The sequence below is a fragment of the Onychostoma macrolepis genome, chromosome 15 (assembly GCF_012432095.1).
Source record: "Onychostoma macrolepis isolate SWU-2019 chromosome 15, ASM1243209v1, whole genome shotgun sequence".
In the NCBI taxonomy this organism is placed as follows: domain Eukaryota; kingdom Metazoa; phylum Chordata; class Actinopteri; order Cypriniformes; family Cyprinidae; genus Onychostoma; species Onychostoma macrolepis.
Window position 1 is genome coordinate 19,806,515 of NC_081169.1, and position 144,179 is coordinate 19,950,693.

The 144,179-nt window shown below is 36.5% G+C and overlaps 3 protein-coding genes and 2 long non-coding RNA genes across 5 annotated transcripts in view; 3 read left to right on the forward strand and 2 right to left on the reverse strand.

The window, feature by feature from the left end:
• Positions 1-9,824: 9,824 nt before the first annotated feature.
• Positions 9,825-95,128, forward strand: nlk2 (nemo-like kinase, type 2). The gene is made up of 11 exons (XM_058799137.1): positions 9,825-11,637; positions 44,797-44,926; positions 45,153-45,208; positions 64,171-64,277; positions 64,843-64,928; positions 67,077-67,286; positions 70,228-70,329; positions 86,302-86,388; positions 86,794-86,992; positions 87,945-88,038; positions 92,066-95,128. The coding sequence occupies exons 1-11, from the start codon at positions 11,162-11,164 to the stop codon at positions 92,118-92,120; spliced, it is 1,602 nt and encodes a 533-aa protein (XP_058655120.1). The 5' UTR covers positions 9,825-11,161; the 3' UTR covers positions 92,121-95,128.
• Positions 95,129-102,195: 7,067 nt separating this feature from the next.
• Positions 102,196-103,084, forward strand: lyrm9 (LYR motif containing 9). Its single transcript, XM_058745091.1, has 3 exons — positions 102,196-102,519; positions 102,620-102,712; positions 102,790-103,084. Exons 1-3 carry the CDS (start codon positions 102,394-102,396, stop codon positions 102,805-102,807), a joined length of 237 nt encoding a protein of 78 aa, XP_058601074.1. The 5' UTR covers positions 102,196-102,393; the 3' UTR covers positions 102,808-103,084.
• An 8,946-nt stretch (positions 103,085-112,030) lies between these two features.
• LOC131520900 (uncharacterized) lies at positions 112,031-115,573 on the reverse strand. The gene is made up of 6 exons (XR_009266155.1): positions 115,452-115,573; positions 114,950-115,006; positions 114,640-114,760; positions 114,435-114,522; positions 112,853-112,925; positions 112,031-112,451 (listed from the first exon to the last, which is right to left on the reverse strand). It is a non-coding gene; the product is annotated as an uncharacterized LOC131520900 (long non-coding RNA).
• A 7,301-nt stretch (positions 115,574-122,874) lies between these two features.
• LOC131520683 (uncharacterized) lies at positions 122,875-124,260 on the reverse strand. The gene is made up of 3 exons (XR_009266109.1): positions 124,127-124,260; positions 123,183-123,247; positions 122,875-123,095 (listed from the first exon to the last, which is right to left on the reverse strand). It is a non-coding gene; the product is annotated as an uncharacterized LOC131520683 (long non-coding RNA).
• An 8,982-nt stretch (positions 124,261-133,242) lies between these two features.
• nos2b (nitric oxide synthase 2b, inducible) overlaps positions 133,243-144,179 on the forward strand; it is a 12,270-nt gene continuing 1,333 nt past the window's right edge. Inside the window, exons 1-28 of the mRNA XM_058745099.1 lie at positions 133,243-133,499; positions 133,743-133,819; positions 133,899-133,946; positions 134,028-134,075; positions 134,158-134,205; positions 134,287-134,334; positions 134,410-134,511; positions 134,776-134,924; positions 135,154-135,316; positions 135,404-135,495; positions 135,599-135,740; positions 136,042-136,181; positions 138,058-138,232; positions 138,322-138,423; positions 138,925-139,119; positions 139,271-139,353; positions 139,511-139,655; positions 140,426-140,530; positions 140,744-140,793; positions 140,871-141,045; positions 141,140-141,260; positions 141,617-141,695; positions 141,907-142,094; positions 142,177-142,343; positions 143,060-143,270; positions 143,403-143,490; positions 143,584-143,705; positions 143,792-143,940. Coding sequence (XP_058601082.1) covers positions 133,397-133,499; positions 133,743-133,819; positions 133,899-133,946; positions 134,028-134,075; positions 134,158-134,205; positions 134,287-134,334; positions 134,410-134,511; positions 134,776-134,924; positions 135,154-135,316; positions 135,404-135,495; positions 135,599-135,740; positions 136,042-136,181; positions 138,058-138,232; positions 138,322-138,423; positions 138,925-139,119; positions 139,271-139,353; positions 139,511-139,655; positions 140,426-140,530; positions 140,744-140,793; positions 140,871-141,045; positions 141,140-141,260; positions 141,617-141,695; positions 141,907-142,094; positions 142,177-142,343; positions 143,060-143,270; positions 143,403-143,490; positions 143,584-143,705; positions 143,792-143,940 — 3,315 coding nt within the window. The 5' untranslated portion in view covers positions 133,243-133,396. The remainder of the gene's footprint in view (positions 133,500-133,742; positions 133,820-133,898; positions 133,947-134,027; positions 134,076-134,157; positions 134,206-134,286; positions 134,335-134,409; positions 134,512-134,775; positions 134,925-135,153; positions 135,317-135,403; positions 135,496-135,598; positions 135,741-136,041; positions 136,182-138,057; positions 138,233-138,321; positions 138,424-138,924; positions 139,120-139,270; positions 139,354-139,510; positions 139,656-140,425; positions 140,531-140,743; positions 140,794-140,870; positions 141,046-141,139; positions 141,261-141,616; positions 141,696-141,906; positions 142,095-142,176; positions 142,344-143,059; positions 143,271-143,402; positions 143,491-143,583; positions 143,706-143,791; positions 143,941-144,179) is intronic.

Genomic DNA, 144,179 nt, shown 5'->3' on the forward strand with positions numbered 1-144,179 from the left:
AGTGAAAGGTAAGTACATAAGCCACCATCAAGAGTGAGAAGTGTACTACAAGATGATTAATGGAAGACAAGTAGGCTTACGTACAGAAATCCCCCTAAGCGTATGCAAAAACATTAATTCAACCATATATTCAAGTGGAAATAACTGTCTAATTCAGTCATATGTACTATAATTTATCTTGAAAATATTGGATGAACTTCGTTAACAAGAAAGTAATCTCACTGAATTATATAATATAATGACTGTATTAAATGCATTGTTCTTTCTTAGTTATTTTTACCACTGTAATGGTTCTAAGATTGAAATATTCGCGAAATGAGAAGTTTATAAGAACATCAGTGTAAAACATGACACGATGAAGCGAATTGTTTTGCTTTAAATCACATTTGAAGGTCAATATGAGTATTTTTGCATTATAACAAATTAATATAGAGAATAAGGAATAAAATATATCTTTTTTTTTTTTTTACTATTATATATCTAAAAATCCATTAAAAATGAAAATATCTGCATAAAAATGTAGGCTACATTAGATTTAAAAAGTGTTTTTGCTCACTATACGTATGCATAGGCATCTATTATCCAGAACAAAGATGCCTGTGGAGAGAAAAGACCAGAATGATCTTGATTCACATGCCTATAGGGAAAATCCACTACGAAATACATTAATGATAAATGTATGAAGCCCCCAGGGGTTCTGACGTGTCCCAGCATCTCCTGTGAAGATCTGCAGATGATAAAAGTAGAACATAACGCTTCAGTCCTTAGTTTCTAATAATACCATTAAACATCACACAAACCTACTTGCATCAAAACAGCACTCCATATTTGGACCGTGATTGACACATCTAATAAAAGCAAAGCGTGCTTCCTCCAAAGTGATTGAATTGTTGCAAACGGCAGTGATTTCAGTCTCCTCCCCCCATCCCCCGTCAGAAATATGCCCAAGACGGGAGAGTAAAAATAGACAGCTGAAAGAATCCTTGTGCTTTAAATAGAGCTGACTCTCAGAGTATGAGGTCAGTGTCACTGAATGTCTTTGTAGGCTCTATTCTATGCTTCTGTGACTAAAGCCAAGCAGATACTGCTCCCTTTCTCTCTGCCACAGGCCGATCAACAATGTTTCAGTCTCTCACCAGTGTAACACTTGCAGCCTTAGTCACTATGTACACAGTGCCACTGTGATGTGTGGCGAGCACACAGCGTTTCGCTCTGAAAGAAGGCCTGAAGGCTTCTGTGACTGTAGCTGCATGAACGGCGACATTTTTTCATTATACAACCTGATTTTGCAATTAAAACTTGTACCTAGAGTATTGGATTCATTAAATCCAATCATGAATAATTTACATGCACATAATTTAAAAAAATCAATTACATACTTCCATGACATTCCTCATGTGGTCTTTTCTTCGTTTTTGAGCCATGTACGAATTATGTTCTTTTGTTCCGCTCTGTAATCTTTACTACATGTTATGTTTGAATGACTTACATGTACAATAGGTGGCCGAAAGAACATGTACACACCATAAAACATGTACCTGGGTCCCCGCCTGACCTCAACAGTATGGGATCAAATCCCTGCAGCCGTGCTCCAACTTCTAGTGGAAATCCTTCCCATGGGAGTGGAAGCAGTTATAGCAGCAAAATGGATGAGCAGTTTCTTATTAATGCCAATGGCTTTGAAATTAAGTGTTCAACAAGCTCATTTGGGAGTGGTGTTTGGGTGTCTACTTACTTTTGATAGTGTTATGGAGTTTAGGACAGATTATAGGCAATATTTTGGACACACTGCAATTTATTTTTCACATTGCCATTAACAAACCATTAACTACACCTTGTGCCTCAATATACTCCTAATTTGCTGCGTTGTTAAGTTTAAGTATTGGGTAGGATAAGAGATGTCAGAATATGTGCTTTAGAAGTACAAACCAGATTCCAAAAAAGTTGGGACACTGTACAAGTTGTGAATAAAAACAGAATGCAATGATGTGGAAGTTTCAAATTTCAATATTTTATTCAGAATACAACATAGATGACATATCAAATGTTTAAACTGAGAAAATGTATAATTTTAAGGGGGAAATAAGTTGATTTTAAATTTCATGCCATCAACACATCTCAAAAAAGTTGGGACAAGGCCATGTTTACCACTGTGTGGCATCACCTCTTCTTTTTATAACAGTCTGCAAACGTCTGGGGACTGAGGAGACAAGTTGCTCAAGTTTAGGAATAGGAATGTTGTCCCATTCTTGTCTAATACAGGTTTCTAGTTGCTCAACTGTCTTAGGTCTTCTTTGTCACATCTTCCTCTTTATGATGCGCCAAATGTTTTCTATGGGTGAAAGATCTGGACTGCAGGCTGGCCGTTTCAGTACCCGGATCCTTCTTCTACACAGCCATGATGTTGTAATTGATGCAGTATGTGGTCTGGCATTGTCATGTTGGAAAATGCAAGGTCTTCCCTGAAAGAGACGACGTCTGGATGGGAGCATATGTTGTTCTAGAACTTGGATATACCTTTCAGCATTGATGGTGCCTTTCCAGATGTGTAAGCTGCCCATGCCACACGCACTCATGCAACCCCATACCATCAGCAATGCAGGCTTCTGAACTGAGCGCTGATAACAACTTGGGTTGTCCTTGTCCTCTTTAGACCGGATGACATGGCGTCCCAGTTTTCCAAAAAGAACTTCAAATTTTGATTCGTCTGACCACAGAACAGTTTTCCACTTTACCACAGTCCATTTTAAATGAGCTTTGGCCCAGAGAAAATGCCTGCGCTTCTGGATCATGTTTAGATATGGCTTCTTTTTTGACCTATAGAGTTTTAGCCGGCAACGGCGAATGGCACGGTGGATTGTGTTCACCGACAAGGTTTTCTGGAAGTATTCCTGAGCCCATGTTGTGATTTCCATTACAGTAGCATTCCTGTATGTGATGCAGTGTCGTCTAAGGGCCCGAAGATCACGGCATCCAGTATGGTTTTCCGGCCTTGACCCTTACGCACAGAGATTGTTCCAGATTCTCTGAATCTTTGGATGATATTATGCACTGTAGATGATGATAACTTCAAACTCTTTGCAATTTTTCTCTGAGAAACTCCTTTCTGATATTGCTCCACTATTTTTCGCCGCAGCATTGCGGGAATTGGTGATCCTCTTCCCATCTTGACTTCTGAGAGACACTGCCAATCTGAGAGGCTCGTTTTATACCCAATCATGTTGCCAATTGACCTAATAAGTTGCAAATTGGTCCTCCAGCTGTTCCTTATATGTACATTTAACTTTTCCGGCCTCTTATTGCAACCTGTCCCAACTTTTTCATGAAATCCAAAATGAGCCAATATTTGGCATGACATTTCAAAATGTCTCACTTTCAACATTTGATATATTATCTATATTCTATTGTGAATAAAATATAAGTTTATGAGATTTGTAAATTATTGCATTCCTTTTTTATTCACAATTTGTACAGTGTCCCAACTTTTTTGGAATCGGGTTTGTACTAATAAACAGCCAATATGTTAATAATATGTGCTAATAAGCTACTAGTTAATAGTGAGAATTTAAAGTGTTATACCATTAACACTTCTTCCGAATATCTTAATAGTTGAGGTTATGAGCTGAACTATGATTCTGATTCAGCACCTAGTGCACTACATACGTAGTGTATTTATTACTCTGATGAGACAATTCTTTTTAATTCATCAAAAACATATAGCACAAGCAGTGTATCTGACTCCCAAACAAATGACTCTTGTGAGCAAGTTCATTTTAGTGAATCAAAAACATACAGCACAATCAGTGTAGTCCAAATCCTGAACACATTATGAGATGATTCTTTTTAGTAAATCAAAAAACATACAGAGCAACAAATGTAGTACAATTTGTGACTGAATAATCCAGTTAATAATAATTCAGTCAGTGTTTTAGTCAAGCAATCACATTAGCATCAACTGTAAATTTTCTAAATGTGGACATTCCATATTGTTTTATATACAGTTTTATATAACCTAAAACATACAGAAAAAAAACTCCTGTTTTGGGAGGTTTCATCAGATTTAGCTCACTTCTGGATACACTTTTGTCTCCAAAATATGGTTAAGTAGGTACACACAGAGCTCATATAACTTAAATTAGTAGCTGTTATGAAACAACGTGCAGTTATTATGAGATGTGCCAGTATTATGAAATATGTTACTACATTTTTCTTTGTTTAGTGTTGAATAGTATAATGCCAATTACTGGACAGCATAACAGGATGTTTCCAACACTGTCCACATGGTTTTAAGGTCAGGATTGGAGCATGTAGTAAAGTCTAACGCCATATCGCACCATATGAACGTTATGCTGATAGCACATTATTTTCCTGCTACCTCCGTTTTTAACACATTTCACACTGTGATAGTACATCCAACAGCTTCAGCTTCTCTCATGCCTCTCATGTTCTACCAATATTTTAATTTAAACTGTTTTAACTACACATCCTGAGTAGGTAGCACAAATTTTCAGACCTCCAACTCTATAGAGACTGAAAGTCATTAAACCATTTGTGTAAACACGTTTTGTATGCATTTATTATTGAAATGATGAATCTTCAACTCTTTTTTGCAAATATTTATTCCATAAATGTAGAAAAAATATTGATTAATGGAACTGTTAAGGAGCCAGATTTGTAATCTTTACGATTTCCACTCCTAATCATGATGCACCACCGATTTGGATGATTATATCCAATGAGCTACTCTGTGTTTTGATGTGTTTTCTTTTGCATGCTCAGGACCATCTGTTTTCTGCTCCAATTACATACTATGGTCTGCCTGGAGTTATTCAGCACTACATTCCTGCAGCTTCCCCGCCACAGTGCCCCAAGCAGTACTCACTGTCAATGCCAGGGTCTAATTAGGACACCGAATCTCTGTGCAGATCCTCACGCCTGGGTTATCCTCAACCATTCAGTAAATCCTTGTAGCAAAGAGAATTTCACTATATCATTGTCCACTATTAGATTTATGTGGGTACAAGCTTAGATATTATGGGATATGGTCAAGAGTGCAATCATGTTTTTCCTGTGCATCCTTCAGAACTGAATCTCTCAGTGTGTCTGAGTAGCTGGTCAAACTGAATGAACAATGAAAAATGCATGCTATTGAATTATTGATCATGCGTGGTGTAGAAAATGATGGGCTGTATTGATGACATCCTCAGCCACTTTTTGCACCCTTGTGATACTGTATATCTTAGTCAATATGTCAAACCTTGCATTTAGTAACAAAATGTTTTGTCCCTTAAAAAAAAGAAAATTGAACATTTTGAAAAATATGATTGGAATTATGTATTAAGAACAATAAAGGAATCGTGCACCCATGCCTATCAAAGAAGCATTTCTAAAATGGAATTGGAAAACATTTGCCTCCATGCCAGTAGGTGTCAGTATAAAGTCTAAGACCTCTGGCCAGCAGAAAGGAGGATTCTTAAGGAAAAAATACAAGCATTAAGATACCAGTAATTCACAATAACCAGCTTATTAAATGAAGGTCCAAATCCAGGAAAACAAATAAATACAGTCACAAGATTTTTTTAGAAGTAGTGGGTAATATAATAGGAGTGCATATGCCATAGTTCATTCTCTTTACACCCCATCTCAAGTAGGTGGTGGTATGCACCTTTGAAGTTGGTTCGGAACCCGCCATAAAATCAAAAGAAGTAGTATTGGCCAGCAAAACATTAGCTGAATTCAGATCTCTACAATCTTTTTATTAGTACACTTGAACCCATCTTTCATTCACTAGTACACTCAAGTGTACTATAAGTGGTAGCTAAATACATTTTTAAATACAAATATATTATGTTAAAAGTGCATTTTAGTTCATATTCATGGTGTCTCAAAATAGCACAGTTGAGTACACTTAGATGATCTTAAGTTTATCTTAAGAAGTACTAAAGGATCAGTTTTAGTATATTAAGTACAAAATTAGTGCGTGAAAATAGAGCATTTTAAGTAGCCTACATTATGGAAGTGCACTTGTTTTTCACCTGGGTGTGCTTGCAAAGATGAACAAACATCAAACAGATATCTTATGCATACAGAATGTCCAAAATGGGTTGTGTTGCCCGAGAACCTCTCATCAAAACCCATGGACACAAAAGCTTGCGTTTTGCATACCACTTCAAGGCAGTTTAATGCATTTAGACATGGTGCGTACATAATGAGGTTTATTTAAACCACAATTTAAAAGCATAAAACCCACTAAGCACACATGTGTCTGTTAAGAAGTGCACCATTTAAAAGCATTACATATATCATAAAAGTCTTTAAGAGATAGTCCACCCAAAAAAATGAAAATTCTGTCATTATTTATTCTGAAGATATCTGTCATTACTCACCCTTGTTCCAAACCGGTATGTATATCTTTCTTCTGCTGAACATAAAGAAGCATGATATGAAGAATGGCAGTTATTTCCGTTCCCATTGGCTTTTATTGTATTTTTTGTCCATACAATGAAAGTTGGTGGGAATCGAAACTGTCACCAGCATTCTACAAAATATATTTTTTTATGTTCCACAGATGAAAAAAGTCATAGAGGTTTGAAATAACATGAGGGTGAATAAATGATGAAAGTATTTTTAATTTTTGGGTGAATGTCCTTACACATTCCAAATAGGAATGTTTTACAGATATTTTGCAGAAACCGTCTACATAGATGAAAATACATATCCGTGGCCCTCAACAAATACACATATTATGTATTCAGATACAATAAAAGCAAATATTACAGTTTAATATTTAAAAAAAAAAAAAAAAACTCCCTAAATAATCACACATATTGCAATGATTACTGCTTTTGAAAATGCACAAAATAAATCTATCAGGAACTGTTTTTTTTTTTTTTTTGAAAGCTTAATAAGGTGAGGCTGGACATGTCCCATTCATCAGTGTACCTAATAACTGATTTGACTTGGTGTTAGTAACAGCATGCAGACCAAGAAATTGCTGTCTCTTCATCTATACAGAAGAAATCAGCAGGGTTCCTCTATATTGCCTTTAATCCAGTTAATCAGCGCTCAGATGCTGCACCATCAACTATCAACCCTAAATTATTCACCACAATCCAGCAGTTAAAGGGATAGTTCGCCAAAAATTTCATTTTTTAAATTTCAAACCTGCATGACTTATTGTCTTCTTTGGAACACAAAATACAAGATTTTGAAGAATGTTGGCAACTAAACAGTTTCGCTTTCCATTGGCTTCCATTGTTTGGATAAAAAACAAAATGGAAGTCAATGGTTACCAACAGTCTTCAAAATCTCTTCTTTTATGCTCAACAGAAGAACGAATCACAGAATTTTAATTTCTGGTGGACTATTTCTAGGTTATGGAAAATCACCCTTAGTAGCTAAGACCACACTGTTTCATTGGTTTGCAGCATTTAATTGTTGCAGGTATTACAAAAATGTCCTTAACTGCCCAGCTCTATGTGTTTGCATTCATATTAAAATCTCCCTTTGAAGAGACAGAAGGATGCTAAAAAAAAGAAGATAATAATAGTTTTTTATCTTGCAGTGTTAATTAATTAACACAAATATATCATACTGTGAAGCTTTCAGGGTCATGGATCAATTGTTGAACAGACAGTGATCAATTAATTCATGCACATTGTGACTAAGAATGAACTAAATCTCTGGAAGTTTTCATGTGCCATATGCTGCCTGATGAAAAGATGAAACGCTGAGAAAGATGAGACAGGATGCAGAATACAGGCATCATCATAATAGACTGTAATTTAAATATTGCATTAATAATATCTGAAAGCATTGTTCATGTCACTGTCATGACGCTGCTTTCATGAAAAGCCACATTTTTAGGATTCTAACCAGACCAATAAACCTCAGTCAGGGTAGCGCCATATTTAATTTTTGACAGGTGTGAAAATGAGGCTGTGAGGGATAGAAGTACAGTGTGTTCAATGGATTGTACTGTTGTTTGACAGCATACCAATTGTTCAGCTGAAACAAAAAAAGTCTTTCTGGAAAAAAAGAAAGAAAGAAAATGTAGTCAAACTCCAGTTTTAAAAGTTTTTAGTCCATACTCATTTTCATCTACATTAAATTCATACGATGTCTAACCTGACTAAGGTCTATACCAATTGGGGATGCAGTGATTTATTTATATAGATTACATGTGTGTGCAAGTGCAAATTCAGCACAGTAATTTCAACTGAAAAGATGTGAAGTCATTGTGGATGATGCCTTGTCACTATTGATTAAAATACTGCAGCTGCTACATTTTCAGACAGAACAATGTCCAGATCAATGGGGCCTGATTTAGTTCTGGGAATGTCTTTTTTTTTTTTTGAGGGACAGTTAGCATCCTCCCTCTGGTGCAGGCGGACTCAATGTAGAGCACGTCCCACTCATCCATAAGAACTAGGCCTGCACTTAAAGGAGGGCACCAGTTTATTTTGGACCTTGACAAGAGGATTAATTATTCTGTTCAAAATATTTCCAGTGGTTAATTAGACACGTACAGCAGTCACTCTTTCTGGAAGATTCCACAGCTGATCGCTTTGCTTTAGTTTCAGCCTTTAATGCCCTGGTGGTTCAATTCCAGGAAACTACAAAAGGTACATATAGCAGCATCACACTGCAACACTGGTTTGCCAAAAAAAATTAAAAGGCCATAAAAGCAGATTAAAGAAGCTCTATAACCTCATATGTTATCAAATAATTGTTGAAAATCACTCAAAGATTCTGAGTTTCAGTGTAACCACGGCTGAGTTAATGCTTAAACAGAGCTTTAAGTTATATCACGAATAAACACGTCACCTGCATGCTTCAGTACACTGCCAGTGCTGTGAAAGCCAGCTGAGATGAAGCATTTATCCTTAAGCAAACACATAAGAGCTGAGGTCAAAGGTTTGGAATGTACAGCTGTACACTCTAAACTGCTCAAGTCAACTTGATTGAGTTTTCCAGTCTCATAATCAAGCCTACTCTAAAAATTTTTTATAAAAATGTATGCGTAAGCTGATTTATTAAATTATGTTACCTAATATTTTAATTTTAGAGGATGATGGGGCTAGTTGTCACACTTTTTACACACTTTGCATAATTCTCATATTGTCAACTGACGTGTAGATACATACCTAAACATCTTTGATGCAAAATAATCGAATTACTAGAAAAAGGAAAAAAAAAGGTTTAACACATCGAACACACAGAAAAAAAGGAGTTTAAAATGTTACCTTTTGGGGCACAACAGCTTGTCGCTGGAGCAGTACCCTTAAAAGCACATATTTGTACCTTTTTTCCCCTGATAGGTACATATTAGTACCTTAGAGTAGTAATACATACGGGCAAAAGAAATTGAAATTAAGTTAAAACATTGTAGGCAATTGTCATCTTCAATTGGCTTAACATTTATTTAAAAACAAACAAACAAACAAACAAACAAAAAACCATTCAATAAACATTCCCACAAGTTTATAGATGTGTTGACCATTAATAGTGAGAAATTGGTTCAGTGATAATCTAAACATTTCTCATTATGAACAAATTATTCATTAAGTATTCCCATTTAGACTTCGAAATTAAACTTTACACTTTATATTTCAAAGTTAAATATATTTTAATGTAGCCTACTGTAACAACAAACTATAAACTTTGTAAACTCTATATATTTCTGTAATATATATAGTATAATGTTTGACCGTCCTTGTTACTGTGCATTTTTCCTTCGATTTGAAAAAACTATTGGACAGCGAATCATGGCTCTCCTTTCAGACAAGGGACTCACTTAAATGGCAGGTGCTAATTGGATGGCATGTCTCGCGTAATAGCGCTGGGTAAGTGGGGCCCTTCGCTCTCCATTTCGGCTCAAAGCCTCCGTAGACTCTCACTGGCTTTTACAGTATCTTGTAGCCGTAATGGCGTTAGCTTCCACATGCAACAAGGGCCTGTTTATTATGGCTGGACCGCCGTCTCTTCCTCTCGTCCGCTGATTGGCTGTGCTACTTCCGAAGCGGAACGCGATTGGCTCACAGCCTTGTCGATCAGACGAGGAATAGACGGGTACCCAAGACGGCAGGGTTGCGCGTGTGCCTTCCCAGGTCCTGGCAGCACCATCCGGCGAGGGGGTGAGGACGCTGGCCGCCTGTTTTATGACTGCAAGGAACACTGGATGTTTTTATTTTGATTTCTTCTTCACTGGATATACATGCCCACGATATTGAGCGCAGGAAAGCGGCACGCCGGTGAACGAGCACAACGTTATCGATGGGGAAAATAAGTTGAAGGCTTCGGAAGAATGTTTTCCTTGTTTCAGGAAAACGGATTGCTCTGTTGATCAGCGTGATGGGTGTTTCGAGGGGATTTTGACATTTGGAGCGGATCTGGAGCTATCCATCTACAGCTTCGGGCTCGAGCGCAACTGAAAGCGGTAACAGAGCGCCATACTGCAAAACAAGCTTCCCGGATCGATACAGTGTAGCAGTCTTTTCGCACGGGAGAATTGCGCGTTTTCATGTAAATGTAAACAAGTAAGCTGGCGAGCAAGTACCAAGTCAGCAACGGTGGCCTGATTGAGATCCACGTAACTTCTGCAAACTGCATGCAGCCCTGGCGGTGGAAACGGGGCTGGATGAGCCCAAAATGGCAAATATGAAGAAATCTAAAAGATGAATGTTGCATTTCCCCCGTAACTTGTACTATCCACCTAATTTCCCTTTCCATACAAGCCCGAGTTTCGAGCGAAGCAAGGTGCTCCTCATGCCTCCAACATGAGGGAGATTTAAGGCCGTGCGGAATTGATTTATTATGGGGGGAGCGCATTATTTTGATTTGATCCCTCTCCTTTTTACTTTTCTTTTGTTTACCCTCCGCGAGGGCTTTCTCGGATGTCCGCGGTTGTCATTTTGCTAGTCTGGAACGTATAACGCGAAAGACCCTCCGAAGTAGGTCAGATCAAAGCTGGAGAGTTGTTAGTATGACACCTTTTCACGCTCATCTCGATGTATGCCGGACATTTCTGCTTTGATTTGACCCGTCGTTTGGCTCGATGACAGCCAAATGAGAGTTTGACATCTTGGCAGCCTCCCTCTCCATCTCGTTCGCCTCTTTGTTTTGTTTTTCCACCTCTCATTTCGGGCTGTTGAGTGAGTGAATGGCTCTGTGCGGAACGACGGCTTCCAATGCCGCGAAAATGATGGCTGCGTACAACGGCGGCACCGCGGCAGTGGCAGCGCATCACCCGCACCATCACCACCAGCTGCCCCATCTCCCGCCACCCGCCCACCTCCACCACCATCACCACCCGGGCCAGCATCACCTCCAGCACCCCGGCTCGGCCGCCGCCGTGCACCCAGTACAGCAGCACGCCTCTACGGCCGCGGCCGCTGCTGCTGCTGCCGCGGCGGCGGTGATGCTGAACCCGAGCCAGCAGCAGCCGTACTTCCCCTCGCCCGCTCCCGGACAAGCTCCGGGGCCGGCGGCCGCTGCAGCCCCAGCGCAAGTTCAAGCCGCCGCCGCAGCCGCCGTGAAGGTGCATCATCACCACCACCAACACTCGCATCACTTACAACAACAGCTGGATATAGAGCCGGACAGACCGATCGGATACGGAGCTTTCGGTGTGGTTTGGTAAGCGTTTGAATACCATTCTAACAACTTCTGCGAGTGAATGTTGGAAATGTGACTCGAAAAGTGAACTTTATGCTAATTAAAAAGTTTTACTAATGAAGACACTTTTGGGAAGCGTAATTAAAATGATATACACTCTCACGAGAGGAAGTCTCAAAATCTTCTAGGAAAAAAGCTGTTATTAGACAGAGCTGGTCTCCCCCTCATGGATGCCGCCATGTTAATGTCACATGACCAACTGTGGCATGCAGTTGACTACCACAAATATTGACAATATTAATGTTAATCAAAGCAATATTATGAAAATAATGTGGTTTGTATGGGACCTTATGGTTTTTAGAAAAAACAAGCATGAAGGTCCACCCTTAAATCTAGCTGACTGTGCAAAAACATACAAATTAGATTGTGCAAAATACCATAAAATAGTTCCAGATTGCCATGAGAGTGTGTTGGTTTTCTTTAAAACGTGCTTTACAAACACCAACAGCAAAGAAGTGATGGATCAATATGTTTGTGTTCTGTCAAACAGAATAAGTGAGTGTAACAACAATCAAAGTTGTCCATTGCGACAAGTAAGAACAAACTAAACCTAAACCAAAACTTACTCCGTGCACCTTTAAAGTGTTTCACCTGTCAGGCTTGTTGGGAGGGAGAGGTACTGTATTTTTAGATTTCTGTGTGACAGTTCAAGGGGAACGAGGAACAGCTTTTGGCAAAGAATTTAAGATGTACACTAAGGGAACATCTCTGTGCTTAAGGGATAAGCTCAGACTTAAATGCTCAAGATTTAGTACATGTCAGTTTGAGTGTCTTGAGAATAGTTCCTAACCCAGGTGTTTACTTCACTCCATGTTTAAACCTATAGACATTGAACTTTTGGTTGAGTGTGTGCTTGAATCTTACATATAATGCAGTCACATTGTCAAGTGCTCAGTGAATAACTTTGATATATCTGGTCAGTTGCTTAATAATACGTTTTTTCCAGCCGCGACAAAACCGGTTCACAAGGCTACATCTCCAGTGGCGTACAATTCAGACCAAAGATGAAAAGTTGAGTAATATGTGTAATGCTTGAAGGAAGGAGAGAGTGCATGTTCTCAGAATGAGTTTGTAACTCAGAGGAAATGCAATATCCTTTTAAGCACACACCCTCCTGCCTTGTAGAAGTTTTAGCCATGGCTTCTGTTCAGAGGTTAATCTGAGTTAATTTCTTGGGAGAGCAATGCATTAAACGCAATAGACTTTGCAATAAATTCATAAATTAAATGGACAGTTTTCGTTCTTTGACATGCTACTTATTCTAGCATATATTTAGGGTCTCTGTGCATTTATCCACAAAGGAATCACCTGTAACTGGTGCCTGCAGAGGGGCCACAAAACTAGGGGAGCTTTCACCAACAGCCACCCTGCCTACCTCCGCCCATGTAATCTTAGCCTGACCTTTCCTCAGAATCTCTTCCTGTTGCTCATTGTCTGCTTTTAATCTGCACTGTTGTCTGCTGGTATATTTATAGCTGTCCTCCAGAGGCACAGCCATAGAGGAATAATCATTTAAAGTTTGCACCCTCTGGAAAGGGGGTGGAGAGATCCATTGTTAACTAAAAGGACAGTTCACCCAAAAATGTTAATTCTGTCATTATATTTACTGCACTCACCTTTATGTAGTTCCAAACCTGTATGACTTTGTTTCTTTCTTCTTTGGAATACAAAAGAATATATTTTGATGGAATGTGCTGGTCTCGCTTTTCCTTACAATCACAATGAACAGGGACTGGAGCTGTCGTGTTTTGGAAATGATGCAAAAGCATGACTTTCAGTGCATAATGGCTTAAATTTCAGTTTGTGTCACACAAAGTTAGTGTTTGGTTTGAGAAGACTTAAAGTAAATATGGTCATATTGGTCAAATAATATATGGTAAACCAATACGTTCTTCAAAATTTCTCCTTCTGTGAAGAAAAATACTCGAAATAATTACAAATATTCGTTTTCATATTACACATTAACAACAGACATGTATCATTCAGTTAGTGCTTTCATATGATATGTATGGTCAAAGACATAAAGTAAAAGTTAAAAAAGAGGAAAAGATTAAGTTTGGTCCCTGTGTTATCTATAGAAGGCTGTTTTTGGATGGTGCATCCTAGTTAGTGCCCTTTCAGTCGTGCAGCTGCAAAAGTTTAGATAAATTGGCTTTGGCTCTGCAGCAAAGTGTGTGTGTCACATACTTGGTTCTGATGCAGATGGCGTTGGATTTTAATTATTTTTGACTCAAACTATACATAATCTATATTATCATTTTGCATCTGCTTAATTGCTGGAAATATTGCTTTATTAAAGTAAGCACATTGTGCAGTGAATTTGCAAACAGGTTTGGACTACATCCTGTCCTCAGAATGAAAATGAAAGCAAAATAAAATGGAATATTATTGATAGTTTGTGCTAAAGAGACCCTGTGCTCTAAGCGTTACTCGATCATATTCTAGTCTGCAGGACACATTGTGCAAACTGCTGGGTCTGATGCTTTCTGAGAAAAACCCATATCTGTCATTCATACTGCCCTCAAAATTATCACTCTAGTATGATTTTAAAAGCATGGAGTACTTATGTGGAGGACATAATGGCATAATAGTCATTGTCTTGGTGCTCAGCCAAAAAGTTTATTTTGAAACCTATTGGCCCGCATGTACTGTTTACGCTTGTAGTTTGAGATTGACTCATAGAGTATGCGAACAAAGTTACGGGAAACAAGAGCGCTAAATGCTAAACTGCTGTAATTTTAGAAGGCTTCAGTTGACGGTGATGCCTCATTTGTGGGTTCTGGGAATTCCATGTGTGTCCTGTATTATGTTTTGCTTGGCTTATTAATGTGACATGTTGTAAGCCAGGTTTAGGATGCAGCTGTGGTCACCTCTTGACCTTTGATACCTTTTACATATACATACTTTTTACATTTTTGTATTTGGTACATCATTTTAGCCAAAGCAACTTCCATTGCATTCAAGGTAGACATTTTACAAGTTCTTGCTTTCCTTGGGAATCGTACACATGACCTTGGCATTTTTAGAGTTATGCTTACTATTTGAGCTACAGGAAGGCACTTGCGCAGAATTTTTTTGCTATAGCAGATTTGCGTGTTATTCTCGACCTGCTCCCTAATTCTTAAGTAAGCGCACTACCTAGGCAGTCAGACGTTTCTAGGGCTGTCTCATTCCAAAGTTATTTTGCTGTAACTGATATACTGTTATAGTTTTATTTATTAGTATTATACATTTTCAATTTTATTTTTGTATATTTTGGATTTTAGGTACATTTTTAGTAATTTTGTGTTTGTCATTTGTTTTTATTGCATGTTTATTGGGTTTTTGTTCATTTTTTATTTTAGTATTACTTTATTTTAGTGCTTCCACTAAACTAAAAAAGAGAGAAATTGCCTGTTTTTTGTTTTATTTCAGTTAACGATTATTTCAAGTAATTTTTCATGGTTTTACTTTTAGTTAACAATAATATTCCTGTCTCCCTATCAAAACTATTGCAGTAAACTGAAAATTATGCAAGCACAAGAATACTTTTTCTTCAGTCTTTACATCAGATTTTGTTGGTAATGTGCATGAAAGGGAAATTTATTTGATTATTGCTGTATTTAATGTATGATCAGCTATATTTAATGTATAACCTTGCAGTCATATTGCAGGTAATTGTGTCATCCGTGTCTTAATGTTTTGTGAATCAAGGCCCTTGTTAGTCCTCAAAATACTAATTCATGACACGGGGAACTAGGGAGCGGAGTGACACAGACAGCAAGTCTGTTGCCAACAGTTTGCTCATATTTATATTAACAATACAAATCACAAAAACAGATTTGGCCTGTTCAACCTGCGTCCCACAGGCCTCCTGCTGCTCAAACCAGATCCAAAAACAGAGACCTACCAGATAACAATATCTCTGTCTCCATCTTAATCACAGCCCTCATGACTTACTTCTATTTACATGTGCAGCCTCCATCCATGAGCTGTTAGAGCCAGTGCTGATAAAGATGAAATGCCAGACACATGCATTCTTATGTCATGTGTCCTGTGTAATAGGCTATTGTTTGTTTGTCATTGGGTTTAGTCAAAATGTGTATAGTTTTGCCAAATTTCTAGTATTTAGTGCAGATATAGCTTTAGGAGCAATGGGTTGAACTGCAGTTCCCAACTATGCCCCCATTGGCCCCTGTCTCTCAGGGAAGAGGCATGGTGCTGCACAGGAATGTTGTCTTCGCTGGCCATTAAAGCGTCAATCCGCGTATGTTGCACTCACGGTTTGGTCTGAAGGGGAATGTTAGCATAGTCACACACAGCTTGACTTAAGTGTGATGTTCTTAAGATCTTGTCTGGCAGATTGGTGCACCAAAAATATGCAGTCTCTTCTTGTTGTAGACTGGTGAAACGTCTGTATCCTGTTTTGTTGATTAGCCTCATTTAACATGACGCTTGTTGACTAAGTGCTTTAGTTTGAATGAATGGAACAGAAAAAGTGTGATTTGTGAGTTGCTAGCACATTTAAAATTAGTAAAAAATGCACACCAAGCCTGCATCTGTTTGATTAAAAAAAGTAAATATTATTGCAATTTAGCATAACTCTTTTCTATTTGAGTATATTTAGAAAAGTAATTTTACAGCAGCCATTACTTCAGTCTTCAGTGTCACAATTCTTCACAAATCATTTTAATATGCTGATTTGTAAGCATTTCTTATTATTATCAATGTAGAAAACCGTTGTGCTGCTTAATATTTTTGTGGAAACAACAATTCCTTTTTTCCACATTTTAAAAACCGCAGTTATTTCAAGCAGAAATCTTTTGTAACATAAACATGTCAATTTAATGTGTCCTTGCATTTCTTTCAAAAGAAAAAGAAAATATTATAGAATGATAATGTATGTGAAACTAAGGTTGTGTTGTGCAGTTTTCAAATAATATCAAGGCTTGATTTTTAAAATATGTATGATGACTAAGTTTGCATAGACTCCAAACCTCTGAAGATCACTGAGTTTTCTTGAAGCACATGTGAAGTTTTGGGAGAGCTTCAAGAAAATGAGCACTAGTGGTAGCTGCTATTGATGTAATGACTAATTTATTCCCGTCTCCATTGTAAATGTAAAATTTAAATGAAATGTGAATGATTAAAGTTTGTGTTTTCTTTTTTGGGAGAGGAACCTCATATCGTCCTCGATTGTCTCCCTGAAATGAAAATAAAGTCATTTAGCTGCTGATCAAACATGCTTAAACAACGTTATAATATTAAATATGATTTGTCATGCAGAGTGTGTTTCTTCCCAGTGTGATAAACAGCATGATTGAACCTGAAAATCTTTGATTTTTCTTTTATCTGTTCTTGTCATCTATTATCTGAAATCTAATTATGTCTTAATTAGTCAGATGTGATCATTTGTCAATATCATTCCCATAATTGAAAGAGTCATTACATGATTGTCAAATAGATTTGAACTTTCTCTTTTGATCCCGTGGTTTTGCTGCAGCTTTGTGTGTGTGTGTGTGTGTGTGTGTGTGTTTAGGCATATTATAATAGCAGGCGGCCTGGAGCTTTTATACCCTGAACTTGAAAGGCTCACAGACAGGACAAGTTTTTTTTCTACAACCACAACAGTCAAAAGCAGCTCTTAAGAGGCTCTGGGTTTGGCAGATGCAGAGACCGAGCAGAGAAATGACTTACCTTTGAAGTGTTGGGGGTGAAAGCGTGCAGGAGTGTGTACATTAACCCTTCACTCACCTGCCTCTCTCAGCCTATTCTGGGCTGCACTTTATAGTCATCTTGACAGCACTGCTGAGAATGAGTCAACATCAGTTTTCTTTCTCTTGATGTTTGAGTGAATGTCACAAAGAAAAGTCATATTTCACCCCAAATTAAAAAGAAAAAAATGAGAATTGCATTTTACATTAAAGAAAATGTTTTAAAAGAATAGTATGACATTTTGTTAAACATTTACTCACCCTCATTTCTTTCTTCATCAGAAAAGATTTGGAGAAATTTAGTATTACATCACTTGCTCATCAGTGGATCCTCTGCAGTGAATGGGTGCCATCAGAATTAGAGTTCAAATAGCTGATAAAAACATCACAGTAATTCACACGACAACAGTCCTTCAATTAACACCTTGTGAAGTGAAGATTTCATCAAGGAATTTTAAAGTGCCCCTATTATGCCTTTTCAAATATTACCTTTCATGCAGTGTGTCATGCAGCTGTATGTGAACATAAACTATCTGCAAAGTTGTGAAGCCGACAGTGCATGATAAATAGTTATTGTCTATAAAAATTTTTTAAAAAGTCTGCTCGCAATCGCCTAAACGAGTCGTCAGGAATTCGAATCTTATTCTGTTATGGCTGTACGTCACGAAGTAACACGTTTGCATAATGTCCCCCCATGTTCTACGTCGCGAACCACTTGCTATCGCATCTTATAATTACCACAAACTTGTTAACACTTGACACTTACCACTGAGAAACGTCCTGCTCCAGTCATGCTTGAGAATCAGTCTCTTGTCGATCAGCCACTTCAACCGTTTCATCATCAGACTCCGGCTCGAATTGGTAAGGTACAATCGATACCATCTTTTCGTTCCGTTATGGCAATGGGCCATTTCTGACACGCGCTGTACACGGTAGACCGTGAATCACAAAGGACTGCGAATCATTTAGAAATGAGGTCAAATAAAATATATTTTTTGAGAAAACTAAAGTGTTTTTTGACCTTGCATGCATGTAAACCTGTTTTAGGAGACTCCTAAAACAATATTAGCAACCTTAAAAATGGCATAAATAGGGGCACTTTAACTTTAAACCTTCGCTTAATTCTGGCCAAAATACATAATCCAACCCTCTACAATGCTAGTACATCACTCGCATATGTGACCAAATCTTCACCATGTCTTCTTTGTTGTTTTTTCCTGTCAAAATAACAGCGCTCCTTTGGAATTCTTCGGCTTTTAAGAACTGCCGGGTTCTCTGCTATTAGGCGGAACTAATGCGCATATGGCAATCTCATTGGCTGGCGCTCACCTATTATCGTCCCTGTTTTGATTTCAGCAAATCAGTTTGCAGACAATGTGATTAATGTTCATGAACCCAGCAGCTCATTAAAGTGCGTTTTATATTGTTATTAGTAGTAGAATTCGTAGTTGTATTGTTATTGTTATCTTATATCCACTGGTTAGCAAGTGCTGTAATGCGAAATTTCTCCAAATCTGTTACAATGAAGAAACAAACTTATCGACATCTTGGATAACCTGGGGGCGAGAAAATTTTCAGCAAGTTTTCATGTATGGGTGCACTATTTTTTTTAAAGACCATATTAGTTAGTTATTTAATTCAATTCTGTATAAATTCTGCCATCATGTTGTTTTGGTTATATTGATGGATATGTCAGTGGATTCAGTGTCAGAATTTGCAATTAATATCAATCTAGTTTTTGTAATTTATTCTCATTAATATTTTTTTTTTTTTGCAAAAATTCGATATTTTATACTTGATTTTCCAAAATAATTGCACCATAAGTGCAAATTTAGCTAAACAACTTACCTTTATAAATAAATTACAAAATGAAAATGAAATGTCACATTCGTTCAGGTGAATTATAAATGTATAGTATTTTATTACTAGTATATCATCATGAAAATCTTGTCAGTGCATAAAATAAAAAATAGAGTTCAAATTCAGTGCAAAACAGATTTCATTTTCCTCATGCATATTGCATTTATAATTTCTTTTGATCTTGGGGTGAAATATGACTCAGACGTTTCTTAATAGTTTTTGTGAGATTCAGCCATTTCCGCTTCGTCCTCTATTCGTCCTCTTTGGCTCATTTTTGGTTACCACCTCTGTTTCTCTGTTCTCATTAAAGTGTGAGTGTTTGTTGTGATGTTTCAGTGCTGATGGAGATTTCACCAGTGTCCTTTAGTCACAACAGGGGAAATGCATGAGACTTTAAGAGGGGATGTGGTTGTGTATTGTGTCTGCTGTGGAGCAGAGGTCTGACTGCTTTAGCTTTAATACTGTGAAGACCATCTCTTCCTCAGAGGGTTGAACTGTTAATTAAAAAGCCCTCCGCTCAGACTGAACCTTTCCATTTAGAGCCCTGACACCCCTGACAGTCCTTGTGCTTATTTATAGCTGTCCTATTAGCTGCCCGCTCTCAATTCTGCCTAAAAGCTACCTGGATTCCTCTGAAGCGTACTATAGACGAATGTTATAGATGTGGTTTGGATCTCCCTCAGTCAGATTTGAATATAGAAACAATATCCACTCACAGGATGTCTTTAAAACAAGGAATTTGAATATATCTCTGGCCATCTGTCTGGTTTGTTTGCCATCCATTCAAAACAGACTTGTGAAACACACCCTTAGCAAAACCAGCCCTGTTTTTGTACCCTTCGAAATTCAGATGAGCGCCTTGAATGTGCTTTTTTTGGTTTGAAAGGAATGTAAAATACTAGACAGTAAGGCTGCACGATATAGGAAATGCAAGACTTGTTTTGTCTTGTTTTTTTGCAGTACATATTGTGATATGAAACAATGCAAGAATTCTCACCAAATTACTTTAATAGCTGTATCTGGAAAGAATTAAGCATTCTAGAATGTTTTGGGTGGTTTTGTTAGGGAGTGCATCTGCATATAAAATAAAAAGCTAAACAAAAATACTTTACAGGTTGAACGATTTGGGAGGGGGAAGTGAATTTATAAAGAAATCTTTCAACTTTTGACCCATACATTATGATTTTACAAAAAAAAAAAATAGATAAAAAAATATATATTAAAAATGTAGCAAAATAAGAAAAATGTAATTATAATATTATTGTAAAATGAAAAGTATTTCTTTTAAAAAATAAAATATGTATTCTATAGTATAACTGTAAAATTACAACACTAATATTTACATTTCATTATTTAAACATTAAGATACATGAAAACAGTACACTTCTGTCTAAATGTAATATTAAACAAAAAATAAAATATTTAAAATATTTTCAGCTAATTGGAAAGGCATAATTTCTCATTTTCTTTTAGTAACAAACTAAAAATGAAATAAAAATTAATTAAATATGCTTAATATAGATTTTTATGTCTGTATAGTATAGACAAATGAATAAAAATGACAAAAACACAACAAAATTACTAAAAATTAAAATTAAAAAAACTATAATAGTATCTCAGTGATACTAAAGTAACACTGCTGTACGCGTGTAAATGAACACAGTGCCGTGCTTAAATCTTAAACTGGCCCCAGATATATTTATTTCATTAAATCGCAGCATTTGCGATTAGACTATCACATTAAACCATATCCTATTCGATTTTATTTCATATATCGTGCAGCCTTACATGGCAGTTTGAATGCAGCAGTGGTTGATTTACATGAGGGTCATCCCCGTGAGGTTTCAGGTTACAGGCTCTCACCTGTAAACTAGCTTTAGCTTGCTGCTCTGAAGTGGACTCACGACATGAAGCACAGGCAAACGGTTGCTTGACTCAGGCTTGAGTCAGTCAGTGTTTGCCTTAACACTTTTCTGAGTTTGGTGGCGAGAGGCCAGGAATGCCCCCACGCTGTGTGCAGTGGGCCGTTCAGGCATGACTGTCCTCAGGGCATCACCAACATTATTTCGTGATCCTCGCGCTTGCTCTGGAGTCCTGCTAGCAGAGATGCTCCGGGGGAAAGCAAGAGAGAATATCCGGAAGTGTGATTGCTGATTGGGAGTGATGATGGACTATAGGAAGTTGGGGAATGGATGGGTGGTAGTGGCCGTTTTGGCGTAATTATCTCTTCAACCATTTCCTCAGCACAACAAACACCACCCTGTTTTTGGCCCTGTCAGCGTACAGTTTGATTAGGAGCTCCAGTTTTTCTCAAGCTACGCCTAGCTGGACTGAGCACGATTGGTTCTTGGCGAATGCGGGAGGAAGTGGCAGCGGCATCTGCCATTACTGGAACCATCCTCAATAGGAGAGCTCCCTGGATAATAGCATCCATTTATCTAAAGCATGTTTTGGCCTTCCTAAGTGGCTTCAAAGGGTGATTGAGAGTATTGTTGTTATCTGGACTGATATATATATATATATATATATATATATATATATATATATATATATATATATATATATATATATATATATATATATATATATATATATATATATATATATATATATATATATATATATATATATATATATATATATATATATATATATATATATATATATATATATATATTTTTTTTTTTTTCTTCATCTCCTAAAATTAAATTAACCAAAACCTCATTTCCACACATCACTGCATTATTAGACCACATCTAGGAATGGTATGTGATGTACGTAGAGATTCTGCTCTACCACGTATACCGCAGTATTCATGCAGCTGTCAGTGCCAAGGCCTGCTTCAAGTTATTTACATATAACGATAGAGAAACAAATAAACAGTTTCTGTTGATTATGGTTGCCGAGATAAGTGTATGGGTTGGATTTTTAAATTGGAATTTAAAATTTGAATTATTTAAAAAATATATGTTTTCTTTTTTGCTGGTTTGAGTATTATGTTTTTAATTTGGTTGTATGAATACACTAGTATTAATGTTACAATAAAAAATAATCAAATTTTGATGCCTAAATTCACGGAATTTAAAGCTTTTAGAACAATTAATTTGATTTTTTTTATATATAAATTAAATTTATTTAGACAATGTTGAATTTGAATGTCTGCATTTTTATATAAGTTTGAGGTTAGTATTTTACTTTTTTTTTTTCATAATATTGTCGATGTTGAAAACAGTTGTGCTGCTTAATATTTTTGTGGGAACAGTGATGCCTTTTTTCACGTTTCTTTGATTTATATTTTAAATAGAAATCTTTCATAGCATTATAAATGTCATTACTATCACTTTTGATCAATAAATTGCATCCTTGCTGAATGAATGTATTTGTTTCTTTAAAAAAAAAAAAAAATCTTACTGATCTCAAACTTTTTTAATACTAGTGTACTAATACTGTCATAAAAAATGACTTTGTCATCGTGATATAAGATTTTGGTCACACCACATCCATAAGTCTGAGTTTTGTGAAACCTGTCTAGAATACTAAGTAGTTAAAGTCTAGTTTTCTGTGTAGTCAGAATTCATAGTTCCTTTGGGCCGCTTTTTCCAACAGTTGGCCTTCACAGCTAAATGGTTTGGATATAAGAACAGAAATATGCTCGTGTTTTAGCCAGATCCTACTGTGAACCCTCATTTTTATTCTGCTTTCAAGGTTGGCATCTGATCTAACCCAGTTAAATACGGTTTTCTCAGTTTATGACTGTCCTTGTACTATGTCCTGTTAGCAAAGTCTCACACATACAGTCTGTGTTTGTCTCACTAAGTTACTCTCGATGTTGCGAGTGTAAAAGAGTGTGAGCGAGCTAAAGTGTCCGGCCACTCAACCTCGGGGCGTAACCCTGTGCTCGCACTGCCACTGTTATCAGTGTTCAACACATTCTCCTTCATCGTCATTCACACGCAAACACATACCCACTCCAGACAGAGCCTGGACAGATCTAGTAGCTGAGCCCAAGTTTTCGCTGGCACTGGGTCTAACGAGTGCTTGGGGCCTCCGTGAGGAAATTAACCATGCAGTTTCAAAGCCAAACAAGCCAAAATCAGCCTCCGATGATAACTCATCTTTTAGTCTCTTTGCTTTCGTTGTCTCTCCTTTTCCCATGATGCACTAAAATGTTCCAGCACTGCAGACTGTGCCTGGTCCATGTATGCTGTCCCTTTTCTCTCCCAAGCTCTGTTGGCAATTTGGTACAGCCATGGTGTGTTTACTGCTTAGTTGCACGCCAGACATTTCGCAATTATTTGTGTTCTGATTTATAATTAATATGCATTATTGTAACATATGAATTATAAATCTTGAATCTTGTATTATTATTATTATTATTGATAATAATATTATTAATAATTAAAAACCATACATTATTATTATATGTTAAATATTAATACAAATAATTAATGTACTTTTTATTTATAATTATTATTACTAGTACCGTAGAAGTATTTACCAATATCAACAACATAATTCTTCTTCTTCTTCTTCTTCTTCTTCTATTGTTAATATTGGTAAATACTACTACTACTACTACTACTACTACTACTAATAATAATAATACAAATTATTATTATTATTATTGTTATTATTTACTATGAATAGTAAATTATAATTTACTATTATTAATATTTATTTAATATTAATTACCATTTGCATTTAGTCATTTAGCTGATGCTTTTATCCAAAGCGACTTACAAATGAGGACAATGGAAGCAAAATCAACAAAAGAGCAATATGCAAGTGCTATGACAAGTCTCAGTTATTCTAATTAATTAAATAATAATAATTATTACTATTATTAAAAAACAAAAACATTTAAACAATGATTGAATTGTTTTTTAGTAATTAAATTATTGAAAGCATATTGGCAATTAGATATTAAATTAATTATTATTATTGTTATTAACAATGTATCACTTGTCATTTATTATTATTATTAATAATAATAATAATAATAATAATTATTATTACTATTAATAACTTTTTATTGTAACTTAATTCTATATTTAATTTGTTATTATTATTATTATTGTTATATTGTTAAATAAGAATAATATAAATATTTTATTGCTTAATAATAATAATAATTCCTTTTGTTATTTAATTTTAATTACATATTTTATTTATATTTCATTTCATTTTATTATTATAATTAGTAATAGTATTAAAGGGACTCCAAATGTAGCCTATTTTAAATAGATTTTAAATATTTTAAAAATTAGTTTACAAAGCTTAAAATAAACATTCATTTTATTTAAATCCAGTATAATCGAAATGTGTCTTTTTAAGGTCCATCTTAATTAAATTATCACTGTAACTGACATGAACAAAACTCTAGCTTGTACTTTTCTCTGTAGTGTAGTCTGTGCTCTGCCTCCCCCACCACCTTCTTTCAACCTGAAAATCCTCTCCAAATTACCGCTGTTGTTAGGCTGCCATATGTTCGTCTCTGATCCTATTTGAATGGGTTTACCTGAGGGGCTGTGTGGGGCTGGAGGATGGGAGGCGGTTGGGGGCAGGGTGGTGTGCAGTGTGCGGCTGGAGGGGCACATGCAGGACTTGCCCTTGGCCTGGCATGCTGGTGTCCCTCCCATCGTAGGCATGTGAGTCCCGCAGCAGAGCCGCTGGTTACTGCAGCTTGACCGTGGCCCCTTGGACGTTCATCGGCACACACACACACACACACACACACACACAGACAGACACAGAGGAACACTCAATGTATATGTAGTATAGCCAGAGGGGCCTGTAATTCAGAATCCGTCTAGTTCCACTAATGGGCTCATGGAGGTTTCAAGCTTCCGGCTGACTGGAGGAAATATCTAGATTGCTGGAGAACAGTTCTGATGATAAAAATAGAATAATAAGTCCATCATTATGACAAACCATTTATGAGTCAGTTTTAAGTGATAATTCACCTAAAAATGAAAAACTGTCATCATATACTTTTCTCGTATACTCTCTTTTATCATTTCATCTCACTTTCTTCTGTGGAACACAAAAGGAGATGTATGGCACAGTGTCCGTGCTAAAAAAAAGGATGAACACTCTTCAAATGACAATTGACTTGTGCACTAGTCTTTTGAAGCCATATGACAGCTTTGGTTCAGGAAAAAAATAAGTCGGTGCCTTTTATAATGGTATTTTCATTGTATTGAAGAAGTCTGCATTTGTTTTGCATTGAAATAAAGTCCTAGGAGTTTGAAACCAGATTAATTTTAGTACATTTTATATAATAATATATATCATATAATACTTTAATTCAGCAAGGATGCATTAAATTGATCAAAAGTGACAAAGACATTTAGAATGTTACATTTAAAATAAATGATGATCTTTTCAAAAAACGATTAAAAATAGGATTATGATTTCCGCAAAAATATCGAGCACACCTGTTTTCAACATTGATAATGTTTCTTGAACAGCAAATCAGTATATTGGAATGATTTCTGAAGGATTATGTAACACTGAAGACTGGAGTAATGATGCTGAAAATTCAGCTTTGCCATCACAGGAATAAATTACACTTTTTTTATTTATTTATTATGTTTTTATTGTGAGAATATGTCACAATATTACTGCTTTACTGTTGTTGTTTTTTTTTTTTAATGCAGTCTTGGTGAGAAGAGTATGGAAGCCCATTTCCATTTAAGAAAAAAAAACAAAAAAAAAACTTTTTATCTCACAATTCCGTCTTGTAATCGCGAGTTTGCATCTAAAAATTCTGACTTTTTTTCCCAGAATTGCGTGATACAAATGCCCAATTCTGACTTTTTTCTAAACATTGTGAGATATAAAGTCACAATTGTGAGTTAGAGAAAAATCTGAAAAAATTTGGAGGAAAACAGGTCTTTTTCCCCCAGAACTGGATTTTCTAACTTGCAATTGTGAGTTTATCATGCAGTTCTGAGGAAAAAAGTCAGAATTGCCAGTTTATGCCTCGCAACAGAACAACAGTGAACAGAGTGCACTTTTCATGTGAAACTAAATATTGCATCAATTCTGACTAAGGTTTATGAGCAAACTAAGGTAAAACTTAATTTCCTACTCATGTTTTGCTATTTTGTTGTGCTGTAGCATACAGCACATGCTGTAATCTCAGCCACTGCGTATTAACAGCTTTGAGAGATGAATGAAAGGTGGTTAAGTCGTTCTATGTAAAACGGCACCAGTCACACTACAGGGAGCAGAGAAAGAGCCTCACATGTAGCACTTTGTATTTAACGTCCTCGGAGAGCCACTGTGCATATGCTCACTCACTCTGCCTCCCTCCACACAAGCTTTGTTTTCTCATCCTCTGGGGTGCTTTGAAGAGAGATGAAATAAAATATTTGATTCTGGTTGGAAGGAACAAAACAAATAACACCGAGTATGGATTAGAGAAGCACTTTCATGTTTCCCTAACTGTTAATGTCCCCCCTTAAATGAATACTTCCCCTAAATGTTCCAATGGCACCGAGCCCTCCCATTGTCCTCCTATGTTTTTCAGCTGCCGAGCCGGAGGGAGCACAAAAGAGTTGCACTATAATCCATTATCTGCCATCTTCCCCTTGGGCCTCCACCGTCTCCCTCTGATCGATTCTGACACTGCCACTGTCGTGTGTGTGTGTGTGTGTGTGTGTGTGACTGTGTGTGTGTGTTTGTCTGTCTGGGTGTGTTTTGTATGTTCGGTCTCTGTGCTTTCATTTAGCGTTCATCCAGTCTGTTAGTAGTTTCAAATTGGGATTTTCAGAAGAATAACCAGAAGAGGGAACAATAATATTCTTCCTTTTACAGTTTTAACTTTAAATATTGTTATATTAGTAATATACCAATTAGGAATGCATAATATATCGGTAGCATATCGGTTACTGGCTGATTATTTTATTTATTTTATTTTTTTTTTAGCATCAGAAAATTAGTATCGCACAATATTGGATATACATATTGATTAGCACTGGACTTCTAATTATGCATGCATTGCTTCCTATATTTTTATGTTTAGATTACTTTGCCATCATCTAATGCTCACTTAAAGTTAACTAAAACGAAGCACTAATCGTTTAATAACACTGCTAAATGAAATCTTTAGCAAATCCCAAAATTAATAATCTTGTTTTTTTTTGTTGTTGTTGTTTGTTAAACAACACTCATTCATTAAATGCTACTATGTTGCATTGTGAATTAAAATAAAGTCATAAGAGTTTGAAACCAGATGAATTGACATTTTATATACACTGAACAAAATTATGAAGAACAATTTTGTTTTTGCCCCCATTTTTCATGAGCTGAACTCAAAGATCTAAGACTTTTTCTATGTACACAAAAGGCCTATTTCTCTCAAATATTGTTCACAAATCTGTCTAAATCTGTGTTAGTGAGCACTTCTCCTTTGCCAAGATACTCCATCCACCTCACAGGTGTGGCATATCAAGATGCTGATTAGACAGCACGATTATTGCACAGGTGTGCCTTAGGCTGGCCACAATAAAAGGTCACTCTAAAATGTGCAGTTTTACTGTATTGGGGGGGTCCGGGGGGGTCTGAAAACCAGTCAGTATCTGGTGTGACCACCATTTGCCTCAGGCAGTGCAACACATCGCCTTCGCATAGAGTTGATCAGGTTGTTGATTGTGGCCTGTGGAATGTTGGTCCACTCCTCTTCAATGGCTGTGCGAAGTTGCTGGATATTGGCAGGAACTGGAACACGCTGCCGTATACGCCGATCCAGAACATCCCAAACATGCTCAATGGGTGACATGTCCGGTGAGTATGCTGGTCATGCAAGAACTGGGATGTTTTCAGCTTCCATGAATTGTGTACAGATCCTTGCAACATGGGGCCGTGCATTATCATGCTGCAACATGAGGTGATGGTCGTGGATGAATGGCTCAACAATGGGCCTCGGGATCTCATCACGGGATCTCTGTGCATTCAAAATGCCATCAATAAAATGCACCTGTGTTCGTTGTCCATAACATACGCCTGCCCATACCATAACCCCACCGACACCATGGGCCACTCGATCCACAACGACGGTTTCTGACAGTTTGTGCAGAAATTCTTTGGTTATGCAAACCGATTGTTGCAGCAGCCGTCCGGGTGGCTTGTCTCAGATGATCTTGGAGGTGAAAATACTGGATGTGGAGGTCCTGGGCTGGTGTGGTTACACATGGTCTACGGTTGTGAGGCTGGTTGGATGTACTGCCAAATTCTCTGAAACGCCTTTTGGAGACGGCTTATGGTAGAGAAATTAACATTCAATTCACGGCCAACAGCTCTGGGGGACATTCCTGCAGTCAGCATGTCAATTGCACGCTCCCTCAAAACTTGCGACATCTGTGGCATTGTGCAGTGTGATAAAACTGCACATTTTAGAGTGACCTTTTATTGTGGCCAGCCTAAGGCACACCTGTGCAATAATCGTGCTGTCTAATCAGCATCTTGATATGCCACACCTGTGAGGTGGATGGAGTATCTCGGCAAAGGAGAAGTGCTCACTAACACAGATTTAGACAGATTTATGAACAATATTTGAGAGAAATAGGCCTTTTGTGTACATAGAAAAAGTCTTAGATCTTTGAGTTCAGCTCATGAAAAATGGGGGCAAAAACAAAAGTGTTGTTCATAATTTTGTTCAGTGTATATATAAACTGTTCAAAACTATGATTTTTGCATTAAATTGATCAAAAGTGATAATAAATACATTTATAATGTTACGTTTCTATAGAAAATAACAGATGATCTTTAAAAAAAAAAACCATGAAGAAAAAGTATTATGATTTCCAAAAATATTGAGCAGCACACCTGATTTCAACATTGATAATAACAAGAAATGTTTCTTAAGCAGCAAATCAGCATATTAGAATGATTTCTGAAGAATCATCTAACACTGAAGACTGTAATGATGCTGAAAATTCATAAAGTTAACTAAAATAAAGCACTAATCATTTAATAACACTGCTAAATGGAATCTTTAGCAAATCCCAAAATGATTTTTTTAGGGGGCGATAAACATCACTCATTCATTCATTAAATGCTAACTATGTTTTGCAATTAAATATTTATCTTCCATTTTTGTCAGATAACATTTTCATAGTAGCAGTGGACAAAATATATTGACTCATTTTCAACTCAATTTTGCATAATTTAATTATGGTTAATTGTTTCAAGAGGCATATGAGCAAAATATTTTTTTCTGCCAGTGTTTAAAATGACACTGTGAACATGTTTTCAGAAAGGGCACTTTTGTATTCATCACATCTTGTACTTTTACCATCTCAGATTCACTCATGTTTGTAGCTTATAAAAATATAAACCTGAAAACACCATATGTTGATTAACTTAAATAGTCATTTAGCAAGTGGCAACATGGTTGAAGCCTTAAATAGCTTCAAGACGTTTTTCCCAAAATTAATTTCAAAACTATTCCAAGAGAACCAAAATGATTCACAAGAAGCATTTTTTAAACTATTTTTCTCTGAGAAATGAGAATTCTCAGCAATAGCATTATAGGCATTACTGGCACTGGACAAGACTGTGCAATATCACTGTCTGTATTGTGTACAGCCTCTTCTTCACCATTTCACTGCTTCCCTTTGGTGTATTTATTTTATTTATTTTTTTGGGGGGGTCAAGAAGTACACAGTCTATGGTTTCATTTAGCTGATTGCAGGTTGCAAACTATTTATCTTATTTCTCTTTCTTTCATTTATTCCCTCTCCCTTTTTTTCTATTCCTCCTTTTTTCATTTGAGCAATAAAGGAGGGAAGATTGTTTTCTGTAATATTTACAGCTGTAATACCATTCTGTAGTTGTGTGCAATCTCTCTTTATACTGGCTGAACGGGCCTCTGGAACAACAGAGTAAAGATGAATCAGAGGCTGGGTTTTTTTAAGGGGTGGATGCTTCTCGTTGCCCCACAGGCTTCTGTCACGCAAGCACTACACTACCTCAGCCTAACACATCAGTAATGCAGAGGCCTGGAGAAGCCAGTGCTGCCACATGAATATAAAACAAACTTTACTGTATTATTTGACCTGAGATGTTTTAACTAGCGCAGGCATGTTTTTATACAATATACATTAGCATACCGACATGAAGAAATTTATATGTAGGCGACGTATTTAATTTTTTTTTTACCTTTATTATATCAAATACACAAAGAAAAGCATGTTCACTTATTTACTTTGTAAACATTTATTTTTAATTAGTTTTTATAATAAATAAATAATAGTGACATGTATATTATACTTCATGTAGCTACTTCACAATTAAGTAAACACTGCAAGATCTTTCTCAGGTATTTATTCAAGTAAACACAAAGTGGTCACAATTTAAAAAAAAAACGAATTCAAACAATAGAACAAAGATGCAAATCAAGTAATCAGTGCTTTAAGGTTTTTTTTTTTCGTTCTTTTTTTTCTCAGGTGTCTAATAGCAGTATCATGTAAAATTCAGGAATAAAAAAAAAACCAGCAAAAGAAAACAGAACAAAAGTAATCAAATGTAGAACAAAACTATTCTGTAGTCTCCACTGCATGATTATTTGATATAATACATTGCTGATTTGATGCTCGGTTTGACTGTGAAGCAGGTCTGTAATTAAAATTAGCTGTGCAGTTTCTTTCTTCTTTTTTTTTTATTTTCTTTATTTAGGCCTAGCTTTGTTCATGTTTGATTGGCTTGTTAAACCTTCAGCAGTTATCCTGCCAAAACCATAAGCTGTTTTCTGGTTTTCTTGTCAATATTGTGTTTTGATTAGTATTAACAACATAATATATAGTGGCAGGTTTATTAGGCTGTATTTTTACCTAATGCACTGATCCAATCATTTAACACACTTTTTTTTTTTTTTTTGTACTAAAGCACTGGTATTTAGACAAGTAGTGGGATGTATTTGATAGCATTTATTTTGTGATTAACTTAAACTGTAGTGTACTTCATTGTAAACATAACATCAGTACCCCATGTTTGATTATGAGGAAATTTTTGAACAGACAGCTGTAGAAGTGGGATGGGGACTACAAGTAAGGCTAAAGTACTTCAAATCTCTCTGGGTGAAAGCATCTGCTTTAAATGACTGAGATTTTAGATGTGAAATGTCTCTAGACCGATGGCATCGCAAACCACCAGTTCCTCGCAAGACAGACAGCGTTATGTGATTACGAACACATCCTTCCTCCAGCCTACTTGACATTTTGTGGTTAATTTGAGGCTGAAATGCGTAAATGTACTGAGAATATATTTTGTGATTCAGTGTTTTTTCTGTTTTTAGGGGTTAGCCAACATGTTGCAGGCACGTTGAGCCGTAGTGCTCATGTAAGAAAAGTAGGCTTGAATCGGGCCTGCAACATGTCATACTTCCTCTTTCTCTACTGTAAAGTAACATAAATTAAGCAAATTAGGAAGTTAGATTGGAAAACTGTTACCTGCAAATAATTTATGCTTATTTCTAGAACATTTGATTTGAGTTTGTTTGAGAAGCCCGTGAGAGAGAATAAATATCTCTTCAGTAATCCCGTCTTCTCATTTCTGCTTTGATGTGACTCGCTTCTTTTTAATATTCTGTATCTGCCACCTAAATTACCTCTTTAATCTGATTTATGGGCAGATTAGATTTGAGAAAGTGAGTCTGTGAGCACGACTGAATGTTTTTTTCTGTTCTTTTTTACCCCCTCGCTCTGTTCTATTGGGCATGCTCAAATCGTTATGTCTTTCTAACACTTTTAATTTCCCAAATAACTAGGTCATTGACCTAAATCTACTGCCAGCCAGCGAACGATTTGTCAAAGCCACTAGCTGCATTCTAAAACCCCTGTTTAAATAGTGGAGGATTGTGGGACAGATGCACTGATGTGTGTGCGATCTGGTTATCACACATCTGTGTGTGGATCCTCGGCTCATTCAGATCTGCAGCAATTCTGTTTCTCTTTCTCTTAGAGTCAAACTGACATTTGAAAGGCTGGCATTATATAAAGATATTCAGATTGTGTGTAATTGGGTAGCAAGTGACAATGTGACATGCCGCACTTCCTCTAAAGCTATTTTAAAGGTCCCATACTGTACACCTTTCTGGAGTTTTATTTTAGGTTTTGATGTCCTTAAGAATATATATTTGCGGTATAAGTACCAAAAACCATCTCAATATATTTGTACAGCTCTTCTCTCAGGAGCTCTGCTAAGAACAGGTCGAATTTGGCATGTCTAATTAATATTCATGAGCCTATCTTCTGATTGGCCTGTTATTTTCTTAGTGACGCACGGCCAGGCCAACCACAGATAATGTAGGGCCGACATCACAATTACATCACAGCGCTAGCTGGAAGCAAAACAAAGGGAGAACTGGAGGCAGCCCATTCAAACCAGCGCAAAACGTAATACAGCCTCAAATTAGAAATTTGATCGCATACCTGCTGCCACTGCCAGGCAAAAAAAATGAAGACAGTTGTGGTTAAATGCAATAAAATGAGCGGACTGGACAGAAACGATCGTCAAAAATGCTGGTTTGCAGCGCACACTTCTTATCAGAAAAGGTTCAATAAAGTATTGTCTTTTGTTATGTGCGCGTCTGAAGATTTTTTGTGTATGAAATAATGTCTGTGTGCATGTTTGTAAAACAAACTGACGATTTATATATAATCATTTGTAATGTGGACGCGATGCTGTCTTGGGGTTTGGCGAAAGGACGGTGGGCGGTTCTCGGGATGGTGACTGAAGGCAGTAACTGAGTAGTTCGGACGTTACATTTTCACGGAAGTCACAAGGGCTCGTGAAAAGGCACAGCTACTTTATGCAGGCTGTGTGCACTTTACTGTGGATTGACTGTTTTGAAACTTATATTGTAGTTGCATAGCCCCTAGACTTCAGTTATCATGAAAAAAGCCAGGAAATTTCAGTTTTGACAATATGGGACCTTTAAATTATTTTTCAATTCATTGTATGATTATTGGACATGCAGTTTTGTGTGTCTAATCATTTTACGAGGTTGCAAGATATCCCTAGTCCCACTATCTGTCCAGCATAGATTTTTCTTTTTTCAAATTAAATTTTTATGAAGAAATTCATATTTAGACACCATTATTCTTATATTTTTCTTTATTCTTTTTTTTGTCTGTTTATAATATTATAAAAAGTGTGTGTGTGTGTGTGTGTGTGTGTGTGTGTGTGCGTGTAAATTCCAATAGAAGTAAATTAGTAAAATAAAGTTAATAAAATGTATGTACTTGATTACTGATTGTTTTATTTTATATAAAATTAAAATGCAATATTTATTTTTATAATATTCTATATGGTTTATGATCTTAAAAGCCCCTTGATGTAAGGCATATACTTTTTTTTATATTTCTATTCATTCTCTCTGTGTGTGTGTGTATGCGTATGTGTATTTGCTTCAGTGTGATAGATAGATAGATAGATTAGAAATATAAACAAAACATAAATATGAGCTTACATAAAAGGGCTTTAAAGATCATAAATTATATGGAGTATTATAAAAATAAATGACTTTTTATATATCAAGTTATCAAGTAAATGCATTTTATTAACTATTTTACTAATATTTCATTTTTTTTTTTTTTTTTTGAACATAACTTATAATACTTTATTGAATTTATAATCTATAATTCCTAATCTAAAAAAAAATACACACATGGTCAGAATTGTTGGTACCCTTGGTAAATATGATCAATGAAGACTTAATCCTTTTGATCTTTTATTTAAAAATATCACAAAAATGTAACCTTTCATTGAACTAAAACAAATGAAAATGGGGGAAAATCTCATTATGAAATAGTTTTTCTCAAATACACGTTGGACACAATTATTGGCACCCCTAGAAATTCTTATGAGTAAATAAATATCTCTGAAGTATATTCCCATTCATATTCACAAGTTTGAGCACTCCAGGGCCATTATGAACATGAAATTATCCAGCCATGGCTTCCTGTTTCACAGAAATATAAATAGTCTAAATTCCCTTAATCATCCATCCCAAAGAGAAAACCAAAGAATATATTTCTGATGTGCAGCAAAAGATAATTGAGCTTCACAAATTAGTGAAGTGGCTTTAAGAAAAGAGCGAGAGCAGTGAAAATTCCTATTTCCACCATCAGGGCAATAATTAATAATTTCCAATCAACATAAAATGTTACAAACCGCCTGGAAGAGGACATGTGTCTATATTGTCCTAATGCACGGTGAGAAGGAGAGTTTGAGTGGCTAAAGACTCTCCAAGGACCACAGCTGGAGAATTGCAGAAAATAGTTGAGTCTCGGGGTCAGAAAACCTTATAAAAAAATTATCAAACAGCCCCCTACATCACCACATGTTGTTTGGGAGGGTTTCAAGAAAAATTCTCCTCGCTCATCCAAAAACAAACTCCAGCATATTCAGTTATCAGACACGACTGGAACTTCAAATGGGACTGGCTTCTATGGTCAGATGAAACGAAAAAAAAAGCTTTTTAGCAGCAAACACTCAAGATGGGTTTGGTGAACACGGGGATAAAAAGTACCCCATGTGTACAATGAAATATACTGCTGTATTTTTGATGTTGTGGGCCTATATTTCTGCTGGAGGTCCTGGACATCTTGTTTAGACACATGGCATCATGGATTCTATCAAATACCAACAGATTAAAAAAATCAATAAGTGACTGACTCTGTTAGAAATCTTATAATGGGCCATGTTTGGATCTTCCAAACGTACAATAATCCAAACACAAACCTCAAAAACAACACAAAAATGGGTCACTGAGCACAAAACCAGTCTCTGATCTCTTGTCAGGTGTTCTCTAACCTCATCAGGCATTATAGGAGAAAATTTAGAGCTGTTAAACTGGCAAATGGAGGTTTCAAAAAGTATTGAATAAAAGCGTGCCGTTAATTGTGGCCAATGTGTATTAGAGAAAAACATTTATTTCATAATGATATTTACCCCCATTTTAAATTCTTACTCTCTAATGAAAGGTTAGATTTTTTTTTTTTTTTTTTAATCTTTATTTTCATTTTTTTTAAATAAAAGATCAAAAGGATCAACAATGCAGATTAATTGCCTCCTTTGATCATATTTACAAAGGGTACCAACAATTCTGACCGTGTGTGTGTGTGTATATATAAATAAGGATATTTACTTGAATTATTTAATTATTAATTGGTAATTAAATCCCTAATTGGTAATTTATATTAAATTATTTATTGTTATATTAAAAATATAGAAATATAAAAATTTAAGCATCAGCCTTTAAATCAACAAGCCTTTAAGATCATGAAAAACATTGATTCAATCAAATGTGTTCAAACATTTGGAAAAATTTAGATTGTATTCTAAAATCTTGAAGTTGAAAATAGGCGTTTATTATCAAATATCCACATATTATAAACTATATTATGTCTCATCATATTGCAGTTCTCCCCATGGGAGTTTGACAATACAGGTCTTTATTTGCTCACATTTGGAGCTAAAAGAACGTTTTACCTCCGTTTTTCAGTAGAAGCCAAAGTTGTTTTGTTGCGTTGTGAGGAAGGTGAAGTTTTCACACTGGCTCCTTGTTCTGAGCGCTGGTGGAAGCGTGTCACATGAATCGTGCAGGGACTTCAGATCGTCTGACACGATGTGCTGCTGCCTTTTTGATTCATTATGCAGGCATATGCTAATCCTTGCTAGGCTAATTCAAACACAACCTTCAGACCCCATCCACCTCAAGGGGCCGGCGTATTAAACAGTCAACGTGCATAACTATTCTGATGCAAACCCTGACTGACGTGCTGATTTTAACCCGGGCCCTTCACTCCCCTCGTCACCCCCGCTGACAGGAAGTGTACATCATCGAATCAGACGCCGTGTGTTATTTGAGGTTGAGGGGGAAGAATCTGTGCAGAGGGCTGAAAAAGAGGCCTGGCTCTGTAGATTAATTAGGAAAATCAAAGTGGCTAGGGACGGAGAGCTGTGTGGCACTGCCAAAAACCCTACAATCACTCTATCCTCCCAGGGCTCGCAATGAAAAAGCCAGATTCTCTTAGCGCTTTTCCTCTGCGACTGCAAAAAAGGCAGTGTATCATAAATCAACAATGTCTGGTTCCTCATCAAAATGTTGCCCATGAAGTATTCAGGATGTGATTTCCTGAGTGTGTGCACTTGAAACAGCGTCTGTCATCTTACGACATGCGAGAAGCCATTAAGTATTAATGCAGTTAAGTAAGCAGTTAATTGTCAAGTGCCACTGAATGCGTTTTATCCCTGCCTGCTTTTAGATCTCAGGGCTCAAGGGTAAGAAAGCCAGAGGACCGGTGTGAGAGCATTTCAGACCAGTTGACTGAATGGTCACTGCTTTTGTTGATTTACGTACATGTGCTTTAATTTAACTCCTCTTAAACATTTGGTTTTCATTTGGAGTGAAAGTTCATGCCTTGATCCGTTAAATCTTTTTGTAACGCTAATATGACAATTTAACTTTCATTTTGTTGCTCAGCAAGTATGAAATATTGTGTGTGTGTGTGTGTGTGTGTGTGTGTGTGTGTGTGTGTGTGTGTGTGTGTTGCAATATACACTACCATTCCAAGGTTTGGGGTTGGTAAGATTTTGAAAGAAGTATTTTATGATGACTACAAGGCTACAGTTATTTTATCAAAATACTGTAAAACCAGTAATATTGTGAACAATTTTTATATATATATATATATATATATATATATATATATATAAAATAGTGTTTACTGTCTATTTATAATATAATATAATTTTGTCTGTATGTGTGCGTGTGTGTGTCTGTAGTCAGCAGGAAATTTTTGGTGTGAATGAAATATTGTTTTTGAAATTTTAAGCCCTTATTTAACTTTTGTTGGTAGAGCACCTTTTTTCAGTAATTTTTGTAAAAGCCCTTTTAACTCTAATATCAGAGCCACCAAAGACTGTTATTTTTTTACCAAGGTTTTGTTTCAGTATTGATACCAAAATACCAAATGCTGAGATCATACCAAAACCAAAATTTTGGTGTGCATTATTAATTCAACCCCATTACAATCATCCATTCTTCATTCTGAGGGCCGGGTTAAGATCCATGGCTGACTTCAGCCTACATAAATTTACAGCCTACATAGAACTACAACTTCAGTGCTGCATTGTTTGTGGCCTGAAATGCCTTTGAAATGAGTTCTTTACAGGAGTTGTCTTCTGTAAAATATGTTATTAGGAAGTCTGAAGTGCCGTTTTGAATGCATAGAACATACAGCATTATGTTTCTGAAGAGTTGTTTTGCGAACAATTTTAGTTGCAGTATAGACTCCGAGTCTGTTTGCAGTTTACAGCGAGAGCTTTTATACTTTCAAAGCACTGTGCAATTTACCAAACACTTAGAGGACAGTTCCTTTAGCGACAGGGTAAACAAACACAAAGTTTTTCAAATCTGAATTGGCCTGTATTTGTTGTCTTGAAACCGTTAAATAAGCCTCTCAGAAAAATACATCCTCTTGCCAGTGCCCTGAAATCTTGTTTGGTTTCTAAAAATACTTTTTTTTTTTTTTTTTTCCTTCAAACATGCCATTGTCCCCCGGTACTAATGTGAATATGGTCGATTTTGAATTATTAACAACTGAGGTAAAATGGTTGGCCTCAGATTACAGGCTGATCTCTATAGGTTTCACACAGTTCAGAACGCCCAACAAAAAAAAACAAAAAACACTCCACCGGAGAGCGGCTTTTTATCACGAGATACACTTCAGCAGGAATTACCCACTTATTACATGGCTCCCGTTCTCCTGGTTTGGGGCAGATTTTCATCAGCACATTGTTGTATCCACTAACTGGTATTATATTGATACAAAACACGGCAATCTGTCTGCGATACAGATCTGCATGTGTTAGCCAAGCAGAATCAATAGCCTTTGAGACTAAAACAAACCTTCAAGGAACGAGTCTCAGCTACGCAAAGTGGATTCGGCTCTTGTAGTATTCATGAGATGATCTGGGTTTTTGTTTGGTTTTTTTGTCTTATGGATTTTCGCTTGCAGAATTCACTTTGAGTTTGAGCTTTGCACTTGAGAGGTTCTTCTACGTTTTCTCGACCAGCTTTGCAAGTTCTTATCTCCACATAAATAGCATAATTGTATAATTACACTGTACAGTGAGATGGCATGTTATTATGTTTGTCAATGAATGTAGTGAAAGATACCTTTGTTCAAAAGTACATTGAACCATGATGAATGGTTCTAGCATTAGGACTGTAACAAGGTCAAGACCTTGAGTTAATATAAACTGGCTGATTTGATGAGAAAGTCAATGACAGAGCGTTTGAGGTTGTAGAAAAGAGTTGGGAAATCAAAGAGTAGACTAATTTTTATATACACGTCAGTTTAAAAGTTTGGGGTTAATGTGTTTTTTTTTTTTATGTTTTGAAAGAAGTCTCTTATGCTCACAAGGCTGCATTTATTAGTAAAACATTGTGAAATATTGTTACAATTTAAAATAATTGATTTTAATATACAATATGTAAAATCATAAATTGTGAAGACAAAGCTGAATTTATTATTATTATTATTATTATGTTGAAAACAGTTGTGCTGCTTAATACTTTTGTGGAATCTGGGATCTTTTCAGGATTCTTTGACGATGTGAATAGCATTTAAAATACATTTTTAACAGATCCATTTATGAACATACAGTGGGTACGGAAAGTATTCAGACCACCTTAAATTTTTCACTCTTTGTTATATTGCAGCCATTTGCTAAAATCATTTAAGTTCATTTTTTTCCTCATTAATGTACACACAGCACCCCATATTGACAGAAAAACACAGAATTGTTGACATTTTTGCAGATTTATTAAAAAAGAAAAACTGAAATATCTCATGGTCCTAAGTATTCAGACCCTTTGCTGTGACACTCATATATTTAACTCAGGTGCTGTCCATTTCTTCTGATCATCCTTGAGATGGTTCTACACCTTCATTTGAGTCCAGCTGTGTTTGATTATACTGATTGGACTTGATTAGGAAAGCCACACACCTGTCTATATAAGACCTTTCAGCCCACAGTGCATGTCAGAGCAAATGAGAATCATGAGGTCAAAGGAACTGCCTGAAGAGCTCAGAGACAGAATTGTGGCAAGGCACAGATCTGGCCAAGTTTACAAAAAAATTTCTGCTGCACTTAAGGTTCCTAAGAGCACAGTGGCCTCCATAATCCTTAAATGGAAGACGTTTGGGACGACCAGAACCCTTCCTAGAGCTGGCTGTCCGGCCAAACTGAGCTATCGGGGGAGAAGAGCCTTTGTGAGAGAGGTAAAGAAGAACCCAAAGATCACTGTGGCTGAGCTCCAGAGATGCAGTCGGGAGATGGGAGAAATTTGTAGAAAGTCAACCATCACTGCAGCCCTCCACCAGTCGGGGCTTTATGGCAGAGTGGCCCGACGGAAGCCTCTCCTCAGTGCAAGACACATGAAAGCCCACATGGAGTTTGCTAAAAAACACCTGAATAAGATTCTCTGGTCTGATGAGACCAAGATAGAACTTTGGCCTTAATTCTAAGCGGTATGTGTGGAAAACCAGGCACTGCTCATCACCTGTCCAATACAGTCCCAACAGTGAAGCATGGTGGTGGCAGCATCATGCTGTGGGGTGTTTTTCAGCTGCAGGGACAGGACGACTGGTTGCAATTGAGGGAAAGATGAATGCGGCCAAGTACAGGGATATCCTGGACGAAAACCTTCTCCAGAGTGCTCAGGACCTCAGACTGGGCCGAAGGTTTACCTTCCAACAAGACAATGACCCTAAGCACACAGCTAAAATAACGAAGGAGTGGCTTCACAACAACTCCGTGACTGTTCTTGAATGGCCCAGCCAGAGCCCTGACTTAAACCCAATTGAGCATCTCTGGAGAGACCTAAAAATGGCTGTCCACCAACGTTTACCATCCAACCTGACAGAACTGGAGAGGATCTGCAAGGAGGAATGACAGAGGATCCCCAAATCCAGGTGTGAAAAACTTGTTGCATCTTTCCAAAAAAGACTCATGGCTGTATTAGATCAAAAGGGTGCTTCTACTAAATACTGAGCAAAGGGTCTGAATACTTAGGACCATGTGATTATTTCAGTTTTTCTTTTTTAATAAATCTGCAAAAATGTCAACAGTTCTGTGTTTTTCTGTCAATATGGGGTGCTGTGTGTACATTGAGAAAAAAATTTAACTTAAATGATTTTAGCAAATGGCTGCAATATAACAAAGAGTGAAAAATTTAAGGGGGTCTGAATACTTTCCGTACCCACTGTATATATAACATATATTATTAATATTTTAATATGTATAGTTATAATAAAGTGATAATGATATGTGACCCTGGACGACAAAACCAGTCTTTAAGTGTCAATTTTTAGAAATTGAGATTTATACATGATCTGAAAGCTGAATAAATAAGCTTTCCATTGACATATGGTTTGTTAGGATCGGACAATATTTGTCTGAGATACAACTATTTGAAAATCTGGAATCTGAGGGTGCAAAAAAATCTAAATATTGAGAAAAACGCCTTTAAAATTGTCCAAATGAAGTTCTTAGCAATGCATATTACTAATCAAAAATTAAGTTTTGATACATTTACAGTAAGAAATTTACAAAATATCTTTATGGAACATGATCTTTACTTAATATCCTAATGATTTTTGGCATAAAAGAAAAATGTATAATTTTTACCCATACAATGTATTTTTGGCTATTGCTACAAATATACCCCAGCGACTTAAGACTGGTTTTGTGGTCCAGGGTCACATATATCTTCTACAAGGAGCTCTTAAACTACCTCTCATTATTTATTGCCAATCTCTGTATGCCATAATTTATGCAAAGGTGAAAACAAAGCAAAGCCTTTGTACATGAAAATTAATTACATTACATAAGGTTCACCCAAAGGCTTAACTTACTGACTGAAAGACATGTTATGTGCATGCTAACTGCATTGCGTGGCTAATTTGTGCATTCAGAAACATCTAGACAGCGCACAACAAAATGAAACGGAACACAACAATTTCAAAAGATGATTTAAACGCTGAATTATTTTGAACTTGATTGGCTGTTTTAAAAGCACGGCACTGACACCAGAAAAAAATCATTGTGAGAGAGAGCCATTTTGTACTTCCAGATTGATATAACTACTCTTTAGTCCTAAAGGGTTTGTCCACTTGTAGTCAGCTAGACCTTAAATCAACCTCTACATTACTTTTTGGAACATCAAGCAAAAGAGCCATTTTTGTTTCTGAGGACATTCATGTGCTCTTAGAGAGAGAAAAGCCATGTTTGAAGTACTCCGATAATCTTTTTTCCCTTTCAGAAAGGCTTTTCATCTTTGAATAGCCAATGATTAAAAGTGGAGGAAAAGAGAGTGAGAAATAGATGGAGCGATAGATGCAGAGTGAGAGTGAGGCGTATCTTTCTATTTTAGAGGTTTCGCTCTGCTATCTCCAGGAAGTAGGTTCTGTGTGTGAGTCCTGAGTGCGCTCGGGGAGCTCGGGTCCAGGCATCAGTCGGGCTCACGTGGCTATGTGTTGTCGTTATTTTTCTGGCACCTGGAAACGGTGGAGGGAGGGATTTTGAGGCAAGGCTGCTGACGAAGCTTTAATGAGTTCAATTAGATATGTCTCTCTCTCATGTATGTCTGTGAACTAAACTTAGAAAGAACTAACATCATCACAAATATGATTAATATTTCATTCTTAAATGCAAAACATTCAATTGAAGTGTCGCCACTAGCATCAAAACTGATTGTTTTCAAACACATAGATAGTCCCGCCCCTAAAGCCACACCATTGGTCGATGTGGGAAAATAAACTCCATCCTTGTTATCCCTGGATAACTTCCTGTGCAAATCTATTTTGTTGTCTGTCACATTTCCATTCAGTGCGTATATCTGTACAAGACTGTCTTTCTTTATTGCTCTATTTTCCAAGAAACTTGTCTTCATTTCCTGCTGTAGCTTTTGTTTTGATACTGAGGAGAGATGGCAGTGCTGTAGCGACTGCCTTTTTATCAAAGAAACATCTCTCTCTCTCTCTCTCTCTCTCTCTTTCTCTCTCTTTCTCTCTCTTTCTCTCTCTCCTCCCCCTCTCCCTCGTGCTGTTGTCTAATCCAGCTTGTGAATCACATGCCGTGACCAGGCGTGTGTGTGTGTGAGAGTGTTTGTGTGTCATGGTGCCAACCCAAGAGAGCTTTTTCTCTGTTAATCATTCATTTTCCTGATCAATGTTTCCTCAGACCCTAAATAAACACCTCATTTATTTTTTTAATCCCTAATATATATATATATCTGTCACTGCTCTGTTCCACTTTGTCTTACTTTCCTGCCACATACATTGCTCCCGTAAACATATCAAGCACTCTGTGTAATTATAACATACTGTTCAAAAGCTTTTTTTAAGAAATGAGTACTGTATTCTCTAAGGATGCATTAAATTGATCAGAAGTAACAGCAAAGTCAATTCTAATGTTACAAAAGATTTCTATTCCAAATAAATGTGGTTCTTTAGAACTTATTTCTCAAACAATCCTGAGAAAAAGTCATGTTTCAAAAATATTAAATAGCCCAATATGTTCAACATTGAGAATAAGAACAATAAGAATGTTCTTAAGAAGCAAATCAGCATATTAGAATGATTTCTGAAGGATCATGTGACACTGAAGATTAATGTAATGGCTTCAATATTATTCATATTAAAACATTAGTTTACAATTGTAATAATGTTTCACAATTTTTTGTTTTTTTATCAAATAAAAGAGACTTTTTTTATTATTAATAAATGTTACCTACACTAAACATTTGAACGGTTGTGTATATTAATATTTTTTTAATATATATGACTTTTATTCTTATGTAAAACACAAAAGAAGATATTTTGAATAATGTTTCCCATACAGTGAAAGTCAGTGACTTTGGTTTTCCACATATGGAATAAATTGAAACAAAAAATCTAAATATCTAAATTGTGTGTTCCTCAAAAGAAGTTATCATTGCATGAAGCTACTATGTGTGTGTGTGTGTGTGTGTGTGTGTGTGTGTGTGTGTGATTGCGTGACCATGAATTGTTTTTAAGTCTGAATGTTCCGTTCTGTTTTAGGTGAGGTGTACAGGGACACACTTATTTGTGTACATTGATCACACCTCTGAGGTTTACCATTCACATTTGAGACAATTATTATGCGACAAAAACAGCTAAAGCATTCCGTGTTGTGAAAATCTTATACATTATACATTACTCATCTGTGTATTGGTTTGAGACTTATTGTGCACTTTATAGTTTGCATAAATACACACTAGCTCTATTTTATAATCATGGATGTTATCAATTCAAGAGAGAAAATGCCTTTTCATAAATAGTCGATACATAAAAATGAACAGGCAAACAGGTATAGTGTTGCACAGTGGCGAGTTGAAATGACACGCTATGCTCAGGGAAATGATAGCTACATTTGTGTAATGTGTTTAACATTGCTGTGGAAAATGTGTTACTGTTCAGGGAAGAAGGAGAGGCACTTATACCAATTGGCATTTCTCAGTAAGGTCGCATCGAGCTGCTCATAGCACATTGACGACAAAAGATGTTCACAAACCGGCAACATTCAAGGCCATTACTGAGGGTCCTTCAGCGCTTGCCTTTTTATCAACAAATCATCTCTCACTTGCTCTTCTCTTCTTCTTTTTGTGTCAAATTCTTCAAAATATAAAATTAAATCGCAGATTAGTTCTGGCCTATAAAACAAATATTCACAATGTATTTGAAAATTATGAAAATCGGTTATTTTAATGCACTTTTATTATTATTTGATCATCAAGTTTCCACGTCATGAGACTAATTTCGCAATCACTCCTTCTTGAGACAAGTGACAAGTACTAGTTTTAGAGTTGATAGATTCGAGACTTTAATTATTATGAATCACTTCAAACTGCTTCAGTGAATTAACTCAAAACGGTCATTCAGTGATTCATTTGTGTCATCAAAAATTTATGTAGATAAATTGAAAAACACAGCCATATATATATACACTACTGTTCAAAAGTTTGGGGTCAGAAAGTTTCTTTTAAATTTTACCATTTTTTTTAAAACAATAAATTGATCATATATTATGTAAGGATGCATTAAGTCAATAGAAAATAACAGTATAGACATTTATAATGTTAAAAAAGCTTTTTATTTCAAATAAATGTTCATCATAGAATCCAAAAATATTACACAGCACAAATGTTTCAACAATGGTAGGAATAAGAAATGATTTCTGAAGGATCATGTGATACAGTAATAGCTGCTAAAAATTCAGCTTTCCCATCACAGAAATAAATGACTTTTTAAAATCTATAAAAATAGAAAACAGTTATTTTAAATATATATATATATTTTTTTTTTTTTTTTTTTTTATTATTATTCAATAAATGCAGCCTTATTGAGCACAAGAGACTTTCTTTCAAAACTTTAAATCTTTTGAATGCTTATTTTTTGGTATGAATGTAGACATTTATTGGTATATCGCCCTGCCTAATAGCTTTTTTCTCATCTTTTCTCCTCAGGTCAGTGACAGACCCCAGAGACGGCAAACGCGTGGCCCTCAAAAAGATGCCCAATGTCTTCCAAAACCTCGTCTCCTGCAAGAGGGTTTTCCGCGAGCTGAAGATGCTTTGTTTCTTCAAGCACGACAATGTGAGCTTCCCACCATCCCCTTCTGTTTTTTTAATCAGTTAGTGTTACCTAACTCTCGCTATCTACGTGCTGTCCCCATGGTGCCATTAGCGGGAGCCTGGCTAGCTCTTGTTGTCCCTGGGCTGCTGGTGCCTGGGAAACGAATGTCATATGAAGGCTGGTGTCAGTGCCCACGTTCTCTGGCGTCAAAGCTGACCTCTGGCGCTCTGTCTTTGTTTCTTCACAGGTGCTGTCAGCTCTGGATATTCTGCAGCCTCCACACATCGACTACTTTGAGGAAATGTATCCTAAACAGAAAGCTAATCTACCAGGTGCTGTCAAATGAAGTGATTTTGATCTCAAAAAGTTTGGATTTCAAAAAATTTGTCAAAAATAAACATTAAGGCCAATGTGATAGTTATTTCTGGCTGAAAAACCAGTATGATGGCCTGAAATCCACAATGTGAAACTAATCTAAAGAGAATCTTCAAGAACATCTGACGTCTGACCGTCACAAATTTGCACATTTGATTTTAAAATGTTAGCTGTACTTTTTGTAGGTCTAAACAATTTGACCAAAAAATGTTCTGATTATATTATTATTATGCTGAAAAGATACTGAGATACTAAAACACCAGCTCATGAGCTGCTCGTGTATAAAAGAACACAGTGCCGCAATTCACTCTCAAACACGCATTGCATATATTTATTTAATTAAATTGCAGGTTTTGCAATTTGATAATCAAACCAAGCCAGTTTGGATTTATTTCAGTTAATCATACAGTTAATCACACACATTTCATTTTTTACATTTTTCAGAATCCTGTTTATTTACAGGTTTAAATGGCATTTTAAATCCCAGGTTTTCTTTGTGGTTTTTAGACCTTGAAAGCTTGGAGCTTGAAAACAATTTAAAAATTGTAAGTAGCAGTATGAAACAATAGCTTGTAGATTTCAGAGCTTCGGCGTCGAAAGGGCATGTGAGGTCTTGTTTTAAAGTCTTAAATTGCTGCGCAAATGCTTTTTTTGTGCCTTTTGTGGTTGCTAAAGTGGGATCAAGCTGAACATTATGTTTAGAGAGGTGATGGCTTGCCTCATGCTGTGCTTGAATGTTTTTGATGGCAAGGAATGATCCAGTGTACTTATAGGAACTAGTATGCCATCTGCAGTATAGGGAAAACGGTTCTGTCTTGCTCTCCGATTATCACAGGTTAAAAGGGGTCTTCTTTTCTCCTGCTCATTTTTCTTTCCATTGCCTAATGTTTTTGTTCTAATAGAGGAATATTGGGATGGCGTTTCAGATGGATTTCAGAAAAAGCTGACATGTTATTTTTAAGGCCTTTTCTTTCCTCTGATATTTCCTAGATGTGGTCTGCAGGACGCTAAAGGCATCCCCAGCTTCTTAATTTGGTATATAATTTAATCAGAGGAATTACACGCTTTCCCCATTTACCGCTCTTGCCCAGTCACCCGATACGCACTCTGTAAACCACTTTTCTAACCTTATTTTTTCCGTCAAATACCAAGAGGCTTTCTATGATTTGAGCTGGACAGTCTTCTTAAATTAGCTGGAATTTTAGCTCTTCAAAATCAGGAACAAAAAAGGCTTTTGTGTTAATTAGCTGGGAGATTTATCCTGCGCTTTTGTATTTTTAGACGTTTCTCATGCAGCGTGACCGCTGGCTGTGGTCTGGTTTCACAGTCTTTGGAATCATCTAAAAGACGTATAACATTAGTAAACAATGCCGTGTGCAAGTAAATCCACTAAAGAAAGGGTGAACGTGCCAGACAACATACATTTTACATTTTAAGATCTATACAGTGATTGATTTTTATGGCTATGAGAGTGCTTAGAGACGTAATGCACATTCAGTCATAGTGCATGCTTGCACTTCTTCATTTTGGACACATTGTACGAAACAGGATTAATTTAACATATATGCAAAAATAACATGAAGTACCTAATACTAAGCTTCATGATCATAATAGGGGTCATTTATATATAGAAATGCAAATGGTTATAAATTTCAAGGTTTAGGAAAGGTGGAAAAAGATCATGTATAAATTATGATCCAGTGTTGTTATAGTTAACAAAAACTAAAACTATTACAACTCCTTTCCCTTAATTGAAATAAATCTCAAAGATAAAATATAAATATTAGAAGAACAACTTAAAAAAAAACACACACACATAATTAAAATGCATTACGTTGGCAACTAACTGAAATAAAAATGCTAAAAAAATGAAATATTAAAATAGCTAAAACTAAAATGAAAAATTAAATAGAAATAGCAAAATAGAAATACAAATACAAAAGCACAGTTACTAAAACTTAAATGAAACTCTAAAAATAAGAGGTAATTCAAAATATTATTAAATACTATAGTAGTATAAAAATCATTAACCGAGATCTACAAGTTTCCTGCCTTTTTTTGTACATTTGTACACTACTTTTTTTATCCATTCTGCAGAATTCATAAATTTTACCCCTAAAATCATTGCAGAAAATTAGATTTTAACTGTTTTGCAGAAAATATGATAAAAAAGTGCAATATGTCCCTTAAAAAAGGGGGGAGGGGGATGTGTTTCTGAAAATGTTCCAATTTGTAAAATTATCATCGTTCTTCACAGTGTGGAGACGGATAGTGCTCACGTTTTCCATTTTCCAAGAGTCAGACTTCTACAGAAGCAGCATAATAAGAGATTGTAAATGCTTTTAAACACACACACACACAGGTGCAAAGGAACATTCATATTCTGTGTGATAATGTTCCCCCTCAGTGCCACTATCTTTGTTCTGCTTAACGTATTTATTTACTCAACGGATTAAACAAAGACTCATATCCTTCTGCTTGTACACAGCACAGTAGAACCTTTGTGCTCTCATTTGAATGGATTAAGAAACAAAAACATCAATGCATTCTTTGCGGTCGGCTCCTTGAGCCGTATATTTTGAAGCCTGCTTGGTTAGACATGCAAAAATGTGTGTTCCTCAACATGTACACGTACCATTCACACACTAAGTTAATTTAAAAAAAAAGCCATATTCCAGAGCCCGGGGATTTCGCTGGTCCTCGGCAGACCTGTTTGGAAAGGTTATTTCATACAACACTGCCGCTGTGTATTCCAGCTAATTATATCTTTTGCTGAATGGGGTCTTTCTCAGTGACTGATGTGTGAATTGTGCTCAATGCTCCTTGTCATAATGGCTGTTATTTCTTCATCTGACTGCTCGACTGCCGTTTCATATATGCTGCATTTTACCAGATGCCTGCGGTGAAAGTGTTTCAGTTAATCAGTCACTGTTTGTGTTACAAACATATTTCTTTCTGTTGCAGGAATGTACTTTTTTGATCTGTTGTTCAAAACCTAGTTTGCTGCCTACTTAGGTAGCCTTTTAAGGAATGTTCACAATGCAAAGGCTGTTCCACAAGTTAGGCAACTTAATTATGTTGCTCAAATTATAAAGGCTGGAATAAACTACACGGCTTTTGCCCAGATTTTTGCCTCAGTTTGCTGTCTGGACGAGTCAACGCTTGTTGCCAAAAGTCAAAGCCAGTCTGCAGATTTTGGGAAGTCAGGTTTGACAGATTTCACAGAAAACCGTGTTGCGTGTGATGTGCACACTTTCTGATTTAATTTTTTGCTTCAGACTATGATTCCTCCTAGCAATCCAATGCAAGTTTGTTAATTTGTTGCATTAATTTTCAAAGAATTAATTTATTTACTAAAATGTATTAAGTAATTAAACTTAATTTCTTTCTGAAAAATGTATTTGCAATAATAATATAGGTTTAAAATTAAGACCTAATTAATTGTTTGTATTAAATTATAATTATTTTTAAATAAAGCTTAACATTGAAATGAAATATAAAAGTATATAATAAAAATATGTTTCTTAACATAAAATGTATATACAGGTGCTGGTCATATAATTAGAATATCATCAAAAAGTTGATTTATTTCACTAATTCCATTCAAAAAGTGAAACTTGTATATTATATTCATTCATTACACACAGACTGATATATTTCAAATGTTTATTTCTTTTAATTTTGATGATTAGAGCTTACAGCTCATGAAAGTCAAAAATCAGTATCTCAAAATATTAGAATATTACTTAAGACCAATTAGGCATGGGCCGGTATGAGATTCTGAGGGTATGATAACCTTAGCTAAAAATATCACGGTTTCACGGTATCACGGTATTGCTATTACAGCTCTAAAATATGTTATTTTTAAATGTCTGGGTAAAAAACAACGTTTTTTCCACTGAACAAAATACATTTTTATTTTTAAGAAATATATAGAACATTTTGGAATGGTAAACATGTCAGGCTAAATAATTAATATAAATAATTGAATTCTTGTTAATTAAAATATGTGCAGTCACTTAAGTGAGCCTAAACCTGCAGCTCAACAATAATAAGAACTAGGGTTGTTCCGATTCCGATACTAGTATCGGAAATTCCGCCGATACCACAAAAAATTCTGGCATCGGTATCGGCGAGTACTTGAACCCATGTACCGATCCGATACCATTTTCTTAAACAAGACCTATAGTTATGCGCGCTAGCTTTGCTTAACGCTGCAAATCGGAAATCAATTCTTCTTCACTGCTCAGAATGCAAACACAGGAAGTTGTGCTGTGTTGCCACACAAGCAACCACTATTCAGAGCAGCGAAGAAGAAATACAAACATGTTAGCACATTGCCAGTAAGTTAAATCACTCACATATGCGACTAAATCTTCACCCTGGGCGACTACATGATGTCTAATATTAGCCACTGGCTAATAAATGATCAGATTTTACTGGGAGGCTATGTATAAGTTTAGCACAGATATATTGTCACTCGCTGAACACTGAGCGCTTCAGAGTTTCTCTCTCCGTCAAGCGATCTATTTTTCAGATCATCTGAATGAATGCGCAGCGCAGCTGTATTTGACGTACCGTAAGCTCTAGTGTGAAGCGCACGACTTGCCGTCGCTTTGCTTTTTTTTCTCACACGCAGAGAGAGAGAGAGAGAGAGAGATAGTCTTACATGTAGAGCGTCAATTCTGCATGGTATGTAAACGATATTCTTCATTATTTTGACAGGAAAATACAACAGAGTTCCTTTGGAATTCTTCAGTTTAACTGCCAGGTTCTCCGGTAGTAGGCGGAGCTAATGCGCAAACAACAATCTCATTGGCTGGCGCTCACCTATTATCGTCCTTGTTTTGATTTCAGCAAATCAGTTCGAGCCAATGCAGACAACGTGATTAATATTCATGAATCCAGCAGCTCGTTAATCCTTAGTAGAATTCTATCTATATATGGTGAAGCACACCATAAAATAATTGTATCAATTCATACAGTGCTAGTAGTACACACAGCTGTATAACCAGATACACACCCAGGTATCGGATCAGTACTCGGTATCGGCCGATACCCTGAGCCTAGGTATCGGAATCGGTATCGGGAAGGGAAAAAGGGTATCGGAACATCTCTTAATAAGAACATAAATTATTTTCTGTAAAAAAAATTAAAAAAAATCCTTCTAAATGAAAAAAAAATTACAAATGCAGTCACTTAACCTAAACCTACATTTCAATAATCAAAAACATAAATCAAAACAATTTCTGTAAAAAATAAAAAATGCAGTCATTAAACCTGCAGCTCAACAAGGTTTTTGGAGACATGCTCACTTTCTACACATTCATCTTTCAGTCCAAGTTATGAGCGGTGAGGTACAAAGATGTGTGCACATACACATAAGGAGAGCGCGCGATTGATACACACAGTCTCTCGTATAATACTCAAACAGTGGCAAAGACACCTGAGCCAGCAGTTTGTTTCTTTTTTAAATTACGTGATTTTGAACAGATGTAAAAAATGTCAGGATGCTTAAAATTATAGACGTGATACCAGCTAAATGTATTGTACTAAATCGCAGAAACGTAGTACTTTAGTCTGCTATTCCCCGCTCTGTGAAGTAATGTGAGGGAGGAAACTAGCTGACGTTAGCTAGTTAATTACTGTAGGTATGTTATCTGCCTCGGTAGCAAGCCAAATAGTATTTATTTCAACACTGAAACAACCGGCGAATGGGTCTCTGTCTTGATCGAGGGTGAAAGAGGGAGAAATGAAGACGACACAGATATATTGTTTGTGTACGACCTGGAAGTATTTATTTAGCGATCGGAGCCAAAACATCATCAATCATCTGTACGGAACATCGTTGTGTACGGAACATGATTGGTCTACGTTACCCGAAAAATTCCCATACGGCAGACTTCGCCTTTTTCGATGGGGGAAAAAGTTCTTGAGGATTCACCTCATTCAGCCATCATCCTACACACAGGTGACTCTCACTGACCGCTATCCGGAGGAGGAGGAGTGGTCGTGTGACTCGTTACGCTCTTCACTGCTCACAACTGAGGGAGTCCTGCACTTTCCGTCTTTGACGACACGTAAAAAAAAACTGCACATACCGCAGAAACGGTATAACGGAAAATTTTAGTGGTTTTGAAACCGTGAATTTTCTAAACCGCGGTATACTTTGAAACCGGTTATCGTCCCATGCCTAAGACCAATACAAAGAAAGGATTTTTAGAAATCTTGGCCAACTGAAAAGTATGAAAATGAAAAGTATGAGCATGTACAGCACTCAATACTTAGTTGGGGCTCCTTTTGCCTGAATTACTGCAGCAATGCGGCGTGGCATGGAGTCGATCAGTCTGTGGCACTGCTCAGGTGTTATGAGAGCCCAGGTTGCTCTGATAGTGGACTTCAAAATCTTCAGGTCATCTGCATTGTTGGGTCTGGTGTCTCTCATCTTCCTCTTGACAATACCCCATAGATTCTCTATGGGGTTCAGGTCAGGCGAGTTTGCTGGCCAATCAAGCACAGTAACACTATGGTCATGTACCATAGTACCTTTGGCAGTGTGTGCAGGTGCCAAGTCCTGCTGGAAAATGAAATCAGCATCTCCATAAAGCTTGTCAACAGAAGGAAGCATGAAGTGCTCTAAAATTTCCTGGTAGATGGCTGCGTTGACTGTGGACATCAGAAAACACAGTGGACCAACACCAGCAGATGACATGGCAGCCCAAATCATCACAGACTGTGGAAACTTCACACTGGACTTCAAGCAACATGGATTATGTGCCTCTCCACTCTTCCTCCAGACTCTGGGACCTTGATTTCCAAATGAAATGTAAAATTTACTTTCATCTGAAAAGAGGACTTTGGACCACTGAGCAACAGTCCAGTTCTTTTTCTCCACAGCCCAGGTAAGATGCTTCTGACGTTGTCTCTGGTTCAGAAGTGGCTTGGTAGCCCTTTTCCTGAAGACGTCTGAGCGTGGTGACTCTTGATGCACTGACTCCAGCTTCAGTTCTCTCCTTGTGAAGCTCTCACAAATGTTTGAATCGGCTTTGCTTGACTGTATTCTCAGGCTTGCGGTCATCCCTGTTGCTTGTGCACCTTTTCCTACCCAAATTCTTCCTTCCAGTCAACTTTGCATTTAATATGCTTTGATACAGCACTCTGTAAACAGCCACACCTTTCAGTAATGACCTTCTGTTACTTACCCTCTTTGTGGAGGGTGTCAATGTTCGTCTTCTGGATCATTGCCAAGTCAGCAGTCTTCCCCTTTATTGTGGTTTCAAAGAACAAGAGATACCCAGAATTTATACTGTAGGGATGGTCATTTATTCAAACTCAAATGTAAATATTCTAATATTTTGAGATACTGATTTTTGACTTTCATGAGCTGTAAGCTCTAATCATCAAAATTAAAAGAAATAAACATTTGAAATATACCAGTCTGTGTGTAATGAATGGAATTAGTGAAATAAATCAACTTTTTGATGATATTCTAATTATATGACCAGCACCTGTATTTTTGTAGTAGAACCAGTGGCATTGTTGTCAGAATGTTTTTTAAATACCTAATAAATGACTTGTATTGAAGTATGTTTGTTTTTAAAGAAAGCTTAACATTTAAGTGAAAAATAAAAACATGTTTTTCTCACATAAAATAAAATGTATCTTTTTTTTGTTGCTCAAAACATGACTCAAGTTTCAGAACATGCCAAATTGTGTTTTCGAACAGCTTGAAATTTGTAGTATGTGATCCGTAGTTGTTTTGGTGTAGGATGCCCAGTTTTTTCTGTAACCTTTTACAACATCGACAAGTGTATAATACATTGTATTTTAAAATCTGATCAGTTTTTGAAAGTTGTGTAGTGTATTCCAGCCTTAAGGCAACATTGTGTGTATCCTTTGCGAAGAAGGAAATCCATAATAAAAATCAAAGATGTTAGACTAGGTGAAAGAAATGTCAATGATAAATAAACTTCTGACATTCAATACTAAAAATATCTAAAAATACTTAAGTATAAATAACAGTAAAATATTTAACTCAATATTTGTGATCGCTCTATTGAAATCAATTGGGAGTAGAGTAGAACTCTGTTTGTGTGTTGTGCAGAGTTGCTGTCTTGGTAGAGCATTCTAAATTGGTCACTTAGGAGGTTTCGTGACCTTTAAAATGCCTATGTAGGCAACTCACTAGATTTTGGAACAGAACCCCTCTTGTTTATGTGGTTTTTATGGTGCTTCCTAAGGGTTGTTTTTGTTATGCTTGTGTTTACTTCTTACAGTTAAACTTAGCTTGGTTTCAAAGCTGTGTCAGTGGTTTAGCTACATGAACTGGGTTTCCAACTTCTCAAATGTGCTTCAACTATGTATGCGAGAGCATGCTTCCTTTATATTTGCTCTGTATATACAGTATGCTGTATAAGTAGGTGTTTTTTTTGTTTTTGTTTTTTGCCACAGTACATGTGTGGGTACACGTGTTCTCATGTACTTGTGTCATAACAGAATCCCCAGGGATGGAATGTGCTGGCTCTCCTCCATTGGAGCCTGCGCTCGCTTTTCTGGAACACACTCCTGCAGGACGCGGTTAAACACGCACAAATGCATTAGGGATGCGCATTTTGGTCGGCTCGAGAACTAAATGGATAAATCAGCAGAGTACTCAGGGTGGGACAGGGGGCAATGGAGAGAGTTCCATCTGTGCTTATTTTAATTGTATATATGTGTAAGACAAACACCTTTGGCGGTTGCATCGTGACTTTTAGGGTCTCCAATAATGAGAATCCTTTTTAGAGGCCATTATTGCGTTTTCATGATCTGAGTATTTGAGTACAGGTGCCCATTCCTAAAGTATTCCTTCAACTGTGAGATTTGTTTTCCCCATTTGAACTAGCAGTATTTTATTTTTTTTTCTTCATGCCCTGACAACATATTCTGTGGCCACACCTATAAAGGGTGTTTGTTAGCATCATAAATGGTCTTTTATTTATATATATATATATATATATATATATATGTATATGTATATGTATATGTATATACTGTATATGTGTGTGTGTGTATGTGTATATATATATATATATATATATATATATATATAAAATTAAAAGAAAGAAAGAGGATAATTTTAAATGAATCATTTTGTGGTGGAACCAGTGGCATTGTTGTAAAACAAATTCAAGACCTATATAGAGTTATATTAAAATTATATTAAATATTACATATTAAATGTATATTATATTATATAATCGTTGCTAAGGAAAGCTTGACATTAAATGAAAAGTACCAAAATGTATTTTTCTCACACATAAAATATGTTGATTAACACAAAGTGTATATATTTTTGTGGCTTTAAAAAAAACCTAATAAATTCTAAATCATAAAATCCTAATAAATTTTTAATTCGATTCAAATTTCAATTATTCTATCAATTCTATTACTCTTATTTTATTAAATTCTATAATTTTTATTAAAAAAAAAAAAAAAAAAAAAAAAAGCATGACATTAAATGAAAAATAAATGTTTTTCTTGCACAAAATATATTGCTGCAGTTCAACTGTCTCTATTTTTGTGGTGGACTCAGTGGCAGTGTTGGCCGAGCAGGTAGTTTGATGCTGTGATCAGTAAAATATCCAATCTTCAAGCAGTGTTCACCACAACCTCTTTCACACTGAGGGCGCGTGCCCCCAGATGCTGTCTTAGCAGGCTATTTATAGCAAGAACAGTTACTCTAGGCTTCTGTCAGTACCTGCCAAGCTACGCTGCCCTATCATGCATCTATTATTGAATAAACTCAGAATGTCAAGAGAAGCAACCTGCCGAGTTGTGATCTGAACACAAGTCAAGCTTTTTAATGCATCTGCGACTTTTGTGTTTCATCTTCCTCGTCTTTGATACAGTTGTCACGAGGTTTCTAGTTTAAGAGGATGTGGATTTCTATGTGGTATGTCTGAAAGAGGGCTTTTTAACCAGTGTCAACTCCGCTCAAGCCTGTTTCAGATTGTTTGTCGCCATGTTGTCTTCAGTTATGTAACAGCGGTTAGGTAAGGTAGTTCTGGTGTAGGTGAGACAGGTATATGTCAATAAAGGAGCAGTTCAAGCAAAATTAGCTTTTACTAAGTGTTTTTCATTTTATTTAAATTTATTTTATTTAATGTTATATTTTATTATATTGTTTCATTTTTAGCTTATCTTTCTACTTTATTGTTGATTTTATTTATTTATTTTATTTTATTTTATCTTATTTTAGCATTTATTTTATTATATCTTATTTATGTAATTTTATTTAATCTTTTTTTTAACTTTATTTAGTTTTATCTTATTTTTCCTTTTTCTATTTTATTTTGTTATTGTTATTTATTTGATATTATTTTATCTGTTTTATTTTATTTCAAAACAAAAGTTTTTGTTTACATAATATATGTGTGTACTGTGTATATTTATTATGTGTATATATAAATACACACACATAGAGTATATATTTAGAAAATATATATTTATATTAATATAACTTATAATTTATATAAATATATTTAATATATAAACATACCATATTTTTCTTAAATATATACATGCATGTGTGTGTATTTATATTATATACATAACAAATATGCACAGTACACACACACATATTACGTAAACAAAAACTTTTATTTTGGATGCAATTAATCATTTGACAGCACTAATTTTATTTTATTTTAAATTTTTGTTTAAATTTTTTTTTTTTTTTTGGAGCATCTGAAGCACATTTAGATGAGCCAGTGAGCATTTGTGTGGTATGATATGAAAGTGTTTGCTTGGGCATCATGCGGCGGGTGTTTTCTGGGCGCACATGCTGAAGGTGTGAGAAGTCTCATCTCAAATACAGATTGCTTTCATGATTACAGAATGAGTCATGTTTGCTTTAAGGACAAAGACATCGATGATTTATTGTTAATGCCAGTGACTGAACTGGCATGGCTGCTTGAGAAACACCTTTAAAGTGCATTTGTCTGTTTTTGTGTTCAGCTCTTCCTTCTATTCTTTTGAAGTCTTTATACTCCTATTTGTTATGTTACACGATGTGCATGCTGTTCAGAAATGACTCTTTAGAAGTATAAAATGTGATATCACCTGCTGAACCAGTCCCGTTTCTCTGTGGTTGTTGCTGAGGCAGGAAGTTCAGGATGTGGAAGATAAAAGGCTACAATGGCCAATGGGCTGACAGAAGCAAGGTGCACTGGGTTTAATTACCGAAAAGACTGTAGCAGCAGAATTAGCAGATTCCCCCCCTCCAGGTCTCCGAGCAGGTCAATTAGCACCCAGCAAAGCTGTGAAATACGCCTCCCTCCATCTGCATCTGGCAACGATTACACCTTGCTATTATGTGAGAGGACTTTGTGAAAGCATGTTCAGTCTCACACATGGCTAAACCCCCCTTTCTGTGTGTGCAATGTGTGTTTGTACCAATTCGCAAATCTATGAGCGTGTAGGCTAAGTGTGAGCTGTGTGTGTGTGTGCAGCGTGTTTGTGGGTGGGCTTGTGTGTGTGTGTGGATAGTCATATAGCATGTCTTAAAGCAGTAATAATGACAGGACTGTGGAATTAGAGAGACATTTGAATAGTTAGAAATGGTTCTTATTATCTATCAAGAGACGTATTGTAGCAATTCATTTTTCAGAGTTCACTGAACTGCAGAACTGTCTGTTTACTGTAAGACTTCCAAGTGTAAATAGCTTTATCATATGCTTTGCATGATGCCTGCCATAGTTCACGTTTATCAGACGGGTGATGAATACTGAAGAAGTGTTGATATGTAAGGGTTGGATACAGGCCTTTTTGTTTGTGATATGAAATATTCTTCTGATTTTAATGCACTTTTTAATTTGACTTTTTTAAAACAGTTTCAGTCATTTGTCATCAGTTAAAAATGTTTGCAGCAGTCCATGCTTACCTGTTTTAAAATGTCTGCAGTTAATAATATGCTAAAACGCTAAAGGCGCTTGACCATGCTTTTTTTTTTTTTTTTTTTGAGGAAACTGAGGGAAAAAAATGCATCTGGCAACGACAATTTGGAACTCTGAGAAAAAAATGAATTGCTACAATTTGTCTCTTAAATAAAAATCTATAAAAAGGTATTACGTGTGCATGCATATATACACACACACACATATGTTGGTATTTGTGGTTTACGGGGACTCTCCATAAGCGTAATGGTTTTTATACCGTACGAACTGTATGTGCTATTGCCCTACACCAACCCTAAACCTACCCCTTACAGGAGACTGCATTTTTAGATTTTCAAAAAAACACCATTTAGTATGTTTTTAAGCCTTTTGAATTACGGGGACAGAAACCATATATAAAGGCTATGAAGAGTTCATTTGCATGAAAATTAGCTGATTGCCGTGCATTATTCTCGACATACAGCATGATCTGAACCCTAAACACGTTTTGTCAAAAAAGCCGGTATTGTCCACTTTCAAGGCATCGCAAGTTCATATTTTACTGCAGAAGCCGACAAGCGCCCTTGTTGTTTTTGAACAGAAGCCGATAAGTCCATTTTAGCGAATCAGCGCGCTGTATTCAGGTCAGGTGACAAGGCTGCTTTCACTTTGAAAAGACGTGCTAGCTGAGAGGAGTTTTGTCAAAGCTGACTAAAGGTGATCGAGGATGGATAATTTTCGACTAATTTGATGAACCTGTGATATCTTCTTCAGGCCAAAGAGGAAAATAAAAGCTGAAACATTTTCACGGAGGCTTGCAAAAGCAGCGCGTTATTATGATGAGGGAAAAGCTCTGTGTATTGCGTATAATCACATCCATACAGTCTATGATCACAACAACAACAACGTCTGAGGCGGAGTTCAACTGTAAAACATGAAATGCGGAGTTATCTGCTTTTGCCAAAAACAACTGTTGGAGTTATCTGCTTTTGCTATATATATATATATATATATATATATATATATATATATATATATATATATATATATATATATATATATATATATATATATATATATATATATATATATATATATATATATATATATATATAAAAACATACTTTCAATGAACTTTAATTTAGTAAATTACCTGTATTTGTTTAAGTTATTATTACTTAATCAAAACAACCCAACTGCAGTTTGATTGATATTACTTGGAATGCGCAAGTGATTTCTGAATAAAATAAAAATGAGTTATCGGTTTTTGCAAAAGAACTCTTCATACACACACATATATATATATATATATGCCCTTTTTCGCCGTTAGAGCAAATTCTTCACTACTGCTGACTACTGAGATTAATATCAAATACAAAAGGCCAAAAAATCAGATATTATTTTTATAGCTATATTTGATGTAGAAACAATTTTTACTCAGACATTTCTAGTAAATTTCACAAAAATTGCAAAGAAATGACAAGTAACATTTAATTAAATGTTAAATTTTAAAGCAGAAAGACTACAATAGTATTATCTTGTAAAACATTTTTCCAATAATCTTTATTTACAGTTTTCAAAAATCTTTTATTGGGAATGTTGAAGTGTATGTATTTGTGCGTTCATTTAGGGGTTAGACAAAGTGTGTACATTTCTCTATACGTGCAGGTGTATTCTTGTTTTCTCCTGCTCATCACCATGGGAACCATTTAGTAGAATCACTCCACTTCCTTCTGTAACTCTCAACTGTCAGTTAGTCATTCTGGAGGGGGCTCCAGACCACAGGTGCCTCTCCACCTCTACCCACAGTCAAGCTGTGCTTGGCATAGTGATCCGGCAGCACTGGTTCCACACTAATTTAGTGGGGGAGAGAGAGAGAGTCACGGGGGAGATAAAGAAAGTCACGGGCCACAGAGAACCGGCAGAGTGCCACAGACTTCACTCCCCATAGTCCCCATTCAGCTCTTCTGTATGTGTGTGTTTTTTGCGTCAGCGCTAACGCTCTGCGGAGATCCCAGCTCGGAAGATGTGTAATTTGCATTTCAGTGAAGCAATCAAGCATGGCCGTCATTTGCATGAGGCTAATTAGGCACGTGACAAAAGCCCTCTGTTCTCAGGCGATTATCGAAATATCGTGTGGAGGTCTGCCTGGAGCTCTCCACAAGTCTACTTTTGAGACACTCAGCCTGGTTAAAAAGTCTCACGGGTGTGATTTAAAAAAAAAAAAAGGGATTATTCATCCAAACATACAAAATCTGGTATTTATTTACTCACCTTTATGTTATTCTGTATGACTTAAAAGTTTGGTGTTTTCCTCTAGTCAGGCTTCATATTACCCCTTTAATGGTATTTTTATTGTGCATTGTTTGTCCTTTTAAAGCATAAAAAGCCCCAGTCCTCATTCACTTTTTCATTATATTGAAAAAGCACAGCCAGTATATTCTTTTTTTAAAAATCGTCTTTTTGTGAAACCAGCACAGAAGAAAGCAAGCCATGCAGGTTTGAATTGACATGAGGTTGAGTCTGAGGTAAATTGTCACTTCAACGCTGAATACTGTTTTACTCTTGTCAGCCTGCAGTTAAAAAGTAACATGCATTTAGTATGATATTACTGACTTGTTAACTTGCTTTGGTTGATGTTACACTTTTTATTTATTTTTATTTTTTGACAAGGTTCATGTTTTAGGTGTAGCGTGTTACTAAATAAGTTACTAAATACTCTGAGAATCCCAGTTTGTGTAGCAAATTAACAGCAGAGTTCTGTTGCCCTTTTGCAGTTTAGTAATGTTTTATTACCCCACAAAGAGCTGTGAAACAAATACTGCTTTTGTTTCATAGTGGATGTGAAAATCTCAGAGAGAAAAAGGGGAGAGAATCGGCTGTTTATAGTCCATATGCTATCGAATTGTAGCCACATAAGTGAACTAGAGTGTTCTGAGTTCATGGACGTGGTGTATGTTTGCTAAGGTGTTCGTGGTTATTGCATGCTGCTAGGGTTTTAGATGGTTTCTAGGCTGGTACTCTGTGGTTTCTAGAGTGTTCTGGGTGATCACCTCATTTAGGGTGAAATCAAAAACTAAATTTAGACTTAATACTAATACTAAATTTACAAACCCGATTCCAAAAAAGTTGGGACACTGTACAAATTGTGAATTAAAAACAGAATGCAATGATGTGGAAGTTTCAGATTTCAATATTTTATTCAGAATACAACATAGATGACATATCAAATGTTTAACTGAGAAAATGTATAATTTTAAAGGGAAAAATAAGTTGATTTTAAATTTCATGGCAACAACACATCTCAAAAAAGTTGGGACAAGGCCATGTTTACCACTGTGTGGCATCCCCTCTTCTTTTTATAACAGTCTGCAAATGTCTGGGGACTGAGGAGACAAGTTGCTCAAGTTTAGGAATAGGAATGTTGTCCCATTCTTGTCTAATACAGGTTTCTAGTTGCTCAACTGTCTTAGGTCTTCTTTGTCGCATCTTCCTCTTTATGATGCGGCAAATGTTTTCTATGTGTGAAATATCTGGACTGCAAGCTGGCCATTTCAGTACCCGGATCCTTCTTCTACGCAGCCATGATGTTGTAATTGATGCAGTATGTGGTCTGGCTTTGTCATGTTGGAAAATGCAAGGTCTTCCCTGAAAGAGACGACGTCTGGATGGGAGCATGTGTTGTTCTAGAACTTGGATATACCTTTCAGCATTGATGGTGCCTTTCCAGATGTGTAAGCTGCCCATGCCGCACGCACTCATGCAACCCCATACCATCAGCGATGCAGGCTTCTGAACTGAGCGCTGATAACAACTTGGGTTGTCCTTGTCCTCTTTAGACCGGATGACATGGCATCCCAGTTTTCCAAAAAGAACTTCAAATTTTGATTCGTCTGACCACAGAACAGTTTTCCACTTTACCACAGTCCATTTTAAATGAGCCTTGGCCCAGCGAAAACGCCTGCGCTTCTGGATCATGTTTAGATATGGCTTCCTTTTTGACCTATAGAGTTTTAGCCGGCAACGGCGAATGGCACGGTGGATTGTGTTCACCGACAATGTTTTCTGGAAGTATTCCTGAGCCCATGTTGTGATTTCCATTACAGTAGCATTCCTGTATGTGATGCAGTGCCGTCTAAGGGCCCGAAGATCACGGGCATCCAGTATGGTTTTCCGGCCTTGACCCTTACGCACAGAGATTGTTCCAGATTCTCTGAATCTTTGGATGATATTATGCACTGTAGATGATGATAACTTTGCAATTTTTCTCTGAGAAACTCCTTTCTGATATTGCTCCACTATTTTTCGCCGCAGCATTGGGGGAATTGGTGATCCTCTTCCCATCTTGACTTCTGAGAGACACTGCCACTCTGAGAGGCTCTTTTTATACCCAATCATGTTGCCAATTGACCTATTAAGTTGCAAATTGGTCCTCCAGCTGTTCCTTATATGTACATTTAACTTTTCCGGCCTCTTATTGCAACCTGTCCCAACTTTTTTGGAATGTGTAGCTCTCATGAAATCCAAAATGAGCCAATATTTGGCATGACATTTCAAAATGTCTCACTTTCAACATTTGTTATGTTATCTATATTCTATTGTGAATAAAATATAAGTTTATGAGATTTGTAAATTATTGCATTCCTTTTTTATTCATAATTTGTACAGTGTCCCAACTTTTTTGGAATCGGGTTTGTAGTATAATACATGTAAAAAAAAAATAAAAAAAACACTTTCTAATCAAGCAGCTTGGTGTTGGTCAACTTGGAAAATTTGAGCAGTCAACTTGTTAAATGCTACCTATTGAAATTACTGAATTTGTTCACAGAAATCACCTTTATTATAGTTTTTAATTTTTCATTATTTTCAATGAATGTTTTCAATTTAACTTAGTTTGTGTTTTTTTTAAACTCTAAAATATCCATTTGTTTTTTATATGTTTTGATTAGTTGTGCACAACACAACAAAATCTCCACAACACAATGGAAACAAGTCGCAGCACAACAGAAACAAGCGGCAACGCAATGAAATTAGCACAACACAACGGAAACAAGCCGCAACACAACGAAAACAAGCCACAACGCAATGAAATTAGCACAACACAACGGAAACAGGCCGCAACACACCGAAATTAGCAGAACACAACGGAACACAATGGAAACAAGCCACAACACAATGGAAACGGTATTTTAGGGCTGTGAAAATTTTACTTTTCTAAAAAAAGTTTAGTAATATAAAATTTAAAACTAAATTTAAAACTACATTTTTGGCCATTTTCATTCCATTTTAGTTTGTTTTGGAGTCATAAAAAGGTATTTTAGTTACTGTTTTTCCCAGTTATGTTCCAAGATGTGAATAATTGCGAGATGAATTGCTTGCAGGTTTAATTCTTCGGGTTACAAGTTTAAAAACGCTAATTATGTATAGAAAGTTCTCAAAAAGAGAAACAAAAAGCGGAAGAGAGATTGTTCCAAGGCTGCGAAGAGAAGCCGTGTCAATTTGCAGTGACACTGTGAAAGATGGCATGAAAATACTTGTGACACTCTTGTAGCTGAGAAACTTGAGGGAAAACCGTGGGGTGTTGAAGATGAGCTTGTCCCTGCAGACAGTCAATCAAGCAGTTCCTGCATGCTCAGCTGTAGTTATCACACACACACGCGCGAGAGGGTTGCCTCTGCTGACTCGGCCGCAGTGTTGATGACTGGATGAGCTTTTTTGAACCACAGATCTGCATCTGTCAAACCTTGTGTAGCATGGTGTGCATGACTCCCTGCCAGCGAGTGCGAATGCTGGACTGGACCGAGTGGCAGAGAGCAGCTCATCTTTGTGTGTTTATAAAAGGAAGATCACAGGCGGTTTGTCTTTGCCAGGAAGTCCTCCTACGCTTTCTCCATCGCCTGTATTTACTGACAGGTGACGTGTTGAGTCTGCGCTCATATGTGTTGATTGCTGAAGTTGGTGTTTGTTTTGAGAGACTAGTAGCCCTGAGGCAGATAATTGCTCCTTGTTCGTTCTTTAGCACATGAATGAGTCATAATGCGTGTCTCCAGGTGAAGATTATTCAACATCATAATCTTCTCGACATAAAGGTCAGACCTAGATACTCGGAAGTAACAGTTCTCCAGTTTGTGTTTATTAGCTGGACTGTACGGCAAAGAGCAGCTCATCATTGTGTGTTTAATATTCTGGGAATTGTAATAGAGGGCAAATATGTGCTTTTATGCCCTTAGATGTGGAAATGGAACCTTTCATCGAGCCCTGGTGGTCTCGACGTAATGAAGTGAATTATAGTAATAGTAGTTGTGCTGATTAGATTGCGTTCCCTTTTGGATTCAGCTCACTCAATGACTGTTGTAACACTTCTTTTGCATGTTTTCAATGTCTTCATTCATCACCGCGTAATGCGCACATCATCACACCCCGATCTTTCTTGTGAAGCCTCACAAACCTGCTCTGCCAAGTGTTTGGCTGTCTATCGAAAGCAGAATGTGATGCCTCTTTTCTTTTTTTTCTTTGCAGGTATACAAATGGCAGCATGCTTCATGCTACACTGTAAACTAACAAGTTTAACAATGCAATCGATACCTTGTTAATGTTTTCAAAAACAGCTGTTTTGCATTGATGGTCGCTCCACAAAGCAGTAACAAAAGTTGGAAAGTTGCTAAAAATTGAGAGTAGGAGTAAAATTTATGGTCCACTATCACATTTTACATCTGTAAAATCAGTGATTTAAAAAAATATAATAATGTACGAATAATACTGTTGACTTCATGCTCCAGTTTAGGAGTGGCGCTTTAGACAAATACTAGTCCTCTTCACGTTCACCCTCTCCACTTCCCTGTGACCTCGCTCTCCACTGGCTCTGTTTTTAGATGAGTGCTAATACTGCCCATCATTTGTAGCGCTGCTGTATGTGTGAACTTCCTGCTGTTATTTTTGGCATGCCTGTTTCCCTTGACATAACCCTTACTGCAGTTATGTGGTGACAGAGTTGATGCAGAGTGACCTCCATAAGATCATCGTGTCTCCACAGCCCCTGAGCTCTGACCACGTCAAAGTCTTTCTCTACCAAATCCTCCGTGGTGAGACACACACACACACACACACACACACACTAAGCCCTTCATTTCAGAATTTTATTTCAAAAGCTTCACCCTCAGAGTTCAGACACACATTCTCCACGCTGAGTCTTTCTTCACCAAATCTCTTGGGTAGAGAAACACACAGACAATCAGACACCTCTCTACTTCGTGTTCCTTAGTATCATATTCTCACCAGAGACAATGAGGAGAAACAGACAGACCACTCATAGTGTAAGAATATAAATGGGAGAACAAGAAACAGTCACCTCTTTGATATTGTGTTTACCGCTGGACAACTGACAGGTCTTAAAGAGACCAGTTCAACTAATTCCTAATGAGTCACATGAAACGCATAAAACTTCAGTGTTTTAAAATGACACAAAGCTTTACTACATCTTAGAGTAAAAATGGCACCATAGTGCAAAAGCCTGTTTATATGTCAACTGGATTACATTTCAAACCAAACAAGAAACCTGTACAGTGTAACAGTGCAGTCTGCTTCATATCAATACAGTTTGTGTCCACAAAATATCTTTAATGGCTGATGTATATGTTGTGTCCACAGGATTGAAGTATCTACACTCAGCTGGCATTTTGCACAGAGACATTAAACCTGGTAACCTGTTGGTCAACAGCAATTGTGTGCTTAAGGTTAGTGAAATACTAGCCAAACTATTAATTTGTTGAAATTTTGTATTTTCTGGTGCCTTTGCTTCAATGGTTATATGTAATTTATTATTTCAGAAATTGACCCTGTAGTCGAACTCTTAAGACAGTTCTTTACAGGATATCAATTAAAGTCTTTTAAAATCTAGCAAACTTCTTATTAAAACATTTTTCTAGTTCATTTTCTAGTGTATAATTCAGCTTTGCCAATTACAGAAATAAATTATATTTTAAATCATATATTAACATATAAACAGCATTTTTTTTTTTTTTGCTTGTTTGGTTTTTCAGCATTAAGGTTTTTGCACACTGAGTCCAAAATTCTCGTCCGAAATTTTTTAAACATTTAAAAAATAAATACGAACTTTCGTCCGTCATAAAACAATTCGGACCAGGTTCGATTTTCTGCTTTTTTGCATACGTAGCAAGCATTTTGATAGTAAAGGATGACGGATATGAAAAAAAAAAAAGATTTCCATCTAATATTGATATTTTAAATCTATAATTTTGTTGTTATTTTCATTAATTGAAAAAAAAATCTATAAATCAATGTAATACTAAACAATTATGTGACTGAATAATTGGCTAGATAATTGGCTACCAAAAGTGAAAAGTCTTTAACACACAGTTATTTTATTATTATAGAATTTTAAAATTTGGATGTAACCGCTAATGATTAGTATAAGAAATGTAGATTTGTTTTGTTGGTTCATAATGAAATGTAATACTTATATGTATGGATAACTATATAAAATCGTACATATGTGACATTTTTCCTGTTTAAGCTCTATTGAACTGTCTTCTTTTGTCTCTGTGCTCTCCTGCTATTTTAGCATTATACACTCTAGTCTAGCCCATGGGCCTTGCATTGTGTCTTTATAACTCCTATTTTCCAAGGAGCAAGGACGCTTCATATCTGTCTGGCCAGGCCAGGTCTACTGTGCCAGTATACACACACTAACACACAATCTCTGGCTCTAGGGGGTCAGGACCCCTTTGGGATTGATTCATCTGCTCAGTTCCTGACATAAATCTTCATTTTGGATCCCATAGAGAGTCCAGCTGCAAAAGAGAAAGCAAGGTTGATATGGGAGATATAGAAAGAGAGATAAAGAAAAAGAGAAATTCTCTGTGTATGTGCGTGCTGACTCTACCCAGCAGCATGAGAAATGTGCTGGAGGGGAGAACGGGAATAGATTGTGCTATTGGACCACAGAGAGGGAATCATTTAGCATGCACTGCTTCATTTAGTCCTTAATCCCCATTTCCAAGAAAGAAGAATGCTTCCCTCATTTAGCTATTATGTGCCAGACCTTATCTTATGGCCATGTCATGCAATCAAACATGCTCGAGTCTGATTTAGGTTCAAATTTGATTAATTTTATATCCATGTTTCCTATTATTAGTGTGGGCTCTATGAGACTCATGAATAAATATTACATTTCAATATGTACCACAACTTATCATTAGCAGTTATATCCAAATTACAAATTGTGAAATTATATAATAATAATAAATATCAGTGTTTGAGAGATCAAAATTGTCATTTTGCCGATATGTAACCACCCAGCAAACATTTACAACACCCTAGCAACCAATTACAAAACCCAAGCAACCACATGGCAACACCTTGATTGCCCAGCTTGTCACTCTTTCCATAAATGTTGGTGTTTTTACTTGAATGGAACAAGAAGACACAAGAAATCGTTTCAATAAATTGCATGTTTAAGCGTTGCTTGCAGGATTTGAATTTGTCTTGTGGGAATGCATAACATTAGGCCTCTGGGAAAAACTGGGCGGAGCTACTTGGGTAAATTGTTAGCAATGCATGATGGGCCCTTTTGTGCCTTCTTTCTGAGAGTGGGTGGAGAGAAGAGGCAGAGATATTTTTCTCATTTATTTATTTCCCAAGGAGCACTCAAGCGGCTCAAGATGATTAGAAATTGGGTCTTGTGTTTATAGCGCTTTTATTGTTTATCTGTTTGGTTAAAATGTGAATGAGCCTCTCTGTCTTATTTTGGTTTTATTGCTTGATTTATTGGAAAAACATCTTCTCCATACGTCAATAAACACACACCTAAGACTTCACTCGTCAGCCTATTAAGTGTGTAAATAATCCTAAATTCTGCACAGATTTGTGACTTTGGCCTGGCAAGAGTGGAGGAGCTAGACGAGTCGCGTCACATGACCCAGGAGGTGGTGACGCAGTACTACAGAGCGCCAGAGATCCTGATGGGGAGCAGGCACTATTCCAACGCCATCGACATCTGGTCTGTGGGCTGCATCTTTGCCGAGCTGCTTGGCCGACGCATCCTCTTCCAGGCTCAGAGTCCCATCCAACAGGTATTCACCTACGCTCATGTTCAGCGCTCGATCTGTAGGCAGAAACCGGTCTATTCACACAACTCATTGTGATTTATACAAGTAGAACATGTTCCTGTATCAACATTCTTCTTATCAGCCAATCAGAACCTTCTGATTTTTGGTGTAGCGGTAGAACAGTTAAGGAGTATCTGCTCCCTTTGTGGTATTTGAGGATCATTGCAGATTTTGGATCATTTGGCCTCTCAGATGTGTTAAGTAGAAAAGAGTTCAGCTGCTTTATCAGGGTCCACAATTAACACTCGCCAAATGCAAGTCAAAATTGGCTTTGGCAAGTAAACAGAAAGCTTTCGAACCATTTGGCTTCTAACTTCCTTAGGAACTGCAACATACTTCATGGATTAAATTGCAAGAACTGAAGCCTGACCTTTTTTGTCTGACATAGATTATGTGATTCAAGCAAATGCATAAGCTGTTAAAGTCACTAATCTTTTAAGAGAATTTCTCACATTAAGCCACTAAAAATAGTGTATATGATGGGATATGCCCACATCGCATACGGGCCCTGTCGATGAAGTTACTATATATATATATATATATATATATATATATATATATATATATATATATATATATATATATATATATATATATATATATATATATATATATATATATATAATATACATATACACAACGGCAACGAGCTCACCATAACACATTCCAGCGATAGATCGCCTGTTATTTAACACAGACTAAAGAATTTCTTATTGAATGGAGATGCTTCTAACTTTTAGGTAGATGTTGCAAAAAGTGATGGGGTCGTGCTCTCTTGCCTCTGTTCAATTTAATATAAGAAACAGATAAGATACTGATTTTAGTTGGTCTAAATTAAGTAGGTTGGGCACAAATTCACTTTTATGGGTTCTCTTCTAGTCATGAGCACTGTGTGCTTGTATGTGCTTCATAACCGTGCAGCCCAGGGGGCCCGTCTTTATAGCCTGCACTGGGGCCCATCATTACTAAGTTACACCACTGGTCAGGACATCTGTCTAAGAACAGAGTCTCAAGAGAACATGGGTCATGCAGCAAGACAACAACCCCAAGCACAGAAGTTTTTCTACCAAAGAATGGTTGAAGAAGAACAAAGTTAATGTTTTGGAAAAACATCTGGAGTCAAAGTCCAGACCTTAATCCAATTAAAATGTTGTGGAAGGACCTAAGCAAGCAGTTCATTGAAGGAAACCCACCAACATCACAGAGTTTAAGTGGTTCTGCACTAAGGAATGGGCTAAAACTCCTACATGTTATTGTGCAGGACTGATCAGCATCTACAAGAAACTTTATACCTTCGGTTACTGCAGTAAAATGGGGTCACAGCAGATACTGAAAGCAAAGATTCACATGCTTTTGCAACACACAGATATGTAACACTGGATCATTTTTCTCAATAAATAAATGACAAAGAAAATATTTTTATCTCACTTGTTTGATTCGGTTCTCTTTGTCTACTTTCAGAACTTATATGAAAATCTGATGCTGTTTTGGGTCATATTTATATCACGATTAATCATTTGACAGCACTAATGTGTATGTGTGTATATATATATATATATATATATATATATATATAAAATTTTATTTTTTTAATGCAGATTACAGCTTTCATGACCAATAAGAAGTATTTTATGTACATTTATGGTGTTAACTATTTATATTTTATTTTATTTTAATAGAATGGTATGATATTTACAAAAGTTACTTTAGTAGTGCTTTTATAGATACCCAGCTTTGTAACATTCTTAGTGAAAACAGAAAATCTTGGACGCTGATGCTAAACATGTGACCTTAATGTACGGTATTTTTGGCAAATGTTGTACAGCCATGCTAATGAGCGAGCGGGGGCAGCTCAAGGCTCTGTTGTACTAAAGTCCCAGTGTGGCCGTGACCCAGAAGCCCCCTCTGTCCTCCATAGCTGTGTGTTTGCCACAAGCAGAACCTGTCTCTGGCTTTCACATATGCACAGATGCCTCTACTCTTATTTTGTTCAGAGTCTCATAAACGTTGAGTGTGATGCAGTAACATAAGTAAGAAACTCTTTGAGAAGTACGACTACAGATACACTTTTTATTTTTATGTGGTTCACACAGAAGGGTTATGAGCCATATGTTCTAATAATACTGGCCCTGCAGTGTGTCAGAGACTCTGGGACTAGCTGTTCCTCACTGTGTGTGTGTGTGTGTGTGTGTGTGTGTCCACACAGCCCTGAATATGCACCGACAGCACATCGACATCCCCTTTAAGGCTCATTAAATTCTCTCCAGTAAAGAATTTGATTTACTTGAACATGGTTCTGCTCCAGTTTGTTTATGTACAGATCATGAACATGTATTTGATTTCTTATTTTTCCCATTGTCCTTCACATATTCTTTTGTTACATTCAGTTATTTAGTGTTTTTTAAAAGTTTAAAAAATAAATGTAATACATTTAACTTTTTATATTATATTACTGTATTTACGGTATTATTAAAAACCGTTATACAATACTAATTATTATTATTATTATTATTATTATTATTATTATTGCTGTTGTTGTTTTTGTTGTTGTTGTAGTTAGTTTACCATTTCTAACAATTTGGTAATGCTTTACTTAAGCTCTTTATATATAATGCATTATAAAAGTAGTTTTATTCCATTAATTGTGCCTAAGAATGATAAATGCGTATAATGCATTGAATGATCTCATAAATAGTTATAACCACAGTTATAATACATTATAATACTCATCTATTCATTGTTGCACCTTTATAAAGTATAATGCATTAAGTAAGAGTGAGCTGCTAGATATAGTAACAAATATGTAAAAAAAAAAATATGTGTAAAAAAGAGCTTGTTTTATACATCTTTTTCGAATGCTGTTTCTATACACTCATCTGCTCTTCCTTTTTTTGTTATGTACTAGCTGGACTTGATCACAGATCTGCTGGGGACTCCGTCTCTGGAGGCCATGAGGACGGCGTGTGAGGGGGCCAGAGCTCACATCCTGAGAGGACCACATAAACAGGTGAGTCTGAAATTGAACCATGTCCCAAAATCTAAGCACATGCTGTTCGAAGCAGCGTCATGAAAGACAATGACTCATTAGTGGCTTGTATGCTGTGCAAACGCTCCCTTGCACTGATATTTTCGGTCCCAGGAAGCCTGATTATAAACAGGCCCTGTGGCGCTGCCATGGCGACTCGCTGTTCCCGCTGAGTGACGGCACCTATTGACCGATTGTGCACCTTGTTTATGGAATCGAGTCGCTTCTACTGCCCCCGGAGCGCAGAAATCTCCCATCAGCCTTTGCTGCAGGATTCCCGGCGCTCCGCTCGCTCTGGGCCCCTCTCCCTCCCGCAGTCTCTCCATTTCCTGCCCTGCATCATATCCACTGACAGACTGATTGATCACTTGATGAGAGAGAGAGAGAGAGACATGACAGCTGTTATTGACATATTTGCGTGCAGCAATAGTGTGTAGACTAAATATTAAAACAGAAATACTGGTGATGAATTCAAGTCATGAGAGTTTGTTTTCCAAATTTTTTTGGTATCAGTCAATATTGTTTATTTCATTGTGCATGCTAGTTGCTAGTATCTATTTATTTATTAAAGGTTCACTTGAAGTTAATTTGTAAAAACACTCATGCTTTAACACTGCTAAATGTAATCTTTAGCAAACCTCAAAATAAATATCCATTATAATGTTATGTTTGATGATAATGTTATGTTATCGATTGATTTAATGTACTGTTTTTAATTAATTCACTTATTCAAATCGAATATAATTTTAATATCCACAATTTTTCAGTTATCGGCCATAACCAATAAATGGCTGAAATTTTTTGAATATTTATCTTAAACTACTAATCAGCGTCCTATGAGTGAGTCACATGTTAACTTCTGTTATTCTTAAATTCACATGTAGCATTTAAAACAATTGATTTTAGTGTTGTTTTTTTTCGGAATTAATTTATTTAAATAGATAATAGATTAAATGAAGATATGTATAATTACATTATCAGCCTTTTATCGGTTATTGGTGATAACATGATTATGAAAATAATTATCAGCTCATTTGTGACTTTTTACAGTAAATGTTCAAATCTTTCATCTCCAGTTTAAAGTGCAGAAGGTGGGGCTATCTGCTTGTCCAACCAATGGCAGATGGGGGTGTGTTTGGAAAAACTGGTTTAAAGAAGTCATTAATTTTGCAGTTACTCATGCCTCAGAAGTCTCGCACTTCAGGGTTTATCTTCTGTCGTATATCTTTAATGTGAATTTATGAAAGTCTAGACTTGGTTTTTCATCTCCAAGTGCCTTTTGTTTCCTTGTTTGCTAAAGTGAAAAGCTCATGGTTTTTAGTATATAGAAAGCTGTTCTCAGTGTGCGAGTGTGAATATGTGCATGTTTGTGAGTGTGTATGTGTGATTCGGCTCTGGGTGTTGGCTCTGTGGCTCTAGACAGCTAAGCTGAGAAGGCGATACCCTGCAGAGAACAGGAACTGCAGCGCAAGGGTTGTGGACCTCTGCTTCCTGCTTTGCATCGACCTGATGGCTGGCGGCTCACCAAGAAGCCCGCCTCCTTTGCACACACGCATACAGACATGCACCTGCTAGGCTAGAGAAAGTCTTTACCATTTAGGCCTATATGTGAAGAGGCACTTGTTTCTCTGGTCGGCATTCGCCAGCCTTAATCCCAGCCAGCTACCCACACACACTCACACTGACATTTGGCTGACCTTGTCACTCGACGCTGCCTCCTGTGTGTGGTCGACCGGCCCTACAGCAGGATGTTTTAATCATGTAGATCAGATGAGCTTCCCGTTACGTGGAACAGGTTTTGGAAACTGAAAGAACAGGGGTCTCTGATGGGTCTGAGGGTTATTGTGATGACACCCTTCTTCACGGGTCTGATCATGTGTCTGGGTCAGTGTTTTCTACAGCATTCTGTTTTTATGTAGTTGACAGATAACGTCTAATAATAATGTTAATAACAACAACAACAATAATAATAATAATAATTATAATTATTATTATTATTATTGTTATTATAATTAATTGTACAATGAGTAAAATATAATAAAATATTATTATGTATTATTATTTATCTGGTGATGTTTACTATTATTGTGATGTAATAATATAATTATATAAATTATTGTTTTGATAGTAAATATTACCAGACAAATAGTATTAATAATAATAATTATTATTATTATTTGTCTGGTAATATTTACTATTATTTTGATATGATAATTAAAATATTATTTATCTGATAACTTATTACCTATTTATTACTATTTACCTATCAGCTATTATTTTATTCACTACTGCTACTACTATTCTACTATTATTATAAATTATTCAATTGTATGATGATATTATTATTATTATTATCATTATTATTAAGGAATACTTTACCTTATTTATTTGTCTGGTAATAATAATATTTATTTATTATTTTGTTATAATAAATACAAATTTTATATCAAAATATAATTTATCTTATAACTTTGATCTATTTATCATCTATTATTTGATTTACTACTATTTTTATTATTATTATAAATTATTATGTTTTATGTGATGATGTTTGTCTATTTATTTTACTATTTATTATTAATAAATATAAATGACTCATGCTATGTAACATACATTTTTGTATTAAATTTCATTTATATTTTTTATCATTTAAATCTTTACAAGTAGTTAAAAACTACCTAATGTCATATAAGATGAATCAAGATGAATCGCTTCATGTGTTCCCCAAATTGTAAGTCGCTTTGGATAAAAGCGTCTGCAAAATGACTAAATGTAAATGTAAATATAAACGTCCTGTCTATAAGTGAGTCAAATGTTAACGACTATGACAGTTTCACTAAAAAGAAACTTTGTTTTTGAATAGAAAAGCATGTTGTTTCAGACTGCAAACTCTAAATAGAAGTTATTTTACCAAACTCTCTCTCAAAATGCAGGTCTGACTCCTGAAAGACATTTTAGTCAAAAACAGTTTTTTTGATTGCTTAAATGTTATAACCAAACCGTGTGTGAACACAACCTGAGCAGGATGTGCAATCAAGCTCTTATGGGCCTGTTTTGTTCTCTTTATAGTTAGCTATGCTTTTAGTCACCGTTTAATGGGGGAAGGTTGGAGAAGTCAAGGCAATGAAGAGCGTTTAGATGGCTGAGGTGGCTTTACGATCAGACTCCACATTGCTGGAGTCTTAATGATTGGTGAATATGGCACACCAGACCTCCACCTCCACTTTTGTGAAGGTGAAGAGCTTATCAAGAAGGCTTTTGCAGTGAAAAAGATGGCAGCGAGAGGAGCAGGTCTCCAGAGAGTCTGGCAGAGCAATTTCAAGAGGCATTTCAGCGTAGTTCTCAACAACAGTGTCGGGAGAGGTGGTGCTTTAATGCCTGTGCTCAAGATAGAGACAGTCGCTCAGGATTTGGCTGAGTGGATAGGCGGGAGGAAGAAAGACACGAGGTCTGTCCGAGAGAGCAGGACTTGAGAGATCTAAAAAGAGGTCTGACTCTTAAGATCAACTCTGTTGCCTCCACAGGGGACCTCATTACTTCTATTAATTTTGCAAGGCTCTTACCATCACTAGAAAGAGAGGAAGCTTTTAGCCGCCGCTGGAGCGGGAGGATGTAAAGAGACCCTACCTTAACTGTCATTTATAGACTGAGAGGAAAGAAAGTGAGAGGTTGTGGTGTATCAGCTCTATTGAAGAGTTCAGCATATGTTGTGTTTTGGATGCTAGCGTGTTTGTGTTAACCAGCAAGAGTTCCTTGATTAATCAGCTTTAACAGAAAGACCAACTTAGTTAATCAAGGAACTCTTAGTAATAAACAAGATTTCTTTAATATATAATTTGTTCTTCCTTGCCAACAAATAATTCAATTGAAGGTTAGATGTAGACTTCTGCATAAAGTCAACATGAAATCACACTTGACCTGATATAGTTCACTCAAAAAATAAATCATTATTATTGAAAAAATGTTAACAATATTTTTTATTATTTTTATTATTTAATTATTTACTACTTTTGTTATTGTATTATTTAATCATCTATAATATAATAATAAGTATAAGTATAAGTATAATAACAATATTTTTATTATTAGCTGTAATTAATAATATTGGATAGAAATTATACTTGCAATTAATTATGCAATTATCATCTCTTCCAGTTAAAACTTTCCTTTTTTTGAAGTTACTCGTCTGAATGTGGTTACTGCAGACATTAAAATAATTATATAAATAAATCGTATTATCATTCTTATTATTAATTTATAAATTATAAATAATGAATTAAGTTAATTATAATTTATAATTATATATTATTAATTACAATTGTGTATATATATATATATATATATATATATATATATATATATATATATATATATATATATATATATATATATGTGTATATATACTGTATATATATGTCTGTAAGAGATGATTATCCTGTTTATGCCATGGTCGTTTGCCAGCATTCACATATTAAAGATATGAATAATATTTGCACTGCAATATTTGACCGGAACGATAAAAATAACGGTTATTTTCGTCTGTATTACTATTCAACTGTAACTGTATTAATCTATATTATCTATGTATTAATTATATATATCTATATTATTAATATAGAACGTGATTAAACTGACCTGGAACTACCTGTGCAGTTCAACGAATTTAATCAACACCTACCAGCCAATCAGAATAGAGTATTGAGACAGACCATGGCATAAATAAATACATATATATATTAGTGCTGTCAATCGATTAAAACAAATAAACTAATTAATCGCGATTAATCCCACCTAACATTAAAGTATTTAAATATACTTTTATATTGCAATAATTTCACATTCAATCTTCAATGTACAAACAACATAAAGACAGTATATTTTTAATATTTGTTTAATGGCATCTTTTTTATGACTGAAGGCCAGTATCACTGATACCAATTAATACTGATTTCCCTATAAAAATGTTTCCCCCTAATATTTAACCATTGACTATAGCCATTTAACATTACATTATAATTAAGAGCTATCAACATTTATTAGACTTTAAAAATAACTTCTAATTTAAGTGAACTTAATACAATCTTCACATAAACTCATTATAATAAACGTCATATTTAGCTACCTGTGCCCCTCAGCAGAAATATACATAAATTGAATAAAGCTATCAAACACTAAATTCTAAACTAAATACAGATGAATCCTTAAAACTATAAAAGTTATTGATTTCCTCTTTTTTTTCCTTTTGTTCTTGATGAACAGACATCACAGCAGCTGGTTATTAGGTTGTTTTGGCAGCGATTTCTTTAAGAGCTGCCACCACTGAACATGGGGATCTGACACACATTGTATTTTCTTTCAACTCTACCTTTTCTGACTCATTTCAGTCTCTTCTAATGAGCTGACGAGTTCAATCAAGGGTGTTAGATGAGGGAGAGAGTTCTAGGATGCTCCAGGACAGTTTTGAAAACCATTTCAGAGACATGTTCTTATAACTCATATAACATATTACATGCATGCACAATTTTTTGGCAGCTTTAATCGCCTTTTTGGTAACTTCATGACTTAACTGATCACGACATTGCATGCTCGTAGTTTCTTTAGTGATTTGATATGAAATGATACAGGTTATGTGCGCGTCGGCGCCTTTGTGTGTGTAAATGAAGAGCACGTGCTGCGAGCACAGTACTGTTTCCGCACTCGTTTTTTTTTTTACAATATATAAATAGCTCATGCTATATAACACTTTTTTTGTTTGTTTTTCCAGTTTTCACTGAATGTCTATATTAAACTAGCTACTTATTGTCATATAAACATTCCGTCAGCAACCGAGTGAAATGTTAATTTGGTAACTGCTATGATGGACTTATATGTTAGGCTGATTCAAACCGATAACTTATGATTCTTTGTGACTGATTCATTAAAAGAAACTGCCCATCAAAGTCACCTGTATATGAATTGAACTGCACTGTTCGTGCTGTATGTTTGTTTTTGTGTGCAGTCGGGTGAAGACAACACAACAGAAACAGACTGCAAACCTGGGTAGGAGAAACATCTTGAACAAAATTGATACTTCTAATTGATTATGCTGTGCCTCCTCTGTCCATTAAAGCTGTGCTCTGGTTGGTTGTAAGTCACCTGAATGTGGTTCCACCACCTGTCTGCTGTGTATGTAAAAGCCAGCAGGGAGCTCTTGGAAACAGATGTATGCTCGGGTCCATGCTGATTTTTCCGTCTTAGCAGAGAAGCAACATGATCAGATCGGATTTCCACCTACATGCTCTCTCACAGGACACACATGCACACACACTCAGGTCAGAAAGTGATGACCCCAGTGCTGGGTGGGCTTACAGTAAGAAGGGAGAAAGAAGAGAGGGGGTGTTGTTTAATGGCTTTAGGGGGTCTTGCATGCGGACCGAGTGCAGAGCTGGAGCAGATGTGGCCCGTCCCACGTCACCAGGGACTGCGAAGCCTGATGTCTGCCCCAAACTGAACTCCGTGGCACCTGCTAACAGATGGCGGATGTTTTATTTTCCCCTCTTGTGCAACAGCGCCACGTAATAACCAGTGTTCGCTTATTGAGGCAGGCACAAGGGTTTTTTTTCAAATTTGTGTTATTCAGCTGACGAATCATTCAATCATTATTTCCTGTGCAAAAAAATAACACAATGGGACATCAAATTGAAAGTACACTGGAAAAAATCTATCAAATCATGTTTATAAGTGTGTATTTTGGCACTTATTTCATCATAAAAAGATAAAAAATAAAATGGTGCTAATATCATTAGTTCAAGACGAGACAAAAGTCTTCATATTGTTTTGCTTTTTATTCAAGAATTGCTTTTTTTCCCAGTTTATATATCTAAAAATGCTCATTTACATGTATATGCATAATCATACATGCACTTTTCTTCATCTATTTTATTTTTTATGCACTTTAAATAGTTTGAAAATACAAATAGGAGAAAATATTAATCTTCGTATTGATATTAATGTTCTTAATAACATTTTATTCAAACAAATATATACATTTACTACAATAAATACAAATTTTAAATGTATTTTATAGTCTCTGGAATGCTATCTTAGCATTCTGAATCAGTTCATATGTATGTATGTGTATATATATATATATATATATATATATATATATATATATATATATATATATATATATATACATACATATGAACTGATTCAGAATGTGTATATATATATAATGTATATATATATACACACACACATTTTATTTCAGTTTTAGTATATCATGTTAAACTAAATTAAAATGAGAAATGTGCCTTGACAACTAGCTGAAATAATGTTTCTAAATATATATTTTATTTTATTTTATTTCAAGTAATGAAAATATTTTTATGGTTTTAGTTTCAGTTTGAATTAACTATAATAACTATAATTTTTTTTGCAACTTTACAGTATGTTACATTTGCAAGGAAAATATCAAACAAAATTCCTACCCTAGAATATTAAGTTGTTGTTTTTTTCCTTCACATTTTCACATGTAGCATATTTTCAAAATGCATTCTACATGTATTGGCAGATTTAGTTTTCTTTGAGAATGCTCTTAAGAATATAAATATTCTTCTATTAATACCCATAAATATTAAAATTAATATTTATAAGTCATTAAAAAATATTAACATAAAATTACACTTAATTTAATATTGCACATTAATATATATGGAAGGGAAACCACTATGCGTCCTAGAGAGTCGCCACGGCTATAAATGTTCCTCTTCTGTCGAAGCATCTGAAGCTCAGCTCTCTTGCTGACATTGTTTTGACAACGTGGTGACGCTTTCACAGCTCCCAATTTACATTTTAAAAGCCCCGTCATTAATGTGTTCATCTTGATGTTTGCATCAGTGCGGGAGGCCTCAGACACTTTTTACGCCCTGTCCCGTGTCTTTGCTATAAATAGAGAAGATCTGATTTGGGCTGTTTTGAAATGAGATCCTTCAGGGGCTTTAGGGATCTTCATCCTCACCATATCGGCTCTAACACTTAGTCAGATTAGTTTGGCCATCTGAGTGCATCTGAGAGATACGGTGTTCAGCGCCGTCTCCATTCCCGCTCACAAACCAGCACTAAGTGCTACCATTCAAACTGAAACCGGAAACAAATATGCTTTCACACAGCCTGACTGTGTGTTTTAAGAGGTGGAAGAGTTACACCCCTGCCCTGCATGAATGTTATTCTATCTCAGAGCACCACTCTGCTTTAAAAACGCCACTCTTCTCTTCGTTGTTTTCTTTCTCTGCCTCACCTCTTCCTCTTTCTCTTTTTCTCTCTGTTTTTCTTACAATGAGTCTCATTCAATAACATTTTAGTACAAGGGTTTTTACTTACAGTATGCGCACAGAAGAGGTTCTCACCCAAAGGCAAATGGTGTATATCCCCCTCATTCTAATGCTGATGAATCTGTATTATTGTAAATGAGGAACTGTGTGCCTGCAGTAGTATTTAGCATATACATCCCTAAGCAACCACATATAAGGACTTTCTGCACATCCTCACCATTACAGATGCAGGCATAGAGAGGAAAGTCCACAAATGGTTAGAAATTGAGCGTAAGCAGAATTCTACGTTAACATGCAAAAAGGAAGCATGGAATGTGGAAACACATTCCCTGCACATTCCATTATATATTATTTATATAATAAATATACACAGTACACACACATATATTATGTAAACAAAACCCTTTATTTTGGATGCAATTAATCGCGATTAATCATTGGACAGCACTAATATATATATATATATATATATATATATATATATATATATATATACACACACAGTGGGGCAAAAAGTATTTAGTCAGCCACCAATTGTGCAAGTTCTCCCACTTAAAAAGATGAGAGAGGCCTGTAATTTTCATCATAGGTATACCTCAACTATGAGAGACAAAATGAGGAAAAAAAATACAGAAAATCACATTTTTGATTTTGAAAGAATTAATTGGTAAATTCCTCGGTAAAATAAGTATTTGGTCACCTACAAACAAGCAAGATTTCTGGCTCTCACAGACCTGTAACTTCTTCTTTAAGAGGCTCCTCTGTCCTCCACTCGTTACCTGTATTAATGGCATCTGTTTGAACTCGTTATCAGTATAAAAGACACCTGTCCACAACCTCAAACAGTCCAACTCCAAACTCCACCATGGCCAAGACCAAAGAGCTGTCAAAGGACACCAGAAACAAAATTGTAGACCTGCACCAGGCTGGGAAGACTGAATCTGCAATAGGTAAGCAGCTTGGTGTGAAGAAATCAACTGTGGGAGCAATTATTAGAAAATGGAAGACATACAAGACCACTGATAATCTCCCTCAATCTGGGGCTCCACGCAAGATCTCACCCCGTGGGGTCAAAATGATCACAAGAACTGTGAGCAAAAATCCCAGAACCACACGGGGGGACCTTGTGAATGACCTGCAGAGAGCTGGGACCAAAGTAACAAAGGCTACCATCAGTAACACACTGCGCTGCCAGGGACTCAAATCCTGCAGTGCCAGGCGTGTCCCCTGCTTAAGCCAGTACATGTCCGGCCCGTCTGAAGTTTGCTAGAGAGCATTTGGATGATCCAGAAGAGAACTGGGAGAATCAGATGAAACCAAAATAGAACTTTTGGTAAAAACTCAACTTGTCGTGTTTGGAGGAGAAAGAATGCTGAGTTGCATCCAAAGAACACCATACCTACTGTGAAGCATGGGGTGGAAACATCATGCTTTGGGGCTGTTTTTCTGCAAAGGGACCAGGACGACTGATCCGTGTAAGCGAAAGAATGAATGGGGCCATGTATCGTGAGATTTTGGTGAAAACCTCCTTCCATCAGCAAGGGCATTGAAGATGAAACGTGGCTGGGTCTTTCAGCATGACAATGATCCCAAACACACCGCCCGAACAGCGAAGGGTGGCTTCGTAAGAAGCATTTCAAGGTCCTGGAGTGGCCTAGCCAGTCTCAGATCTCAACCCCATCGAAAATCTTTGGAGGGAGTTGAAAGTCCGTGTTGCTTAGCGACAGCCCCAAAACATTACTGCTCTAGAGGAGATCTGCATGGAGGAATGGGCCAAAATACCAGCAACAGTGTGTGAAAACCTTGTGAAGACTTGCAGAAAAGCGTTTGACCTCTGTCATTGCCAACAAAGGGTATATAACAAAGCATTGAGATGAAATTTTGTTATTGACCAAATACTTATTTTCCACCATAATTTGCAAATAAATTCTTTAAAAATCCTACAATGTGACTTTCTGGATTTTTTCTTCTCATTTTGTCTCTCATAGTTGAGGTATACCTATGATGAAAATTACAGGCCTCTCTCATCTTTTTAAGTGGGAGAACTTGCACAATTGGTGGCTGACTAAATACTTTTTGCCCCACTGTGTATATACATACACATATATATATATATATATATATATATATATATATATATATAATATATTAGGGGTGTTAGCATGCGATTAAACTAAAAATGTTAGCAGCGTTAATATTTTTTAACGCATAAATTAATCGTTCGATAAGGTTTGACCTAACTACTTCCCATCATCGCAGTGTGGAAGGTTATCTATCATTGTGTGATGAGGCTACAGCACCAGTGTTGCCAGGGTTACGGCACAAGTGGGCTATTTTGAGAATACAGTCGCGGGAAAAATTACAGAGCCATGGGTTGTGGATTTTTGGGCTACTTTTATAATGTACCACGGCCGCCCAAAGTGTATATAGACAAATAAAAATTAAAATAGATCCTTTTACTAATGTGTATTATACTTGGAATGTATACCATATATATATATATATATATGGAATAACGTTATATAACGCTATATATATTTATTTATTTATTTATTTAAATCTCTTCCAAGAAATAAACTGACAGCCTTGTCAATGGCTAATAACAAAGTAATTTTCTTTCCATTATTTGTGAATTACTATAGATGTTGTAAATATGTATTGTACAATTTTATGATTTAAAATAATTTTTCAGTTTAAATACTTTTTTAAATGTAATTTATTTCTGTGATGGCAGCTGAATTTTCAGCATCATTACTCCAGTCTTAAGTGTCACAGGATCAGAAATCATTCTAATATTTTGATTTGTTGCTCAGGAAACATTTTTATTGTCAAAATGAAAGCTCAAAAGAGCAGATTTCAGATTTGAAATAGAAATCTTTTGTAAAATTATGAATTTTTCTATCATTGCTAAATTATATTTAAAAATTTTTTAAAAAAGGCAAATTACTAAAATGACTAAAAATATTAATATATTTACAAAAAAAAAAACAGAGTTAACTATATGTATAACCAGAATATTTGTTATTATTTATTAGGAATGTTTATGGAAAATTCGTCATCACAATTTTGACAGAGTTTGGTTCAAGCTAAAGATTTAGTATGGTTTACAGTTGTGCATGTTGCGTGAATTAAACCTTTCCTCCATGTGTGTCACTTTGTGTAAGAATAATGCCTATGATTAAAGTAGCCTACAGTATGCAACAAAAGCATGACAAAAACAAGAAACTCCAATGTGCACAGAGCGAAAAGCTTTAGCCCTGTGGTGTGCACTTGGCTTTAGTGAATAACACCCAATATCTATTACACACACACACACTGTTCAGATTCTGCCTGTCGGAGTATACAGAAGGAAGTCTGTTAGCTGCTCTACAGCTCAGCGTTTCTCTGGAATCACTGTTGTCTCTGTCAGCGTTCGCTCATTTAATGGCCTGCTCCTATATCAGCGCTCCCTCCCCCTCTCGTGCCCGTAGGAAATGTGCCCTGCTTTTTTTTTTAGCGTGCTAACTGCAAAAATAAACAAACAGACAAGTCCTATCCACCTGTCTGTCCTCGCTTGGCCCTCTCCCAGGTGCGACGGGGTCTGCTCTCCCTGCACTTGTGGGCCTGAAGGGCTTTGTGTTGTTTTGCTGCCAGGATGATCAATGGCTTGTTTGTGATAGTGGGGAGAGATGGCCTGGACCACACAGCCGCAGCGAGCGGGGGGAGGTTAAGGAGGAGCGCTGAGCCGGTTGGGGAAAGCTGCGGCCTGCACCTGTTGCTGAGTGTTGCTGGGGTATTTTCTGGGCCAGAGGGGCGGTCGGACGTCACATGGGCTCCGCTTCACAGGAAGCCGAGACTCGTTTCTCAACCTTCTCGTGACACCGTACCTCCTCCTCCTTCCCTTCATAGCTGCAGCCTGGGCTTGTGTCGCCAGCCAGGAAAAGGAAAAACAAAGCTGGTTTACCTTAAAGTGATGCTCTAGTAACTTTGCTTATTTGGAGAGAGTAATTATCATCAACCTCTTGCTAAACTAATGAGCTTGATTTCTTTGGCATATTGTTACTTTCCAAACAATTTTATATATAATTGCCTTTTTTCAAAAATAAATTAAATTGATCAAAAGTTACAGTAAATACATTTAATGTTAAAACAAATTTCTTTTTCAAATAAATGCTTTTATTTTGAAATATACAACATTTGTCAAAGAATCGTGGGGGGGGGGAAATCATTATCATGGTTTCCACAAAAATATGTGTTAATAATTAGACATGTTTCTTGAGTACCAAATCAGCATATTAAAATGATTTATGAAGGATCATGTCACACTGTAATGGCAGCTTAAAATCCAGCTTTGCCATCTCAAATTACATTTTAAAACATAAAAAAAAAATAATAATAATAATATATATATATATATATATATATAATTTTTATAAATTACGGTATTTCACAATATTACTGTTTTACTGTATTTAAAAAATAAATAAATGCAGCCTTGGTGAGCATAATAGAAAAATCTTTTAAAAATACTTTTCCTTGTGAATTTGTAAATACTGTAAATGTGTTGTAACAATTAGTGTTCATTTCATTTAATAAACATTTTTTCTTCTTTTTTTTATTGTTAAAAAACTTTATTATAAAAATTATAGCAGTACATAAAAATTTAATTTTTACATAATAGCATATGCCATTTTTGTTGACTTTTTTGTAAGTATTTTGTAAAAATAAATAAATTTAAAAAAATATTTTTTCCTTTTAATAAACAATATTTTTATGATTTTTTTTGTAAATGCTCTGAAAAACAAGTGTTTTTTTTGTTCAATAAACCTTTTTATTTTGAGGGTGAATTTTCAGTAAATATTGCATAATATCAGTGTTTCATTTGAGCAGTTTTGTGCATCTCATTTGTTGTCATTACATTGCATTATACAATGAACATATGTATAAACCGTATAATGTACTGTATATTATGTCAGACTTTAGTAACACTGCTGACTAGATATCATACTTATTGGTTGACCACTATCTTTTAAAATCTTTTTGTTTTGATTCTCTTATAAATTTTGTTCCAACCACGTCTTGTCAACGTCACTTCTACATCTCCGATGTAGCGCTGATCTATAGCAGAACATAAAATATATGCATCATGTAGCATTCTCACTTTTGGTGTGAACTGGCAAATTACTGGTCACCTGGTAAGGACACTGTATACTGAGGCTCAATCCACTAATACTAGCTCAAGTTCTTGTGTACGGTTTAAAAGTGTGACCAGTCTGACTCCACGATCCTGTCCAGGATTTGAAGTAGCAAATTTGCTCAGTCCATTACTCCCGCTGTCAGAAATGTGAGGGCGGAACATTAGCTGCCTGCATGCCTGGGATGACTGAAACCCTGGGCTGATGATGTCATGTGTCAACCCTCCTGACTCATCATTTGTCTAATTGAGCTTTGAATCATGGGACAGGGAGAGGCCCTCTCCCTCCCTTAACTGTCTGAAGCCACATTCCCCCATAATCCTTAACTAATACAGGCTAATACTACAGCACACGATCACACCACCCCAGAGGGCATGATCGTTCACACAAGCCACACTATTGCCAACTACTCACCAAAAACTTGCCCACTGTGGTTCCTTAATCACATGCACTCACGCAGCCTCACCACGTTGGTGCATCGCTGCACCCTGCACGCTTCTTGACTCATAATCGCTCAGGGATAGTTTCGGCTCGGCCCACACAGAATCTGACCCACTGAATTCAAACGCCCATCATTTGATAATCTTTCAGATTTGTCAGAGGAGCCTAGCGGTTGGCACACATGCTCCAGTACAAATAGGGAGCAGGTTGTTTTTTTAGTATGTCAGAAACATGCGGCACAACTAATCTAGTCCAATTCCCGAATGAATAGCTTTTAGAAGCTTTTTTTTAAGTGAATCAAAACTGTAGAGCGCAGAAAATGTCCACTAATTTCTGAGTAAATGACTCTAAGATGGAACGTTTTAGTGAATCAAACACTACAGTTCAAAAGTTTAGGATTGGTACATTTTTTATTTATTTATTTATTTTTTAAGAAATTAATACTGCATCAAGGATGCTTTAATTTATTTAAAAATGACAGTAAAGACTTTTAAATTTTAAACAGGACAACTGTTTTTGACATTGATAATTATAAGAAGTTTTTCTTCAGCACCAAATCAGGATATTAGAATGATTTCTTAAGGATGAAAACTGTAGTAATGTCTCCTAAACAATTTTGCTTCTTAAAATATATTTAAACAGAAAGTATTTGACAGAGAATATTTGTATAATTCATTTTTAAATTGAATTATTACATTATTATTATTAAAATTGTAATTAATTATTTTTTACATTACTTTTTTTATTGTAATTCACAATATTATTAAATTTTGATCATAAGAGACATCTTTAAAAAAACATTCAAAAATCTGACTGACCCCAAACTTTTGAACAGTAGTGTGAAACTTAAATCTGCATACTTATGCATACTTAGTTATTTAGTATGTATTTTTTCTTTTCTTAATTTTGTATTGTATAATGTTAATTATTCATTGTTAATTTATTTGTATTATATTAGATTATATGTATATTTTATTTTTCTTAAATGTATTATTTTTTAAAGGTCATCATTTGGCAGTGAATTTGTTTTTATTTCCCTTTTTTTGGAAGTAAATATATCTCTTTTGGGGTTTTGGGTACTAGCCATGATGTTGCTATGCAGTGTTCTGAGTGATTTTTAGCATGTTGCTATGCAGTTTATGGGATGTTCTGAGATGTTGCCCACTTTCGAGTCTTTATGATATTCTGGTCCCTACATATGACTCAGATTCTTCCTTCAATGAAGGTCTGATCACTTAAAGTAATAGCACACCTCGTTTCCGTTTGGCTCCAGTTATGGCTGAGAGCTTTCAATCCTTGCCCATCGTCTTCCTCCATCTCTCGCCCGACACCTTCACCTCCATCAGCTATACAGTCAGCCCTGACAATACGTCATCCCTTTTTAAATGGTGAATCACCAGCCATAGTTCACATCTGTTCTCGGCTCAAAGAGCCTAACCAGGGAAAACAAGCAATTACCGGTGGGCTTTTTCAATCAACTCTTTGGCGAGTCGGCTGGGGGCTTGAAATGGGGGGAAGGTGGGTGGAGGAGATAATTAGACGCGGTTAAAAATACCCCAGCACATTGTCTCCGCTGTCCCACATCCTCAGATAAGTGTGCGGCTATTGGCGCAAGGATCATGTGCTACTGGGAGGAATGTTTTGCACGTTTGAGACGTGCAGCTGAACGGCCACTGAGGATCACATGACATGCTTTTAGGAAGCTGTTTGTATGTTTTGACTGCTTCTCAAAACAGGATGAAAATGTTCAGAGCTGGCCATGTTTCTAAATCATGTTCATTCTCACACTCTCTACAGCACATTTGTTTGGTAATGGTTAAAATACAATAACCAATAGTATTGTATTATTGGGAATGCTTGATCAATATGGGGGTTTTTTTATTTTACTTGTGGTCTTTCCAATGATTGAAACATTGATTACATATTAGTTTGTTTCTTCCTATCTCTGAATATGTATGTATAAGGTTGGTAAAATAGATTAGATACTCAGACTATACTGATCATGCCATTTCCTGTTTCTGCAGCCCTCACTTCCTGTCCTGTACACCCTGTCCAGTCAAGCAACCCATGAGGCCGTTCACCTCCTCTGCAGGATGTTGGTCTTTGACCCAGTAAGTGTTCTTGATACTTTATTCTCATAAACCGTAACATTCCAGTCTAAAGTACTGGAACATTACAAATTAAATTACATGCTAAAATTCATCGATATAGACCATATAAAATTAACATTTTTTTTACTATTAAATTATAATTTATATGTAATATGTTATAATATATATATTTATATTTCATTTTGAAAATGTAAAAATGTACTATATATATGTTTACATATATTATCAAAATTAAATATTTATTATATAAATAATTAAATATATATAATATAAATATGTGTGTGTGTGTGTGTGTGTTTGTTTTCATTTAAAAATAAATTTAAATATATAAAACTGTAAAATAGATCATGTTATTGCATTTTTAAAGGGAACGTTCAGTCAGAACAAATTTGTTTTCCAATACAGTCAAAGCGGATCTCTGCAAAGGATGCCCTGGCGCACCCGTATCTGGACGAGGGACGTCTGCGGTACCACACCTGCATGTGCAAATGCTGCTACACCACTTCCTCTGGCCGCGTCTACACCAGTGACTTTGAGCCTGTCACCAATCCCAAGTTTGACGACGGTTTTGAGAAGAACCTGACGTCAGTTCGGCAGGTCAAAGGTGAGCTTGCAAATATTGATAGTCTATTCATTTAACCTTTTGTCCTCATCCACCCCCGGTTTGTAGACAACGTGTTTAGGAGCTAAAGGTCTTAATTGAATTGAATCTATTTGAGAGCATGCGCCCGTCATGCCAGCGCGTGTTAATCAGAAGTCTTGCTGGGCGTCTCCTGCTTCAGATCCCCTGCTGCTCCTGTTGTTTTTGTCCCTTGTTTTCACCCTTCATTCGGGGCCCCTGGATCTGTGCTTGCCTTCCACTGTCAGTGGGTATTAGTGAGAGTCTGTCGCTAAAAGCAGGCTTACTGTGCTGTCGGCTCAAAATAACTCTGCCCTTCACCCTCCCTCCTCTTCCTCCATTCTGTGTGCAACGTGTTTCCACTGGAGGATTAGTCAGTGCGGATGGAGCCGACCGCCTAGAGACTTAAAGCGATTTAGGGAGGCAGCCGCGTTTGGAACGCGAGGGGAACCCCTCTTGGATCGACACATGAGGAGTTTCCACGTTGGCCGAACTAGTTTTAAGCTTAATCGCTTGTATGCTAAAATAAAGAGTTCAGGGCTATTACAGATAGTACAGTATGCCTGTAGAATCTTCCTTTAGTCACATCACTTCATCTTTTTTTGTTACAAGGAATGATGACAAAATTGTGAACTACCGAATACCTTTAACTATAGTTGACAGGTTTGACTTGCTGTCTACCTGTTGAATGAATGAGTGATGCATTTATACCTGTTAATTAGATTGACCTAAAAATAAAAATGTCATCATTTACTCACCCTCATGGCATTCGGAACCCATATTTTATTTAAAATGAATACAGGAGAAATGTTTTAATTGTTTTGTGAACTGCTCTTTTAACCATGATGGCACGTAACTTGTAAACCGTTATTCCTAGCTGTGAACTGTAATTTATTCCTTATTTCTCATCATCTCTCCTCTTTTCTGCCCCACACAGAGATCATTCATCAGTTCATCCTGGAGCAGCAGAAGGGGAATCGGGTACCGCTCTGTATCAACCCCCAATCAGCTGCCTTCAAAAGCTTTATCAGGTGAGACCGCCCTCCGCTTTACATCATCTTCTTCTTTCTTCTGCTTATATCCAAATCTCATGATCAAGTGTCCAGGTTATATTTAACTGTATTTAGGTCCATTAAGATTTTTGCATTGTGATATTTTTTCATCACAAAAATTCTCATTACTGTAATCTGAAATTATATATCTAAAGTCAGCATAAATTTAGTTCAGTACAAGCATGACAGCTAGTATGTATACATACTTTATCATTTAAATAATATTTAAATAATTTAGATGTTTATTTATTCAGGTAATTAATATTATTATTTTACATTTCAGAAGCGAGAAAGATTTTTATCATTACAAAAGCTACTGACTATTGACCTATCGGTAAGCCCCGCCCCTCTTAGTTACTGTTGCTCCCTCGGACAAACAAACGGAGTTGCTCACTGTCTTACAATGACAGATACAGTGTGAAAACCTTGTCCCACAATGTTTTTGCACAATTTTGGACACAGAAGGCCACCAAATAGGAATTAAATATTCCATGGAGGGATTTTGTAAAATATTAAAAATAAATACGGTGGGTAACTGGAGGCGAGGGTTTTACAGATCACAATGTAAGCGGGAGAAGTCTCATATTACGGTCAGTCATAACGATCGCGGATGACAACATGCAGAATCAACACTGTTCATGTATCGCAGGGTACGATTAAATTAATAATAATAATGTTGTAATGCAAAAAATGTATTGGTCCAACATGCTTTTGTTTGTTTTAATTTTGAAATTAAATAAGAGCCAGAAAGTGGTTGATGGATTTTGAGATTCACCCTCACGTCCATGTTGTCATCCTCAGGGTTAATAGACATGCCAAATCAAAGCCAGTGAGCATGAATGTCATTTTTTTGAAGGGGAGCCGTGTTTTGGAAGTGCTTTGGGTTGAAGGCAACATGCCATTGTTTAATATTTAGGCAAACATGTTTACGTAAAAGAGTGTTTAATGTCATTTCTAACCGTTATTGCTTGCAACCAGAGCCTGGTAGATTACTTACAAACTGCAGTTTGTTACTGATTCCAAATTACATGACAAAAATTGTAGTTAGTAACATAATCCATTACATTACACATTTTAGATAGTGTAATCAGACTACTTTTTGATAACTTTTAGATTACTTTTGACCTAACTAGTTTATCACATCGATTTAAATAGTATAATGTTGTACCATATTGATATAAAAATACACAGAGGATATATTCCATTCATTGTAATCTACAAATAAATATACATTTATTTATGGTAACACTTGAACAGTGTGAATGAACAGTTAACACTACATTTATTACAGTATTTATTAATCTTTGTTAATGTTAGTTAATAAAAAAATATAGTTGTTCATTGTTCATGTTAGTTCACAGTGCATTAACTAATGATACAAGCACAACTTGTGATTTTAATAATGTATTAGTAAATGCTGAAATTAACATTAACTAAGATTAATTGCACGATACACCGGTACTACGGTAGTATCGCGATATTAAAGCTTAAAAATACCCCGATGCTTCAGTTCAGTTTGCAATGAGAAGTTGCACTTGCACATCGTTGTTCATGCTGCAGTTTATCAGAAGAAAGGGTCTGATTCAGACCATCTGATGTCGTTTAAAAAAAAAAAACAGCAGCTCAAGCATCACTTATTCAACATCATAATATCTTACAAGAAAGTATTCTCGCATTTCATGATATGCGAGCAAAAAATGCTCCTGACAGTTCGGCAATACGACACGAGCAAGAGTGCTGTTTTTGTTTCTGTGTTCGATCCAAATCCTCGTTGTCTTGGGCGCAGTGTTGCCAACTAATTTTCAGGGAAAGTTGCTAAAGGAAGCTAAAAAGTTGCTAAAAGTTGCTAAATGACTTTGTGATGTCATTGCGCGATGACGTCATTACGTAATCACGGCGCAAAATTGTCACTACATCAAATCTCAGTCAAAAAATATATTTTATATATGTTAATTTAGATTTGTTCGTAAAATAATATAAATGCTAATATAATATTAAAATATAATTATTTTTAAATACAAAATTGAATTATTGTTCAATAATTCAATGATTATGATGATTAAATTTACAACATTTTTATTTTCTTATTAGTTAGTAAACTAAAACTACAAATTCTGAACAATTATAGTTTTTAACAGTGTATTAGTAGTTATTTAGTGTGCTCCACTCTAAGTAAAGTCTGCAAAATAGGGCACAATCTATGTTAATATATAGGAATTTTCCTTATTGATTTTTCACAGGTTTTTTTTACCTGCATTTTAAATTACGTATTGTATTTTGTGTTTTCGAGTGCAGGGTTACAACGGATAATGGATAACGGATAATATCCTGGAAAATTACTATATAATACCTTTTCCATTTTTCTTACAGTGTACTAACTGATCAACAATCGTAGGTACAAGCTACTAACAAGGTGTATCATAAATGAACAATGATTCAATTATTCAACTATTATTATGATTATTAAATTTAACAATTGCAAACAGCAGCTAACTTAATGTTAAAAGATGTGCGTACTGCTAAGCATCTTTAATTTCCTCTTTATGTAATTTAGATGGAAAATGCATGCCTTTTTATTGTTTGAGTCACTTATCAAAAGTTGCTAAAAGTTGCCAAATAAATATAAAAAAATAGCTAAATTTGTTGCTAGGTGCTTTTGGAAGAAAAAGTTGCTAGGGTAGTCTGAAAAGTTGCTAAATTTAGCAACAAAATTCACTGAGCCATTCATAAAAAGAGTCATTTGATTGGCTCCTGAAGGATTCAGCCGTTTTTGAAAGAATCGTGTGAATGACTCAGTGATTCAATCACGAACTTCTGCCACCTGCTGGCCGTTTTTAAGTTTCCCGTCTAAAAGTAGGCATATTACATTATTTTCCAACATATTTCTATATTCAGAATTTAGTATTTAAAACATTAGTCTCATAACATTATTTATGCAATTATAAATACAGTCTAAATTTATAAATGCCACATCTAAATGTCACTTCATGCAGCTTCTGTGCAGTGCTAAGATGAGTTTTGTTTAGATCATTTCATGGATAACAATAGCTAGTCATTCATTCACATTAATTAAGTATTCAGAGAATAATATTGTCTGTTTTCACTTACATCTATTTATTTATTAAATTTTGATTCATTTTGTAGAATTGAATTTTACATTAACAAAATACTGCATGGTATCGTGATACTTCTGGTATAGTATCGTAAGACATTTTTATGGTATCGTGACAACCCTAAATGGTTTAGAAGTATTGTTCATTCTTAGTTCATGTTAACTATTGTAGTTAAGTAATGAACCTTATTGTAAAGTGTTACCATATTTATTTAAAAGAAAGAGGTTCAGATGATAAAAAAAAAAAAAGGTTTGGGAATGCCTGCATTGCATGTAAATAGGAAATAACATGAATTTGTGCAATTTGATGTGTTTGAAAGACACAAGCCTTCCAATGACATAATAACCTACTGAGTGGTAATTCAAATAAAAATGATGTTAATCAATAGTTGATGCAATATTGAAACTTCTTAAACCTGTAATGGTTTTTAAATCCTGTGGTCACATGCTGTGTAGCCACCTGACTAAATGACTGGTCTTTGTGTAAATTTCCACAAAACTGAAAGACTTTCTGAGTGTTTATAAGAGGTAGATTATTTTAGAAAGGAACATTTAAAAGATGTAAAAGAGCAATTAGGGAGAAAAGTGTTATTGTATGTATATGTAGTTACGTAATCAATAAAAAAGTAACTGTAGTCTGATTTTGAGTATTTTAAAATGCAATTTAATCTAATTACAAGTACTTAATTTTTGGAATCTGATTACATAATCCAAATTACATGTAATTAGGTACTACCCAGCTCTGCTTAAAACTACTGCAACTTTTGGTGTCCTGACAAATCTGGGGCTTTTCAAGCTTATTTTGCAACTTATTTGTCAGTGTCTCAACACTAGATGGAGACATCTCCTTAACAAAGCAAAACATAACAATCCCCCTCTTCTTTCTGTCCACAGCTCAACAGTAGCTCAGCCCTCTGAGATGCCTCCATCTCCTCTGGTTTGGGAGTAGCTGAGGACGGCAGAGAAGATGGCGTTGATAAACAGTGGTGGTGGACGTCCCTCCGGTGGCCCGTCCCGCGTCCACCCCTCACCTCCCCTGGACTACTGACCCCCAGGCATCCCCAAACCTGCGTAGCATTTCACTGGAGTCTAGGACTAGCCATGTCGCTGATGTGTGTGTGTGTTGTGTGTGTGTGTACTGTAATACTTACTAAATGGAGTTTTATAGAAGCAACCACTGCTGATGAGTTCAAGTGGGACACGGGACGGGTGGGCATGGCCACGAGGGGTCCGTTCGTACATACCCACTGCTCTGTAGTAGTATACGAAAGGTTTGTGAAGGGTACGAACCTGTACTTTCGGCAGACAAAGTCGACCCCTGTGGACTTGAATGTATTTTGAACAGCAGGGCGGCAGAGTCTGTGCAGTATCCCTGAAGGAAAACTCATCACGACTATGTGTGCGAGTAATCATGCTTTATTTATTCATGGAAACAGGAAGTGCAGTGCTTCATGTCGTATGAAAAGAAGGCAAGTTCCTCTGAATCTGTCTTTCGCTCATGCTAGAACCAGGGCGAGAAACCGCTGCCCTCATTAGTAGCCTTTTCATTAGGCCCATCCATATAAAGTTGTGAATTTAGGTGACGGCCCTTGTGAAAGGTGCGGTCACATTAACCGCTGCTCGGAATTTCGAGCGCGAAATCCAATTGTTTCAGGAATCTGCGCGTTTTGAAAAAAATTCTGATGCGGAACTAGTTGGTCATGTAAATTTGTCGCACCGACCGACAGAAAGCTGCTTCATACATAATTACGCTATTAGCGGCGAAAAAAAATCTGAAATATCGCTAGTGTGACCGCATCTTAAGAACTGTGACTACTCATTCGGCTAGAGTGAGCCGCTCATTGCGTTTATTGCCTTCAACGGCGGTGTGATTTTTACGACTTTCTTCCATTTTTGCTGTCGTCTGCACTCTTCCTTTTTTTCTCTATCGATCTATCTTTGTTCATATCTCGATTTCTGTCTCATTCAACTCTTCAAATCAGTATTCCTTAGCGCAGCACTTGGCAGAGATACTGATTCGTAGGCTTCTCTTAGTACTCCTGAATGTGGATGTGTTGTGTCAGTATTTAGTACTTCGGATGGGTGACTGAACGGCACAACGACTCAAAAGGATCCAAAAAGCATGCATGATTGGCCCGAGGCAAAATGCTTGTACCGAAAGGGTTTAATTGAAGCAAAGGAGACTTTGTGAGCGTGTCCAGAAATCTCGCAGGTGCTTGTCTCCTACCGAGACTGAAAACCCAACTAGCATGTAGCGATACGATTTGGGGGGGTTTATGTTTTCTGATGACCTTTGAACCCTGCTCTCCCTGATGGAGTATCTAGAATAGCATGCAAACCAAATTAAAGGCTAAAAACTAAAAAAAAGCAAATAAATAAATAATGGGTTGTACTGATGGTCAACCAAACCATTCCATAATTGCAATGGTATATTACCAAACTTTGTCTATAAAGACAAGTGACGAACGCCATTGCGAGTGCATGTATGGACCCCGTGCATGCTTCTAACTGACTGTGGCATCACAATAGTGATCCTGTAGATGTCAGTTCAGTGTCGTCTACTTTGACCCCCCTCAAAAGCCCTTTTTCTGTTAAAAGACTCTTATGGAGATGATGGATCTGAAAAGGGTGCCTGGGAAATGGTGTATATTGTGGGTCTGCAAAGAAATTGGGAGTAGTTTTCACTCACTGTACCATGCTTAAACTTCCCATAATGCTTTCTGCACTCTCTCGGACTAAAAGAAAACAAATGGTAAATATTTAATATATTTTTAGAGAATTATTTTTATTTCTTCCTCAATGTGCTATGGCATGCTTTCCCATGATCCACTGAGTATGGTATGTAAATAAGTGAGTAGCAGGTAGATTTCAATAGAAATGAAAAATCTACAAAAAAATGACGTATTAAAAAAAAAATAAAAAAATCGCCAAACAAAAAAAAAAGTAATACTGCTGTATAGAAGTTGAATTAGCCTGCACATTTTTTAGGGCTGTGAAATTTGATTTTATTTTTGAGACTTGCATATAAATGTACATATTTTTTTCTCTCTCTCTCTTTTCTTCTTTTTATTTTCCCCTGCACTAGAAAGTGTAGACAAAGAAATAATCCAAATCAGTATAAGTACAAAAACAAACAAAAAACACATAACCAATTATGTTAATTGTGTCTTGTGTGCTGCAGAGCTGTGGATATGAGTATTGAAGTAGAGCCCTTTTTTAATTATTATTATTATTATTATTATTATTAATTATTATTAATTTCCTTTAAAGAAACACTGAACTGTTTGTGTATATGTATATAATGGATTCACATTGTTGGTCTCTACCTCTCGAGCTCAATGACTTGGTTGTTTACCTCCACGCTTTTATTTTTATGTGGAGATTTAAAACTTGAATGTCCCTTCCGACTTTTATATTCCTATCAATCCCTGTATAAAGAAATCAAAGTCATTAAAATTTCGATTGGTTGGAGGTGGTTGCCATCATCATATCCTTGTACAAAGTACCATGTTCTCACCCCAGTGTTCTCTGACTGTTAGATCACACAGCATACCCACGATGATTAACATGGTATCCTTCACCGAGAGCGTCGGATGAGATAAACGTACAAAATACGTGGCAATGTTAGGGCGTACCTAAGATAACGTGCGGATTCAAACAGAGCCTGTGAGAAGCTCGATCGGGCCCAAATGGGGAAGGTACTGCACTTGCTGTCAAGTTTTTATAAGGACGTTTGAAGTTTATACTCAGAGTTAATGGTATTTGAATACATTTTACGACATATATGACTATAATGTAAAATTCGCATTCGATGCCCTGAAATCTGAGGAGGTGATTCTTAGGGACCGGAAGGACTCTGTGGATGTGTTCTGTGTTTTGAAAAATCACCGGTCTCTTTTCAGAGTGTAGATTTGAAGTACAGTGGTGAAGCTCATTAAATGTTGACATTTAAAAAAAGTGTGTTGTTTCTGTCCTTTTTTACTTGCAAATACGTGGATTTATTAGCACTGCATTCTAAAATGGTTTTAATGGTTTTTTTTAATAAAAAAAGACAAAACAAAGCTGCTGACCAAGTTCAATTGAGTGCCAAATTGCAAACTTCAAATGCCAGTATGGTAAAGAAAGTTACGCTTAAAGTTAGCTATTAATCAGTGAGAGACGGGCTCACTTTCTCATTTTCTTAGCTATGCCAAGCGCTAAAATATTTTATCAGAAATTGTGAGTGTGAAATATTCTTGAAAATCCTAATCCCTAACGATTAAATCATAAACAACTGGAAAATCATAAAGATTATTGTAGACAATTGGGGCCTTTTGAGTCAAAAATTTTGAGAACCACTGAATTAAAATATTATTTTGTTCAAAACTTTTTTTGAGTATCTTAGAGGAAAAACTTAAAGGAATTTATGGAACTGTAAAGGGGAAAAAAAAGATTCTGGCATGTTCTCAACCTAAAGTAGTGGAATTATTAAAATTAAACCATATGTTTGCTTAATTCTGTTAAATATCATATATTATGTTGGGTGTCCATATTAGAGATAATCACCATGTTTAGAATGAAACCATCATATTTAAAAACATGATATTAATCATATCATATAATAAAATATTACTTTTTCCTTACATTCACATAAACAAAACAAAAACTTAGAATGTGTTTATTCTTCTAGCTATAGCTAGCTTTTGTTAAGGTGTCAATGGAAGAAACCTGTTTCTCCAAATAGCATGGAGATCTAATCAAGACGTCTAAATGTAATCATGGAAGAGTACAAACAGACTAGGAAAGCTGGCAAATCCTGCCAACTGGCGGAACTTTCCAGAAAGTTTAGCTCATTATAAGGGTTTACACCTCTTTTAAGTAACTTTGTTTCTATGAAATTCTTTGATCAGGACAACTGTGATTTATGCATCTTACTTTAAACATGTTTGTGTTACCATGATGTGTCACAAGATGTGTCATAGAAATCATGAAACACCAGTATTATTTTCATAGACAAAACAGTAAATTCCAATACAGTTAGATTTGTTTACCAAGGAATTTGTGATAGAAGTAGGTCAGCTCAGTGAAGATCTAATCTCAGAAATTTTTTACGTAGTGGTTTATTGACTTGTGAATGCCAAAAACAACAGCTATGATATGATAAGATAAAGGTGCAGTGTGATATGGAAGCCCGTTTCCGCCACTGAATAAAAAGTAAAACAAAGTAATTGGGACTTTTTATCTTACAATTCTGACTTTTTTTTCTCGCAATTGCGAGATATAAACTTGCAATTCTGGCTTATTTTCTCAGAATTGTGAAAGTGAAAAAGTGAAAGTGAAGTGACATACGGCCAAGTGTGGTGACCCATACTCGGAATTTGTGCTTTGCATTTAACCCATCCAACGTGCACACACACAGCAGTGAACACACACACACACACCGTGAACACACACCCGGAGCAGTGGGCAGCCATTTATGCTGCGGCGCCCATAAATTATATCACAATTCTGACTTCTGAGAAGATACGGTACCGAGATAATCTCAGCAAATTTCTTTAGGAACCGTAATTTATATAATTTGTCATTGATTAACAATTGATCCATACTAACTGATGCAAAAAGTTGAGTGCCGCCGCCGCATCGCTGCCTCCAACCTCGTTGGATATATGATTATAAAAACTTATATTATTTACTTATACACTTATGTTTTGTTTTTGTCTACCATTGATTTGCACACCACACATAATTTGCGCAATTGTAAGTAATTACTTCATGTGAGTCTCTACCATTAAACCTTACCCTGCTTGTTCAAAATTTCCCGTACTTCATTTGGCTGATAACAAGTACTGATAAGTACTAATAACAAGGAGACAATCAAAAACACATTTATGAAAATGGCATTATACATACTTTATTATTAATGCAACACTGTTAAAATTAGTTTCAAAATGCAGAACAGAAGATGTGACAAGCATGATGAATCATCAGCACACTGTTTCCTTAAGTGGACACAGTGTAAGTACTACAAAGAAAGCTGAATAAATTAATAATAAGAATAATAATACTAAGAAGAAGAAGATGATGATTTGATGCTTCTGCCAAACATTTCTGATGACCCTTTCTGTGTGGATTCTTAGAAGTGCTAGATGATCTGTCAAATACTAAATAGTGCTTGTGGGTAGAAGACATTTTGACACACTTTCACACTGAATGGTTTCTCTGTGGAAATCTCAAAACAGTCTATCATTGCTTTTCTGTGTCCAAAGGAGTTGAGAACCCATGTAATAAAGATTCCCAAGTTTGGCATGCCTGTATAATGCTTTACTTTAAGATCACTGAAAAGCTATCAGACATCCTGAGTTTACGCCACAGCAGTCAGTTTTCTTCTGCGCACACACAAGTTACATTCAGTTAATGACACTGAGTGGTGTCATGTGTAGCCCACCATTTCCTCCAGCCTTCAGTGTGTAGCCCACCATCTCCAGCCTTCAGTGTGTAGCCGGCTATCTCCTCCAGCCTTCAGTGTGTAGCCGGCTATCTCCTCCAGCCTTCAGTGTGAAGCCGACCATCTCCAGCCTTCAGTGTGAAGCCGGCCATCTCATCCAGCCTTCAGTGTGTAGCCGGCCATCTCATCCAGCCTTCAGTGTGAAGCCAACCATCTCCAGCCTTCAGTGTGAAGCCGGCCATCTCATCCAGCCTTCAGTGTGAAGCCAACCATCTCCAGCCTTCAGTGTGTAGCCCACCATCTCCAGCCTTCAGTGTGTAGCCGGCCATCTCATCCAGCCTTCAGTGTGAAGCCAACCATCTCCAGCCTTCAGTGTGAAGCCAACCATCTCCAGCCTTCAGTGTGTAGCCGGCCATCTCCTCCAGCCTTTAGTGTGAAGTCGACCATCTACAGCCTTTAGTGTGTAGCCGGCCATCTCCTCCAGCCTTTAGTGTGTAGCCGGCCATCTCCTCCAGCCTTCAGCATGAAGCTGGCCATCTCCTCCAGCCTTTAGTAAGTAGCCCACCATTTCCTCCAGCCTTCAGTGTGAAGCCGACCATCTACAGCCTTTAGTGTGTAGCCGGCCATCTCCTCCAGCCTTTAGTGTGTAGCCGGCCATCTCCTCCAGCCTTCAGCATGAAGCTGGCCATCTCCTCCAGCCTTTAGTAAGTAGCCCACCATTTCCTCCAGCCTTCAGTGTGAAGCCGACCATCTCCAGCCTTCAGTGTGAAGCCTACCATCTCCAGCCTTTAGTGTGTAGCCGGCCATCTCAGCCTTCAGTGTGTAGCCCACAGCAGTCAGTTTTCTTCTGCGCACACACAAGTTACATTCAGTTAATGACACTGAGTGGTGTCATGTGTAGCCCACCATTTCCTCCAGCCTTCAGTGTGTAGCCCACCATCTCCAGCCTTCAGTGTGTAGCCGGCTATCTCCTCCAGCCTTCAGTGTGTAGCCGGCCATCTCATCCAGCCTTCAGTGTGAAGCCAACCATCTCCAGCCTTCAGTGTGTAGCCCACCATCTCAGCCTTCAGTGTGTAGCCGGCCATCTCATCCAGCCTTCAGTGTGAAGCCAACCATCTCCAGCCTTCAGTGTGAAGCCAACCATCTCCAGCCTTCAGTGTGTAGCCCACCATCTCCAGTCTTCAGTGTGTAGCCGGCCATCTCCTCCAGCCTTTAGTGTGTAGCCCACCATCTCCTCCAGCCTTCAGTGTGAAGTCGACCATCTACAGCCTTTAGTGTGTAGCCGGCCATCTCCTCCAGCCTTTAGTGTGTAGCCGGCCATCTCCTCCAGCCTTCAGCATGAAGCCGGCCATCTCCTCCAGCCTTTAGTGTGTAGCCCACCATTTCCTCCAGCCTTCAGTGTGAAGCCGACCATCTCCAGCCTTCAGTGTGAAGCCTACCATCTCCAGCCTTTAGTGTGTAGCCGGCCATCTCAGCCTTCAGTGTGTAGCCCACCATCTCAGCCTTCAGTGTGTAGCCGGCCATCTCCTCCAGCCTTCAGTGTGAAGCCGACCATCTCCTCCAGCCTTCAGTGTGAAGCCAACCATCTCCAGCCTTCAGTGTGTAGCCCACCATCTCCAGCCTTCAGTGTGTAGCCCACCATCTCAGCCTTCAGTGTGTAGCCGGCCATCTCCTCCAGCCTTTAGTGTGTAGCCCACCATCTCCTCCAGCCTTCAGTGTGAAGCCAACCATCTCCAGCCTTCAGTGTGTAGCCCACCATTTCCAGCCTTCAGTGTGTAGCCGGCCATCTCATCCAGCCTTCAGTGTGAAACCGACCATCTCCAGCCTTCATTGTGTAGCCGGCCATCCCCTCCAGCCTTCAGTGTGAAACCGACCATCTCCAGCCTTCAGTGTGAAGCCGGCCATCTCATCCAGCCTTCAGTGTGTAGCCGGCCATCTCATCCAGCCTTCAGTGTGAAACCGACCATCTCCAGCCTTCATTGTGTAGCCGGCCATCCCCTCCAGCCTTCAGTGTGAAACCGACCATCTCCAGCCTTCAGTGTGTAGCCAGCCATCCCCTCCAGCCTCGTCTCAGCTGGCTGAAATGTGTTTTTTTCTTAACTGCTCCCACTTACTAGTCACACCTAGCCTAAGTATATGAAATGAAAATATACAAAAATGTAGTCAGTCAGTACTTTTTAAAATTGTAAGAAATAAAAATGAGAAACATTAGAAATGTATTTTAGTGAAGTATTCAGTTTATATTACACTTGAATTAAGTACAACCCCCCCAAAACAATGTTTAATTTCAGTAACATTAGTGAAATAAAATAACTCTTTACACCTATGCATAAAACGATTGCAAGACATTTCATGGTACATGACCCGTTTCTGCTCACCCGCTCCCTGGTTATTTTAATAGCATTGATAACCCTAAATAACATGTGAATATAATGTCGGAAAACAAATAAGCACATCTAAAAAAAAATCTCTTACTTACCTTTATGAAAATGTCGAGGGTAAACGAACATAAACGGAGATTTGTTGGCAAATATGATGATTTTGCGTATCACCGCTGCAACTCGGGCCATCCGGCGCGCCGACCTCTTGTTGTCTAGTTTTTTTTTTCAAGTGTGAGACCTAAAATATCTTTCTTCATGGTGAGTTTGACCTTTTCTAGCATGTAATTCACTATTGCAGACTTTAACACAACAAGAACGTACCATTTTAAAGCAAATGAAAAAGACAATTCTCCAACTACAGAACACCTCGGCTTTGATACCTTACAAATGGCGGCGATACCCAAAATGCACTTCGATTTTTGTGAGTGTGAAGTCACCTGACAAAGACCGATTGCGAGAAAAAAAAGGCAGAATTGTGAGATAAAAAATCGCAATTACCTTGTTTTATTTTGTTATTCAGTGGCGGAAACAGGCTTCCATAGGTGTGAAGATGAGAGGGATTCATAAACAATGACTACTATTGTTATGTATAACCATCAGTTGTTGTTTATTAAATTTTTGGAGAGTTGTTGAGTATTTTATCAACAAAACAACATTCTGTCACTTATCAGCCTACACACCATGACAAAAACAGTCTAACAGACCCGTCATTTGTTATAAGGTCAGGAGTATCTATAATGTCTTATTATGAGATGTATGTGGTTGACTTTTTGGTTTAATATCTTGAAAGCTCACAAATGTTATCGCTAATGAGTGGGGAATTCTTCATATGAGCTCATACACACACACACAAGCTGTAAGAATGACTTTGATGCTGCTGGGGCTTTTCCTTCTTAAACAATGAATTCTTTCACTGGTGTCTCCAGGTGAAATGAGGGGATTGTGGGTCGCCATCTGGACGGTGTAGTGACTCGGTGTGCAGACAACAGGACAACTGGTTCTCAGCACCTTTCATTTGATTTAAAGTTCAAATACACAGGATAAATACACTTTAACTACAGTAGAAGGTTTTTTTTTTTTTTTTTGTCAGTGGTGTTCTAACTTAATTATACAGAATTTACAAGAAAATATATATTACATTTATTAAAAAAAATAAATAATAATAATGAAAAGGTGCAGTGTATAAAAATATTTGGTAACACTTTAGAATAGGGAACACTTATTCACTATTAACTACGACTTTTCCCTCAATAAATTCTTAATTTGCTGCTTATTAATAGTTAGTAAGGTAGTTGTTAAGTTTAGGTATAGGGTTAGATTAGGGATGTAGAATAAGGTCATGTCGAATAAGGCATTAATATGTGCTTAATTAGTACTAATAAATGGCTAATATTCTAGTAATATGCATGCTATAATAAGCAACTAGTTAAGAGACCCTAAAATAAAGTGTTACCTAATATTTTGTAGTTTGTTGGTCATGTTAGCAGTTACAGCAGTTACAGCAGATTGAAAGCAAGTTTCAATGAGGAACTTCCATCTTCATTTTTATGAATTATGGATGTAGTATTGTAAAACTGACAATAAATTTCCAGAATGTCATTATCTTGAATGATGTTACACATACTTGCACAAGTTTCCAGGCCCTGCCCTGCGGTGTAAAACAAAATGATCATATGGGAAGTTCTATCATGTGTTATTTCATCAATTACATAATGGTTTTTTTTCTTTCTATTGGGTAGACTATAAAGAAAATGTTTTAAATAACCAACCACAATGAGCATACTTTCATAACATAAACATAAGTTCTGCATTTAAAATGAATGAGAGCATGTGCTTCCACAGTTCCTGTTATTGGTAATGCAGTGTAATCCTTACAATTATATAACTGAATAACATACTCCAAATGAGCGGGGCTAGCTGTCACACAGGACTAGTTTCAGGGTTTCGGTCCAATGTCCTGGAGGTTTCATGTAGCAGTGATTGTTTAAAGTTGGTTTCAAACAACTTGTTAGATTGTGAATTATGTCCTTCAAATAAAAATTTGAATGCGATCATATTTTTGTAATATGACAGAACAATGTTTTTTGTGTTATCTTCACATTTGTGTATAAGTTTTGTGGATAACTACAGCATTATTTTATTGAGACTATAATGATGTGCAGTTACACAACAGAGCGAGGACTTTTATTCTGAAATAACAACTTTAGGTTAGTGCTCAAATCAGGAAGTAATTCCACTGTCATCCTTCACCTTTACAACTCAAACTATGTGCACATGACACAACACGTACATCTTATTATGGATTTACAACTCGAACTTTCCCAGATACGCTCAATATTATTGTAGTGTTTAGACTCTGCAATCAAAGTTTAATGGGTCAGGCTTTCAGAGAAATTGAGGACATACAGTAAACCCACATGTCTTCAATGGCGGGCGTTGAGCTGGTTCGCACGCCGGTGCAGCTGTACCGCTATCTGCTGCGATGTTGCAAACTCCTGCCAACAACAGCCATGCAAAAACACTACCAACACGCCATCAGACAGGTACTTTATATACCTCAAATACTGTCATCATTGTGAAGAACATAGTCTGTCTAAATTCACCTGTCCTGCTGCCAGGTGTGAATGTGTTTTTGTCTTTCAGAGCTATAACAGTCACGCGGATGAAGATGATCCAGAAAGGATTCAGATGATCATTCAAAGAGCCATATCTGATGCTGACTGGATATTAAATAAAGTAACCTTCTAAGAAAATACTAGTAGTCATATTTTACATTTCTTCTGAATTAAATCTTTTTTTTTTTTCCCTCCTAGTATACCAAAAGGAAGTGACCACTGTGGAGAAATGTTCATCAAGCTGACTCAGAACTGCTAAGGTCATTCACAGTCTGCTTAACACCTCATAATGAAACTGAAATCATACCCAGGGATATACATAAACACCACATAATCCCGGCCATATAAACATTATGGAGTATAACAACCAGCTGATGTTTCCTTGATAAGCTTTTTTAAGAGTTCTGATAAGTCATAGACCTACAGTCGCACATTGCATTTAATGTTTATTTTGTACATTTTAATGAAATGTTAATAAATACATTTAATATTTCATTTGTGTATTTTGGTGTTTTTCCTCCCACTAAATTTAATAACAATAATTGGCAAACCCAGTTATTATGCTACCTACAGTACTGCCACCAATTTTCTCAAAGTAATTGAACAATTTACTAACTGATCATTTTATTAATTTGAAATAATACGTAGGCAATGCAGTGGGCTCACTTTTATGTTTTTTTTTTTTTTTAATAAAAATAATAATAATTTGTTCTTGTGACAAAGCAGGTATGGTTTTATGAACATGATTTTCAGTTTGGTAACATCTAGTGATGTAAACTGTGGTTATCAAAGTTTGTTTCATATATTATTTATTACTATAAGATTATATAAGTCCCTGTCCAGGAATATATTTAATCATGAGACATTTCCCGAATCACTGCAGTAATTCTCGGAATATCAATGACTTTATTGATAACTACTGGAAGCTTTCCTGTAAAAATTGAGGTTTATGGCAGGTCAAATGTGTCATGATCTTACAGATATCAATTTTATATTGTTACTGTATGTTGAAGTAGTTCAGTTACCGGATCAACATTATTGCTTGGGTGATAAACCCACAGTAAAGTAGTAAAGGCATTTATGTTTAAACATGTTAAGGAATATTTTCTTGAGGGGAATGCATTATAAAACCAAAATGATTCATCGATACGTTATTGTGTTTAATATCTTTAAGAGGTTTTAGTGAAGGGGTTGATTGTGGAACAGAAGCATCACACTCTTAGTTGGGAAATCCTGTAATGTAGTTGCTATGTGTGACTTTCATTAGTTGCTAATTAAATAGATGGAAACGTCATTGCAAATTCGAAAGTAGATCATTTCAAGTTTAAATAGCAATAGAGAGGGTATAGTTTACAGTATAGTGTCAAAATTGCTTGATGACCCATCATAAAAACTGTTATACAAATGGTAGTAAATACACCGAAAAAAACAAAACATGGTTACTACCCTTTTACTAAAACCATTCCAAGCCCAGATATTGTATATCTTAAACAATTTAATTACAATATAATTAAATATTTAAGTTTGACTTAATATATAAGTAATGATATTTGCATTACTTATAAGATAGAGCTAGATTCTTATAATTTGTAGACATATTTGTATCTGTGAATAAATTGAAGTTAAATGAACTCATATTATTAAGTTTATCTCCTGACCACGCCTCCCTCACACTGGTGCTGCAAGTCAGGTACCAACGCCATTGTGTCATTGTGATTGTGTGATTGTGAATTCAAGGAGCTGTGGATGAGAAGGTGGAAATTTTGTTTTAGTTATGTGGGCATTCTTTTCCGCCATTTACCGGTAACACTTTAGAATAATGGTCCGTTGTTAACAAGTAACTATGCAGGAAGTAATAGGTAGTACTACATTAACACCTCAGACAGCAACATAGTTTTGGCCCAGATCCAGCCCACATCTGGCCCGTGTGAAATCCATGTGGAAGAGTAGTAGTCACAATTTTAAAATGCAGCCGAGAGCCAACTTATTTGGGGGATATCATATTCATAAATTAGTTTCCACAAAGAACCCAATTGTTAACTTTTAAGCCGTTACTGTTGTGATTAGCATTTAATTGTTTGGTCTTTATTAATTGGTCATAGTTCGCAAGTAGTTCTCAATGAGGATATTTTTATTTAATAATTATCACATATTTAATAAAGGAACTACCTTTGTCCTAAAATAGTTACTACTTCCTGATTAGTTAATCATGCTTCTCTATTAGTTAATAGTATTATGTTAAGTGGTAATGTAGTACTACCTATTACTTCCTGCATAGTTTCTTGTTAAGAACGGACCATTATTCTAAAGTGTTACCCATTTACCTTTTATTGTGTCTTTCTTTTCCTCGAGAGACTTTGATCAGCGAAAATTGTTGTTTGTTTAAACCAGGGGTCACCAAACTTGTTCCTGGAGGGCCGGTGTCCTGCAGAGTTTAGCTCCAAATTGCCTCAACACACCTGCCTTGAAGTTTCGAGTATACCAAGCAAGACCTTGATTAGCTGGTTGAGGTGTGTTTGATTAGGGTTGAGCTAAACTCTGCAGGACACCGGCCCTCCAGGAACAAGTTTGGCGACCCCTGGTCTAAACGATGGGACATTTCTCTTCCTTTAGCTAGCTAGTTTTCTCACTCGTCTGCAGCGGACATAACCACATTTGAACCTCTAACCAGTGAGTTCGACTGACATTTTTCGCCTCTTCCTTTCTGTGATTTCTTTTTCACTCGAGGATCTGGGGCCTCATTTATAAAGCATGCGTACGCTCAGATTTGATCTTAGAGTGTGCGTACGCTTAAATCCACGCCAACGCTCATATTTATAAAGACGGGCTGTGTTCGAAATGGCATACTTGCTTACTGCCCAGTACACAGTGCATACTACCAACTATTTTTTAAAGAATAGTGTGTGAAACAGTATACAATAAGCAACAAATGTTTCAGAGTAGTATGCTTAATTGTCACATGACAAACACACACATTAATTCAGCACAGCTGTCAAGGTTGTTACCTTACAAACAAATGTGCTAACTATTCTTTTTACAAAGGCTTGTTAAGAAGGCTTCATATTAGTAAAAAATGCTATATTGCCCAATTGAACTCATTTCATAATTGAAGAACTTTACATAGGCTATTGGACTGAACTGAATGAGCTGTCTTTAACTGATCTCTCTTTAATGATATTTTTGGCAGTTACACTAATTGGAAAAAGTGATATATTCTAGTTACACCAAGTGCAAATAATGATAAATTCAGTTTACACTAAAATAGCAGCATTTTCTTTAGCAACAGGCGTGTAAATAGTAGTTAGGTGGCAGATATTTATACTTCAGTACTGTAGTACATTATAAAACAGTATGCAATAACCTTTTGAGTGTAAATTATCATAAATTTTATTTGATGAAAGCCACTTTATTGGGACAAAAACCTACCTTCAGCTAAGCACACTGTATTATTAATGAGCCGTTTAATTTCCACTTTCAAATATTTACTTAATTTTATACTGAAAATAAATGCCTTTCTGATCTGGTATGTGATGGGAAAATGAGTTGCACGAGTTCAAAGCACAAATCTCGCGTCTTTTACTCACTGCGCCACTGTTATAGTATAGTAATACACGTGTCTTCTGCAGTGCTGTTTATCGTAGTCAGGCATTGGTGGGCGGAGCTAATTACAGCCTCTGCTAACAAATTGGTCTATTTGTCCTTAGAGTAAATACACTCGTTTCTTTTGCTTGACAGCGGAATTTAATTCTGTTTGCTTAATTGAAATATTAATTTTATTTATATATTTTATTGATATATTATATTACTTCAATATTAATATTATTATTTAATATCTTTGAAACGATGTTTAAAGCGCTATAGAGATAAAGGTGACTCATTTGACTTGATCGGAAAAGTGTCGTAGAGATTAAAGTACAATTTATGTCCTACTAATGATATTGTTTTTAGATGCACAGCGATAGTTTGTAGTTTACATGTATACGTACAAGTGTAACATTTATAATTACTATTCCCCGCCTCCAGTTCACTCACGCGTTTGAAGGTAAAACGTCTTGGAGCGCGTTGCTTTCTGGGAAACAGTATCCCATGCAGTGTCTTCAGATGCATGCATCAAATTTCAGCAAATGTAGCAGGTAATCCGGGCATTTCATGCATACAGAAAATTCACATACTATTCACAAAGCATACTGCAATAAAGCAGGAGTTGTATGATAGTATGCCATTCGAAACACAGCTTCTGTACTGATTTCAGTGTACTTGAGTTATATTTAGCAGATTCTGGCAAATATAGTAGGTCATCCGGGTATTCCATGCGTACAGAAAATTTGCATACTATGCGCAGCATACATACCGGATGCTGCAGAAATAGTAAGAGTAGTATGATAGTATGGCATTTCGAACACAGCCACGGTCTTTGACGTGGAAAAGTGCTTACCGCCACGTCAAGGTCTGAGCAGGCGTACGCACTTTTCCTTGAGGCGAAGTCGGAGTACTGCAGCTATTTGAACATCTAATAAAAGCGGTGTACGTGCAAGCACCGAATTCATCAAACAACAAAGATGCAGTGTGAGAGATTAATTGTGCAGTGTAGTCAGATTTTTTATTAACGGGAGTTTTTGCGAGATTAAACTGACCTTTTTAGTAGCCTAATGTTGAGAGTTCTTTACTTTTTTTAACGTCTTTTAGGGACCTTTGTTGTCCCCCTACCTAGTTCACAGCCTGCGCTACACGCTGCCATGCCACAAATTTTGTTTTGTGTGAAAGCCCACTGGAGAGACTCCCAAAAAGCGTCCCTGCACGAACCTCTACCTCCACCAGCAGGACCTCAATTTCAGACTCAGTAAAGTTTTTTTTTTTTTTTTTTCTTCCTGCTCGTCATTCTCGGATATTGGCGTGTGCTCTTTTATATGGTAATGATATTAATTAGGGGGCGTTTACAAGGCGGAGATCTGACACCAGTCAGCTTTGCACAGTTTCAAAATCATTTGCGATTCATAAACATCACACCTGGAAGAAAGGCGTACGCACGTGTTTTTGTGCGCACGTTCGTTTTCTCTGAATCGCACTTATGCACTTTTGCGAAATGATCTTAAAACAAATTTAGGATGGTTTCTGTGCAACATTTTATAAATGAGGTCCCTGTTGTTTGTGAGTGTAAACAGGGCCGTTTCTAGCCAATTTGACGCCCTAGGCGAAATCCCTATTGCCCCCATTATATATATATATATACTCTTTTCAGACACCAGTTTCTTGTTACATTCAAATTGGTTGTCATAGTAACGACACTGATTTGTGGAGATAGAGTTCCACAAATCTGAATGCATTATTTGTAAATTTACATGAGATTAACATTTTGCACAATTTATTATCTGTAATATCATTGTGTTGCAACTAGATGTCTATATAGCCCTATGTAACAATCCCTAGTAGCTAAGACATTGCACATAATTTACACATAAATCACACATAAATTAATTTTATTACATTTGGATTTGGATACATGTTTAGATACTATAAATGGCTACATTTTGTCTTTATCTGTTTTTTTGCTCAATTGTTTTGTTGTTGTTGCTTGAAACATTGATTTAAAGTGTCAGTTATTGCATTATTATTTCAGTCAAACCTATAAAACTCTTTGTTGCCCCAAACTACATATAAAAGCCCGATCAGTGGCATAAAAGTAATCAATGCAGCTACTTAACCCTTTGCTACTCATTTACGCGTGAACTTCCCCTTTAAATAACGTGACGCTCTGCCCTCTATGTGTATGACGCATCTCCCATTAAGTGCTGTGTTAGAATTGAATGAATTGATCAGCATTTCAACACCTCCATAAGGATGTATTAAGCTCCACAAAGCGGTTTAATAAAGGATGTATTGATCTTGTGAATTGGTGAATTTTACTATACCAATATTTTTTAATTGGCTGTTAAATATGGGAATATTACATGACACGCTGATCCTTGCGCATTGGCAAAACGCACACCTTTTGGACAAATCTCGCAACCCGATTCATCAACTGCCACAACTACTGCCTAAACAAAATACTGATTTTGTGCACTTTATTTACTGTACCAATATTTTAAATTGGCCTTTTAACTTAGCTTTATTGCATGGCGGGAAAAAAAGCGTTACCTTGGCAAAGCACTAACAGCCCATTGATCTAATGGCGTTGATGAGCGCTCCAAATGCAAGCATGCAACAATCAGGCAACAACTGAGAGCGCTCTGATCCAATGGCATACAGGCATCGTCAGATTGACAGTACTCTAGCCCAATGATGTTGGGGATCCAGTGGGGGCGGCAGTCATATTTCAGGGTGACCATGCCACTCTTTATCACAACCCTGCTAAAATGTAGTGCCAGTACCTGCGCTCATTGGCGCCCCTTCGGCTGGCGGCGTCCTAGGCGACCTCCTAGCTCGCCTATGCCTAGAAACGGTACTGAGTGTAAATTTAGTTTTACTGATACAGCAGCCGCAATTCCAGTGGAGGAGAGATGATGGTGGCGCTAACATTATGAGTGCAATAATTTAACGACCACGTTTAATTTAGACATGGTTTTAGTTTGAAAGAGTGAATTTAATTTAATTAACGGTATAAATACAAGAACGGATGGATATACTTACAATGGTGTGAAAAAGCTTTTGCCCCCTTCCTGTTTTTTTAAAATTGCATATTTGTGACACTTGAATTATTCAAATCATCAAACAAATTTCAATATTACACAAAGATAACCCGAGTATATACAAAATGCAGTTTTGAAATAATGATTTCATTTATTAAGGCAAAAAAGCTGTCCAAACAAAAATTAATGGCCCCCTCCTGTTAAATCATGAAAGAACTTTGATTAACCATAATTCATTAATTTCACTAGCCACACCCAGGCCTGATTACTGCCAGACCATTTACTTGCATTATCTTTGTGTTGTATTTAAGGTTGCAAAATTCCGGGAATTCCGTCCTGCTGCCGAGCCCCGCCTTGATGTAATGATTGACAGGTAGGGGGTGTGCTCAGCTCGGAATGCATTTTCAAATCCACAGGGACTTAAACTATATTCATCGCGGGGTATTTAATGAAAATGCAATTGAAATGTCATATATGTAAGTGTCAATGCATTTAAGAAAAATAAAATACATTTAAATCACTCATTTGCTGCACCTTTGGCTCAGAATGCATTTTGAAATTTTCACTGCATTTTGCTACAATTATCACACGGTATCACGATGAAAATGCAATCCCAAGTGTCCTACCTCTAAGTCTAAATACATTTAGGAAAAACAGCATTTAAATGATAATTTTGTTACAGTTTTTGCTTGGAAAAAATTAAAAATGGCAAATTTAAATTATATAATTTAATTTTCATATTCATTTTGCACTAAATGTTGCACACATGTATGGGGAAATTTAAATTTAAATACAGAAATACATTTCCATTTTGCATATTACATTTCAAGTTGAATTTAGCTACACATATGTTTCCATATATAATGACTGGATATGTTTTATAACAATTGTAGTTCTTTCTTTCCTCAAGGAATTTTTTTTCTGACTTTCCTGCCTCTTTGGACCATTTCGGTTCACAGAGACTGGAGAGCTGTGGTGTGCAGCTTCATGACATTTGAAGTTTACTGCCGATGGAAAGCTTCATTTGGAGTTCTTTTTTTAATTTAGTCAAACTTGTATTCAGTAATGCTGGAGTTAGATTTTAGAAGAAACCATTCGGTCCTGATTAATGTTGGTGCTAGTAAAGGTTTGAGAATTTATGGTCTGGTTTCACAGACAGGGCTTAGACTAAGCCAAGATTAGACCATAGTTCAATTAGGACATTTAAGTAATTTTCATTAACATGCCTTAGAAAAAACATTACTGGTGTGCATCTTGAGACAAAACAAAGCACTGATATTTTTAAAGATCAGTCAGTGCACGTTTCTTTCAGTTGAAACAGCTCAGAATTACATTCAATTCAAATGAGTTTTATTGGCATGACTTGCACAGTATTGCCAAAGCATAATTATAGAATTACGTTTTAGTCTGGGGCTGGTCTTAAGCCTTGTCTGTGAAACCGAGGGTACCATTAACACAGTTTTGTAATGTTTTACAATAAGGTCTCATTTGTTGTACATGGAATGATGATTTTCTTGGGGTTTTTTTGTATTAAGAATGTGTGTTTGTGTGTTAGTAATCCTATACGTTATGGAGACCAAATGACTCCACAAGGATAGTAATACCAGTAAATTTTGACCTTGTGGACATTTTTAGGTCCCCAATGAGGAAACAGGCATATACATCATACAGAATGATGTTTTCCATTTTGTGTTTGTGTTGACTGTAACTACGTAATTAAGAGTTTTTTTTTTTTTTTTTTTATATATCAAATTTTAAATAGCCTTTACTAAATTTCAACTTCATTGCCAGAGATATGACATTGAAGTACATTGAAATGACATTGAAGTATATTTTAGTTCACATTAATTGCTTATTCAGAAGTACATATTTACCATATTTCAAAGTACACATAAAATATACTAAAGTCCCACTTAAGTGGTTCATAAATATCAGTCAAAATTTCAACTAATTGCAATAATGCAATTTTAAACTGTAATATATTTAAAATCAATTACAAATAACATGCATTTAGGTGGTCGAAAACATTACATTTAATTCACGCTTAAGTGTATGGTTAACTGACATTAAAGTATATTTTAGTTAATATGAATTGCTTGTCAGTACATTAGTAGTACACTTTAACTATATTTTAAAGACACTGGAAGCAATTATGAAAGTACATATAAAGATGTACTAAAAAGTCCCACTTAAGTGGTTTAAAAAAAAATCACTCAAAAGTTCAACTAATTACATTTAATATCACTTTAAAATGTGATATTTTAAGTTAATTACAAATACAATGTATTTAAGCATCGAAAATAGCATATTTAATTTGCACTTATGTGTGTTCTTTTAAAGTATATTATTTCTGCAACAAGTACACTTTATAAAAGTATACTTAAGTGCACTTCTTTTTCACATGTTAACACATGTGCTGCAAATGCTCAACACAACCAAATACACACTCTAAACCCGGATAAGTTTAATTTACTTAAAAAGCTTGAGGAAACTGGTTGCCTAAAAAATTATGTATTGTGAACTTAAATTCAGTTTATTTAATTTAAAATGTTTTGCAAAATCAATTACAAAGTTCAGTTCATTTAGCTTAAAATGTTTTGTAATATCAATTAATTTGCAGTTATTACACCTAGTATATTTAAGTTCAATGTACGTTAATGTAAGTTAAATATATATCAGTTACTATTTATTTTTTTCCAATTTGTTAAACTAGAAAACTAAGAAAAAAGCAAACAAGTAAAGGAACATTCATACAATTTTGTTTTATTTTAAATTCAATTCCAAATGTTAACTTGAACACAACAAAACATGAATTTTTCATATCCTGAAAACATTTCCCATAAAAACATGAAAAAAAAACTAGTTTAGCAAATTAACTTATTGTTAAACACATTCACAGTCTATCTCAGAATCACAACAAATGGCATCAAAACTATATGGTTTGTTTCCACTCAGAGTTCACAATATTGGCAGTATTGAATTTTGGGTGCCAGCTCACCTTTTCTGAGGTTGAGCATTACTTGCTGAATAAAATATTAAGTGCTTTTCATGCACTTAGGATAGTCCAGGTGCAGGGAATAAAATGAAGAAAAAAAAAATGGACATAGAAGGCCTGATATTGGTCAGTTCATCCATTACCAAACTTTCTTCCAAGATAATTCCCACTCTAGACGGGTTGAGCTGTGGACTTTCTTGATCAACACTGAGGATTCTTACTGGAGTCTGTCCTGTCAGCTGCATAACAGAGGAAGAAACAGATCGACAAAGACATTATCAAGCCAGATAATGCTGTTTGGTCAAATACTCAAGGTCATATGCTGCATTCACACCATGTCATAATTACTGTAATTCTGAGAGGACAACATTGTGATGTTCTACTCGGACCTGTTCGTGTCCTTGGACCAGGAATTGTGCGTTTCTATGACAACACTATCAATGCCTAAATAAATCTGCAGCAGTCAGGTACAGTGGTCACATGGTGCAAGTAGGAGCTCTCAGAAAATTACCAGTTTACAGACGATAATTATGAGTTCTACAAGGTTTTTGATGCTTTGGAATCTTGTAATTATGGTAATAATTGCAATAGGGTGGTGGGGGTATGGAATGTTTATGAATGTTTACGCACCTGTACGTACCTGATTCATTGTGAAAAGAGCTGGCCTTTGAAGTACCATCTGGCTGATGTCAGGCTTGTCGTTGACAACTTGTCTGTGAAGAGCAAACATTAAAGTTACAGTCTTTATAAGGCCATCTGACTTAAGGGTTTACATTTAATTGTTCAGTGTTCAACTTCCAACAGAGATGGAAATACAATTTTTAAATACATGAATTATGTTTCCATCTTTGTTGCCACAGTTTTGGAAGTTTTTCTACAATTTTAGAAGTGTCTAAAATGACTGTACCCATATGCAGGGGCGTAAATTTCATCTAACAGTAGGGGGGACAATAAACAAAATTTCTCAAGAGAAATTTTTGAAGGGGACACAAATAATACAGCCAAAATTGTATTTGTAAGGATAGCTATGTGTACACAGCATGTGTACATAGCATGAACTGTGTTTAAATATGAGTTCGGTTCATATGGTTCACCACGCGGCCATATTAATTATTATTTTGCGTCATCCATAGTATTTTAGGTTTAGTCTGAAACCGAGTACATCTCTTTAGATATTCAACCGCATTAAGCCCACTGATCTGCCACTTAACATCATATTGAGCAAAACCCAACACATAGGTAGGTCTACAATATTAGCCTAATATCAGTTCACACACAGGCTTATCGCCGTGTTAGTTGTAGTGGGTGACAAGCTACGGTATTACGCTTGTTAGCCTTATAATCGCTCATAGAAAAACATCGGATATCATAATTTTTTTGTCATGACTAATTTATTAATGATCCAACATCATCTGTATTAAAGAAAAAGAATAATTTCACCCGATGTTTAAAGAGAATAAAATAGCCTTGTCAGCCTAAGTTACTTACACATAACTAACTGTTACTGAGGAAACTTGCTCTCTCCCACCGGAGTGACCGGACTCGTGTGTGTGTGTGTATCGGTAAAAGTGGAAAGCAGGCAGGGAGGGGGGAAATCAAAACATTTCTGAACTTAAAACGTTTTTTTGCGTTTATTTTGCTTTACTACTCTCACAATTATTTTGAGTATATGTCCATTATATTATTTTTAATACACAGAGTCGCTTGTAATGATTTTTAGGGGGGACAACCCTCAGATAGGGGGGGTCATGTTAGAATAGAAAAGGGTCCTGTCCAAACTGCTGCTTTAAAATTAGAAGCACACAGTTCCCTAGAATATCATTATATGCTTAAACATTAAGATTTGTACTCACGGAAATTACTAAAGTAGCATTAGAAGGGGGTGACCCAATACTTTTAGCAATATAGTGTATGTATGGGAAAATGTAAATTTAAATACAGAAATGCATTGCCATTTTGCATATTACATTTCAAACTGAATTTTTCTACATATATGCTTCCACAATTATAAATGGTTCAGCTGAGTGAAAGCAATAGACACAGTTGCAGTCCAAAGTTTATATACACCTTGCAGTATCTGCAAAATGTTAATAATTTAAGCAAGAGGGTAGAGGGGTAGAATCATTAAAATAAAATGCGATTTCTGCTCTGATGAAGCAGTTTATTCTGCAAGCTGTATGTATACTTTTGACCACATCTGCATCACCTAAGAGGTGAATTACCTCAATCATCATCAGGGCAACATCGTAGTAGAGTACTGAGAGATGTTCCTTCAGATTTCCTGATCACACCATCTTCACTGACACTGGGCTTTAAAAATAGATAACATTTTTACAAACAGTTTTTATTCCTACTTTACAGGGAATAAAACATAACTTTATCAATTACCCAAATATTGATAAATATCCCAAAATCTATGAAAGGTACCTTTAATTTTTTTCCCTCATCTTGCCTTGCAAGCTTCTCTTGCACATCTTAATGAAGGATGTTCCTGTATTTACCACGACTGACACAACAAAGCTGCTGTCCTCTTCCTTTGGTTTGTTACCTGTAAAATATATTATGATTAGAGGGGGATCTGTAAATGCAAAGTTTGGAATATATTACCTGCAAAAGGAAAATATTCAAAGCATTTAAAATCCATAGGGATAGTAACTTAATATAGTACTTTTAGCCTGTCTTGTGTGATCAGGGTGAGCTGACTAGGCCACAATTCATTAAAAACTTCTAACATCACCTTTTCTACTGGTCTGTGTTTCCCCACTGTATCTCCAGTAACAAATCTGTACTGATCCTGCAAAATGAATAACTCCAGGTAAGTACAAAAATATATTACAAACACAAGCAGTAACGGAACATCTGGCTCTTCAAATGAAAAAATAAAATAAAAACAACAACATTATTTCTAGAGGTGGCTGATATACTGAATATTACTGGTGGTTATAGTATCGATTATACATTAAATATTACAAGATAAGATCTTTGAATTTTGTCCAGTAGCGTTAAATTGAATTTTAAATCGTTTAGTTAAAATACAATATTGTATTTTCAGCAGCCCAATTTCTTGGTCCACGCACGCGATACCATTCCGATATCAGAATGCATTCATAGATAAATTGTAGGACACGATTAATTCACCTCCAGAGTCTGTAGAAGTTAGCAAGAACAGCCGGAGAAAGCCGCAGGGAATGGTCAGCCTAAATTAAGAACAAAGAAAGCTTATATCAAGATATACTTACTTGATTCATTATCTGCAGTACATAAAGTCTCATCTGTAATCATCCAAACGCACCGCTCCTTTGTTCTCGTTTGATCAGCGAAGCTTCCTCACGCGTCTCGACTCCAGAAACATGGCGCGCAGCGCATTTTTTCAAACTCTGCTGAAGTAGCGCGCCATCATGATGTAGTATTTTTGGCTCATGAGCATAAAACAAAAAAGATACTTGCGTGGTTACGTGTTATTTCAGGCTTTTCATTTGTCCTAATTCATTGTGTAGTTAGACCAAAGACTATTGTTAGACTCATTCATGACTCATTCACCTAACTAAAAGTCAGTAATTTTTACAGTGTAGTGTAGCCTAGTCTAATTAAAATCAAATGTATTTGAATGCAAATTAATTTTGTTTAGATTAACTTTTGCTTGCAATTAATGCAATTTAATGTGTGTTTAAGTGACTTAGAACAACATAATGATATTAAGAATAATCTGTACACAGATGTAAAGTACAGTACTCTTACATACAAATACAGTACTCTCATAAATGACACTGTATGTTAAATACTATGTCGAACATTAAACTTCATAGAGTTCATAGCGCAAGAACTGGTGATGAAAATTTCAGCAATAAGTTTTATTGGAGTATACTGTATAAGAAAGTGTATTTAAGTTTAGAAGAAAAATACATTTCAAGTGCATTAATGCACATAGTATACTAAATACATTTAAAATACATTAACAAATGTAATTTTGGAGAACACACTTAAGTTGAAATTAAAATCAATTATTTTACATGTGCTTTAGTATATTGATAAATATATCAAAATAAGTGTACTTATTTAAAAGACAATAAAATCATAATTATGTCAAATGTATGTTTAATTAATACTTAATTAGACATTATTATAAAGTGCATTTTTAAAAAGTGTACTTAAGTATGTCAAGACCTATTGTCATTAATGTGTCCTCTCTTTAAGTACAATTAAGTGGCCTTTAATTTAAATTATATTATATATTATCTGCAAGTGCACTTTTTAAAAAGTATACTTTTAATAATTGAAGTACACAAAAAGTACACTTTTACTGCATTTAAGCACACTTCTTTTTCACAAGGGTTGTCAAACTGATTAAGATGTTTTCTTAATTTGCATGTGTTTTTTAATTTGCAGCACGTTGAGCTCTCTCGGCCATCATATATTTTTAATATATCAAGGTCAATTCTTAATCGATGAAAGCATTCTCCCTATTTTTGCTTAAGTTGCGTTTGGTGTCATACTGTATCGCATACCTTGTCAGTGTCGTGCGCTTGCTTAGCCCTTTGTTGTGATAAACAGCAAAGTGTGTTTAAGCACTAGCAAAAGACATTGTAAAGAAATACTCTTTGAGAGAAGCAGTCAGTCAGTGGAAGTTAAAAGCTGATCGTAAGTGATTTTATTTCTTGTCTCATTAATGTTTAGCGTAGTTGTCGTTGCTAGGAAACACTTGTTTTGTTTACTGTGTTGAGACGTGCTGAAGTTGTGTTTGGTCTTGTAGTGTATCGCATACCTTGTCAGTGTCGTGCGCTTGCTTAGCCCTTTGTTGTGATAAACAGCAAAGTGTGTTCAGCTGAATTCAATTTCTGTTTTGTCAGACGGGTATAAAAAAAGGTTAGTATACCATGGCAGCCCTCGTGTGAAGGCCTCCTCATGTGAAGACCGAAGAGTGTAAAGACCATCGACTCTACCGTGCGCCTCCAAAGCTGTGACAAGGCAGACAGTGAGTTTATGAACGGCCTCCATGGCCGTGACAGGACAGACAGTGAGTTCATGAGTGGGCGCCACCACCTTGGGAGGTCCTGCAGCGGAAGCAGTCACCTCTAGAGGTTCTGCAGCAGATACTGCCACCTCTGGAGGCACTGGAGCGGATTCGTGGAAACGAGGGGCCTCTGGGGTCGACTCATGAACAGGAGAGGCCTCTGGGACAGACTCATGGACAGGAGCGGCCTCTGGGACAGACTCATGGACAGGAGCGGCCTCTGGGACAGACTCATGGACAGGAGCGGCCTCTGGGACAGACTCATGGACAGGAGCGGCCTCTGGGACAGACTCATGGACTTGGGTAACAGAGCAGTAAGTAGCCCAAACACACAGGATGGCTACCGCCATAACAGGAAGCACTGAGGATAGGAGAACAGTCTCTGTGATAACCAGTGCTGAGGCCCTGGCCCAGCAGCTCTCACTGACAACAGAGGTGGGTGAAAACTTGGAGCTGACTAAGCTTAAAATTTCAAGTCAGCACGAACACTAACTTTTTTTTTTATTATTATTAAACTCTGCAGCCGCGCCAAACAGGGTGGAGAGTGAAGTTTTTGTTATATTTAAGAAGAGGTCATGGTTATTAGCCGAAAAGAATACACATCACACCTCTGTTTAAACGTCTGCAGAACAAAAGAAGGCTTACACCGTGTCTACACCGGAAGCGACAGTTGTCCTGTTGCAGTCTGTCTACACTGGACACGACAAATCGACCGTTGAAAATCATTTGGAATTTGTGTCAATACTTCATAAATAGAACGCGGCAGCAGTTTACTGTCAGGGATTTGTCATGTCCCATCCAGTGTAGACAGCATCAAGGAGCGGGAAGGCCTGTGATCGGACACCAAGGTTGCTTTGTTTCTTCTCGATAGGTGAGTAACATTGGTTTTGCTTTGTTTCACAGACCTAATCCTTGCCTCGGATGCATACATATGTGTGGGGCGGAGCTATCAAAATAGGGGCGAGACCCTTTTGGGGTAGGGACATGTTTTGTTTTGGTGATTTCAAATATCAACTTTGGCTACCAGAAATCACTTACCCCACCTTTAATGTTTGCCTACAAAACCACAACTGGCTCTGCACCCCTTTAACTAAATTCATTACTTCAGACTTATGTGCCCTCTAGAAGCTCGCGTTCTGCAAGCGAACATCGCTTTATTGTGCCATCCCAAAGAGGCACAAAATCACTTTCACAGACTTTTAAATGAAATGTTCCCTCCTGGTGGAATGACGTGCCCAACTCAATCCAAGCAGCTGAGTCCTTAGCCACCTTCAAGAATCGTCTAAAAACACATATCTTCCATCTTTATTTGACCCTCTAACTCTAGCATTCTCTATTCTAATTCTATTCTTCTACTTTTTAAACTTGTCCCTTTTAGACTTGCACTCTATTCATTTACTAACTGCTTGTTTTTCTTTTTTAAAAAAACCCTAACACTAGCTTTTCTAATCTTTTTATATTCAATCTATTTGTTTTCTTTTTATTTATTATACAATTAACAAAAGCAAAAAAGGCCTCTAACACTAGCTTGCTCTATTCTTTTTCTATTCTATGTTTTCTTTTTATTTATTATATAAATTAAAAAAAACCTTGCTATGTGTACTGCGTTAATCTAACTGAGACTTGTTATAGCACTTGCATATAATTGCTCTTTTGTTGATTTTGATTGCTTCCATTGTCCTCATTTGTAAGTCGCTTTGGATAAAAGCATCTGCTAAATGACTAAATGTAAATGTAATGTAAAATTTTAACATTAGAACAGACCTTTTCACTTTAAAGATGATGAAAATGGAAAAATGTTTGCATGTATGTTTGTGTTTGTTTTTCTGTGAGCGTTTGTGTACATGTTTGTGTTTGCATGAGTGTGTGAATTTTTTGTGTGCATGTTTGTGTTTGTGTTTACGTGTATGTTTGTGTTTGCATAAGTGTTTGTGTGCATGTGTGTTTGTGTGTATTTGTTGTATGCATGTTTGCGTTTGCGTGTATGTTTGCATGTGTGTTTGTGTGTATTTTTTGTGTGCATGTTTGTGTTTGCGTGTATGTTTGTTTGTTTGTCTGTGTGTTTATGTTTGCATGTATGTTTGTGTGCATGTTTATGTTTGCATGTGTGTTTTTATTTGTGTGTGTCTGCGTGCATGTTTGCATTTGCGTTTTTGCTGTATGTTTGTGTGAGTGTTAGTGTTTGTGTACATGTTTGTACTTGTGTGAGTGTTTATGCATGTATGTTTGTGTTTGCATGTATGTTTGTGTTTTTGCTGTTGGCTATGTTTGTGTTTGTGTGAGTGTGAGTGTTAGTGTTTGTGTGCCTGTGTGAGTGTTTATGTTTGCGTGTATGTTTGTGTTTGTGTTGAGGCTTGAAAAATCTATGAGTGAATAAAGAAATAACAAATTTAAGAAAAATGAAATTAACTAAAATGAAACAACATTTTCCTGTAACATAGGAACCGGTTTGTTAAAAATAATCACCTTGGCCCCTATTTATTTCAGCTTGTTGTTATTGTGTTCTTGTAGAGAAAACCTACATACCATACTTACCCCAAAAGCCCCAAATCACTGGACTTAATAATTACAGACCTGTCGCTATCAAGTGTATCGTTAGTTCTGGCAAGTCACGTTAGTCAAGCTCACATCAGCTGACTCTCAGCTGATCCCCATCTACCTATAGGAATACGACACCTATCTAAGCATCCATATATAAGGTCCCTCAGTATTATCAGCAGCCAATTACCCTCCTCCATCCCCAACTCCTCTTCTGTCAGTCAGGATTCAGCCTTCTGATTCTCCTTTGAATCAGACAAATTTTAAATGTGTACATAAATTACTGAACTTTAACGATATCTGCAATACATTTATGTTGGTTCTGTTCTGTTTACCCTGGGGGGTTATCGCTGCTCTCCCTGCTCTCATCCATGCTAGGCTGCATGGATACGCAGGGAGTTCTTGCCCAAAAACTGTATGCTAATTTTCAATCATCTTGACGATAGTGGTCCTGACAGAACTCACGTCTGTGGTCATGAAGTCATTAGCGAGACTGGTCCTGGCCTACCTGAAGGACATCACTGGACCCTTGCTGGATCCTCTTCAGTTTGAGTACAGGGCAAACAGGTCTGTGGATGATGCAGTCAACATGGGACTTTCGGCTCACTCCTCCCACTCACCATCATGTACAGCACTGTGGCTGCAGTCATTCAGATTCCTGTGCAGCACCATCTCTCAGGACCTGAAGTGGGACAATCACATTGACTCTATTGTAAAAACAAAAAAAGGCCCAGCAGAGGCTGTATTTCCTTTGCCAGCTGCGGAAGTTCAAACTGTCACAGGAGCTGCTCACACAGTTCTACTCAGCCATCACTGAGTCTGTCCTGTGTTCGTCTATAACTGTTTGATTTGGCTCAGTTACCAAATCAGACCTGAAGGACATCACTGGACCCTTGCTGGATTCTCTTCAGTTTACGTACAGGGCAAACAGGTTTGTAGATGATGCAGTCAACACGGGACTGCATTACATCCTGCAACACCTTGACAGACCAACTCACATCCAGGACTCTCACGATCAGCACTGGCGCCCCCCAGGGATGTGTGCTCTCCCTACTGCTCTTCTCCTTGTACACAAATGATTGCACCTTTAAAAACCCCACTGTCAAGCTTCTGAAGTTTGCGGACGACACTACAGTCATCGACTGTACACAAGGACAAGGACAGAGACGAGTCTACTTACAGACAGGAGGTTAAAGATCTGGCTGTCTGATGCAGTTATAACCTGAAGCTCAACACACTCAAAACAGTGGAGATGATTGTGGACTTCAGGAGGAACCCCCCTGCACTCCCCCAACTCAGCATCATGCACAGCACTGTGGCTGAAGTCATTCAGGTTCCTGGGCACCACCATCTCTCAGGACCTGAAGTGGGACAATCACATTGACTCTATTGTAAAAACAAACAAACAAAAAAAGGCCCAGCAGAGGCTGTATTTCCTTTGCCAGCTGTGGAAGTTCAAACTGCCACAGGAGCTGCTCACACAGTTCTACTCAGCCGTCTTTGAGTCTGTCCTGTGTTCGTCTGTGACTGTTTGGTTTGACTCAGCTACCAAATCAGACATCAGAAGACTACAACGGACAGTCAGGACTGCTGAGAGGATTATTGGTGTCCAACACTCTTAAAAATTGTTTGGTTTCCCAAAGAACCTTTCAGTGAACAGTTCCTGATAGAAACATTATGAAGAACATTTTAAAAATCTAAAGAACCTTTTTCGACTATAGAGAACCTTTCCTGCATTTGAAAGGTTCCGTGGATGTTCAAGGTTCATAGAACCATTGATGCCAACAAAGAACCTTTATTTTTAAGAGTGAACCTCCAAGTTCTTTACATTTCCAGAGTGCGGAAAAGGGCTGGTAAAATCACTCTGGACCCCTCACACTGTCACACCCTTGGACGTTCTGTTGTGTTTTCATCCCCCATGTGATCTGTGTGACCTAGTTTTCCCTCATGTTTGATTGTGTTATTTAGTTCAGGTGTGTCTTGTTATTGTTAATTATCTTCAGTTGCCTGTGTATTTAGTTCAGTCTGTCCTGTGTTCCCTCGTCTGGTCCCTACGTGTGCATCCTGCCTGTCTGTCCTGTATAAACCCTCTTGTGGATTAATAAAGACTATTTACATTCATCTTTGCCTTCTTTGTGCACCGTACTCACCGTAGCGTGACAGAAGACTGAACCTAAAAAGAAAAGTAAGCGGTGCATTTTCACGTTGTTTTGTTTTTCATTTGAAAGTGTTTAGTTTGTTTTTCCCCATGGATATCACCACACAATTCACCTCATTAGCCCACAAAGACCTTCCCTTTTTGGACTATGCTGATGAGTTCAGTCAGCTCACCGTTTTAACAGATTTTGATGACTGCTGAACTCTCTGTTCTGGATTGGGGCAAATTACCATTGCCCCTTCGACCTCCCAGACACCACTGGACTGTCTGGAGATCGCCCTGGAGCCCAAGCCTCTCGGATTGTTTGACCAGGTGTGTGTGCCGGTAACAGTGCTCGCCATGAGGGAGAACGCTATGGACAGCAAAAGCACGGAGGGATGCTCCACCTACTGCACCAAGGCTGAGGGTGAGCTGAGCTCAGTGGACACTAACTTGGATTTATATGCGCACATGCCTTGTCTTCCCCCGCCATCATCTTCTGTCCATCCCGTGACGACCACAAAGGTTGTGTTGAACTATCTGTCTGCCCTGTACTATCTGACGGTGTGATTAATGACCACAGAAGTAGTTCCTGTCTTCCTGAACAACACACAACAATTCTCAGGACTTTACATCTGTAAATAACTTAATCAAAATTTTAATCCGTTAATAGCACACATGCACATTCATAATTCTGTCTATTGACATTTTCTTTTTCTCTACACTGTTAGACATTTCAAAGGGTTTTTACAGTAACTTACTGGCAACAGTTACTGTAATTACAATTTTCAGTAGCAAACTGTATTTGATTGATCAGTATACTACTGTAATTCATTCATTTTAATATAGATTTCATTGGATTTTATAATTTTTATATAGAATTCATTTTATTTTTACTCTACATAGGTACTACTGGACACAATTACAAAATATCAAATTCTTTATTTAAAACATTGCATGTATAACACATAAAAATACAGTCTTCCAACTCTGGAACAGTGCATCTTTACCATTTCTCCTGTCTTAGGACGTTTTGCAGTGCATTTTGTTGTGATTTATCCTCACAAAGAATCTTTAGGCAACAGAAACATAAAGATAAGTAGCCAAAGAATACATAGCCATCTGCAAAACCCAGGTGCTGCTCCAAAACGTGGCCACCATCTTTGCTCACCATCCACTTTGACAGAAATGTCTTCTCTGAAAAACAAGTAGAAGAAATGGCACACTTTTAAAAGGCAATATATAGAATACACAAATCTCTCAAAAACATAGTTGTTCTCTTACCATGAATTATCAGCCTCAGGGTGGCTGGCATGTCCATGTCTTTCTTGATGCTTCATTGCAGTTGCCTTTAAAACACAAATACAAAAAAATGCAGTAAATCTTAAATTCCATTAAAAACTATAAACTAATTCTAAAACTAGAAAGGCAGCTTGCCATAAACTAGTTTAACCTAGCTAACATATGATTTTATTTTCTCAGGCTACTGGCCAACATTAACTACTAACACCTGAACTAAATTTCACATTAGTTAACCTAATGTTAATATAAGATAAGCGTTGCGCGTTAAAAACAATTTTAATTCGGTAACAATTCAATAAGCTGACAAAAGTCGTTTGAAACGACAGCGCAGTTTACCATGGTAAAGTTCTGTAACCGCCATGTTGACGAGTAGAATTCCGTGTAATGTTCACGGACTTAATTAACCTCGAATCTGTGGTGGCATCACGGAATCGCCGAAAATTCCGTGATGGGTTCACAGAAGGCATCAGCTGTGGTCCATGCACGGATTCACTGGTTCAACACCAGCGCTGCATCGGACCACGTAAAAAGAGTGACTCCGATGCAGTTATACTTTCACTGGAGTACCTGACCCCACCCCTACCCTAAACCTACCCTACCCTACATTGTTCTGAACAATGATGATGACGATAAATTATCGCGTCGGCATATTGAAAGTGTTGAACCAGTGGATCCGTGCGTGGTTCACTGCTGATGCCTGTCACCGACTTACATTGGTATCACTTCTGTGAGCCCATCACGGAATTTTTTCTGTGAGCCCATCACGGAATTTTCGGCGATTCCGTGATGCCACCACAGATTCGGAGGTTAATTAAGTCCGTGAACATTGCACTGAATTCTGTGAGATCATGTTGGTTAAATGTTACTAATGTTAGGTAAACTGGTGTGCAAAAATCTCACACAGACAAACGTACATATATTTTTACCTTGCTTGCTGGTCTTTTTCTCTCATAAGGTGCATCGACACACTGCGCAGATGTTCTCCGCATGATCCCCGGGAAAAACCCCAAGTACTCCTCGCTGCAGACTGTAGCGCGGTGACGTCAGGTACCTACGTCAGGTATGTGTTTACCGCGCATGCGCAAAGTGACGTATGGTATGTCTATAAAACGCATGCGCAGTAGCGCGGTGACGCCACGTACCTACGTTACCTATGTATTTACTGTAAATACGCCGGTTCAATAATGGATCATTCACTTTCGGTTTTACTTACTTTTGTTTTCTTATAAATGTAAGTTTGTGTTGTGTTGACTTTTAATTGTAAGGATGATTTGGTCTTAATCATAGACAGTGTCATTGCAAATGTGTGCGATTTCAAACATTTATGACATGCTTTATGATATGTGTTAGTATTCGAAGTGACAGGGATTCTGGTGCTGGTCTTTAAAAGTCTTATTTCGCCTAAAATTAGCCTTTAAAGATGTATTAAAATAGAGCAGAAATACTTATATTAATAAAGTAATGAATTGCATGCATTGCAAAAAATAAAAATAAATAAATACATACATACATACATGCATACATACATATACTGTGTATGTATATATATATATATATATATATATATATATGTGTGTGTGTGTGTGTATGTGTATGTGTATGTATGTTTCTCATATTTGTCATCTTTTTCATTAACATTATCAAAAATTAATAGATACTGTAACAAATGTATTATTCATTGTTAGTTCATGTTAATTAATACATTAACTAGTGTTAACAAATGACACCTTATTGTAAAGTGTTACCTCTTAAATTTACCTTCATGTTCATATGACTTTTTAGGGACATTATCAGTGAGACGAAATTCAGAGAAGAGGCTCACTTCATATGTCTAGACAGATCGTTCTTTAACTCCTTAACATGTAGCGAATACTGTAAAAAGTATTTGAGTGTCTGTCTCTCTTCTCATCTTTCTGTCTGTCTCATCTCAACTATCTGTTTTTTTCCTGATAGACTGTATTGCCCTCAACTGTAAAACTTTCAAATTGTTCCAGGCTATGCTTTCTCAAGCCAAGCCAACCTAAATTTTGACTTGACAAACTTTTTTAATTTAGTTGGTTAATGATGATTATAAATTAAATCTCTTAGGTACTTTACAGACAAAGCAAACAACACTCTTTTTCTAACACCATCCTATAATATTTAAAAATACATTTAAAATATTTTCCTTGTATGGCTCTTTTGCCTTTCCTCAAAATTATTTAATATTGTTTGTTCTTTTATGTAAATTAGGTGTCGTGAACTGGAGTGCATTTTCTGCACAATACAGACAGGAGTGCCGGGTGCCGTATTCACAGACCCAGTGCCTACGGTGCAGTGAGATACTGTATTTAAAGACTGCACACCTAGGTATGTCGAGAATGGCAGGAGGGGAGTCCTGTGTGGGTTTTATTCATTCAAAGAATTTGAGGGCTACTGCTCGGTTGATTGTTGATTGTGATGGATGAATGAGTAGATGCAATTTTTTTTTTTCTTTCTCATGTGTCATGTTTATAGTCTATGGTCTTAATCTATATTTGTATATACAATTATATTTTCTGTTTTGTTCTTTGAAATAATAATTAAAAAAAAGGTCACTGTTATCAGTTTGGTTTTTTGGAGGCACCATGCATAAAATAGGATGCAGACACTGAAAATATACTGTATGTAGTCAATTGAATTTAAAACTACTTTATTGGCTTAAATATTTCACATGCAGAATTGCCAAAGCAAAAGAAAAATGTCCAAAATTATACTAAATAAATAAATAAACAAGAACCACGACAGAGGACAGATTAAAATAAGAAAGGCAGCAGCTATTTGCACTAAGTGATAGCAGGATTTTCTGCTATTTAAACTACTTATTGCAAACAGTGGTAATTATCTGCACCTCAGTATTGTACTACAATATAAAACAGTATGCAATAATAACTTATTGAGTGTAAATTATAATTTTAATTCAAATTATTAAATGGATATCACCTTATTGGGACAATAAAGCCCTCCCTCACAACTTTTTGATTATTTCCTTAATTTTTATTGAAAATAAATGCTTTTTTGATGTGATTTGAAATTTGAAAAGGGAGAAAAAACTTTGCTAGAAGGCGGATTCGAACCTGGATCGATCGCGTCAAAATGTATAAACCACGTGTTTTACCATCTGTGCCACTAGAGCTGACGACTGAAATTATCTTTTGTAATCTTGACTAGCCTAATAAGAAATATATAAGGTGCCGTTAAAGGGTAATATTACAATATACACAGTGAAGTAAAGTGCAACAGAATGTTAATAAATATACTACACAGATATTACAGAATAAACTCTGTAATTCCGTATCATTTTACCTGAGATGAGACATGGTTAAAATCATGTATATGTGCTGTATTACATTTTATTGTTTTATTTTTTTTCCACCTTAGCATTCTTAATACTCTTACATTTTAGTAGAGTATTCTGTTAAGTATGCGCATGCGTTTTTATGACGTGTTACGTCACGCACGACGCGAAAACACCTACCGTCACCACGTAATGCAAATTACACACGCAATGCCCCAGCGTGTCATAGACATACCATACGTCACTTTACGCATGCGCGGTAAACACATACCTGACGTAGGTACCTGACGTCACCGCGCTACAGTCTGCAGCGAGGGGTGTCTCGAAAAACCCGCGACGCTGCCCGCTGCTTCCGTGTCTTCCTCGGACTCGATAAAAAACAATATAGAACCCATTATATATATTATCTACAGTGGATGCGGACAGTAATGTGACGCCCCGGTATATTTCTGATGTACAGATGTACTACAAGCGCTGGCGCTGTTTCTGACACGAAGTACAAACGGATTTTCCAATCATTAGAAGCGATGAAACACATCCAGTAGTCAGTCCCAAGCTGTTGCGGCGTTGTAGACACGGTGTAGGGCAAATTGTGTCAATCCAAATGTAAGAAATGAGGAAAATAAAACAACCAATATAATATAATAATATAATGGCGCCAAAGAGACCGTTACAGTAGTATACAGCAATTTAAAAAAATACAGTAAGTCTCTGTACGTGGGGTCTGACGTCACAGAAAATTCCCATGATGCAAAGGGAATTACAGTTATTTGCAGTATTATACTGGGTGATATACAGTAAATAACTGTGGAAATTACAGAAATGTCTAACAGTGTATATTTTCTTTTTATTGTTTATTATCTATTCTCTTCATTGTTAGTGTTTTATTACCTGAAATTATATGTATGTCTGCACTATATCTGTACTTTCTGTACTGGAAGCTCTTGGCACCAAGATGAATTCCTTGTGTGTGTAAACACACTTAGCAATAAAGCTCTTTCTGATTCTGATATATTTTATTATCATCCTGAACTTGCTATAAATTTCACAGCAAATCCCATGCAAATTATCCAGACCTATTATAAAAATCAAGTCTGGAAAAATTCTTAGAAAAATTTACACCAGATACCCCATTATAAATAAATATTCCTGTTTTTCTTAGAAAAAAATATTTTCTTCCTGAACTTGTCACAGGTGCATGCCATAAAATAGAGGCAATGGACATCCTCTGGTCACTGAACATCTTAGAAAAAATGAACTGTTTTGACCCACTGAACTTTACCCAACACACCACTAAAGTTCACAGTGCCAGACCCTCACAAAAAACTCATTAGATTGTACACTGTAAAAAAAGAATTGTTTCAAAAAGTTATAAATAATCCATCTCCCAGTTTATCTCCGGCTCCTCAGCAGCCGGGCCAATCAACGAACAGAGGGCGGGCTGAGAGCCCTGACGTAGACGCTATAAAACTTAAAATAATTTGTTACCCCGCTGACTTATTTTTTTTTAGTTTAGTCAACTTGAAATTTTAAGTTACTCAATGTTAATTTGAGGGACAACTCGAATATTTCAGTTGAATAAACTAAAAATTCTAAGTCAGCGTGGTAACAAATTATTTTAAGTTGAGACAACTATTTTTTTTTTACAGTGTAAATGAGTTGCAACCCCCAGAAAACAAGATGTTTTTACAGCCATCGAACAACTAATATTCACACGTTGATGATTCTTCGTCCCGACCAGACATCCTTTCTCATTATCTAGACCTACACAGCATGATACAAAATAACCGTTTCTCTGAGGTTGTAAAAGTTTAGACGTTGAGCTATGTACATGGGCGCATTTGAATTGATATAACACACCACAAGTCTTAAGCTTGACAAAAATCAAAGAGTGAATAAAGCAATAACTGAATTAAGTGTGAATAACTAAATGAGTAGTAGCTTAGAGGTGATTGTTTAGAAGAAAACTTATATAAATGTTATTATGCCCTGTTTTCATTATCTTTAAAGTGAAAAACTCTGTTCTAATGTTAACAATAGGGAGAATGCTTTCGTCAATTAGGAATTGACCTTGATTTATTAAAAACAACTCTTTTTAATTTTTAAAAATGTTTAAAAAAATGATGCTGGTATGTGATCATCCCTCCAGTGTAGGGCCTGGTAGTGGGTGTGGTTTACTATGGTGGACATAACTTAATTCAGAATTTTGTCAGCTTGTTTTTACTTAGGCTAGTATTTTTTTGTGTAATATTGAAATTGGTAACAAGAATTATGAAATTTCAATGCATCAAAAATTTTGATAGGATAAAAATCCTATTTAAAGCTCAATAAATTCGAATATTGTGGAAAAGTTCATTTATTTCAGTAATTCAACTCAAATTGTGAAACTCGTGTATTAAATAAATTCAGTGCACACAGACTGAAGTAGTTTAAGTCTTTGGTTCTTTTAATTGTGATGATTCTGGCTCACATTTAACAAAAACCCACCAATTCACTATCTCAACAAATTAGAATATGGTGACATGCCAATCAGCTAATCAACTCAAAACACCTGCAAAAGTTTCCTGAGCCTTCAAAATGGTCTCTCAGTTTGGTTCACTAGGCTACACAATCATGGGGAAGACTGCTGATCTGACAGTTGTCCAGAGGACAATCATTGACACCCTTCACAAGGAGGTTAAGCCACAAACATTCATTGCCAAAGAAGCTGGCTGTTCACAGAGTGCTGTATCCAAGCATGTTAACAGAAAGTTGAGTGGAAGAAAAAAGTGTGGAAGAAAAAGTTGCACAACCAACCGAGAGAACCGCAGCCTTATGAGGATTGTCAAGCAAAATCGATTCAAGAATTTGGATGAACTTCACAAGGAATGGACTGAGGCTGGGGTCAAGGCATCAAGCGCCACCACACACAGATGTGTCAAGGAATTTGGCTACAGTTGTCGTATTCCTCTTGTTAAGCCACTCCTGAACCACAGACAACATCAGAGGCGTCTTACCTGGGCTAAGGAGAAGAAGAACTGGACTGTTGCCCAATGGTCCAAAGTCCTCTTTTCAGATGAGAGCAAGTTTTGTATATTATTTGGAAACCAAGGTCCTAGAGTCTGGAGGAAGGGTGGAGAAGCTCATAGCCCAAGTTGCTTGAAGTCCAGTGTTAAGTTTCCACAGTCTGTGATGATTTGGGGTGCAATGTCATCTGCTGGTGTTGGTCCATTGTGTTTTTTGAAAACCAAAGTCACTGCACCCGTTTACCAACAAATTTTGGAGCACTTCATGCTTCCTTCTGCTGACCAGCTTTTTAAAGATGCTGATTTCATTTTCCAGCAGGATTTGGCACCTGCCCACACTGCCAAAAGCACCAAAGTTTTTTTTTTGGAATAGTTTACATTTTTACTTATCGAAGATTGTTCTTTGCATGACCATTTCCAGATTATGCCAGAACGAAATGAAGAGAGGTGAATGTGGACATTAGGTGCAGTGATATCACCTGATAGCTAGGTATACGTGCAGGTTGTTCAAAAGTAAAATACAGAAAAGCTCCACTAAATAATAGCGCTAGTAATTGGGGTGCATGGGGGGCTTTGGCTATCAGCGCTACCGATGGCCAGTCACTCTACTCCACAGCCAATTGCAGGCCCCCTCCTTGCCCGGACCTAGCCCAATGGTTAATACAGCCCTGATCGTGGCACAGTGTAAGAAGCTCAGCTCTTTTTCTTTTCTTTAACTTTGTACCATTTTGACAACTGCCATATGCTATTGTTTAATGAACATGTCTGATTCATTTTTGTTTGAGATATTTCACTGCTTTTCTAAAATTGTTCAACAGCACGTAAATACTCGTCTTGACTTCTTTATTGTTTCTGGAAAACACAGTCATTACATTGTTTCTATTGCATGCATGCTAGAGTTTTTTCTTCCAATGGAGGCCTATGTGAAAAAACTTTAATAAAAACTCACCTTAACCATCCCGTTTACCAACCAATACACTGCTTCACATTTTAAAGTTTAAAGCACATCACTGTAAAAAGTGAAAGGTGACTTAAAGGGTTAGTTCGCCCATTTAAGACATGAAGTTGTATGCAATCCTTACCAGCACTATAGTGCATACACACTGACCCACCCTTTAGTCACCTCCCTGGTCAGAGTTCTGGCCGCTGGAAGTTTTTCAAGATAGTACTCCCGGTTAGTTTCCGGGGCCTCAAAACTGTGCGTTTTTACGTGAAAAAAGTATTTGCGTTTCAAAGCTTGAATAATTTACATCACAAAAAACACGCCTGACAAAATTCATACCTCAGTTTTAATCGGCACTATTTTCTTTCCATTTCTATCAATCCGCTGTCAACGTCAACAAGTGCGCACGTTCAGATCAGCTGTTGATAGCGCGACTCGCTGACAACATGTCTGACTACGAAACTTCTGATGACGAAACCAATTTTAGCACAATGTCAGAAGGAACAGATGATGATGAAAGTAATTTTAGCACAACGCCAAAGGGATACCGTGTTTACCGTACAGTTTAGACATTGGATCATAAAGTTAGTAAATAGAGCTTACCCGTGGTACTGGTACAGCAAAACTCTTTAAAATCTTTTTTTTTTCTTTTTCCTCCTTGGTTGGGGATGTAATCGTCTTCGCTGAAGTGAGCACTGCACACACGGAAATCCTTGATTCTCGATATTTTAGCTCCCGCAGAGTAGCCGATGTCAACCAGCCAAAGCTGTCTCGTAGCTATATCCGAAACTGGAAAACGATGGAATCTGAACGGTGATCCCGGCACATTCTTGTGGTCACAGCCTGGGAATTTACAAGTTCGCACCATTGTTCATTTTCTACTTTTATGTCGTTGTCATTCGATTGTGTAAACACTATGGAGCAGCTGATCTGAGCGTGCGCACTGTTGGCGTTGACAGCAGCGGATTGATAGAAATGGAAAGAAAATAGTGCCGATTAAAACTGAGGTATGAATTTTGTCAGGCGTGTTTTTTGTGATGTAAATTAATCAAGCTTTGAAACGCAAATACTTTTTTCACGTAAAAACGCACAGTTTTGAGGCCCCGGAAACTAACCGGGAGTACTATCTTGAAAAACTTCCAGCGGCCAGAACTCTGACCAGGGAGGTGACTAAAGGGTGGGTCAGTGTGTATGCACTATAGTGCTGGTAAGGATTGCATACAACTTCATGTCTTAAATGGGCGAACTAACCCTTTAACTTAAAAAAAATTAGGAAACCCGTTGCCTTAAAATTATTAAGTACATAATAAAAAAAAAAAAGTAAAGTGAACTTGACAATTCAATTAACTTATTTTTTTTAATTATCATTTACTTAAAAATTTTAAGGCAACGGGTTTCCTAAATTTTTTTAAGTTAAGTCAACTTATCACTTTTTACAGTGTAGTTTTGAACAGTTTTGAACAGTTTCACCTCAAAAACACACAAAGTTCAAAACACTGATGTAAATTCCTTTGGATGGGGGGTGATAACCTAGTAGTTTGGGATAGTGAAGGTGGATAACCATGCCCAAACAGATGTCCAGTTGGTTGGGGGTGAAAGTGAACAGTTGTCCAGTGGGTGGGGAGGGGGAATGAAATGTTAATGATGAGTCATCAAGCTAATTTTGACACATACTAAACTACCTCTCTAGCAATGATGTCAATATGGGTGGATCATGCCCATGTAAAGTCCATTTTCTGCAATACAGGCCTATTGTTGCACAAAATATATAGTGGTGCATAATGAAAGTGATAATAGGATGAGGGCTGACAACAGGAATCCACTACAATTGCTTTATGATTATAATATTTTTGCGGTTAACCTGTAAATTGACAGAAATTGCAGCTTTATTATTAAAAAACAATCAAATTATAATTTCACGAGTTCACATTTACATATAATCTTATTGAGCAAATTGTAAGCATATTTGGCGTACTGTCCTGAGGGAGGGCTCTGAGCTCGGAATATAGGCCGAACTCAGAGAATAATCTGGGATGAGAATAGTTAAGGAAAGGAATTGGGGATTCTGGAAAACTGTTGTGGGACAGAGGTGAGTTGGCTGTATATACAGTTGAAGTCAAAGGTTTACATACATACATACATGTTGTGCTAGTTAAGATGTTTAACTAGACGAGCTGTGCTGAATTGGTTGATTATCTGATCGCTCCTCCCAAACCTTGTTAATAAATCATCATATAATTTTCTCATGCACAACATGTCTAAGTATATTCATTGTTCCTTGAAAATAACATACAGATCTCAATCAGTCTTCATCAGACTCAACTTAAATCTCTCAACTCATACCTGCAATTTCTGAGAAAGTTTAATGTTTGACTTGAAAGAACCTTCCAAGTGAAAGGAGGAAGACTTTATATTGTTCACGTGGATTTGTGAAATTCAAGGAAGTCTCAAAAGCAGTTTTGTAATAAAAGAACTTACTCTTTTCCCCAATTGCTTAGAGACATTTCCTAGAAACAATAACACATATCTGCAAAAATAAACACTATACAACATTAGGCGAACCTCAAACTGTAAAGTACTTTAAATACATGAATGGGTGGACTAAAATTTATTTATTTATTTATTTTTTATAAAATCTGTAAAATTTGTATTTTATTTATTCATTTATCCATTACTTGCCAATTTTTCAAAGGCTAATAATAATCATAATACTCAAAATACAGATTTGGGTTTATCAGACATGTCCAAATACCTTGTGACTGGGGTGTGTTTATGATTTCACTTTCAATTCATTAAACTGTCAGAGTTTCACAGACGCTGGAGTATGAAGATTCCAGTGTGGGTGTAAGATTGTGACATTTGATAGGAACCATGGTCAGACTGTAATTGGACTGCTGTCCCACCCTCCTTGAGGCCACAACCAGCACAACTCATGACCTGCCCTCACCAGAAGGCTCTCTGGGTTGAGTATATAAGCAGGTTAAAGTGGGAAAGCTGCACACAGTTGCAAACTGAGAAGAGGACCTGGCACGAAGGTAAGAAACTCATATTGTTCATGAAATTCATAATTGTAAATGTGTATATATATATATATATATATATATATATATATATATATATATATATATATATATATATATATATATATGTGTATATATATATATATATACACATTAATATATATAACATATTATTTCTTTCTGTTCTTTATTATGAATTATTTAAAAATCAAAAATTGAAATACTGCAATGTTTTAATTAAAATTATTTTAAATTCAGTATTTCAGGTCAGTATGGGGAACCAGGCCACTAAAGCCAACAAGAATGTAATACTTCACCAGATTAAGCCAAATACGGTAAGCAAAACTTTAATTAACATGAAATGCAGTGTCATAAATGAAATGCAATATCCTTATGTTCTGTTGGCATCTCTAGCAGTGGGAGAACAATAATGTAATACTGCAGCAGATTACACCAAATACGGTAAGCAAAACTTTAATTTAAATAAAATGTGATGTTATGAATGAAATAGATTATTCTTACATTCTATTGGTATTTGCCTAGCAATGGGAGAACAAGAATGTAATACTGCAGCAGATTACACCAAATACGGTAAGCAAAACTTTTAATTGAAATAAAATGTGATGTTATGAATGAAATACATTATTCTTACATTCTATTGGTATTTGCCTAGCAATGGGAGAAAAAGAATGTAATACTGCAGCAGATTACACCAAATACAGTAAGCCAAACTTTAATTTAAATAAAATGTGATGTTACGAATGAAATACATTATTCTTACATTCTATTGGTATTTGCCTAGCAATTGGAGAAAAAGAATGTAATACCACAGCAGATTACGCCGAATATGGTGAGAAAAACTTTAACATAAAATGCAATGTCACAATTGAAATGCAGTATCTTAACATTTTGATGGTATGCCTAGCAATGGGTGAACAAGGTGAATCAATGCCCATTTTCCAAACAAGTGAAGAACTACCAGGATGGCTCATGCCATCAGGACACATTACATCACAGAGCAGTTAAGGTAAGCTATTTCTACATTAAAGAGTTATTATAATTTTTTTTTAATGAACAAATGTAAATGAGAAAAATTTGAACAGATTTAGCTAACCCCATGAAGTTTAAATTAAAAACTTAATTTTTATTTTTATGTATGTGTGTAACGTTTCAGTTAGTCAAGTTTTTACAGAGCTGATTTCGTCATTTTATATGAGATTATTTTGGCAGTTGAATAGAGTGATAAGTAATAAAGTTATGAGTAATATTTAACGTTTCCCTTTTACTTCAGAGCCAGCTTTGCCTGTCTAAGGTCTGTGAAGGCTCTATTATGACTCCAAAGGCTATGACGCGCTGTCCCTCCTCTACCGTGCCAGGCTCTGATGACATCCTCATGCAAGCTATCGACTTCCTCAATCAGTACTACAAGTCAATTAAAAAGTAGGAAGCACCTACTAGGGTCATATATTCACCATAGGCATTGAGAAGGACACGTTACTTCAAAATATTCAGATTATCATTATGGGTTTTCAGGGGTTGATTCTAACAAAGTGTTTATATTCTTGTTCTTTAACCAGTTTTAATGCCATAATAAAGCAGACCATGAATTGGTTTAATTCTGAAGAGTGCAAAAGGTAGGCTATTTGACTGAATTATGTTTGTTATCCAGCTCAAAAGTCGAGGAGCACCTGTCTCGTTTGGAGGAAGTGACGAAGGAAATAGAGGCCACTGGCTCATATCAACTAACCACAAAAGAACTGGAATTCGGGGCTAAGCAAGCATGGAGAAATGCACCCAGATGCATAGGTAGAATTCAGTGGACTAATTTGAAGGTAGTTTCTCTAGTTTGGACCTAAACATATATAAAGTGTGCAGTCATATTAGTTATATTCACATTTAGGTCTTGTTTTCCTGTACAGCTGTTTGATGCACGTAAATGCAGAACTGCTGAGGATATGTTTCAGATGTTGTGCGATCATATTCAGTTTGCTACCAATGGAGGCAACCTGAGGTAATCCAGGAATGTGTAATTCAAGTTTTTTAATAATCCAACAATCTTGATTGTCTTTGCAAATGGAACAAGGTGTCATAATAAAAGTTCTTTATTTTGACAGGTCTACCATCACTGTGTTTGCTCAAAGAACTGTTGGCCAACATGATTTCCGTGTATGGAATAGTCAACTCATACGATACGCTGGCTATAAGATGGTAGATGACACAATAATAGGAGATCCTGCCAGTGTTGACTTCACAGAGGTAGATACCAGTCTCTCAGATATTTTTTAATTTTTTTAATATTTTCTAGTAGATGTTTTTCATAATAGGTGCTATTTATATAATTGTTAATCAGATATGTTATTTATATAATTATTATACATTTATTTTTCAAATTTTTGCAATAACTTCAATTTTTGGACAGTATGTTGGTAGTTCATGTATAACACATTTTAGTTTAAGATACATAAAGATGTAACTTTCTCCATTTTATATCACTCTTATGTCTTGTTTCATTTTGAAATGTTCATGTACTTTACGAAATTTTGTAATTTTCACACAGATTTGCATCGAGCTTGGGTGGACACCAAAGTACGGTCAATTTGATGTGCTTCCACTGGTGTTACAAGCTAATGAAGAGGACCCTCAGTTTTTTGAAATTCCCCAACATTTGATTTTGGAAGTTCACATGGAGCACCCACAGTAAGTGGCAATGGTTTTGCACTCCAGCTGAATAGAAAAACATGCTCGTAGTACATTAAAATCACTAGTTGATTGACAACGCCCTAAACTATTGCATTACATCACCATGCATCAATGGTTTTATACACGCTTGACTGAGGTGCTCAGATTTCTGAAATGACTTGCATTCCACTTGATTCTGCAGTAAATCTGTTTGCTTCTTGAAGAGAAAATTATGCAAGGCTTTCCCCTTTAAGAGCTTGCATTAAAAGGACCTTTAAAATCAAATGTTCCTTGGCACTTAAAAATCAGGCTAGAGTGGCAAAGCCTTTCAAACCTAAGACAGCCTGTCTCTATGCTACATTCTTTCATCCAGTCCTAACAAATGAGTTTAACCAATGAGGCCCAAAATCATGTTCTCAAACCCTAATTAGTTTAGTTAAGTACCATGCGAATTTGACTGAAGTGCTGGTTGATGGAGTCATATTGGTGCAACCATGCAGACCTAGAAATGTTATGGATTTGTTAATAGATTTAAATCTGATGTATTGCATTCAGTTACATGATCAAGGGTCTGTTGCGCAATATATGCCAATGCCTTTGCATGCCAGTAAAGTTCAGAGGCGGACAAAGTACACAACTTGAGTGAAAGTACAGATACTGCTGGCCAAATATTACTCCATTACAAGTGAAAGTTGTAAAGACAGATTTGAAAGTTGGTAAGACAGATTTTTACTTAAGTAAAAGTACAGAAGTTAAGTTACTTAAGTACCAAAAGTAAATTTCTTTATGTCAATGCACTGTTTTATTATTGTTGTATGTAATACTTGCAATACCTCTGAAGCAACTTACAGTACATTACACCAACTGAATACACTGACTAGCTTGTAGTATCTTTGGAATAAAGAGCTTTTAGAATGTTAAAAACCTATGGGGGAAAAACGAAACAAACAAACAAACAAAATTACTACCTGGTCTCATGGCATTTACGTACCTGGGTGCACTTTTTAGCGTGACATGAAATACGTACCAATAAGTACATATCACTGCAGTTTCCAAAATAAATGAACACTTTCACACAAATTAACAGAGTTGCGATTGATAAAGCGTAATTTTCGCACAATTACTTGAAGAATATCATGCTATGACTTCAAAACAATGTTAATATGCTGGGAGATTTGAAAACGGATACTTTTGAACATTAACATCGCACACATCCAGCTTCATATCTATGGGTTTTCAGAAACACCAAGTTTGTTCGGTAGCTCACGGAGTACGGAGACGGACTTAAGAGACGAGAAGTACCGGTTCGAATCCCGTATAACTATGGTTCGACAAAGCAGTTAAAATCTGCGTAAAAGGAAGTTCCAATGGCGCAGTTGCATCAGTTAATACGTTTTTATATCAGTTTTGCATTTGTTAACAACACTATCGGGTAGGTTTAGGGTTGGATTTGGTGTAGGGCATATTTCCAACACGATGGAGCATTAACTTTTAGCGACAGTTCTCGGATATTTGAATTCTGAACCGCCGCAATATGTATCTGAAGCAACGTAATAAAAAAACAGCAATATGTACCAATATCTACGTAATAAAAACGTGCCAGGGTTCACATATTGAACCTGTGTTTTAGCGTCACTCAGTGGACATTTCTTTTTGAAACTGCGGCGAAACGTGCAGCGAGGTAAGTAAAACGGTGTCGCACAAAAAGTGCGCAGAGGTACGAACCCACTGACTTTCAAAGCTGCTGCATAACGACTTTCTAGGAGGACCTTGATAGAAATGTAGTGGAGTGAAAAGTATACTCAAATAGTGTACTTAAGTACAATACTCAAGTAAATGTACTTAGTTACTGTCCACCTCTGGTAAAGTTGGATGGTTTTATGCACTTCCTCAGGTACAAGTGGTTTAAGGATTTGAACCTCCAATGGTATGCATTGCCTGCGGTGGCCAACATGTTGCTGGAGATTGGTGGTCTTGAATTCCCAGCGTGTCCTTTTAACGGTTGGTACATGGGCACTGAGATTGGAGTGAGGGACTTCTGTGATACCCAACGCTACAATGTTCTTGAGGTGCTACAACATTCTTAATGTTACAGTAGAGAAGAGAAAGTTTAGAGGGTTTTTTTATACTGATTTTCTTTTATTTTGTTGTCTTACAGCGGGTTGGCCGTCAAATGGGTTTGGAGACACAAAAACTGTCCTCGCTATGGAAGGATCAGGCTTTGGTGGCCATCAATGTCGCAGTGATGCATAGTTTTCAGGTAAAGTGGATTTACATAGCAAATAAGATACAGATTTTTGTATATTCAGTAAAATCAGTTGCATGAATTTGTACAATGAGATTTGTACAGAAACGTATCATTTTTAGAGGAATCTTAAGCATGAAGGTCCACTCTCTGAAATCTAATCATCAGCGACCCTAAGCAGATCTTACAAAATAACACACAAATGAGATCATACGATTTAATAAGAATTAGCCACCAATTCACCAAAACAATTTAAATGTATATATTTATAAATTTATAAAAACAATTTAAAGCTGCATAACATTCTGAAACCTCAAAACTAAACAAATGCAATGTATGATTTTTGAATGAAATTAATATTGTTTAAAAAAAAAAAGCTTTTTGTTGCAAACTTATGCAAAATGTAAAAAAGTGATTCTTCACTGGAAAGATAATATATGGATAAAGTTTAAATTTGACCTTTTAGTAAATGTTTATTCACAGTTTTTATGACCTTTTTGTCTTACTGACATACAGAAAAATAAGGTCACCATTACCGACCACCATTCTGCATCAGAGTCTTTCATGCAGCACATGGAGATGGAGGTGCGCTTGCGTGGAGGCTGTCCAGCCGATTGGGTCTGGCTGGTGCCACCAATGTCTGGATCTCTTACCTCTATGTTTCACCAGGAAACGCTGAACTACATCCTGTCACCCTTTTTCTACTACCAGGTAAGCATCTATTATGCATTCATCAGAAAATCTGCATTGCTAGAATATTATTGCCAGACTACTGGTATGTAGCTGTGTGAAATATCATGATGTCCAAACAAATGTTTGGGATGTTCTTGCTTTAACGTGTCTCGTCTGTTGCCATTTAAAGCCTGATCCATGGTTGACACACAAGTGGAAGGACAAGAAGAGAGCAGAGAGGAGGCATATAATCAGCTTCAAAGGATTGATCAGGTACCACAATATCATGGTCACACTTTCTCAACCAGAACAACACAGTGCTGTTCTTTCAGAAGAGATCTGTCTGCAACAATGTAATGAATTCTGGAGAGGTTAGCATTGGTGAGTAGCCAGTATGGCTAAAATTCTTGTTTTCTTTTCTCTCTTCTAGAGTAGTGCTCTTCTCTCAGACACTCATTAACTCAGCACTGGCCAAGAGGGTGCGTTGCACTGTTCTCTATGCCACAGAAACGGGGAAATCACAGATGTTTGCTAAGAAACTGAACACCATGATGAATTGTGCCTTCAGCTCCCGGGTAAGAGGACCATCACCTCTTATTCATATATAATTTATCGCTCTCCTAAGACTCAATTTGAGCATTATTACCAACACTTGGCAGGAAGTGGGCGTATGTGACACATTCATAATAATATCACCCGCTATTAAAAGTAAAACTAGGAAATTGGTTCCTTGAGGAGCTAAGTCTACCTGGTCTGAACCTTAACATTACATTTGGGTAGATGATGTGTTGGGTTGATAAATGTAAATTCTATATAAATTGTTTATATCCAATTTATGATCTGAATAATATAATATAAATTATATTATATATACAAAACCAGTTGTAAGTAGCACGGGTATATTTGTAGCAATAGCAAATTTATGGGTCAAATTTATAGATTTTTCTTTTATGCCAAAAATCATTAGTATATTAAGTAAAGATCATGTTCCATGGAGATATTTTGTAAATTTCCTACCGTAAATATATGAAGACTTAATTTTTGATTAGTAATATGCATTGCTAAGGACTTCATTTGGACAACTTTAAAGGCGATTTTCTCAATATTTTGATTTTTTTTTCACCCTCAGATTCCAGATTTTCAAATAGTTGTATCTCTGCCAAATATTGTCCTTATTTATAATGCTGTATTTTAGTAGCTTATTTTATGATGTATACATTTAAAAAAATAAATAAAAATTGACCCTCATGACTGGTTTGTGGTCCAGGGTCTGTCTCTCTCTGTCACACACACACACAGCAAACACATACATTTGTGATACATAAATTATTTATAAATTATACAGGTCGTTTGCATGGAGGACTACAATTTCAGTGAATGCGAGAAGGAAAGCCTCTTAATTGTTGTCACCAGCACCTTTGGCAATGGAGACTGTCCAGGAAATGGAGAGGTTTGGACATATTTATGCTCAGTGACCTTATAGTAATGCTAGTAATGAACGACTATTATCACCAAACATAATTAGTGCAGAATTTACAATGTGTCAAAATGAAAAGGTCTTTAAGAAAAAAATCATTTGCTTTTGCAGTGATTATTTGTACAAGAACCACAATAACTAGAATGTGATTCTTGTTTGCTGACATGGTTTTTCTTCTCCTCTCAGAGTTTCAAGAAGCAGCTTCTCAGCCTGAAAAACCTCAGAAACAAAGTCAGGTCAGTGTTTTAAATCCCTTACTTTTATTTTCTCTCTACTCCTGGATATTGTTTCAATCGTTTCTTCCCCCATTCAGGTACTGTGTGTTTGGTCTCGGCTCTCGAATGTACCCAAACTTCTGTGCATTCGCCCATGCAGTGGATGCTAGGTTTGCAGCGCTGGGAGGCATCCGTGTGTCTGCCACAGGAGAGGGAGATGAGCTGAACGGACAGGAGGAAGCTTTCTCAGCCTGGGCTTGCACTGCCTTTAAGGTCTCAGTAATAAAATAAACATTGAGCATCCATTGTTTTCAGTGCTTTTAACTGGTGAACGGTAAAATAATGGGATTGTTTTCTGTATGTACAGGATGCATGCAAGGAGTTTAATATTCAAGGTCAACTTCCAGGAAAAGAAGGTCTTGCAGATTCCTGGGATCCACAGAGGCACAGAATTCAGAATGACAGCTGTACACTTGACCGAATCACAGGTACATTTAGACCCGTGTCCTTATAAAATCACATCATTTAGGGAAAATTATGGTCAAAACTTGATGAAACCTGTAGAAGTGGTCCAAAAGGAAACAAAAATGCTATATTGATCATTTTGATGCTGCTTCTCATTTTTAAAAACATTTTACCCAACAAAATATAATACAGTTCAATATTAATTACATAGGAATATGAAACTGCTTAGTGACATTTTGAAATTTTACATCAAAATATGTAGTTTAGCAATCATTATAAGTATTTCACAATCAGAAATGAGAATTCAAGAATCATGCCATTAACAGATTTATTTGCAAGATTTCTGCAGTGATTATTATTATCTGGCTTGGTTTTACAGCTCTGTCAGCTCTCCATTCTAAAGCTGTGGTTCCCATGAAACTAAAGAGAAGGCAGAATCTACAGAGCCCAAAGTCAAGGTTTACTCTCAAACCAACTTGTATTCATGCATCAGTTTTTATGAATAAAAATATTAATAATAATAATTACTTTTTGAATTATTGTTTTATCTATCTATCTATATCTTTTTTTTTTTTTTTTAAATCTAATTGAAACAGTTGCCTTGTTATGTTGTGTTTTGCCTTGTTTTCTCAGAACACAATATTTATTTATTTATTTATGTGTTCTTAGTCGTGCAACAATATTGGTGGAGTTAGAGATGGATGGGAACACAGAACCCTTAAACTTTGTCCCTGGAGACCATGTAGGGATTTTCCCAGGGAACTCACCTGAATTAGTAGCTGGCATCCTGAAGCATCTGCCCAATTCCCCTCCAATCAATCAGAGCCTACGCTTGGAATTCCTCAGTGCCTACCCTGGTACTGAACCATCTTACTGTACCTAATTACATAATGGAAGTCTTACACATAATAGCATAATGATACCTAATAATGTCTGCAGATGGTGAAAGGTGGCAGAGAGATGAACGAATACCGCCATGTCCTCTTGCCCAAGCTCTTACCTACTATCTGGATGTCACCACTCCACCCTCACAAAGCCTCCTCCGCAAACTCTCAAAGATGGCAAAGCAGGAAGAGCACAGACAGCGCCTGCTTGCATTAGCAACAGTAAGTCACATTTTGACAATCAAAAATGTTGCAAAACTATTGACGAGACTAGCAAACAATTTGTTCTTTAGTGATTTTGTTAACTTTGAAAGGTTTTTTTAGGTAATTTTAATAATAATTATAATTTTTTTTAAATCTTGTAAAAGGTGTGTCTACACAGATTTTTTAATAACTTTTCACAGAACCAACTCATTACAGTCATTTGTTCAGGAATCTGACTACACTGGTCGCTGTGTGTGTTTAATTCACTCAGTCGAATCATTATTCTGTCAATTGGACTAGACTGGCTGCACTTTTGTGAGCTCACTAAAAAGAACTGCTTTATTGCATTCAATCAGCCGGAAATCAGACTACACTGCTCGCTGTATGTGTTCGATTCACTTTAAAGACCCAGCTCATAAGGGTCATTATTTTTTAGGATCGGCCTTTACTGGTTGTGCTGTACATTTTTGATTCACATAAAGTCACACTTTATGTGTTTGATTCACTAAAAAGAACCGACTTGTTTTGGCAATAGGTCCACACTGGTTGTGCTGTGAAAATCCAAAGCGGTCCCATTATATTGAAAGCGACAATTTACATAATGGTTTATGAAAGCGTATGAAGAGATTCACTCTACTTATTTTTCATGAAAAAAGTCCATTGTGTGGAATTATCATAGTTGTTTTCACTTTGTGTATTGGTTAAATACATACCAATTCATCCCTCCACTACAGGATTTCCAAGTCTACACAACATGGAAGGAGTTCCACAAACCTACTTTCCTTGAGGTGCTAGTGGAGTTTTCCTCTCTGGAACTTTCTGCTGCCTTTCTCCTCAGCCAGCTGCCTCTACTGAAGCCACGCCTCTACTCCATCAGCTCCTCCCCAGACCTCCACCCTCAAGAGCTCCACCTCACTGTGGCCGTGGTCAGCTATTACACACAGGGTACAGGAAACCTGTTTCCCAGCGATCATTTATTAGCTGATACCTGAACAGTTGAACTCTTTACTAGACGTAGAACTTCTTGAATCACTGAAGAAATTAATCTGTTGTTATCATATGTTCTGCTCTGTTTAGAGGGAAAAGGTCCACTGCATTTTGGTCTCTGTAGTACCTGGCTCAATACCATCAAAGAAGGAGACATGGTGCCATGTTTTGTTCATAGGTACCCTTCATATTACATTCCTAAGATGTACAAGATCATTTTTGTTTCCTGATCATAACTCACTAACTTGTTCCATTTATGCAACAATTCCAGGTCAGATGGATTCCATCTTCCATCCGACCCTAGTGCTCCCTGTATTCTTGTGGGAGTTGGGAGTGGCATTGCACCCTTCCGTAGCTTTTGGCAACAGCAATTCCATGACATGAAAAAAACAGGTATTGAATTTGATCCCTTATCACATTCAAGTGGTTTCAAACAGTCCATTGAATTAGCTCACCTCAAGTTGTGTTATTTATTCAAGGTCTGAAAGAGAATCCAATGACACTCGTGTTCGGGTGTCGAGGTTCAGATACTGATCATCTTTACAAAGAGGAGACTCTGGACATGAGAGATAATGGCACCCTAAGCAGTATCATAACAGCTTACTCTAGGCAAACTGGACAACCCAAGGTAGACACACTTGACACTGTAACTGTAGTAATATATAGAAATATTATAGAAATCTCTAATATCTGTAAATATCTAGTAATATCGATAGTGTATCATAATATATAAATAAAATATTTATAATGATTATTATTATTATTATTGCTGCAGCTGTTATATTAATTTATATATTTAATTTTTATTATTTAAAACTATTAATAATTATGAATTTATATTTAATAAGTATTTATTATGAAATAATA

Coding starts and splice junctions, on each gene's coding strand:
- nlk2 (XM_058799137.1), top strand. CDS start 11,162: ATGGCTCTGTGCGGAACGACGGCTTCCAATGCCGCGAAAATGATGGCT. Junction 44,927..45,152: donor GTTTCTTCAAGCACGACAAT/GTGAGCTTCCCA, acceptor GTTTCTTCACAG/GTGCTGTCAGCTCTGGATAT. Junction 70,330..86,301: donor TGAGAGGACCACATAAACAG/GTGAGTCTGAAA, acceptor CTGTTTCTGCAG/CCCTCACTTCCTGTCCTGTA.
- lyrm9 (XM_058745091.1), top strand. CDS start 102,394: ATGTCTTCAATGGCGGGCGTTGAGCTGGTTCGCACGCCGGTGCAGCTG. Junction 102,520..102,619: donor ACCAACACGCCATCAGACAG/GTACTTTATATA, acceptor TTTGTCTTTCAG/AGCTATAACAGTCACGCGGA.